At 45.1% G+C, this 116,703-nt stretch overlaps 2 protein-coding genes across 3 annotated transcripts; one reads left to right on the top strand and one right to left on the bottom strand.

Annotated features, from left to right (window-relative positions):
- Positions 1-7,236: 7,236 nt before the first annotated feature.
- On the top strand, positions 7,237-38,247 carry LONRF3 (LON peptidase N-terminal domain and ring finger 3). Its single transcript, XM_035114045.2, has 11 exons — positions 7,237-8,161; positions 13,346-13,464; positions 15,200-15,322; positions 23,665-23,908; positions 25,228-25,318; positions 28,278-28,392; positions 29,731-29,852; positions 33,394-33,552; positions 34,898-35,060; positions 36,352-36,501; positions 37,225-38,247. Exons 1-11 carry the CDS (start codon positions 7,270-7,272, stop codon positions 37,381-37,383), a joined length of 2,337 nt encoding a protein of 778 aa, XP_034969936.2. The 5' UTR covers positions 7,237-7,269; the 3' UTR covers positions 37,384-38,247.
- Positions 38,248-53,150: 14,903 nt separating this feature from the next.
- KIAA1210 (KIAA1210 ortholog) lies at positions 53,151-116,145 on the bottom strand. 2 transcript variants are annotated; one of them, XM_035113949.2, is made up of 11 exons: positions 116,055-116,145; positions 81,732-81,820; positions 78,661-78,832; positions 76,576-76,672; positions 71,791-71,856; positions 70,753-70,962; positions 67,972-68,077; positions 66,037-67,626; positions 62,579-62,763; positions 59,107-59,209; positions 53,151-55,928 (listed from the first exon to the last, which is right to left on the bottom strand). In XM_035113949.2, the coding sequence occupies exons 2-11, from the start codon at positions 81,808-81,810 to the stop codon at positions 55,762-55,764; spliced, it is 2,775 nt and encodes a 924-aa protein (XP_034969840.1). In that variant the 5' UTR covers positions 81,811-81,820; positions 116,055-116,145; the 3' UTR covers positions 53,151-55,761. The 2 variants fall into 2 exon arrangements, with proteins under 2 accessions (XP_034969840.1, XP_034969841.1); XM_035113950.2 differs by lacking the exon at positions 71,791-71,856.
- Between the last annotated feature and the right edge of the window lie 558 nt (positions 116,146-116,703).

The following is a 116,703-nucleotide window of genomic DNA, read 5'->3' as shown; positions in this document are numbered from 1 at the left end:
GCTATTGGATTACCACCCATTCCACTCTCTTATTTCCCTTCCTATGTTCCTGCTGGAAAATCAAACTCGGGACCCAGGGTGTTGTTGTTGTTGTTTGGCCGTTTAGTCATGTCCAACTCTTCGTGACCCCATGGACCATAGCACGCCAGGCACTCCTGTCTTCCACTGCCTCCCGCAGTTTGGTCAAACTCATGTTCGTAGCTTCGAGAACACTGTCCAACCATCTCGTCCTCTGTCGTCCCCTTCTCCTAGTGCCCTCAATCTTTCCCAACATCAGGGTCTTTTCCAAGGATTCTTCTCTTCTCATGAGGTGGCCAAAGTATTGGAGCCTCAGCTTCACAATCTGTCCTTCCTGTGAGCACTCAGGGCTGATTTCCTTCAGAATGGATAGGTTTGATCTTCTTGCAGTCCATGGGACTCTCAAGAGTCTCCACCAGCACCATAATTCAAAAGCATCAATTCTTCGGCGATCAGCCTTCTTTATGGTCCAGCTTTCACTTCCATAAATCGCTACTGGGAATACCATAGCTTTAACTATACGGACCTTTGTAGGCAAGGTGATGTCTCTGCTTTTTAAGATGCTGTCTAGGTTTGTCATTGCTTTTCTCCCAAGAAGCAGGCGTCTTTTAATTTTGTGACTGCTGTCACCATCTGCAGTGATCAAGGAGCCCAAGAAAGTAAAATCTCTCACTGCCTCCATTTCTTCCCCTTCTATTTGCCAGGAGGTGATGGGACCAGTGGCCATGATCTTGGTTTTTTTGATGTTGAGCTTCAGACCATATTTTGCGCTCTCCTCTTTCACCCTCATTAAAAGGTTCTTTAATTCCTCCTCACTTTCTGCCATCAAGGTTGTGTCATCTGCGTATCTGAGGTTGTTGATATTTCTTCCGGCAACCTTAATTCCGGCTTGGGATTCATCTAGTCCAGCCTTTCGCATGATGAATTCTGCATATAAGTTAAATAAGCAGGGAGACAATATACAACCTTGCCGTACTCCTTCCCCAATTTTGAACCAATCAGTTGTTCCATATCCAGTTCTAACTGTAGCTTCTTGTCCCACATAGAGATTTCTCAGGAGACAGATGAGGTGATCAGGCACTCCCATTTCTTTAAGAACTTGCCATAGATTGCTGTGGTCGACACAGTCAAAGGCTTTTGCATAGTCAATGAAGCAGAAGTAGACTTTTTCTGGAACTCTCTAGCTTTCTCCATAATCCAGCGCATGTTTGCTATTTGGTCTCTGGTTCCTCTGTCCCTTCGAAATCCAGCTTGCACTTCTGGGAGTTCTCGGTCCACATACTGCCTAAGCCTGCCTTGTAGAATTTTAAGCATAACCTTGCTAGCGTGTGAAATGAGCGCAATTGTGCGGTAGTTGGAGCATTCTTTGGCACTGCCCTTCTTTGGGATTGGGATGTAGACTGATCTTCTCCAATCCTCTGGCCATTGTTGAGTTTTCCAAACTTGCTGGCATATTGGGTGTAGCACCTTAACAGCATCATCTTTTAAAATTTTAAATAGTTCAGCTGGAATGCAGCTAGAAAGGCACTCTGCACATGCTCGTAGTGAAACCCTCCAGCAGCGGATTGAAAGGGGAATGAGAGGAAGAGGACCATCCCCACCTCTCCCCAATTCCGAGGAAGGAAGCTCTGCTCTGATTTTAGCTCAATTCCCTTCCGAGTTAACGGAGACGAGGGAGAGAGAGAGATAGGAGGTGAAGGGGGGGAGAGGGAGAGCGGGGAAACCCTTGCCAACCTTGGAATCGAGCAGGCGCTTGAAGAGGCGGCCCAGATCCAAGTAGCACGAACATGTTCACCAGAGAGGTGCCCTCAAACATGGCCGAGGCCACCCCCCTCCAGCGGCTGGGGGAGGCAAACAGCGTCGGCGGGCGAACAAAATTGCTGCCTTTCCCGCCTCGCCTCACAAGGAGCTGCCTCCTTTGGGCACGCAGGAAAATGAGAGGAAGCTGCGACTGGGGACTTCTTTCCGGGCAAGGGCGGGAAGATTGAGGAACGAGCCCCACATAGCAGCAGCAGCGCTTCCCTTCGGCTTGATGGGCTGCTGTAGAGTTGGAAGGGGCCACAAGGATCATCCACTCCAACAACCTGCAATGCAAGGATATTTTGCCCAATGTGGGACTCAAATACATGATCCTTAGATTAAGAGTTTCATGCTCTACCAGTGGAGCTATGGACCCAGTTATCCAAACTTCTTCTGTTCAACTGAGCAATATATACCCAGGATTGTTGGGAAATAGTGGGGGCAGTAGGACAGTGTTTCTCAACCAGTGTGCCTCCAGATGTTTTGGGACTACAAGTCCCATCATTCCTGACCACTGGTCTTGCTAGCTAGGGATGATGGGAGTTGTAGTCCCAAAACATCTGGAGGCACACTGGTTGAGAAACACTGCAGTAGGAAATAGATTATTATTTAGATGACTGGAGGTTATTTGCCAAAATGTTTTATGGTCATTCGAATTTATAGCGATAATTAAGCGTGACCATTTTTTTAGATAATATGCGGGTTTTTTCCTGGCTATAAGTTCGTTGTATATCTTCCTACTGGCGAAATAAGTTGTTTTGCTTATCTCATCACTCTTTTTGCGAAAATCACTGAAGGCTATTCTAAGGCATCTTTTCACTGTATAACATTCCCGATCAAACCAAGAAAGACGTCAATGTATACATTCAGGGGGGACTAATGGCCCATCCAGTCCTGCACTCCCTTTTCACAGAAGCAAGCTAAATGCCTCTGGGAAGCCTGCAAGCGGAATCTGAGAACAACAACGCTCTGGATACATTGTCAGAGGCAATATATTCAGAGATGTATTGCCTCCGACAATGGAGGTAGAACACGGCCCTTGTGGTTCGTAACCACTGGAAGCTTTATCATCCACGAATTTTTCTAATCTTTGCAACAACCAGTCTAAGTTGCTTCCCACCACTCCTTCTTGGGGGACCAAATTCTGTAGTACTTCCTTTTGCCATCAATGCCTACATGACACTTTAAAACAGGAGTGGGCAACTTGCACCCCTAAGGCTGCTAGCCTAATTGCAAAAGCCCCCTGCAAGTCGTCAGTTGAGACAGCTGGCAAGATCAATCTGTCCCCTGGGTAAGGAGAAACGGTGTCAGAAATAGGGTGGGGTGAAGGGGGTGAAGTGAGTGGTATCAGAAAGAGAGATGAAAGGGGTGTAAGCTTTTGGGCTCTGCCCCACTCATAATACTTCAGTCCTGTGTACCACCACTAGCATAATGCAGCCAACAGCTTATTCCCAAGATAATGCACCTCTCATCATCATCATCATCATCATCATCAACAGGTTCCCCACTCCTGCTTTAAAGTGTGACATAAGCAAAGCACAGGTCCCTACCCCAGGGAACCTACCATCTATAATTTGGTAGCAGTGGTTAGAAAGAGAGGTCAGAGGAAACGGGAGAGGCCAGGTGTCACGGTCATCCTGACCTGCGCAGCACCCCCGGGCGTTTAACGGTCTATTGATGACTGCGCCAACGAGATGTGGAATACCTGCTGCCACAAACCAGTATTTTAACTGGCACTTGTTAATCACTTCAGACCAGGATGTTGTTTGAAATAAAAATACGTTGCTTTATTGTAGGTACATATGCGTAATGGTTTCAGTAATATTCCTATTAACGTTCCATATAACAGATGTTTCCTATTACCGCTAATTATAAATATTACCGGCCTAATACCGCTAAAGTCAACTGAATGTTTCTGTAAGTAAAAGCACTCAAACTCTCTATCCTGACTTCTCAAATAACTCACCACCTATGACTCCCCTCAGTATCTAAACCAGCTCTATCTCTAACTCTTAACTAACAACCAATGACCTACCGACTCCCCAACTGCCTCCAGGGGTGGGTTTTTATACCCAGCCAGAGCCCCCTCCCTGGGTTCTAACTGTTCTATTTTGTTAACCCTTACTATCCCGGCCTAACTCGATGCTGATCGCTACACCAGGGAAACAATGAATGTGAGCAAAACTGCTTGTCAGTGCACAGGGCACTGTTTCAACTGGGAATGGAAGTCAATGGGCTTTGATGTGAAGGAAAAGCAAGGAAGTATCTCCACATGAGGTTTGCAAGAGGGGGAAGCAAGAAAGGATGGGCAGTGTCTGAAGAAGAGCCTGTTCATCTAGAGCAGGCATAGGCAACCTTGGATCTCCAGATGTTTTGGAACTACAACTCCCATGATCCCTAGCTAACAGGGCCAGTGGTCAGGGATAATAATGGGAGTTGTAGTTCCAAAACATCTGCAGAGCCAAGGTTGCCTATGCCTGATCTAGAGCAATGATGGCCCTCCAGCTGTTTTGGGACTACAACTCTCATCATCCCTGACCACTGGTCCTGTTAGCTAGGGATGACAGGAGTTGTAGTCCCAAAACAGCTGGAGGGCCAAGTTTGGTCATCATTGCTCTAGATCAGGCATAGGCAACCTTGGCTTTCCAGATGTTTTGGAACTACAACTCCCATTATCCCTGACCACTGGTCCTCTTAGCTAGGGATGACGGGAGTTGTAGTCCCAAAACAGCTGGAGGGCCAAGTTTGGCCATCACTGATGTAGAGGGTAGAGTTGAAATTGAAGTATCACAGCGATGCGATGGGTAATTCGATTCTGTCTGCATTTAAAAGAGCCTACCTAATAGACACTTTCTGAAACAATGCATAAACTGAAACATAGCCATCCTTTGAAACTTGTTCTTCTCTGAATTTTGCAACACAGTTCTCCAGCCGAGTAATGTATACAAAGCAGGGTAATGTGTATAAAAGGCAAATAGGGGAAATAACATGCAATAATGCATATTATGCATTATATACACTATTGCAAAATCATGCCATATTGCATACAACTGCATATATAAAGAGAGAGCCATGCTGAAATGCTAGTGAATTTTCATGAGAACTTGTTTTTTTAATAAAAAAAAACACCAAAAAATTGCAAACTAAAATTGCAAACTAATGTGGAAAACTGAACTCAAGATTGGAAAAATGAACTGAGAGAAACCAAAACCATTAAGTTCGCCCATTGCTAATCCCAGTCAACTCTGCTGAGAGCCAGACTTGTTCTGATATCTTAAATATTCAGCACTCATTTAATTTATGTAGCCCCTCCCCTTTCATCTCCAGCTACTTTTTTTTTTTCATTGTGAGCAGTTAAGCAATTGCCTATTATATAACAGCTGCTGAGCAAAGCAGCTGTTCAATAGTGGAACAGACTCCCACAGGAGGTAGTGGACTCCCCTTTCCTGGAGGTTCTTAAGCAGATGCTGAATGGCCATCTGTCATGTCATGTGTGATCTAGTTGAGATTGCTGCATTGCAGGGGTCCCCTCCAACTCTGCAATTCTCCCATCATTGCTTAAGTCTCCTCCCCCCCCCCGGGTCTTTCCCAGGCAATCTGAGACTAGGTTGTGGTGCCTGTCTTTGCTCCTTCCTCTTCATATCTTTAATGGTTTTTGAAGCTCAGTTGGTAGAGTAGTTGCAGCAGGAGGGGGAGACACCCATGACTCTTCACCAGCCGGACTCCTCTCTGCCTCTTGGCCTCCTTCCTACCCTGCTTCAGCTTTTGCCTTTTGAGCTTCTCTCTGCCACAGACTTCTCCAGGCTACTCAGCCCTGTTACCTCTTCAGCTTCCAACACCTCCTCTTCCCAGGCTGGTCCCTCTTCTCCCTCCGACCACTCATTGTTGTCCCACCACCAATCCCCAGGTTCTGAACGTTCTTCTCTTAGGGATTCCCCAGCTAGTTCCTCCCACCACTCATCTGTATCCAGCTAGTCCATGACCACCTGGGACCACCTGGGAATGCTGAGGATTGAATTTGCAACCTCTGGCATGCAAGGCAGATGCTCTGTCACTGAGCATCTTCCCCAAGTACCACCACATCCTGACTCCATTTTATCATCATCTGAGCCCTCCCTTTCGGCAAGCCTAGTTGAGCTGTGAGCCGTGCTGAGCCATGAACACTTAACAAGTCTATTATAGGGAGATGTGTAAAATTTGTTCATGCCCCCCCTTTTTTATTCTGAGAGCTTATTTACAAACTGACTCCCTTTTTCACTCATCTTTTCATAACTGCATTATCAGTTCTTCTTCCTGGCTCTTGCTTTGATTGATCCATGGCCACCTGTTGTTATTTTCAATACCCTTCATCATAAGAGTGATTCCTACTGTGAGAGGCAATTGGCCACTTGATCTCTGAATGAAGATATGCTTGCAGCAGTGACACATTTTTGCTGTTTGTTTTGAAAGCTAAACCTTAGTCACTTTAAATGTGCCTCTCCCAGCTGTTCGAGGCATGATTCACCAAACTGTAGCTCTGCAGTCAAAATTGCATTAAATGGGTCAACTGCGATGCAAAGTCAATGTGTACACTGTAAACATACAAAGCACGCTTAAGGGTAAGTTGAGCAGTTCACTGTACTGTGATGCACTTGCAGTGGGGAAGCCTAGCTGCCTGTCAACTGGCTAAGCTGGTGTGCTCAGGTGATGAAGCTACTGGAATGTTTGCAGACCTGCTTCTGTAAGGGAAGGGAATGATGTCAGTTTCGGGAATGAAAGCGTGCAGGTCCCCAACGACAGAAGGACCATCTGAGAAAGTTTGATGCAGCTTACTCCTAGGTAAACTAAACTAGATGCCTATGATTGCAGTTCTGCTAATCCAAATAAGACGAGCCTGCTGGATCAGGCCAACGGCCCATCTAGTCCAGCATCCTGTTCTCATGGTAGCCAACCAGGTGCCTTTGCAAAGCCCCAAAGCAAGACCTGGGTGTCCAATCCGAGTTTCTGTGCGCTTGAGTAGCTGACCTGTACAAATCAGCATTTGCACAAACATTTGAACACCCGCAGAGACACCTAACTGTCCACAGTGCTTTCCGTTCGTATGTTCCGTGGGTGGGATCTCGGGAAGCTCTTGTTAAAAACGAACTGCAGGCTGAATCCTGCCCATGTTTACCCACCCGTGTTGTGGGGTTGCTCCGGAGAGCTAACTGAAACGAGGAGGTAGGAGCGACACCAATGAACCCAAACTCCAAGCGCTTCCCTCCTCCTGCAACCCGCTCGCAGCAACAACACATTATAAAACTGCCTGGGTTTTATAACCATCCCGCACGGCGCTGCCCAATGAGCAGCTGCAGCGGGAGGAGGGCGGGGTGGAGAGAAGGAAATCACATTGCCCTTTTGATTTTTACATAAGTCTTTTGCCTAGACAAGGTACTTTCATGAGGGGCGTGTCTGGAGAGGGAAGCCGGCAGAATGGAGAGGCTGGCGCTGCCGCCGCTTCCACCAAAACAAGCGGGCAGCAGCAACAGCGCGCCGGAGACCCAACGAGATTCCTGCCTCTGCCTCCTCTCCACCTCCTCCTCCAGCCTGGCGCGCTCCGCGGCGCCACTTGAGCAGCGTGCCCGCCCTCTCGAGCAAAGGCCACCCACCGCCTCCACTCAAGCAGCCCGCCCAGTCATGGGCTCCCCGCAGCGGCAGGAGGAGCAAAAGCCACCAGCGCTAAGCTCGGCTGCCGAGGCTCTCCAGGCGCGCGATTTGGAGCGCTCTTCTTCCTCGGCTTCCTTCGCCCTCTCTGCGTCCTCGCTGCCGCCAGATACCACGATGCGCCCGCCCGAGTGGCAGGGGATGCTCCGGAGGGCAGAATGGTGGCTGGCGCAGGGCGGACAGCTCCCCGAAGCCCTCCAGCTCTGTCAGCTGGCCTCGGGCCACCCTCGGCAGCTGCGCGCGGAGCAAATGGGCGAGCTGGTGGATTGCATGGCGCGCAGCATCCGCATGAAAAGTGGTTCGGCTATAGCAGGGGCAGTGCCCGGCACGGCTCCGGAACGTGAATGGGAGATCTTCGGTTGCCGCAAATGCCAAGGTTTCCTCTACGAGCCTGTCTCGTTGCTCTGCGGCCACACTTTTTGCAAAAAGTGCCTGGAGAAGGAAAGGAGCCAGGCGGCAACGGCGGCAGGATGCAGTCTCTGTCCAGAGGGCAAGAGCGTTCCGCCCCGGCTCCGGATAAATGTTATCCTCAGCAACCTGTTGGCCAAATGTTTTCCTGGAAGAGTGAAGGCGTCGCGGCTTCGGCATGAAGGGAATCTCTTATATAAGGAGAAGAAATTGCAGGCTGCCCTTCAAAAGTACAACGAAGCAGTCCGATTAGGTAACGTACCTTCCGATGAGATGGGCAGTGGATTACTCAGCGCCACCTTTTCTCTTCTCTCTCTTCGTCTCGCTTAACCAGGGACCGTCCGGCGGGATTCTATTTCCCCTAGCCTGTTCACGCGTGAGCGTAGAACGCGTTTTTCCCCTCCTTTCTTGCTGACTCGCAAATGAACGTGTGAGTTTCCTCGTTTTGATGGGTTGAAAGTCGTATTCTTGGCGGGGTAGGGGGGCGGGGTTGAAACTTTCCTCTGTGTTTTTATCTAGCTGGTGACTCGTGCACATGTGCAAGCTACCACAGGAAGTTTCAGTTTCCTAGAAATAAATATGCACGTGTGAACCAGCTCCTTGTCACTCCTTTGACGTTTTCCGTTCTCCTTGCAACTTCTTAAACTTTTCTGAGGGACACAGAGGTGAGGTGGCCAGCTGCTGTTATTTGTTAAGCTGACCCTGCTCTCCTGACCTGTCTTGTATCCTGGCATGCAGAAATTCAACTGGTTCAGCTCTTGGCAATAGGTAGAGCTGCTGCTTCTCTCTCTCTCTCTCTCTCTCTCTCTCTCTCTCTCTCTCTCTCTCTCTCTCTCTCTCTCTTTCTCTCTCTCGTGTGTGTGTGTGTGTGTAAAGGTATAGCAGCAGATCAGTAAAAAAGAAGAAGCCAGCAACATTATACAGAAGATGTGCACCGATTGTTATGAATCTTGGTTTCTTGTACTCCAATCCCAGCTTGTTTTGACAGATTTAGTTTTGCTGTTGGGTCACTATTGTGAGTGCCCAAACAAGGGCTCTGTTTGCCCTTATCTGTGTAAGTTATCCAGGGCAGATCAGTGTAACTGCCATAGCTGCCAAGTTTTCCCTTTTCTCGCGAGGAAGCCTATTCAGCATAATGGAAAATCCCTTTAAAAAAGGGATAACTTGGCAGCTATGGTAACTGCTTGTGTATAGTGTCCTGCCTGGTGAGAGTGAGAGAGCGCAGTCATACAACCAATGTACCCCACATCTACACCTGCCATGTAATAAAGCTCTTCTTGCCTGTTGGCAGGATGGAATAAAAGGTGAATACAAACATGATAAATTACGGCTTAATAACACTGATTCAGACTGTCAAGGTAGTCTTATCACCACCATGCTTCTGGCCGCCTCTAATCTTTGTATAAAACCAAAGTGTATTAAAAGAACGACAGGTGTGTTTCCTCTGGGATGCTGACGGGATCAATTAATGTGATGAGTTTCAAGCTGAATATCTTGGTCAGCTTATACAGTACTGCCGGCCACGAAATACAAGGCGATCTAAGTATCCGCCCCCTTCCAAGGGGTGCTGCCTGCAAGGTCTTTAAAAGGTTCGGTGTGACTAAAATGTACATATGCTGACTTATATGTACAGCTACAAATATCGATCTCTAAGCTGCACGGTGCTTTGCAGCATGCTGAGCTGCCCTATAAACGTTGTTGTTGTTTTATTGTTTTCGCCGTCGTTTTTTTTAAAGCTTTTTTAAAAGTAGGGGAAATGACAGGAGATCACGTAAGTCCCTGGACCACCCACACGATTAGCAACACCCCTAACTAGCATCCAGCCCAGGAATGGAAAGGGCAATGAACCCAGGATGTGTCTTGTCCATCAAGCAAACCCTCACCTTTGCATTCTCACCAAAGTCTTGTTGATTCCGTCCGAAGTGAAAGTAGGTCAGGAGAACAGTATGTTGCATAAGCTTGGTAGCCCGGTCTTAGTTCCCTGCCCCCTTCCTATGGAATGGTTGTGTAACGAAGCACAGGTCGCGTTTTCCAAAGCATCCCACTGACGGTCTCATCATATTTAGCTAAATTGCCAATGACTCACTGCTGTGGTCTCCTGCTCACTGGAATTAGATTTTATTTCTAGATGTGAACAGTGGCTTTTTGTCTGCAAAGGATTCTCGCCGCCGCCGCTCCCCCCCCCCCCCGCATTTCTCTCTAAAGCAGCATGCAAGCTAGGATTACTAGACACTGTTGAATTGGGTGAAGAAATGCCTTTTTAAAAAAGAATTGGTTGTGCCAAGTTGAAGGGGTCAATGTCAGTGATTTCAGAAATTGTGGAAGCTTTCCCATAAAGAATCTTGATTTACCTTTTCTGTAGCAAGAGAGTTGACAAATGAATCCTGCTGGCTTTTTATTTTTTTAATTTTTTTTTTCTTTTGAGGAACTATTGCATAACTTCCAGAGTGGTAGCTTTGTTAAGCCTTTGCAACCAAAAAAAGAGATCAGAGAGTCTTTGTGGCACCTTTTAAAGATAAAAGGAAAATCTTGGGATGCCATGAAGTTTTTGTTGTGTTTAGGAAAAAAATGTTGAGCCATAGACTGAGCATCACCTGTAGTGAAAAATCATAATATCATATAATCAAATCATGCAAACATATCATGTAATCATAATATCATGCAGTCATTCATACAGTCATAAATTATCACAATATCATACAGCCATAATATCATTCCGTCATAATTTGACCGTGCTTTTGACATGAGTGTTTTAGCTCAATAATTTGACCTGGTATACAACAACTTCCTGTGTCCGCTAATTAGTCTCCCTCATCCTTTCAAAACTGGTTTCTTATTTAAGGAAGATATTAGAGCATCTGCTTTGTGTGCAGAAGGTCCCAGGTTCAATCCTTGGCATCTCTGGGTCTGGCAGGGAGAGAACTGGTACTCCGATGAGACATTGTCGATCAGCTCAGTGCTGGATTTACGTATAAGCTAAACAAGTTATGTAGGGAAGCAGATGGTGCTGTGGGTTTGCCAATCAGAAGGTCTGTGGTTCAAATCCCCATGACGGGGTGAGCTCCCATTGCTCGGTCCCAGCTCCTGCCAAGCTAGCAGTTCGAAAGTACGTCAAAGTGCAAGTAGATAAAAGTAGATAAAAAGGTACCGCTCCGGCAGGAAGGTAAACAGTGTTTCCGTGCACTGCTCTGGTTCGCCAGCTTAGTCATGCTGGCCACATGACCCGGAAAAACTGTCTGCAGACAAACACCGGCTCCCTCGGCCAGTAAAGCGAGATGAGCGCCGCAACCCCAGAGTTGTCCGTGACTGGACCTAACAGTCAGGGGTCCCTTTACCTTTACCTTTAAAAAAGCTATAGCTTAGAAGCCCACTCTCTTGGGGGGCCCCCAAAAAATTAAAGGGAAAAAACCTGGATGTACATTTCCAAAATATAAGATAAAAAACAAATAAAATAAAACCTACATACAGCAACAGTGTTTTGTATTGTGTAGGTACCTATGATGTACATATTTTGCTATGTTGAAATGGCTTTAGATACCTATTAGGTCCATCAATTACCATATAGCATATATTCAACACAAAAAACAGAGACAATTTGTTGTTGACAAAGGACACCTGGACATATAAAGGGCCCCATGACCTTCAGTAGATTAGGGCCTCATCAAACCTAAATCTGGCCCTGATCAGCGTAGTCAAGGCTGAGCTAAAAGAACCAGTAGCCTAGATGTACCTATTAGGCAACTGCCTTCATTGCAGGGGGTTGGACCAGATGACCCTTGGGGTCCCTTCCAACTCTACAATTCTATGCAGTTTAGGTAGTTCTGTCCCTATAATTCCCAAAAGAAAAGCTTCTGGGTTTTCTTATTCATGTATGCTACTACAGCGGCAAGAATGTTACTCGCCCTCAAAATGGAAAGATGCAGAAGTCCCAGCAAAGGAAGACTGGATACAAAAATGTATGGAATATGCAGAAACTAGTGGTTTTCAGCCCGTTCAATAACGGGCGCTAGAATCCTGGGGTTCGGAGAAGCGCTTGCGCAGCGCTTCTCCGAACCCTGGGACCTGTCCTTGCTGTCGGCGGCAGGGGGACAGGAACGGAGGAGGAGAAAGCGCTGCTTTCTCCTTCTCCGTTCCTCTCCCGCAGCCGCCGACAGGAAGCAGACATCCCAGGGTTCGGAGAAGCGCTTCTCCGAACCCTGGGACCCGTCCTTGCTGTCGGCGGCAGGGGGACAGGAACGGAGGAGGAGAAAGCGGCGCTTTCTCCTCCTTCCTTCCTCTCCCCCAGCCGCCGACAGGAAGGACGCGCGCACTCTCCCCCCCCCCGCCTCCTCCAACCGCCGCTCCTCACGGCCAGGGAGGGTTGTGAGGAGGCCTTCGCCGGCCTCCACCCCGGCGGGAGCGGCGGTTGGAGGAGGCAGAGTGGGGGGAGAGTGCGCGCGCGCAGTCTCTGCTGTCCAATCCCTGTATCCCTGGGGCACATGCGCAGTGACCCAGGGACACACGGGACATCTGGACGCAGGGACAACATGGACATTATTATATAGGATGGCAAAACTTACCGGAAGAATAAGAAATCAAGATAACAAACTTTTTAGAAAAGAATGCAAATAGTTTATTAAATATTTACAGATAAATTGCAAACAGATAAAGAACGTTGGCGGGATTATTGTAATAACCTGCAGTTTCATAAGAGTACATATTTAAAGTAGATGAATAAATGAGCAAATTAACTTAATTTGGATATGTGGAATATATTAAAAATAAATTTAAGGAACTGCAGAAAGGGGGAAGGAAGTCAAGTTTTGAAATGTTAAAATGATTGTAAAATTAGTGAAATGTATAAACCTGAAAAGTATAAATAATAATAATAATAATAATAATAATAATAATAATAATAATAAAACAACTCTACAACTCTGTGATTCTACATTTTATGTGGATGGTGCTGTTTCAACTGCATTAGCAGCAGCGTCTGCATCTGAACATTGAAAACAGAGGGAGTCAGACAACTGGTTCCTGTCACCCTTATGTAAAGTTTATATTGCATAGAACACACTATGAAACACACTATTTTAAAAAACAGGAATTTCATGTTTTTATACGTCACTGTCTGCTAAGGTAGCCTTTTTTGACCCACCCTTTTTTTAGACATAACAGAACCTTCATTTCTTCCCCACTGATTTATAGCAACTGTGTGATCTTATAGCTTTGTCATCACCCGTGTTTATGAAACTCCTGAAGAGCTTGTGTAAGACAAGCGTGATGGCTCTTATAACACCAGTTCCTGAGAGCTCCAGTTAATTAAAAACTTAAATAATGGATGTTTCCAAGACATACCAGAGACGATGTGATTATGAAGGATACTGCATACACCAGAAGTGCTTATAGTTCTTGTTAATTCCTAGTTGTACTGAGTCGATGTTTCCATTACTTACAGCGCCCAATGATCATTTGTTATATAGCAACCGGTCGCAGATTAACTCAACTTTGAAATGTTGTGAAGAAGCTTTGAACGATGCAGAAATGGCCTGTAGTCTCCAGCCATTGTGGGTAAAGGTGAGTGCAAGTTTCAGCTTCACATTTCTATTATTATTTAACTGAGCAAATAGTCACTGTCCATGTCACAGTGGAAATAAATGTCTCTGATTTGTGGCCAGTTGGCAATTCCTCAAACAGACCAGCAAATTGTGTGCAGTTAAATTTTGTGATGGGAAATATGCAGTGGTAACTTCTGAAATATAAAGGAGGCCTGAGCTTGCAAATAACTCCACGCAAGTTACTAGTCCACAAACGTTTCTGGCAAATTGGTAGCCTGAAAGAAAAAAATCAAGTTATCAACTAAGTTTACAAAATATTCCTCCTTGCCTAGCCACTTGGAGGTAATTTTGCTCACTACTGATGACCTAGTATGGCAGGGGTGAGGAATCTCAGGCTCATGGGCAAATGCAGCTCATTAAATATCTGTCTGTCTGTCTGTCTGTCTGGACCAGTGATGGGCAACCTTTTGAGCTTGGTGTGTCAAAATTTGCCCAAAAAACTGAGCATAACTCGGGTGGTGTGTCACTTCGAGAAAAAACCCATAATTTTGCGATATTTATAGTTTAAATTAAAAAAATGTATAATTGTAATATATAACTGTATTTAATAAACCAAAAACTAATTTTTTAACCTAACCAAACCAAAAAACCCTTATTTATCACAAAGTGCGCAGAGTTGTTGAGCTTTTTGGGGGGAGCTGCTGACCAAGGTTTTGGAGGTTTTGGGGGGGGGTGAAAAAGTTGCTTTGCTTTTTTTGGGGGGTGCCCCAAAGCTGCTGCGCTTTTTTGGGGGGGGGAAGAAAACAGAAATAAATGACGAATAATACCGTACTTTTGCTGGAACTAACACGCAGCACCGACATAGTCTGCCAAAGCACCAAAAAATCCAGCACAGAACGGGTTAAAAAACGAACGCTGTTATATCCAATCATAGTCTGCCAAAGCGCCAGAAAAAAACAGCACAGAAAGGGTTAAAAAAACCAATCTCTGGCTACCAGCAACAACAACAAAAAAGGATCCGGGTTTTAACAGCGGAGACAAGCTGTAGCGGAGACAAGCTGTAGGAGGAGCGGGAGAACAAATAGGGGAAAAACAACAACAGCAGCAGCAGTGCGAATGGGCTGATGGGGCGCGTGCCAGCAGTGAGGGCTCTGCGTGTCACATCTGACACGCGTGTCATAGGTTCGCCATCACTGGTCTGGACTCTCCTCTTCCTTGACTCCAGCCCTCACCAGCCCTATTTTGCACCCTCCTTGAGTGGTTTTGCCTGGCTGAACTTTGTCCTTGATCTCCGATAATGCCTTGTGTATGCATGGTTTTGCCTCTGGCCTTGCCCACCACTGTCATGTGGCCTCCAGAAGACTCCTCAGAAGGAATGTGGCCCTCAGTATGAAAAAGTTTCTCTACTTTTGTGGTATAACAGGGCTAGTGATTGAACCTGCCGCCTTCAAGATGCTGGTGCACAAACTATAGGTCTTCTCTGCTGTGTCCCAGAAGCACAGGAAGGTTTGTAGCTGGGTGGCAGAGCATTTGCTTCACAAGTTCAATCCCCAGCGTCTCCAGGTATGGCCAAGAGAGACTCCCTCTCTGGAACCCTGGAGAGCCCTTGCTAGTCAGTGTAAACAATACTAAACCTGATGAACTAAACAATGGTCTGACTGTGTACAAGGCAATTTCCTGTGTTTTTACTGCATATGTTTAAGTTGTTAGGTGAGCCTAGGAAAAGGCAGTGATGACTCCCTTCCTTCTTGCAGGGTCACTTACGGAAGGGACAAGCCCTTGTTAAACTTGGGAAAACAGAAGAAGCTTTAGAAGAGTTTTTATTCTGCCTTGCCTTGGATGCTGGGAACAAAACTGCCAGATCAGAAGCTCAAAAAGTGAGTCCTATGTATCTTTTTATCTGATGTCCACATCTGTAACCTGTAGCTTACCAGTTTATCAGTTTATGGGATATGGTTGTGCATCATTATGCTCTCCACTACTGTGTTGTCTGGGTGGACCTTATGTAAGTTATTTTGGAGCAGGGAACTGTCGTCGTCTTGCTGCCATATGAAGTTGCCAAGCACATCGGTGGTGCTGTGATAGAGAGGTCACACTGGGTCCTTCGCAGTGCACATGACAGGCAGGCAAAATAGCAAATCAGATGTTTGTTCAGCCATCAGTCTCCCCCCTTTTGCACCATGCTCACTTTTTAAAATGTAGGGTGTTCACTTCAACTTTGATCCCCACCACTTCATCAATAATATTTTTAAAAACTGCTTCAGGGATTGGTGGTGAAGTTGGTATGGATCTTTGTGACATTCTCCCTTTGCAAGTTCCCCTTACTTGTAACTGTATCCTGGTTGCCCTGCATGACTCCACCTTTTCCCCATCAGTGCCTTCTTCATAACCCACCTTTCCCTTGAAGTACTTAGCATAACCCCATAGTTCTCATGCCTCATGTATATTGCCCATGGGTTTCTAAAGTAATTACGTATTGTTCCTGTGTCTACCCTCTACATCCATCTCCCTAATGGCATTGTACAGTACAGTATAAATAAAAAACAGCCATAATCATGATTTTTAGCCCACTTTTTGTCGGCAGGCACCTTAGACCTCTAAGCCAAGTCATGTCATCATGTTGTAAGATTTAAAAAGGGGTAGAGCTAGCTTAATTATGGTGATGTTGGTGCCATCAAGTGCACACGATTTCCCTCCCTGGGATGAGATGAACTTTGAAAAACCAGTTGCACAAGGTTTTTGGCATGATTCAGGCTGAACTGGGGAAAGCTGACTGTGGAGAGGAAGGTTGCCAGTTGGCTAGTGACTGTGATGTCACCAACCCGCCACTTCTTGTTTTCCTGACAGCCCCTGGAGCAATTTTGCAACAGGTTTTAAAATTAACTTCCTTTTCTTGGTAAGGTGAAACACACACACACACACACACACACACACATACATACACACACATGCCAACTTTTGTATCTTGGCATGTCCCTTTCCCCCTACCTCCCTGACAAACCATTGCATTATTGTGCCATGTGCTGTTTTTGTACCGGTGTGTCTCATTTCGGTGCTGTTCCTCAGCACAATGCTGCAATGAACTGATAACGTTCCTTTTCTAAAGTTGCATTGGTAACATTGCATTGTTTGAAGGAGGCTATTTATTGCTGCATGTAATGATAAAAGTAGCCTTTGGGTGAATTGGATGACTGTCCACAGAGCACAGCACAGTGAACTTGTCTGATTCTTCACTAAGGCTGTTTGGGCAGTTGTGACACTCTTTTTTTCAGAAGTGCTCTGACTGAACACATGAAGCTGAGCTCATCCTAGCTGGTTGCTTAGTTTAGAATTGCCGATCAGCCTAAGAAGTGGGTTGTGTTCAGTGAGCATGATGAAGTTCGGGGAAGCAACCTGACCTCCCTTCTACCTTGGAATTCCAGTGTGGAGACTTGGAAAAGTCTCTGTTCCAAATTCAATGCCTGGTTTATTATAGTATATATCTTTGCTCGCAAGGGCTCTTCAAGTCACCTCCTTCTCCGGTGTAAATAACTAGAGGCTCTGGCAGGATTTGCAATTGGCATTCAGAAAAATGAGCTGCAGATAGGGGAGGTAGGGGTGGGGAGCCTATGATATGTTCAGACTCCCATCAGCCATGACCATTGGCCATGCTGGCTGGGGAGGGGCATCTGGAGGGGCACATGTTCCCCAGTCCTGAAATAAAGTGTGGGAAGGAGGTTAAAGAGCCCTTTGGCTTGGGTCTTAGGCAACATGGAAGCAAATAAGTTTCTGGCCCTCTAGCCCTTGCTCATTTCAGAATATTGCCTCTGGGTTTCACAAATGCTGTTTGTTCAGGAATATAGCGGAAAGGAGTGGGAGACATCTCAGCCAAGAGAAACCCATGCTGCCCTGTGTCTTGGTCACATCACACAGTGTGCATGAGGCTTCCACTGTGCAATTCAAGTTGGGAGGGTTGCGGCAAGCTGCACTGGGCCCATGCAATGCAATACTGATGCCACTGGTTGGCGTTAGCTTCTTAGTCTCATGAGATGAGAATGCAAAACAAGGGGTAGGGGAGAAATGGCCCTCCAGATGTTGCTGGACTCTAGCTTGGCTAGTGGTCAAGGTTGATGGGAGTTGTAGTCCTTACAACCTCTGGAGGACACTCCCTGATGCAGACGGCAGAAAAAAAGGGATTGCCTCTAAGAAACAAAAATGTAGGAAGCAACCTCATACCAGAGCAGAGTACCTATTTGTCTGCCTAGCCCAGTGTTTCCCAAACTTGGGTCTCCCCAGCTGTTGTTTTTGGACTACAATTCCCACCTTCCCTGATCACTGGCCTTGCTAGCTAGGGATGATGGGGGTTGTAGTCTAAAAACACCTGGAGACCCAAGTTTGGGAAACCCTGATCTAGCCCAATGTTGTCTATGCAGACTGGCAGCTGCTCTTTGGGCAAAGGAATCTTCCTGTTGCTACCTGATCCTTTTGACTGGAGAGGGAAGGGGCTAATGATTATTATCCAAAGGAGCCCAGGGCAGCAAATGTACATGCAATAAAATATATTTAAAAGAATTTCATTACAGGTGCAGACTTTGAAAGCTCCTTACTTAAGTCTTGTTGAAAGAGGAGATGACTTCTAGTAGGTGCCAAAAAGGCAACAGAAGCAAGCATTGGATTTTTTTAGGAGCCCAGGAAATAAAGCAGCAGAATTTTCCAGCCTCTGATTTTATTTTTATGCTGAGATAGCTTGCAGTTAGTAGTTTTCAGATGAATCAGCATTCTCTTGACGCTGGCACTTAACCAGTGGTTTTCACATCTTTGTGAATCTGTTGGCGCTCTCTCTCTCTCTCTCTCTGAATGTATGATGATCCCGTTTTGGAATGTAAAAGCACACAGCAAATCTTGCTTTGGTGCAGAGGATTAAACTTGTTGCTTACCTCTGTGGGATTTCATTCAGATATGGGATGTATAGGCTTGGCCCATCCTGTTGAACCTTGGGTTTAGATTCCCGCCCACTTCATGTAGCTTTGAACTATGCTCTAATGCTTATGCAAGAGACAGGGAATGTGGTCTAGCCTAACTCACCCCACAGTGTGGTTGTGCAGATAAAATTAGGATAACCTCAGGTATGCTCACCTCTTCCCTTTGAAAGACAGGTAGGATGCAGGTGTTTAAATTTTTAATGGTGTGGGTAGAACACAAGTCAATTCTGCCCTGCCCTGTGGTCAAACCCAGATGACTGAAAATTGTTTTATTCTGTTTTGTTAGGAGTCTATTAAACAGGAAATGTATGACTATCAACCTATTAGCATTGACAAGATGAGTTTGCATTGCAGCAGCCTTTGTGTGTGTGCTTTTCATAGCTTAACTGTTCCGCAGGGAAGCTTAAAGAGCACTTCTCTCCTTACAGTAAATAAGATCCTTGGCCCAGATAGCCTAGTATTAACGGCCATGACTCACAATGGCTCTCTGGAGCTCTTGTAGAGCTTTCCCATCACCTGCTGTCACATCCGCTTCATACATTTAAAGCACATTTCATGCTCAAGAATTATAGGAACTGCGGTTTGTGAAGGGTGTTGGGAATTGTAGCCCTGTGAGGGGGAAACTACAGTTCCCTGGATTCTTTAGGGCAAGCCATGTGCTTTAAATGTGAGTTAAATCAAATGTGCATTGAATTTATAGTGTGGATGTGACCTAGTCCTCTGAAGTGGACATGCCAGGAATTGAACGCAAGACTTTATGTGTGCAAAGCTTCTGCTCCGTCACCAAATTAAGTAGTGAAGTGTGTGTGTGTGTTTTATATCACAGCTTCTACTTAATTTAATTTTGCGTGTCCCGGGGGATGCTCAGGAACGCTTGCCCCTGATATCCTGCAGCTGTTGTCCCGTCACTCTAGATTAAAAGGGAACCTTTTAAATTCAGTGGGATCTGAAGGCACCAGCCACAGCCTACAAAGTTTGCTCAAGGTAGCACTTGTCTGTGGTACTGTCCTTGTATGTTTAATATTTGGTGGGGGAGGGGAGGTGGTTGCACAGTTTGCTGCTGGGGTGGGTGGGTAGGGTCATTGGCCTGCTGCATGAGTGCTTGCTGCTGACCACCCTGAGATTTTATTAGCAAGGCACATGGGGGTTCTTGTTTTATTAACAACGGGGTTCTCTGACACTCGTTTGAGAATTGCAGCCAGTCATTAGGAAAACCTTGGCAGAAAGGTTGCGGTTGAAGAGACTCATTAAACTGGGTCTCGTTTTTTAAAAGTTAAGAAGAGTCTGGCTGATAGATCAGACCCAAATGGTCCTAGAGGCCTCCCGCCTCCTTCCCAAAGCCTGGTTTGCGCTTTCCCAGCTTTGTAAGGAGGAGGGAGGGCTCTAGGACCCTGCCATCTGGTACGCAGGCTGAGACCCTACCTGTCTCACCAGAGTAGTGCATGCTCTGGTTATCTCCCGCTTGGACTACTGTAATGCGCTCTACGTGGGGCTACCTTTGAAGGTGGCCTGGAAACTGCAATTAAACCAGAATGCGGCAGCTAGACTGGTGACTGGGAGTGGCCGCCAAGACCACATAACACTGGTCCTGAAAGACCTACATTGGCTCCCAGTACATTTCCGAGCACAATTCAAAGTGTTGGTGTTGACCTTTAAAGCCCTAAATGGCCTCGGTCCAGTATACCTGAAGGAGCGTCTCCTCCCCCATCGTTCTGCCCGGACACTGAGGTCCAGCGCCGAGGGCCTTCTGGCGGTTCCCTTGCTACGAGAAGCCAAGTTACAGGGAACCAGGCAGAGGGCCTTCTCGGTAGTGGCACCCACCCTGTGGAATGCCCTCCCACCAGAGGTCAAAGAGAATAACAATTACCAGACCTTTAGAAGGCATGTTAAGGCAGCCCTGTTTAGGGAAGCTTTTAATGTTTGATGGATTTCTGTATTTTAATATTTTATTGGAAGCCGCCCAGAGTGGCTGGGGGAACCCGGCCAGATGGGCGGGGTATAAATAATATATTATTATTATTATTATTATTATTATTATTATTATTATTATTATTATGTCAAAATCCTTGTGCCTCCTTCCTTATCTGCCTTTGGGAAGGCAGCAAGATGAATGAGGGGTGCCATAGTACCCAAGTCCCCCCACAGCTAGGTGCTTCTGGGAAACGTCCAAGCTGGACATGTGTGCAATGTTTTCTTTGTTTTTTTATAAGTTCTCCTTTGAAGACCTTGACCAGAAAGTGTTATCTATGATTTCAGAATAGGCTTTGCATGAATTTATTGGGCTGCAAAGAACTGATCTTGGGTCTTTGGGCTGGTTAGATTGAACAGCCATTGTATTTGTCTTCTCTGTCTGGCCCTTGGTATTCTGCCCAGGCCACACCGATCACCACCACTGCTTCAGACCTTCCTTGAGTGCTTTTGCCCGGCTGGAACGTGTCTGTCCTCCTCTGGAGGAGGACAGAGTGAGGGGTGAGTGGGTGGGTATAGATATAGAAGCTGTTGTTGTTGTTTAGTCGTTTAGTCGTGTCCGACTCTTCATGACCCCATGGACCATAGGACGCCAGGCACTCCTGTCTTCCACTGCCTCCCGCAGTTTGGTCAAACTCATGTTGGTAGCTTCAAGCCATCCTGTCCAGCCATCTCGTCCTCTGTCATCCCCTTCTCCTTGTGCCCTCCATCTTTCCCAACAGATATAGAAGCTAGCCTATTGTATAAAGGTAAACTTTACATGCATTGCTCCACCCACTTCTGGCTGTGGCCCTGGCATGGAATGCAACCCTTAAAGTGTTTTACTGCTTAGTGTTGCACCCAGTGTATTATTTGTACTTTCAGCACCGGTTTTAATGCTGTGCGGTCAATTCCCCCCACCCCCCGCATAGGGCACCGAGGGGGGTACAAAATTATGAAGACCCATAATTGAGAAGATCCATTTGGGGATGCAAAATTCTGGCCATGCACAGGGCGTCATATTGCAAAAGATTACCCAAGTCTGCCCCTGGTACTTTTGCACCAGGATTGTTTTTCTATTGAAGTCATTTGTTGCTCATCCTGCTTCAGTTGTCACGAGAAATTGTGAGCAATATGCTGTACAGTACAGGCAAGATGTTGCAGAATTCTATTTAAAAGTAGGGATGACTCTGCAACCTTAAGCCTGATTTTAGGGAACGTGTAGCTTTTTCTTCAGGGTGATTTGATTGCTTTGAAGCACCGAATTGCATTTTAGGGCTTGAGTTGAGAGGCAGTTTAATTTAAGGACTCTCCCTTCCAGCATTGAGTACTGTTCCTTGGGGGGGGGGGAAGACCCCTACCTCTTCCCCATTCTCTGGTAGTCACCTCTGATCAGGCCTGGCCCACTCACGAGGCAAGGTGAGGTGACTGCCTCAGGCAGCAGCGTTTACCAGGGCAGCAGATCCCAATGTCAATCTTTCTCCCCCACCTTGTTCCTGATGTAGGTATTTGCTGACGCCATCTTCCCTGGAGGGCAGGGGCTGTCATTTGGGGGTCAGCCTCAGTTGGCAAAATGCATTGGACCAGCTTTGTCTCTGGTGGCCATCTCTGAAACAGGCCAAGGTAGCTTTGGGGCAGAGTTGCAGGGAACTTCATGGTGCAGGGAAGGGGTTCCTAAAACACAGCATCATTGCCAAAGCATCCTGCATAGCAAACTCATTCTCCAAATGCAGGTCCTTGCATAGTCCAAATGGCTGTGTCTAGTATCCATGCCAAAGAGGGTGATGTGGACAAGCTTGGGGGGGGGGTTGCAATGTTTGCTGAAGTACAAAAAAAACCAAAGGTGGAGGAGAGACTCCCAAAAAGCATCTTAGTGAAGGCATGCTAAATGGACCTGGAGAAGTGATCAGGTGGGTGGGTTAGATGGAAAACTGCAGAGAGGGAAAACTGCAGAGAGGGAAATAGATTGGAACAGATTGTTCTGGGAAAGGGTGTGACTGGTTGGCAGGAACCCTGAGCAGGAACATGCTGCATGGCACCATTTTGTTGTGAGTCCCACCTAGAACCACAGAATTGTAGAGTTGGAAGGGACCAGGAGGGTCATCTTGTCCAACCCTGTGCAATGGAGGAATCTTTTGCCCCAAGGTGGGGCTTGAACCCACAACCCTGAGATTAAGAGTCTCATGCTCTGCCAACTGAGCTATCCCACCAATACTAGTCCTACTTCCAGCAGACACATTAAAGTTAATGGGCCTGACTAACATAGGGACCATTAAAAGACAGGACTAACTAAAGGTCTACTGTAACTTAGTCACGTACAAACACCAGATTTTTATGTAGAAGCATGAGATGGAAGGAGATGCATCATTATGTTGTACCCTGCCCGGAAGGCTCCATGGAGCTCAGATAATAGTTTGCCCCAATGGCAAACCTTGGCTTAAGACTGCCAAGGTTAAATCTTGACCGGCTCTGGTAACCTGGCCTTTTAAAGCTTAACCTCAAAAATTGTAACAAACAAACAAAAATGTATATGTGTATGTATATGTATGTATATGTATATGTATACAAGCATGAATAACAATGTTCAGGTTTGGTGATGGGAAAAAATAAATAAATATCATTAAAATAAAATAAAATAAAGCTTAACCTCAACAATAGCTTATTTTCTGTTTTGAATGTTCTTAACTCCCATAGGTAAAGGTAAATGGACCCTTGACGGTTAGGTCCAGTCACAGACGACCCTGGGGTTGTGGCACTCATCTCACTTTATTGGCTGAGGGAGCCGGCGTTTGTCCACTCCACAGACAGTTTTTCCGGGTCATGACTAAGCCGCTTCTGGCGAACCAGAGCAGCGCACGGAAATGCTGTTTACCTTCCCGCTGGAGCGGTACCTATTTATCTACTTGCACTTTGACGTGCTTTCGAACTGCTAGGTTGGCAGGAGCTGGGACCGAGCTACGGGAGCTCACCCCATTGTGGGGATTCGAACAGCTGATCTTCTGATCGGCAAGCCCCAGGCTCTGTGGTTTAGACCACAGCGCCACCCGCGTCCCTTTTATTAACTCCCATAAGTAGCCTCAATTTTCACAAATCAGGTGAATGAAGTACAGTAGTCAATCTTTTTCAAAGCCATACCACTCCCAAAAAATCTTGAGAACTGTAGTTTGTCAAGGATGCAAAGTGAAAAGATTGTTAATAGAGGTGTTCCATGCTCTGTGCAGATGCGCTTTGAGGACATCTGTGAAGGTCTTGTGAAGAACATTATTGCTAGAGATCAGTAGTTCTAAAGAAGAACCTTTTTCTTTGCACAGGCAAACATGGACAAGGAAATGCACTTTGCTCTCCATGAGGATCAGAAGGCAGCTGACCACAGTGGCTTGGAAAAGTCCATCCCAGTGGCAGGGAGCATGAAAGGAAGCTTGGTCAAGAGAAGGCATGCCTCTTCAGCGACTGAGACAGCCATCCTTTTATCTGAGAAGTGCTGTCTTCTAAAGAGAAAACACTACTCTGATGAGGCCCCAAACACTGACCCACCTAGGAAAATTATGAAAAGGGGTAAGCTTTCTTTAAAAAATAAAAAAGAATCTATTTTAGCACTGAAGTAAAGTGGCAATACCAAAAAAAATGATGGCTTATAATTTTTGGAGAAGTTTACACTTTCTAATTTATATGGCTAGATACATGTATAAAACAAAACATTTTTTTCTGTTTTGTTGTTGTTGTTCTGATGTATCAATAAAATCTATTTTTAAAAAATGAAATTAATGGACCTACATTAGTCATGCTCATTACTTTAAGTAGGTCTACTCTAAGTAGGAGTAGCATTTGATGCAAATCAGTACCATATGTCTTCAAAGAGAGGAAAGAGCCTAAAGAGAGGAGCCAGTGTGGTGAAGTGGTTAAGAGCAGTAGACTCGTAATCTGGTGATCTGGGTTCGGGTCTCCGCTCCTCCACATGCAGCTTCTGGGTGACCTTGGGCTAGTCACACTTCTCTGAAGTCTCTCAGCCCCACTCACCTCACAGAGTGTTTGTTGTGGGGGAGGAAGGGAAAGGAGATTGTTAGCCGCTTTGAGACTCCTTTGGGTAGTGATAAAGCGGGATATCAAATCCAAACTACTACTCCTCCGCCTCCTCCGCCTCCTCCTCTTCTTCTTCTTCTTCTTCTTCTTCTTCTTCTTCTTCTTCTTCTTCTTCTTCTTCTTCTTCTTCTTCTTCTTCAATTTAAATTCAGTTATAAAATCTGAATATGTACCTTTTTGGAAATGTTACTTGTAGCCAGGCTACATGATGTGCAGAAAGAGGTGGTACACCATTGTATATGCCAGGGACCAGGTTCACTACATCCTCACATGAAAAAAACCATCCTCCTTGTGTAAAAAAATTAGCTCATCAGAAAGCGAGAAAAACTACATGTAGGGGAGTCTTGTTCAGTGTTCATTTTTTATTTTTTCACCATGGGGCTGGAGGATTCTAAAATATAAACAAATCCCTACTCTCTGAAGTGGCACCATCCAGAATTCTACCACTGTATGTTCTGCATAAAGTAAGTGTGGATTAAATGCCCCCCTAAACACAATGGTGTGGGGTGAGTGACAACACTTTTCTCTAAACTATAAAACATTTGAATTAAGCACTTACAAATGTTAGACCTTTGAACCTGCAGACACAATTTTGATGCCCAAAAATGTGAGGTGCAAATGGTAGGTTCTTGTGGGGGAGACAATTGTTAAGTCACCAATTGTGATTGTTTGGCGTTTACCCATCTGTGGCCAAGTACACACTTTTAACTCCAATATATTCTCCTTCCAGTTCTGTAATCTCTGTGTTTGGTTTTTTCCCCTTCTTTGTCCCCCCCCCTTCCCATTTTTAACAGATGCAAATGAGGGGAAAGGATCCGGTGCTGGGAAGAGTGCTCGGTTTGAATTTGTGGAACCATCAGATATGGAGTGCTCGTTGTGCATGAGGTAACCATTACTATCTTCTTGTCTAAAATAGGTGCAGGGAACTTTTCAGTCTGCAGATGTTGATGGACTACAACTCCCACCATCCCTAGTCCTTCTCCATGTTTGTGGGGCCTGGTGGGAGCTGGCATTCAGCAACTTCACGAGGAGACTCTCCCCAGAGTCTGCAGAGGAGAGTGGAGGGAACCCCAAAGAGACCTGAGGAATAGCAGGGCTCTGTTTAGGCTGCTCAGCCTCCCTGCCCAACAGCTGATGTGCAGGGTCGCACAGCAGCAGCAGCTGCCACTTTGCCACGTGTCCTTCAGCTGTCCCCAGATATTTTGGTGTGGATTGGAAAGAGATTGGGGGAGAGATAGCTGGAGAGCAGGGGGGGGGGAAAGGCTTTTAGAGGCTTTTTAGAGGGTGCTCCCCACTTTACACAATTTCACTTAGGCACAGTGGGGCCCAGAATGTAACCCCCATGTAAGTGGGGGAATGCCTGTCCTTCTTAAAAAGGGTTCCAGCCAGTGAACCTTCCACTCGTCAGCCTAACCGACTCACAACTTGCTTGGGGAAAGCAGGACTGGTTTCCAGCCTTTTCCAACCCCTGAGATCAAAGCAGCTTGTTTATTTCCCTGGTAGACCCCCTCAATTTCCCAAAGCCCAGGAACTCCAAGACAAACTCACCTTGCATTTCCCAGACAGCTCCATTATAGTTTATTCAGAGCGTAAAGGCAGTCCATGCTCCCCAAGTCTCTTCCAGGGGTGGCAAAATATGCTGATCTCTTATGACTCTGAGCCTAACCTTTCAGTAACTGGATTCCAAGCTTCTAGGGATTCTAGAGTGCTGGGACTGGCAACCACACATATATCAGCAGTCGGAATATGAAACTTTATCAGAAATAAATGAGTCTTGAAAAAAAGAGACAATGCACATAATCATTTTAACGAAGAAAATATTTATAAGAACTATTTTTTAAAAAAAGAAATAAATGGTGGGGGAAAGCAGGCAACAGGTCAAACAGAATGCAAAATAAATCAAAGCGCTTTGGGTATATAGCTGGACGAAGCCTGGCCTATTTGCCACAGGACAGTATTTTTGGTCTACTTACAAGTAGGCAGCAAGAATGGTCAGATCCAGCCTGGATCCCTGATGGTGAGAGGGACCATACCTGCAAGGGCAGCTCAGCTTTTAAAGGTTTTCTCTCCTATCCTTGGAGAGAGCAGCCCCTGGCTCTTTCTGACCAGTGACAGCAACAGCCATTTTGTCAGGTATGTCACACCTCCCAAATGAGAAACCCAAGTACCCTTTTGCATTTGAATAGAACTGGCAGGAAATAGGTGGAAATGGTGGAAGCAGGAGACCTGTCCTTTGTGACAGATGCAAACCAAGGTGCAGTGTTACCCAGGAATAGAAACTCACTTGAAACCAATTCCAGAACCTGCTTTGTGCTAACCATGGTTGATGGTGTTGCCAACATAACCCTGAAAGCTGGAGGGTGGAATTCAAGTTCTTCAGGAGAGGGAATGAAAAGGAATGTAAGCATGAACACCTAGAAGCAATTGTTCAGGTTGCTAGGCAGGTGATAGGTTGCCTGAATTGCTGGAAATCCATGCTACTGATTTGGCATGGGCCTGAGTCTTTTTACTTTAACTTGTAGAACATTGAATTTGTCATAATTGCCCATAAGGAAATTCAACGAAATCTGCATACTGTCTTTCCATGAACCAGTAACCCAGTGATCTCATCTCCAACCGACCCAAGCTGTTATTAACCCAGTTTGCCCGCCCAACTACGTAATGTAGCTGACCTACATCCAGGGAGTGAGTCAGGGACAGACCAAGAAATCTGCATAAACTCCTGCAACGTACCTGGGTAATTGGACAGAGTTTCTTCTAGGCTGCTTTTTAATCCTCTCCCCTGATCCTTCTCCATAAGACACATTCAGACTCGTACCCTGAACTGCTTTGAACAGGTGCTTGAATCCTCAGCCTTGTTCCAGGCGAGCTAATAGAATAATTTGGCTGCTTTGCTGGAAGAGACAGATTGCCGGAGGAGAGGATTTTCAGGCCCACCCCAAATATTAAAACTTTCAGCCACCGCCACCATATTAACATTTCAGGCCCCCAATCTATAATAACTTTCAGCAAAGTCATGGCTTTCCCCAAAGCATCCTGAGACCTGTGGTTTGTAAAAGGTGCTGAGAGTTGTTAGGAGACCCCTATTTCCCTCGCAGAGCTAAAGTTTTCACAGTTCCCTGGGAAGAAGGATTGGTTGTTAAACAACTCTGGGAATTGTAGCTCTATGAAGGGAATAGAGCCTCCTAGCAACTCTCAACATCCTTTACAAACTACCCAGGGATCTCCATGATATTGCTTTTAACTGTATAGTGCATGTAGGGCCCTAGACACATAAAATAGATTTCTACTTATATGATTCCATAGTTACACATATGCACACACATGCCAAGGAAACCCTATACAGATAATCTTCTCCACTATTAAAGGAACTCATTCTCTCTATGGATCCTTATATAGTCAATATGTGACTATTGACTATATAACACAAACAAATGGACATCAGTAGGTTCAGGGAAATCCCAGGATTTGGAAAGAAATGAAAAATTGAGAAAGGGACACCTCAGTCAGCCCAATGAGGACTGACTATGCTCAATGATCAAGGCATTCTGACTGACTTAGACAAGAAAAATGAGGAAACTGAGTGGGGTATGGAATGGAGTATCCTCCAAAAGGGTAAGGCTGGCTGGCTGAAACTCCAGATAGGAAGACCTCACACAGCAAGATTCTGTTGCTGTTCTACTTGTAACACTCCTGATGGTTTTTGTCCTTGGGATGTTTGGAACTTCACCCTTGCCACATTGATTGCTTGTGGGTGTCAACTTCTGTGAATTCCCATGCCTTCTAGTATTCCTGCTACAAGATTGTATTGCTTTTCTTTCCTCTCCTGATTTTTCCCTACCAGGCTCTTCTACGAACCTGTCACCACCCCTTGTGGACATACCTTCTGCCTGAAATGCCTTGAAAGGTGTTTGGATCACAACCCCAAATGCCCCCTATGCAAAGAGGGTCTCTCAGAGGTGAGCCTGTGTTGCTTGTGTCTTGTCATAGGTGTTTCCCTAAATATTGGCATGCACCTGGGGTGGGTTAGGGACTGAAATGTGTCATGAAACTGGAAAGACTCTATCACAATTGGTTTCCATGCAGGAGATCCCAGGTTCAAATCCCTCCATCTCCATGTAGGGCTAGGAATTTCCCTCTGGAATAGGCAGCTTCCTGAGTTCCTGTATTGAAATTCTCCTTTTGCCATAGCCCTCGTTAGGCCTTCTGTTCATGCCCCCTCAACCCCTGCCCCTCTTGGCTTATTAAATACAGCAGAGGGAGGCTAACTGGTTGGGTCCAGTGGTTAATGCTTCACTGCAAGAGGTGGTGGTCCCTGCTGCTTCTAAAGAAACTGCTCTGGACCCTAGGGATTGGAACAGCTATCACCCAGTTGTAAATACCCCATTTTGGGGGAAGGTGGTGGTGAAGTCTGCAGTGAGGCAGCTGCAGGCATTATTTGAGGAGATGGATTATTTGGATCCATTCCAATCTGGGTTCAGGCCTGGCCCACAGAACTGAGTCGGCCTTGGTCACCCTGATGGATGACCTTGGCAGAGAGCAGGACAGAGAGGGAGTGTGACCTTGCTCCTGCTGCTTGATCCTTTGTTGGCATTTGATACCATTTACCATGGTATCCTCCTGGACATTCATGTTTATACAAGTCTTCCCTGATGCTTAGAAATACTGGTGTGAATTTTAATCCATTTTAACATTTCAGTCCATTTAGCATTTAACATTCTGTATGTTTTAGGTTCCCTGCTAGGTATAAAAACCCTTACCATGTTCAGGGCATGCAAAGCACTGTGTGGAACCCCACCACCACCAACAACAACACACCTGCCTTTGGCCCAGCCCCATCTTTGCCTGCCCCACACTTGATGTCAGGTGCAGAACAGGTGGAAATGCTTGGGCATGGTTTCTTTGCAAACTTTCGTATTCATAACTCCGCCCACCCGGAATCACACAACTCCCCTCCCACTAGGAGAATTTAGCATATTAGGCTTCTGCCCCAGAACCTATTGATTCCAGACATGTCAATGGCACTATTATTTGCTTGTCACATTTTATTCTGTACACCCTTGAAAGGGCTCCAGGTAGCAAACACAGGGGTAGCCTCCCAATGACCCTGCAAGGCAGGGTAGCTTCAGAGGCACTCAGGGCTTGTCTCACTAATGGCTTGTCAGCAGTCTGTTAGCTAGAGGACAAAATAAAATAAAATCAGATGAAGCTGAAGTTTTTAGCAGGGGTAGCTGCTATAACAGAATCCTGAACATTTCTAAACCAAGCCTGAGAGGAATCCCTGTTTTCTGTTACAGTGTTTGGCAACGAGGAAACACTGTAAGACAGTGCTGATGGAAGACATAATAGCAAAGTACCTTCCTGAGGAACTCATAGAACGAAAGAAGCTTCATGAAGAGGAAATTGCTGAACTTTCCAAGTATGTCATATGTCTTTTGCCCAGTCCCCTCCAAGTGGATTTCCCCTCTCCCACCTCCCTTCCCAATAGTTAACCCTCCAGGAGTGAAGAGTTATTATGAAAGGTGCCAGAAAGTTATTCTGTTGATGCAGAACTGACCCACCTCATTGGGGGAGGGAATCAGATCCTTACCTCAAATACACTCAGCTATCAACCGACCAAAAAAATGGTTTTATGTAACAAATGTCTGCAATGGTTCTATATAATCTATACTATAGATTCACGGGTAAGGGTTATACCTAGCTAATTCTTGCTTAGAGTAAACCCACTGAAATTAATAGACCCCATGTCATTTAATTTCAATAGGTCTGCTCTTGAGTGGCTACAACCGTAAGTGTTTATGACTTAAGGTTTGACCTGAAAGTTTTGTTTCTTAATTATCCTGTCAGCTGGGGTAGAATTCCTTTGTGCCCAAAGTGTTGTTGGAGTTATGCGAGCAAAGTCCAGTGAAGCAATAAAACTTATTCACCTGAAGGCGAAGGCTTAGGAGAATTTTCTGACTGTTGCCTCCTCCAGAACCAGCTCACCCATTAGGCAAGGTGAGCCTGCTAAGCTTCAGACAGCAGGAGCCCCCCCTCCGCCCAAGGGAAGCACACCCACAGGCAAAGTGCCAACTCAATCTGTGCCAATTTGGGGCAAGACTGTGTGCATTTGGAGCAGGATTTCTCCCAAAATCACACGAGACCTTGTGGTGCTGGTGGCAGTGCCTAATCTCTGCCATGCTGGATGGGGCAGAGCAGGCAGTGGCAGGAGCAGGTAGATGGTGGCAGGAGAACCAAGGCAAATTTGAGACTTCCCTCCCTTCAGATGTCAAGGAAATAAACAACTATCTGACTTTTAGAAGACATCTGAAGGCAGCCCTTTCTAGGGAAGTTTTTAATGTTTGATGTTTTAGTATGTTCTGATATGTGCTGTGAGCTGCCCAGAGTGGCTGGAGAAACCCAGCCAGATGGGCTGGTAATAATAATAATAATAATAATAATAATAATAATAATAATAATAATAATAAATAATACAACAACAACAACAACAACTATAAAACCTATCAGTCTTCTCTTGAATCTCTCTCTAGTTCCAGAGGGGATTCATATAAGTTTGTAGCATACTCAGAACTAGTGGGTTTTTTAATTAAAAATGTCTAATAGTACCCTCATTTTGACTCAAGAAAATCACCATTTTATAGTTCAAATCGGGAAAAATAAATACAATAAATGGACAAAAGTACAAAAATTCACAAAATCTTGAGGGGTATGCATAACCCTGCGTCCCCACAGAAAAAAGCACTGCTCAGAACTCTCACAGCAAGCAGGCTTTAGTATCTTATCTCCTGCAACATCTCTGTGCAGAAGTCTGCATTTGCAAACTCCCCTTCTCTCTTTAGTTGGGCGGAAAGGGTAGGAACATGATGAGTCAACCTGCTAAAAGATAAGGGATCACAAGCTGCGACCTTGATTCTCCCGGCAAGCTGTACATTGAAAAGATAAGAACATGGAACATGGATATGCCCAAGAGTTCATAAATAGGTGTTTGTGGAAGGACAAGAGATTGGGGGGCTAGTTTTGAATAACCCTCCATGCGCTGCTGGAGAGGTTCAACAATGCATATGGCTGTGCGTGGGTTTCACACGGCTGATGTATTCACTGATTACACTGTATGTGCCCAACCCCCCAGGCAGCCTTGCCCACTCTTTTTAGCTGGGCAGCAGGGAAGAGCCTGCTTGGAAATTGTTGGGTTGTGCAGAGTCTGGACCTCCCCATCCCTGATTTTGACTGCATAAAGATGGCTGGGGTTGCACTGGTTGGGTTTTACTGTATGGCTGCATTCAGACAACATTTATTCCATTGTCTTTACATTTCCTTACCTGATAGGCCACATGCAAACCATACATTTAAAACACTGTGGTGCCACTTTAATCAATCATGGCTCCCCATCCCAAGAAAAATCTGGGAGGTGTTAAAACATTTCCCACCACCACCCTTGGCTATCAGTCGTAGCTGAGTAAGATTGTCTTCCATGAGCACAGTCTTAACAATGAGTCCTTAAGTGACTGTGGAGGCCAATTCTGGATCCACACGTCATTCCACAGTGGGGACATAGGTTTCCAGGCAGGAATTGATCATGGTGACGGTTTGCCAAGCGTGCCTTCCTCTTAGTACGTTTCTCCTGAGTTTGAATGTGTTCAAAGCTCATTACACCTTTGGTAAAGGCTATTCTTCAGTAGGAGCACTCGCAGGCCAGGAGCAAGGATTAATTAAGAATTAATTAAAAAGTCTGTTTTTCTCTGAGAGGACCCTGTTCTTGGGTTTAAGCAAACATGGCTTCCCCCCAAAGAATCATTGGAGGTGTAGTTTGTCAAGGGTGCTGAGAGTTGTTAGGAAACCCCCTATTCTCCTCACAGAACTAAAATTACCAGAGTTTCTCGAAAAACTAGCTCTGTGAAGGGAATAAAGGTAAAGGGACCCCTGACCATTAGGTCCAGTCGTGACCGACTCTGGGGTTGCGGCGCTCATCTCGCGTTATTGGCCGAGGGAGCCGGCGTACAGCTTCCAGGTCATGTGGCCAGCATGACAAAGCCGCTTCTGGCAAACCAGAGCAGCGCACAGAAACGCCGTTTACCTTCCCGCTGTAGCAGTACCTATTTATCTACTTGCACTTTGACATGCTTTCAAACTGCTAGGTTGGCAGGAGCTGGGACAGACCTACGGGAGCTCACCCCATTGCAGGGATTCGAACCGCCGATCTTCTGATCGGCAAGCCCTAGGTTCTGTGGTTTAACCCACAGCGCCTAACAACTCTCAGAACCCTTAAACTACAAGTCCCAGATTCCTTTGGGGGAGCCATGACCATTAAAAGTAGTTTAATACTGCTTTAAATGCATAGTTTTCCTGCTTGGCAGGGGGTTGGACTGGATGGCCCTTGTGGTCTCTTCCAACTCTATGATTCTATGAATATGGATCTTTCCCACAACATAAAGAGGCCACCTGGAAATCTAGTGGAAGTTTAGTACCCATTCCGTGTTCATTGTTTCCAGAGAGAAGGAAAATCAGCTTGCAACCCTGTTAACTTGGAAAATAGCAGGAGTTGTGTGTGACTAAATATGAAGCGGCATCCCAGCATACGCTTCTTTCTCACCATTTAAAAACTACTGTTCCATTGCAGTATATTGATCAAAAAGCCACAGTCCCATAATGCAACAGATGCTGCAGCATAAAAGTAATGTTAGAAACTGAGACAGAAGCGCCAGGAAAAACTAACACAATAAACCCCACATATGAATGCAGATGGCGGCTAAAAATCTAGATTAGCAAAATGAAACAAAAAACCAGGAATTGCGGGTTTGCCCTCCTACTACGATATAAAGAAACAAACAATATTCTGAGTTGATCGCCGCCCTCTCTGTTGGTTTAATATTTCCCCTCTTCCACATCTTGCCTCTCTTGTGTTTTGCATTGTGAGCAAGTGTGGCATGTTCAGAGTCTTAACCCAAAGGTTTGTCCTGCAGCTTGAATAACAACGTTCCCATCTTCGTCTGCACGATGGCCTACCCCACCGTCCCTTGCCCACTGCACATCTTTGAACCATGCTACCGACTGATGATCCGCAGATGCATGGAAACAGGCACCAAGCAGTTTGGGATGTGCATTGGGGACCCTGTCAAAGGGTGAGTGACAGAGAGCATGATGCTGTTGTGTGCTACTAAACTAGCTTTGCCCAACATGAGTCCCTCCAAATGTTTTGGACATGGGGGGGAGGGTCACAACTCAGTGGTAGTGCACAATTTCCCTGCATCTCCAGGTAGGGCTGGGAGGGGCTCTTCTCTGAAAGCCTGGGGACCTCCCCCCAGTTGGCATAGACCAGAGGGAAATAAGCTTCTTGAGCCTGGGGGTCAAATTCCCTTCCCAGCAGGGGCTGAATTCCAGTTGTGGGTGGTGCCAGAGGAAAACATGGGTGGAGCAACAGGTGAACATTTTGTCTTTGTACAACAGGGTAGTTTGTACTCCCACCCACTTGCTTCCTCCACCCAGGGAAGCAGAGGCGTTATCAAAATTCAAGGGCACGTTCCAGCCAGGCATTGTCATGGACTGGTTGGGCACAGAGGAATGGTGGGGGAAACCAGCTGGGGAACCCCCAGGGGAAGAAGGCTCAGAGCCTCCGGAGTGGTGGTGGGGCAAAGATGAGTGACCAGAGGGAGAAGAGGGGGCAGAGTGGGGGGAGGTGGTGTTGGAAGCTGAAGACGCAACAGAGTTTAGTGAGCAGGAAGAGGCTGGGGGCAGAGAGCAATTCAGAATCAGATGCAGAAGAGGAGGCTGGAGGGGGGCAAGAGGCAGAAAAGAAGCCAAGGGGTCTCCCTTTCCTGCTGCAACCAGCTCCCCTCCATCTTGGTTGCCCAGTACCCACAGAGGTATGAAGAGGGCGGAGCAGAGACACACAAAGTGAGGAAGTCTCAGGATCCTTGGAAGGATCCGGGGGGGGGGGGACTTAGAGAGCTGTGGGAAGGCAGGGACCTTCAGTCCTTGCCACTCCCTTATAGAGGCAAGATCCACCAGCTGTGCTCACTAGGCCTGGCCTCCTGAGCTGTTTTTTCCTTGAATAGCTCACATCGATGCTGTGTGAGTTATTACTGACCTGCTCCTGATACCCAGCCCTGACAGGTATCAAGGAGGTTGCAATGCTGGGCCAATGAGGTGTGTGGTGTGGAGAGAGTCATGAGGGCCAAATAGAGAGGCTTGGAGAGCCACATTTGGCCTCTGGGCCTAAGGTTCCCAACCCCTGCTGTAGGCAATACTGAGTGAGATGGATCAATGGTCTGGTTAGGCAGCTTCCTATGGTTCTGTGGACCACAAGACCCATCTGGCTGGGGGTCATAGAATCCTAAAACTACTGGAAGGACACCAAGTTGAGCAAGTCTGAAGTAGACTGCTGAATGTCTTCGCCATTGACCTGTGGAAACTGCGGCTAGAAAAGAGTAAATCTTGTTTCTTTACCTTGTCCTTTCTGGCTAACAGATTTGCAGATTATGGCTGTATTCTGGAGATAAGAAATGTGGAGTTCTTTGCTGATGGCCGATCTGTGGTTGACAGTATTGGCAAGAGGAGGTTCAAGGTCTTGCAGCATGGCCAACGTGATGGATACAACACGGCAGACATTGAGTACATAGAAGATCAGATGGTGAGCATTGACTCGATGTGCCAGAGCTACGGCTTCCAGAGTTCCCTGGGAATAGGAATTGTTGTTAAACCACTCTGGAAACTAGAGCTCTGTGGTGTCTCCAAACAACTCTCAGCCCCTTTAACAGACTACAGTCCCTAGACTTCTTTGCAGAATGTTTCCCTCGGGAGGTGGTAGACTCTCCTTCCTTGGAGGTTTTTAAGCACAGCTTGGATGGCTATCTGTCATGGATGCTTTAGTTGAGATTCCTGTGTTGTAGGGGGTCGAACTTGGGGTCCCTTCCAACTCTACAATTCTAGGGCTGCATAGTAGGGATGTATAGATGCATAGTAGAGATGTGGCCTTGTGTCCTCCCTTGACCATTGGACCGACAAGATAGTAACAGGACCACTTTGTTCCTTAGGCTCAGGGAAGGTGTCTGTCATGGCCTTGGCTCTGGCTCTGCAGACCCTAATTTGTGGAGTCCTGATATTCAGTGGTCTCCTTCCTACCACTCTCAGGTTCAGTGGGCCCCAGTATCCGGCTCAGAGTCAGAAAGCTAGTCAAGCCCCTCAGCCAGTGGACCTGCAGCCTTTGATTCCGTGTCCTGGCCACCACTGCATTCTGGGTTCCTGACATATCCATGCTTTCTTACTGCTTGAATTGAACTTAACAGGATTTATATACTGCTTCATCAAAACCTATCTGGTCTACATAAATATATATATTAAAATTACAGGTTAAGATAAGTTGGGTGGGATATTTTTAAAAAATAAAACCAGTGGGTTCAAAGATAAATATATATATAATAAAACTACATGTCAAATTCACATGTCTGGGTAGGTTTGCATAATAATAATAATAATAATAATAATAATAATAATAATAATAATAATGTATAGCAGGTGCCAAAAACAGTACAGTAAAGGCAGCTGCTTATTTATTACTAGTATCATTGCGTAGCCCCTTTCCTCCAAGGAGCTGATTGTGGTATACTATTTTATTATTGCAACAAAGCTATGAGGTAGGCCAGCTTCAGTGGGGAATGACTTGACTTGAGCATCCCAAATCCAGTCTACAATCTTGACAACTAAACTAGGTGTCTCTTTGTTAGAATCCGGCTAAAACTATTTTTCCCCTGACACTCCCTAGTGATACCCTCCTGGGATAGCTCAGTTTGGTAGAGCATGAGATTTAATCTTAGGATTGTGGGTTCAAGCCCCATACTGGGCAAAAGATTTCTGCATTGTAGAGGGTTGGACTAGATGACCCTTGTTTTCCCCTTCCAACTCTACAACTCTTATGATTCCAGGTTCAAGGAACAGAAAATGCTGAGCTGATTCTCCTTCACGATTCTGTATATGACCAGGCCTACAAGTGGTTTGATTCCCTCAAGACAGTGCTCAAGAGTCGTATCCTCAGTCACTTTGGTCCAATGCCTGCCAAGGATTCAGATCCACAGGTAGGTACAGGATGTAACACTCCGGCAGGGACAAGAATTTGAGTTTACTCAATTTGCCCAGTTCAATCCCAGGCGTCTCCAGGCAGGGCTTGGCATGTGAAAACCTGGAGAGCTGCTGCCAGTCAGTGTAAACAGCACCAAACTAGATGAACTGATGGTCTGACTTGGTATAAGGCAGCTTCCTCTCTTCCTAACCCTTGGAGTGCACTGTTTGGAACAGGGTGATCCTTTGTATGCCATCCTTCCAATTTTTATTTTTATTTTTGTATTTTACCTTGGGTATACAGTGGTGCCTCGCTTAACGAATGCCCTGCTTAATGAAATTTCCGCTTAACGAAAGGTTTTTTTCGAGCGGAGGTTGCCTCGCTAGACGAATTCGTTTTACGAAAAATTCGTCTAGCGAATCGCGGTTTCCCATAGGAATGCATTGAAATTCAATTAATGTGTTCCTATGGGCAAAAACAAATTCAAAAAAATTCAATGCATTCCTATGGGATTCGCTAGATGAATTTTTCGTTATAAGAAAAGACCCGTGGAACGAATTAAATTCGTCTAGTGAGGCACCACTGTAGTTTCAATTATTTAATTATATTAAGCTTATTCATATTGTTATATACGCTGCATTTTAATTTAAGATGTTAAAATTAGGTTGGCGGTTCCTGAATATGGGGTTCCATCCTGCCACTTTCTCCACTTATTAACCATGCTTGCTATTCCTTGCAGTGCAACCCCAATGGCCCTGCCTGGTGCTGGTGGATGCTGGCTGTCCTTCCTCTTGAGAGCAGAGCCCAGCTCCCGTTTCTTGCCATGACATCCCTGAAGGACCGTCTCTGCGGCATCAGACGCGTTCTTGCCTTTATGTCCTGCCCGAGACCACGATGATAAGCAGCGCAAGAGATCCTGTGAATCCTGTTGGAATACTTGAGCGTCTCTCAGCTAATGGTGGCTGTTTCCTTACACTGATGACTACTTCTTCTTTTTCTCACCATAAAAGTTTTATTTAATGTTTTTAGGAACACAGTTCCTCATTTACTTCTAGCTTGATTCTTGAGCTTTCTCTTCTGCTATTACATCTCATTGTCTCAGCCCATTGTGCAGAAGAGAGTGATGGCAGGCAAGCATTTGTAACACAAATGAACATACTGGCCACTTCAGGCTTTTCCATTCTCATTTCACCAGGTGAAGCAAGAACTGCAATGTTAAGCTTCATGGGTGGAAGAGCCCTTTAACTACTTGCAGTGATGTGTTAACAGAGAATTATTTTTTGGAGCAAGAAATGGCTCTAACTTGAGTTCATCAACACAGCAAGAACTATAGCTACTGTGCGGGGAGCATGCAGCACGATCCCAAGCACGTTCTACTCGGAAGTAAGTCCTGAAAAGCGTGGCAGGTCTTCACTTCCCTGTAACCACGCTAAAGGACTGCAGCCTTAATGTTGTTGAGTTGGTTCTTCAGTTCAAAAAGAATTACCAATGTTTCCATAAATATATAGATATATTTCTTCATATATGCATAATGAAAGTGAACAAAACAGATGTGAACTTTTTTTCTTTTCTTTTTTGCTATAAACAATTTTTTTAAAGGTTTGTCCTAATTTTTATTTTATTTTATTTGGGAATAGATGCATTGAAATATTTCTGGTTTAATGTGAAGCTGAAATAACTAGCCATCTCGCTGTTTTATTTCAAGGCATATTCCAAAGGGTTCTGGTTTGGTTTTTTTAAATATATATATATATATATATATATATATATATATATATATATATATCTGTGTATTAACAGTATTCACAAGTTTTTGATGGATATTATTAGTATTATTTTGCACTAAAAATGTTTGTTTGGTTTTCAGTTGCAAATTCACAGCATGATCCTCTAAAGTAACTCCTGCTGCATTCAGTGGTGATTAGCTTACTCCCATAGAATGTGTGTTTAGGATCATAGCCTAAGACTGTGTGTATTCTTCATAGAACTCTGGCTCCTTTACTATCTTATGGTGTTTTTAATAATGAACATGAAGATGGTGTGTGTGTGTGTGTGTGTGTGTGTTAATAATACACAGTCTCATGCTTGATAACTAGTTTGCCAGTCTAAATGGCACTGATACAATGGGTTGGATCCAGACTTGGTCATACTTAGGGTAGACCCATTGACATGAATGTGACATTATCAAGATGACTAACCTAAGATTAATTTAGGTGGGTCTGTTCAAAGCATGACCAACAACACCATCCTAACCAAGTCCACTTAGAAGTAAATTGCATTGAATTCAATAGGACTTACATCTAGAAAGTGGGGTTTGGGTTGCCACTGAAGTCTGGATCCAACCCTCTAACTTTCGAAGATGTGTCAAGGCATGCTTCAATGGATATTTCTCTCTCTCTCCCCCTCTCCCCCCCCTCTCTTTTTAAAAAGCACCAAAAATAGTAGCTTACAAATCTTTCTGTGAGTACAGAATTATCTGTACCTGATACCAGGAACCAGATAATATCTGGGCAAGTCCTGTTTTGACATTTAATTTGTTAAAAGCATGTTCAAGGACAGCAGTGTGGGTCAAATGAAGCATAATCAGAGGCAGGGGAACAAGGTGTACCTAACACATTTTCCTTTATATTATTATTTAGAGAAGCTTGCTGTGACAGTTTGCTTTGGGATTGCTGTTCTTTCTTGATCTAATTGAATGTTGTGGCTTTGCCAAATTGAGCTCTTAGGTGGCTGTTCACAAAACAACTGCAGACCACTTTGAAGAGACCCTTTTACAGCATATCTTTGGTAGCATTTATACTGGGGACAGGTTGGATGGCAGCAACAGGAGGACACAAAGAACCTTCTACCTGTGTCCACATAGGAAAATCTATGTGCATTGCCAACCGGGGAGTAACAGATTGAGCTGCTGCTCCTACTGGCTTTATCAGTGTTACGCTCCCATTGGTAATTCTCTGTTTACTCTCCTTTGGAATGTATTCATAAATTGGAGAGCGGTCATTGTTCAGTGGTAGAACATCTGCCTGTATGCAGAAGGCCACAAGTTCAATCCTCAGCGTCTCCAGTTAGGACTGGGAGAGACCCCTGCCTGAAACCACAGAGAGCCACTTCTAGTCAACGTAGATGATGTTCAGCTGGATGGACCATTGATCTGACTCAGAATAAGGCAGCTTCCTAAATTCCTTTTCCTTTATTGCTTTTCTGACACCTGCTTCCTCTGGCTCCCAATTGCTGCAAAACTGCATTGTTTTAATTTAAATAATGTGATAACAACATCACTTTTTAAAAGCGTGTATCTTTTATCTTAACTGTACTGTGAGGCTGGTGGTGGTCTGGATGCCTCCTAACATATTTCCGGGCAGGTTTTGCTGCAGTTCTCTGAAATGCACTTACATGAGGTCTGCATTGCAAATGGAAATGCATTGCAGTTGTAGAAATTTGGGGGGGAGTGGTGGAGGGGAGATTGAGTTGTTCTGGGGCTGAAAGCTACTGTGATGGTCATTAATGTGCAGAAACATTGACCCTTTTTAAACTTCAAAGAAGGAGGTTGAAATGCTGCTGCCACTGTGCACTGCTCCCCTCCTCCAAACTCATGATGAAAATCAATCCTTAAAACCAGGTTAAATCTCTTATTTAATTTTAGCACTCCTACTGATTGCATTGCCAGGTTTATTTATTTTATTTTTAAAAAAATCTGTTTATTTTGTACTGGAGTGCTCAAAGCAGTTTCAAAAAATATGAAATAAAAATGGCAAACGTAGGCAATGATTGAAAACAACATGGTGCAAAGGTATCATTGCACACACACACACACACACACACACACACACGTGTCTGTGTGTGTGTGTGAGAGAGAGAGCATGATCAAAGAAGACTTAAATGCTGGGTTTAGCAATCAAAAACAGTTCATAATAGCTGAAAGCCTGGCAGAATGAACACGGACTCCTACAGACATTCCTTTTATTCTGCATTCATGACGATTTGTGCTCTTGATGGTATCAGGGTGATTCTACATGATTCTGCTTTCAGTACTGTTTGTGCCATCTAGAATTGTGGTGGGCAGACATACTGCTTTGGTTTCCAGCCAGCCTATGTCCTTCCTGCAGAAATCCTGTAACTTCTTATGCCCCAAATATTCCAAAGGGGAATTTGTCCCACTTTTGTTGCACTATAGTGAAGTGGTACCCTTCCAAATAGCAACAGAACAATAATACAGTATTGCAGAAGCATCCCAGAACAACTGTTGCAGAACAGCATGCGACAGTGCTATTTTTCTATATAAAAAAAGAGGTGCTGGGACTCACCATGAATGCCTCCCTTATTCTCTTATTATGGCAATGATGCCCACCTGAGAGGTGGCGGAATTGAGTTCGTGAGTTCCAGCTGAAAAAAGGGCCTGACATGTGGACAGCCTAGTATAAATCTACCACTAATGCACTATTACTACATAAATGACTCCTCAAAGAAGGGGCAACCCTATGACTTTTAAAGAGATACGTGGCGGAGCTAAATGGGGATGCAATTCCAGAGCAGTAGCTACTGCCACCATTAGAAAAGTCCTGTCCCCAAGTACTTGCAGATCTGTAGCTTCCAACAGACTTGGGAACTGGGGCAGAGGATGTGATCTCCGCCTCCTCATTGGCTGTGCTCTAGCAATTGTGGAAAGCAATGGATGAAAATGCCCACGGAAAAAGTCAAAGTTGGTTATGCTACTAATCCATCTCACCGCTTTCTACATAAATCTCCATTGTCTTCTATTTTGGAGGACAGTTCTCTGCATTTGAAGACCTCTATTTGAAGATTGCAAATTCAGATTATATTATTATTATTATTATTATTATTATTATTATTATTATTATTTCCAAATGTGCATCCGTATGTGAATCGGCACGTTGTACTTTATGCAAACCTGTCTTTCTTTTCTTTTGGGTAATGCAGTTCCTCACTTGTTGCACTATGAACTGGCCACTCCAGGCGTTATATAGCACTAGGTCCTCAGAGACTTTTCTCCCACCTCTGGATTTTTGTGCAGGTTTCCCTTCCCACCGACCCCAAGTGATAGTGTAAAAAAGGAAAAGGAAAAAAAGTAACGGAAATGATCTCATTCAAAAGTGGCCAGCATTTTCTGTGTGCATTCACCTGAAAGAAACCAAAGATGTGTTGAGACCAAAACTGTACTGTGAATCTATTCATTAAATATATGCAGTCACAAATAGGGAGCAAAGCAACACTGCAGTTGTGTGGTTTGTTTGTGTGCGCCCATAGAAGACCTTTCTGGGAGGTGGACAATGGCAGTTTGCATATAGCAGAGCTGAATAAATTTATGTAACCAGTAATGAAAAATCTAGCCTGCAATGAGTTATATTTATCTTCTCTGGGTGGAAATTGCCCAAATCTTTTCTATTTTTTTGTTAAACCACTGGTGGTTACTAGGAAGGTTGCCCTATTGGTAACATAAGAATTTGGTGCAGGTCCATCAAGGGTGTGTAAAAGAAATGTGGACAACAGCTTTTCTTGTGGGTAAAGGTAAAGGTAAAGGGACCCCTGACCACTAGGTCCAGTCGTGACCGACTCTGGGGTTGCGCGCTCATCTCGCATTATTGGCCGAGGGAGCCAGCGTATAGCTTCCAGGTCATGTGGCCAGCATGACAAAGCCGCTTCTGGCAAACCAGAGCAGCACATGGAAACGCCGTTTACCTTCCCGCTGTAGCGGTTCCTATTTATCTACTTGCATTTTGACATGCAGGAGCTGGGACCAAGCAATGGGAGCTCACCCCGTCCAGGGATTCGAACCGCCGACCTTCTGATCGGCAAGCCCTAGGCTCAGTGGTTTAACCACAGCACCACCTGGTGGTAGAATATCAACAATTCAATGTTTAAATTAATCAGTTAAATGAAACTGTTTTGAAAAAAAGTTTTACTGGATTTTGAGGATGACCCTGGTGGAGTGGGCTGCAGATATTTAAATAACTTTTTTAAAAGCAATCAAATTTTTAAAATATATATGGACTTCAAAATCCTCATGTCTGCCGCCACACATGTATTTTGAGGGGGTCTGGGGGGGGGGAGAGAGACGATGTGTTTATTTTTAGAATGGTTGTTTTTATTCCTATGCAAAGTTTTGCAGCTCTAGCAGTGCAGTCCTGTTCATGTTTATTCAGAAGTAGGGCCAGCTGTGTGTTCAGTGGGGCTCCCAGCAAAGCATATACAAGAGTGTAGCTTTGGGCTGCAGCCATATACCCACTAACAAGACTAACAAGAGCCAGTTTGATGGGGGTTTTTTAGGGGGGCACTTGTCAAAGCTCTCCCTCCTTCAATGAGTGAGTCTGCCTCCTCCTCACCATAGCAACCAGTTGCTTCTGCTTCTCCCTTTCCTCATCATTTGCTCACACCTGTGTGTTTGTTGTTCAGGCAGGGGCTAATCAGTGAGCAAGCAGGCCATGGGATGTACTCCTCTTCACCACCGTGAACTGGTGTGTTGCAATAATGAGGGTGGGGGGAGTACAAGGGGGTTCTTGTTAGAACTCCCTCTGTTGGGAAGCGGTTCCTTGGCCAATGCCAGTCATGCCACTCTGTGGCACTGGCATTGCTAGTGGAATTTCTGAGTGGGCCTTAAAAAGTCATACAATTAATCAGTAGAGACTTTTAAAACCTGAAATTAATTATACACAGTTGTGATAGTTAGTAGACTGATCTGTCTCAGTCTCTCCCTTGGTTTTTCAGGATGTTTTTGACATACAGTCTCCTACAGGCCACAAAAAGTGGATAGGCATTGGCAAATTAGATGTCTGTTGTTCCCTTAAACCTTGAAGTTTTCATACGACAAGAATGACTTAACTCCTGGATTTGAAGTGCCTGAATACTCTTGCCAGTTGCTATTTATAAGCTTCTCAGACTTCATGAGCCATATACTAGTTTTTGAAGAAGATTTTGAAAATACATTTGAGAGTAAATTTTGAGCAACGAAAAGGTTTACAAAGCCGCAGTGTAGCAAAACCAGTGTTTTATGCTTTGAAATGTTTTCTGTCAAGGCTTGGGCCTCGACTACACAAACAGCAGAACAAGGTGGCAGATTGTTCCTGGATTGTACTGCACCATGTTTGAATTGTCCTTTAAGGGTTGGTTGGTTTATGAACTCCCTGCAAGTAGAAAACTAGCCTATTGGCTGGGGGAGTAGGTTTTATCCCAACCTGGTTCCTGCTGTATAAGATTTCTAAATGCAATGAGTTATGTTGGTTTGTTTTACGAAATGTACATTTTTAAAAATCGCATCTCACCTGTAGTTTGTAGTAGTACAGGTGGGGCATGCAACAAAATGTTGCAGCATTAACATTTCCTGTTCATTGTTCCAGGAAGCCATGTTCACTCCATTTCCCTTTCCACCTACTTTCCTTTTTTTCCCAGCAGTTGGTCACTGAACATGGTTAATCCTACATCTCTTTTACAAATCCCCCCCCCCCTGCACTGCCCCTTTTAGGGCTTTTTCTAAAGATTTGTTGTTGTTCTGCAGATTTTAAGGTGTTGGTTTTTTTTAAGCCTGCTGAAGCTTCATTCTTTTGTGTGGTTAGTACTGCTCTAGCTATATATGCCGCAGCAGTCACATTTAAACATCAGACATGGAAGGACTGCCCATTTTACTATTGCAGTACTCTCAACAACTGAACTAGAATGTGTAGAACAGGCCAAAGTTCAAATAGGTTAAGTTGCTGCTCCTCAGCAATCCCATTAAACCAGGTGTGAGGAACTGCTGGCCTTCCAGATGTTGCTGGAATGCAACTCCCATTAGCCCCAATCAGTATGGTCAATGGGAGCTGCAATCCAACAACATCTGGAGGGTCTCAGTTGTCTTAGCCCTGCATTAACAATAACATGTTTCTGATGCCAGAAATTAAGCCACCTGAAGGTAGACAACCTCCTGTAGAATTGCAAAATTACATCACTTTGTACAGCATTCTTTAAAAATGAATGAATTAGTAAACAAAAGCTTGCACTACAATGAACTTGAAGTGAAATTAAGTATAAACTCTTATTATGGTTCAGCTACCTCTTTCTGTTAGGTTTGATTAGGATTTTTTTTCAGTGCATTCTGATTTGTCATGTTAGAAATGTATTTCATAGTCTAGTTTTTTTATTAAAAAATCCTGTACGTGTTCTGATGTCATTTTGCATCAAAGCTTTGGTGATCTATGATTTGCTAATAAAAAAATAGTTTGTTGACTAATGTGTGTTGGTAGCTTAACTGATATGGGGTGTCCTTGTGTTGTTTTGTAACTGAAGGTTGCACATTATTACTTAGCTAATGGACAGAGGCTTAGGCACACATTATGTGACTTCACAACAGGAATCTGACAATACCTGGAGCGTGGAAAAAACATTCCCCCCTTTGAAAGGTATAAAGTGTGGCACAGTTTAGCTCAGGGCTAGCTAACCCCACACTTGTCATAGCATAGTCTAGCTTTTAATGTATGCACCTATTTTATAGCTCACCTTTTCTCCATGAAGTCATCACATAGGGTTCTTCCCATTCCTCTAACCCACCTCAAATCTGTCCTCTCAAGAACCCTGTGATGTAGTAGGTTAATCTGAGAGAAAATGGCCTAAGATCATAAACAGGGGTATATTTAGGGCTCTGGGTAGCTGGGCCAAGACAAAAGTGGGTGGTGTGAACTTACATTCAGATATACATTCAGATATAAAATCAGATATACGCAAGGACATGTTTCTTTAGCCAGGCATTGCACAGACCTGCTCCAGCCAGATAAAAGCATTGGGGGGGGGGACCAATGAAAGGTGCAGCCTGATGAGACATGGCCTAGGGAGAGTCCTGAGGGCTTGTCAGAGAATTTTGGAGGGCCACATTTGGCCCACAGGTCTGAGGTTCCCCAGCTATGCTCTCACCACTACAATTCACAAGTCTTTTTTAAAATCAAAGTTACAAGCTTGGTGAATCAGGGGAATACTGTGGACATAGTGTAACTTGATTTCATTAAGGCTTTTGAAAAAAGTCCCCCCATTATATTCTTACAGAGAGGGTGGTAAAATGTGGGCTGGACAAGGTAACTGTGGATTTGTAGTTGGTTGACTAACCAAACCAATGGTTCCTTGTCATCCTGCAAAAAAAGTGATAAGTGGTGTGCTGCAGAGTTCTGGATGAGGGAGCTGGGGGATGCTCATGAAAGTTGCAAACGACACCAAACTGGGAGGGGTATCTAATGCCACAGAAGATAGAATTGGAATTCAAGATGGCCTTCACAGATTGGAGAACTGGGCCCAAACTAACAAAATTCATTTCAACAGGGACAAATGCAAAGTTCTACACTTAAGCAGGAAGAACCATCTGCAGAAATATAAGATGGGGGACACCTGGCTTGCCAGTAGTACATGTAAAAAGGATTGAGGGGTCTTTGAGACCATAAGCTTAGCCTGAGTCAACAGTGTGATGCAGCAGCAAAAAAAAATCTAATGCTATTCTAGGCTGCATCAACAGAAGTCTAGTGTCCAGATGAAGGGAAGTAATAGTACCACTCTATTCTGCCTTGGTCAGACAACACCTGGGTGCCACATTATAAGGTGTATCTGAAGAAGTGTGCATGCACACGAAAGCTCATACCAAAATATAAACTTAGTTGGTCTTTAAGGTGCTACTGAAGGATTTTTTTTATTTTGCTTCGACTCAGACCAACACGGCTACCTACCTGTAACATTATAAGGTGGTTATTGACAAGCTGGAATGTGTGCAAATGAGGGCCACCAAGATGATCAGAGGTGTGGAAACCAAGCCTTATGAGGAACAGTTGAAGGAGCTGGGTATGTATGGCTTGGAAAAGAGGAGACTGAGAAGAGCTATGATAATCATCTTCAAATATCTAAACGGTTATCACATGGAAGATGGAGCAAGCTTGTTTTTTCCTGCGCTGGAGGGTAGGACTCAAACCAATGGCTTCAAGTTAGAAAAAATGAGATTCTGACTAAACAAGAAGAACTTTGTGAACGTAAGAGCTGTTTGATAGTGGAACAGACTCCCTTGGGAGGTTGTGGAGTCCCCTCCCTTGGAGGTTGGATGGCCATCTGTCATGTATGCTGTTGAGATTGCGGGGAGGGGGTTTGACTAGATGACCCTCAAGGTCCTTTCCATCTCTACAGTTCTAAGATTCTATGAGTCTATAACTCCCATCAGTGCTGGCTGGGACTGATGGGCACTGCAGTTCAAAACATCCAGGGGCACCGAGGTTGGTTGAGGTTGCTGTACTCAAAGACCTGCTAACCTGTCTAAATTTCTGCCCTCTCCAGTCTAAAGCTCTCTTTGCTTTATGCATACCTGCATATGAAAACCAGGAAAGCTATTGCTGCTGTACCAACTTGACAGATAACACCTTTCTGAACTCACAGAACCTCAGCATGGGGGGGGGGCGGGGGGAGTGGATCATTGTGGCCCAGTTATATAACAGGGGTAACTAAAGGTCCCAGAGTCCCAGATGAAAACATTGATTTTTTAAAAAAGTTTGTGTGTTTCCCCCCAGAAATATGGTAACAAATAAATATCCAATCTTAGTCATAGCTGCCTCCCCAAATAACTTTTCGTAGCTAGTTGGAAACCAAATTGGCAAGAAAAACAACACCAGAGCTATGAGGAAAAGAAAGGTAATGCTTCAAGAAAGCTGTGTACACACAGAGATTTCAAAAGGCAATATTGTCTTGCACAAAAGGCAATATTGTCAGCCATAGACCAGTAACAGCAGAATTTGAAACTGAACCATTTTTTCCTGCTCCCCAGAACCATGGAACTGTTTTAGAATTGGACAAAGAGTTGGATTATTTTAGTCTTTAGGACAGGATGGGAGACCCCATGGTCAATGGTACAATACAATGGGGTTTAAAGTCCAGAAGCAGTGGGAGAGCAGTAGGTCACCCTTGCTAACTAAGGTAAGCTTTGCAAGAGGTCACCTGCAACAAGCAAGTCAACTTACATTCTGAATGATGACGACAGCAACACTGGGTGTTCTGCCTTACAGAGTGGTTCTTTACAACCGAATATTGAAGGCTTGGCTTTTAATGGACAGGGAAAGGAAATTGAATGAAAATATACCCCTTGTAACATCAGGGGTTTCAGGTTCCAGCAGAATAATCTAACTCTACATAAAGAGACAAAAAACATTAGCAAGATGTTTTCTGTTTCTCAGCTTTCCAGTATTTTCCCCTGGAGAATTCAAAGGCCTAATGCTCTTTTCTAAGGGTTAAGTTGCAGTGGTATTCCTTTTTATCCATAATCCCTGCATTATGAATGTTCTGCTTTCTTCTGCTCATTCTGTGTAATAGACTCTATTACTATGTAGTATAATATTTAGCCTACTTTCGCTGCAGAGTTCCTCACACCTTTTCAGAGCAGCTTATTTCCCTTCATCACCTGTATTGTTTGTTGCAATAGTTTGCAGCTGCTGTCAGTTTGCAGCTGCTGTTTCTTGTTTTCTAGGTCAGATCCTTCCATACCCACCCCAATCCCTAGGAATCAGTTGTTGATTTGCAAAAATCTAAAAGTTCAAAGATTTAATGAAAGCTGGGGACAAGAGATAAGTGGATTCCCAACATTTGCACTGAAAGTTGGGAGGAAAACTTTTAAATTTTTAAAATATATTTTAAAACATGTCAATAAATGAGAAGTGTTAACTGGATAAGACAATAAGGTGAAAGAGCAACAGTACAATCCCATCTAGGTCTACTTAGTAGCAGCGATGGGGGATAAATTTGATTCAGTTTGCAATTAAAGATGAATCTATCAAATTCACACTTATCCAGATTTTTAAGGCAGCTCTTCAACCAAACAATGTTTACAAAAAATAATATATTAGAGGAAAGTGTGCATAACTATATTAGTGAAAATCACATACAAAAACATGCATAGTATTAAGAGAAATCGCTTGCAAAAATAGCATACGTTAGTCAAAACGGCATACAAAATACTTTTATTAAGAGAAATTTGCACTAAAATTTCCCCTAATACATTGCAAATTGCTGTAGAATGTGGAAAACTGAATCTGAAACAGTGGTGGGGTGTGGGTGGGATGATAATCTGTAAAAAACAAAATTGTCAGGTTTTTCCATCCCTACTCAGAAGTAAGCACCATTCACTGCAATGAGACTTCCTTCCAAAAAATTGAGGGTAGGATTGCAGTCTATATGGAAAAAGTGAGTAGATGTGAACATAGAAAGCTGCCTTATACAGAATCAGACCATTGGCCTGTCTAGGTCAGTGTTGTCAAGAATGACTGGCAGCAGCTCTCTGGAATTTCAGACAAGGAACCTCCCCAGACCTTTCTTGGAGATGTTGGGTTCTGTGTTTGTGCAGTGAACTGAGTTCCATGCAGGAGTTCCATACAATAAACTGAGTTCCATGCAGGAGTTCCATACAATAAACTGAGTTCCATGCGGAAACGTCAAGGCCCCATAGATCTGAGCTGTGCATTGTTTTATTTCTGTGAGGGAGAGTTTTAGTCAGTGGCCCTGAAGCTCCTCAGGCAGGCAATCTCTTTGAGCTACAAGGCCCAAGTTTAGAACATCATTTTCCTAACCTGGCATCACTGGTGGTGGAGGAAGAGGAGTGGGGGGGGGCATGCGCCCCCCGGATGCGCGATCACGGTGGGGTGCCATCCCGGTTGTTCCCCCCCACTCGTGCTGGGTGCCACGCGCCAACCCCCCGCCTCCTCTCCGCCCCACCTCCCCGTGCCAGAGCTTGAAGCTCCGCCACTGCCTGGCATCCCTGCCCCAGCCCAGGTTATAAGGCTGCTACTCCAATCAGCCCTGACCATTGACCATGCTGACTGAAACTGATCAGAGTTGCTATCCAATGTCAAGAGGCTTGGACCATGTGAAACTTGTGGTCTGCTCTACAATTCTATGAACAAAAAGAAATCCAGAGGGCAACAGGTTCCCCATCCCTACACCTGAGACTTGTTAACGCCTCCCACATCAGGCTGTGATGACATTTAAGAAAGTAAATTTCTTAATAGCCAAAGGCCTATCTAGCCCAGGATCCTGTTATCACACTGGCCAGCCAGGTGCCTGTGGGAAGCCCAAAAGCAGGGCATTGAGTGCCACAGCATTCTCTTCACTTCTGACTCCTTGCAACCAGCTCTCAGAGGCATAAAATCTCCAACTGTGGAGAAATAATATCAGGGCCGTCTTACCCATTAGGGTTAGTGGCGCCCTGTGCCACGGCGCCTTCCCACCAGGGGCGCCCAGCAGCGGGAGTCCAGGACTGAACGGGAACAGCTGCGAGGGCATGCTGGGAGGCGATGGCTCTTCCTATGGCCAGCCATGCTTTCTCGCTTCCTGCCTGGGAGAGGAGGCAGTGGCAGCAGCGCGAAAAGCTACACGGCACCCTTCTCCCCCCTGCCCACCCCGCGGCAATAGCTGGAATGCTGAGGAAGCCCACGCGGCAAGCGAGCCGTGAAACTGCCGAGGGCAGGGAGGGGTGCCAAGAATGTCACCCCCTGCCCCTTGTGTTGAGGAAAAAGGTGGAGGAGGGATTCATTCAGATTTGGGGCGGTAGGAGGGAAAAGCTAGGGGGGGGCACACTACCATTAGGACTCAGTTCGGAGGTAAGGATGGACTCGAGAGCATGCTCTCCATGCAATTAGTGGTTAAAAACAAACAAACAAACACCAACAAAAAGTCCTTTAAAGACGGGCCAGGTTTTAAGGTCCTATTAGATTCAGCAAGGCTTACTCTCAAGTAAGTGCAGTTAGGGCTGCAGCCTTTGTGACCCAACTTTTGGGTCCTTTTTAGGTTCAGGGTGGTGTCACTGCTTTGCACCCCCCCCACCCCCCCTCCCACAATATTTGAAAATGTCAGCTTTGTACTTAAACACAAATTGGCCAGGAACTTCATTGTCTGTGTCTTTATTATTTTATTTAAAGAACAACAAACTGGTGATTGCTTTAACTTTTTGATAGGTGGTGATTTGAATCATGAGGATGAATTAGAAGAACTGCTGAGTCTTGAATGAGTCTTGCTTTGGAATTGAGGACTTTTTTTCTGCCTTTTCACTTTATTTTGTTCTAGGGGCTTATTAGAGATAATGTGTAAGCATGGTGTCAGTTCCCTTAAAAAAAGTTTACAACTTTGGGGTTTCCCCCCCCCCCTTAAAAAAGGTCAACGACTCTGGGAAGGTGCTGGAGGGATCTTTGCACCACGGCACCAGTTATGCCTATGGCGGCCCTGAATAACATAGCCACTGGGGGTCATAGTTAGCCTTCATGATTCTGTCTACACTTCTCTTGAAGCCATTGCAGCACCTAATTGAGACCATCTTCTTCTATCATGCTTTGGGATATCTGAATACTTAAAACAATCCCTCTCTTAATTATCTTCTTTGTTAATCATTCTTGTTTAAAGTTATGTTATTATTGCATTCTAAATTACTGATGGTAGCTGGCTGAAGGATGAAGGCTACTTCATGAAATAAAAATCCAGGAGATGATAGATGATAGATAGATAGATAGATAGATAGATAGATAGATAGATAGATAGATAGATGATATAAAGGCTGTGAACCACGCTGTGATCTTTGAAGGGAGGTATGCAAATATATCTGCAGGGATTGAGAGCCTGTGACTGTCCAGCTCTTGCTGGACCAACTCCCTCCAGCCCTAGCCAGCTTGGCCAATGGTCAGGGATGACGTGAGTGGTTGTCTGAGAAGATCTGGAGGACCACTGGGTCCACATACCTGTTTTACTATGGCCCTTGCCAAGTGAATGCCTCTGAGCATTCAGAATGGAAGATGGTACAACATGAAGCCTGCTTGTCCTCTTGCCAGCTGACCCACACTGAACCCAACTGAAATGACAAGGCACTCCAACAAAGTAGAAGCCCCTGCCATTCTGAAATGACTTTGGGTAGTAGTTACTGTTCCAGTGTCCTCACATCAGGCTTGGCCAGCGTTAGTTACAGACTTGAGGACCAGGATTTCACAGATTTCTTGGCTGTGAAAAACATCAACCAACACACAAAAGTACATACAATATTTGTGCACAAATATTTGTATTAGATACAAATGCAGGGCCTGCTGGAGCCTCTACACCTTGGGTAGTATGCTGGTAAAAAATACTGTGCGTTTGCCGGGCTCATGCCAGCTAGTCAACTTAATTTCTTCCATTGCTTTCAGTTCGACATGCAATCCACAGTCCTATGCAGATGTTCATAAGGCTTACTCTCTGAAGCTATTGCATATCTGGCCAGAAATACTAGAGAGTTCTGTGACAGGAGTGCAGATAGCAGCCCTCCAGCACAAATCAATGCATGTTTACTTGGAAACAAGTCTCACTGGTTCCATTGGGACTAACAATCACAATCCTAAGCATGTCTACTCAAAAGTAATTTCTTTCCCTTTTTTTGACAATATCCTTTTTTGCTTTAATAATTTTTTTATGAGTTTTTAAACAATTTAACAAATTCAGTTCAATTTCAGTATAATATTCTCTTTTAATTTTGGCTTCCCACCTTTTGTTCCATGATGTTTCAATTCAAACCATTCATCTATTGCAGGCATCCCCAGATTTCGGCCCTCCAGATGTTTTGTACTACAATTCCCATCTTCCCTGACCACTGGTCCTGTTAGCTAGGGATCATGGGAATTGTAGGCAAAAACATCTAGAGTGCCGCAGTTTGGGGGTGCCTGATATACTGGCATAAAAGTAGTATTTCTCCAAAACATATAGCCTACATTACATTCCTTTATCATTCCTCAAGTCCTGCCTGTGATTTCATTTGACTATATTTTCTCAGATAATCCGAAAAGGGTCCTTTCCCAGGTTGATGAGGCCCATCTGCCCCTCACTCTCCCCCCACAGCACCTTTTTCTTGACCATTGGACCCACTATTGGTCTTTTCTGCTCAATTCACCAGAGCCTTTCTTCATATGCAGGGGAAATGCCTAACTCACCAGGGGTTTGAGATCCATCAGCTACCCTCACCTGGTTTAGTGAGCCAGTCAAAGCCTTTTCCCGTGGTGTGGCCGCTGGTCAGTGTTGCAATGTTGTTGTGCTGATGGTTTCTAGGAGCCACAGGTGAGCTCTGAGTGCAGGGTGGGGGGGGGAAATTTGGACAAACTACCTCAGAAGGAGCACAATATTTCCCCCATCAGAGGTACTCCTCCTCCCCTAATGCTCCACACACTTCTTAGCAGAACTTCCTCCCAGGAAAACGTGCAAAGGATTGCAGCCTAAAGTAATTTCTAGTGAATCTAATGGGACTTAACAGATGCATGGGATTGCAGCCTTAACTGCAACTAACATAAACCCAACCAGGGCCACACATTAAACAGAACAAGCTGATTTAGGGATTTTTTTTATCTTCCTGGAATCCACAATGAAAAATTAATTGTATTTTAAAAAGTGTCTATTGCCATTAAAGGCACATTATACCGACTGGGGTTACACGCTCATCTCGCATTATTGGCCGAGGGAGCCGGCGTATAGCTTCCAGGTCATGTGGCCAGCATGACAAAGCCACTTCTGGCGAACCAGAGCAGCACACGGAAACGCCGTTTACCTTCCCGCTGTAGCGGTACCTATTTATCTACTTACATTTTGACGTGCTTTCGAACTGCGAGGTTGGCAGGAGCTGGGACCAAGCAATGGGAGCTCACCCCGTTACAGGCATTCGAACCGCCGACCTTCTGATCAGCAAGCCCTAGGCTCAGTGGTTTAACCACAGCGCCACCTGGGTCCCATATTGCCATTATAAAACAAAATAATACAAAACTTTTCCGAAATGGTGTCCATTGCCCTCTACTGGCAGGAAAAGGGGAGGAACCCAACTGAAAACTTTTGAAGCGTAAGTATAGATCTATTTAATGCTATGAACAGCATGTGTGCCTTTGGTTTAGCAAATGGGTGAGAGAGGCAGTTGAAAGTAGCCCTTTTGGATATTTAAAGGTGCTTTTTTAAAAGATGTGTTTCTCCCTGCCACCACAACAAACCAAAGTGTCAATTGTGACAAAAGAATTTAATAGTAAACAAAGTATGGGAACATACAAAAAAAAGAAAAAGAAAATGTAGTCCTGAAAGGCAAGGATTACAAAAACATATATACATTCCATACATTTCAAAAGAGACATTTCTTTTCTTTTTTTAAGAATAAACAATAAAGAACCGAAAAGAAACCAGGAATGTATTGATTTGTGTGTCCTTTACATAGTAGAAGGGGATCAGGAATGGCAGGACTGCACCCCAAGCCAATAACCTACCAGCACTATACTATATTAAAGCAGTATCATAGCACTTTAAACTGTCATGACTTCCCCCAAAGAATCCTGAAAGATGTGTTTTGTTAAGGGCACTGAGCTACAATTCCTAGCATTCCTTGGGAAGAATGATTGATTTTTAAACCAATTTGGGAACTGTAGCCCTGTGAAGGGTACAGGGGTCAACTCTCGGTACCCATGGCAAAGTTACCAGGATTCTTTGGGGGAAGCCACCACTGTTTAAAGTGGTATGATACTGCTTTAAATATCTAGTGCAAAAGGAAGACATCATTATGTGTAGAGCAGCCTCTGCCAACATGGTGCCTTCCAGGTTTTTGGACTACAAACCCCATCAGCCTTAGCCAGCATGTGCTAACTGGAGCTGATGGGAGTTGTAGTTCAAAACATCTGAAGGGCACCAGGTTAGCAAAGGCTGGTATCAGAGGTTGGTCCCAAGTTAGAATTTCACAGCCAGTTTCTTGGACTGGGGCTCAAAAGGGTCATAAGGAACAGGGGAAGACCTGAGCAACTATAAGGCTTCCTGTTTCCCTTGTAAGGGAACAGAAACAACCCATCCACTTCATCCATCGCCAGCGACAAGATGCTTTGGAAGATCTGAGGGGCTGCAGCAGATTCAGATTCAGAGTATGCTCAGCCAGAAAACTCAACTCTGCTTTGTGTTATGTATGCTCTTTACAATGCATAACTGGTTCAGACATCTATGCCAAAGCCTGCAAAAAATATTAAATTAGATTTGTTGTATTTGCAGACAGTTCTGGACAGGCATCCGGACATCCCTGAATGGTTGAACCAAGTGCTATTTTACTGGCAATCATCCATTCCCAAGAGAAGCACTATCCAGTTGTCCCCTTTCCCACAAATACACACACCTTGAAGTCATGGCTGCTATTCTGCTGCCTGTATAGGTAGTAGATGGGGTCCAGAAAGAGAGGGGGTTTAGTTCTATGACAGGCAGCCCAGGCACTATGTATTTCTGTTTGGGAAAAATGGAGTTGAAAGGGTTACCATGAGTTGCCTTTGGGTCTCCACACAAGGGCAGTCAATGTGATGACCTCCAGATGATGCTAGGACTACAACTACTATCATCCTTTACCAATGGTCCCACTTGCCAGGGCGGATTGAGTTGCAGTCCAGCATCTTGAGAGCACCACATTGGGTACCTCTTCCATTGAGCGACAGGTACTTTGGACTGACTCTAAACATCTGGAAAATTGGAAAAATTTCCACCCAGTGCAGGAATACTGTCTCAGGTATAGGATGAATGGCTTTTTTTAATGGGAAATGTGTAATAACCTTCAAGGTCCTTCTCATCAGAGTCTTTGACATTAACACTGACACTGTAACATATGGCTGAAGATTCCTGGAGCAATTATTGTCTTACAGTGAAAAGCACCCAGTGTATTAATAATTCCAATGGTTACCCTCATGTGTGGTAGAAATTACCCACCCCAAATTCACCAGTGCTTCCCATCATCCCTCCAAATCCTCAATAAATGCTCACAGTGAAGACATTAGTATATTCTATTAATGCAGCTATCGGCAGAGTAGACAAGGTCTTCCGAATGGCTACTGAATGGCTACCAATGGTCCCACTTGCCAGGGCGGATTGAGTTGCAGTCCAGCATCTTGAGAGCACCACATTGGGTACCTCTTCCATTGAGCGACAGGTACTTTGGACTGACTCTAAACATCTAGAAAATTGGAAAAATTTCCACCCAGTGCAGGAATACTGTCTCGGGTATAGGATGAATGGCTTTTTTTAATGGGAAATGTGTAATAACCTTCAAGGTCCTTCTCATCAGAGTTTTTGACATTAAATTACTGTCTTACAGTGAAAAGCACCCAGTGTATTAATAATTCCAATGGTTACCATCATGTGTGGTAGAAATTACCCACCCCCAATTCACCAGTGCTTCCCATCATCCCTCCAAACCCTCAATAAATGCTCACAGTGAAGACATTAGTATATTCTATTAATGCAGCTATTGGCAGAGTAGACAAGGTCTTCCGAAAGGCTACTGAACACTCTGAGGCATTTCACTCCATGCTTTGGCCTTTTTCCTGGCCAGAGAAAGCCAAGGTGGCTCAGCAGGGCTGCATGAAGACATTGGTAGGCTTGGCAATGGACTCCTTTCCTTTTCCTTTTGAGGGGCTTCCTGAGGCGTTGTTCTAACAGGTGTTGCTGGGGGGGGGGAGGAGGACAATAAGTAGGCTGTATGGGCTGAAGAACACTCCCCAAGCATCACCCTTTGGAAACAACCAGCCAAGTACGGTAGGACCGGAACCACTGCAAAACATGCCACCACCACCACCCAGCTTGGACAGTTGCTACAGAAGGATATCATGGTTGATGCTACCGTGTTTCCCCTTTTTTAAGACACCGTCTTATAACTTTTTTTCCTCAAAAAAACACAAGGTGTCTTATTTTCAGGGGATGTTTTAATTTTTTATTAGGTTTTTATTACAGTCCGGTACCTTACTGGCTCGGGGTGCTGCCATCCATCCCATCGCTAACATGGGAGCCGAGGGGCACGAAATCGAGGCGTGAGAGCGGGGGGGGGAGAGATGAGAGAGACGCGAAGCAGGTCGTCTGAAAGATGCCTGTGTACGCCCTGTCCCGTGAGGGGGAAACGAGACCCGTGTCCACACCTTGTCCACACCACCGAAACACGCATTCATAAGGGGCGGCAGCTCGAGGAGCTAAACTTCCTTTCCCGCTTGAGCGCGCACGGATTCCTCTGCGCCCTTAAACTCAGGTCGAGTAGCCAGCCAGCCAGCCCCCCCGCGCGCTTTTTTTACACTGATACACTGAAGTCCCGCGGAGTTGCCCCAGGAGGAGGCGCCGGCGGTGGCACCCTGACTCCAGAGGGAACGGGGCGAGTTCGTCGTGGCCCACCCGACGAGCACCCCCGTGGGTTTTTTGGGCAAAGCGGCGGCGGCGGTGCCTGAGGCACAGCTAGCAGCGCCGTAGCCGCGCTCCCTGAGGCACTCCCGCCTCCCCACCCCGGGCCGTTTCCATTAGCGGGCGGAGCAAGGTGGGGGTTCCCTCGCTTGCTCCTCGCCGCCCTTCTCCCTCCAGGCATTGGCGAGGCCGCCTGTCAATCAGCCACCAACTCGCCCGCGGAAGGGGCCAGCAGTGCTCCCTCCGCCGTCCATCGCGCGGGCCTTGGCCCATGCAGCCCACAACGTTCTGGTGGCACAGAAGGGGCCAGCAGCGCTCCCGCCACCATCTGTCGCCCCGGTGGCGCGGAAGGGCCTGCAGGCCTCCCGCCGCCGCTCTACCTCGGGCCATGCTTCCCACGAAGCTCCAGCGGTGCGGAATGGGCCAGCAGCGCTCCCGTCGCCATCCGTCGCCCCGGCAGCGCGGAAGGGCCCGCGGGACTCCCACCGCCGCTCAGCTTTGGGCCATGCAGCCCACTACGCTCCAGCGGCACGGAAGGGGCTAGCAGGCCTCCCGACACCAAGGGGTTTCCCCATCCAGGCACTCCGCCGGAGTGGAAAAAAGTCCTGGGAAGAGCGGGGGGGGAGTCCTCCTAGCGCGGCTTGCCTGGCGACGCGCTCAATTCATGCACCCCACTCCCACCTGGTCTCAAGCCTCTCTGAGGCTCTAAAGGAAAGCAACAAGGTATGCCTTATTTTCGGGGTATGTCTTAAATTTCGCAAATACTTAAAACTCCTGCCATGGCTTACTTTATGACTACGTCTTAAAAAGGGGGAAACACGGTATCAAAAGCTGCTGAGAGGTCAAGGAGAATTAACAGGGACACATTTCTCCTGTCTCTCTCCCGGCAAAAAATCAATATACAGAGCAACCTAAGCACTTTCTGTGTCAAAATTGAGCCTAAACTCCAGTTGAAATAGATCTAGAAAATCAGTTTCCTCTGGGAAAGCAAGGATCTGGTCATTCACCACCCGCTTAAGAACCTTGCCCAAGAAGGAAAGATTGACAACAGGCAGGAAATTGCTTAGATTTTTCCAAATCCAGGGAGGGTTTCTTAAGCAGTGGTCTTATCACTGCCTCCTTCAAGCAAGCAGGAACCACCTCCTCTCACAAGAAAATATTAATCACCTCCTTGGCCCAGCCAGCTGTCTCCTCCCTGCTAGTTTTTATCAGCCAAGAGGGCCAAGGGTTCAGAGCACAAGCGGTCGCTCTGACCGATCCGAGCGCTATGTCTGTGTCCTTGGGCCTTACTGGAACTCATCCAACAGGACAAAGCAGTGCCACGGAACCCCCTTGAGATTAATCTGTGTAACATTGGAGACGAGTTCTCAGGAGATGCAAGTAATTTAGTGTTCAAAATGCTTTGTCAACAAGTCACAGTGAGCTATGATCAGTTTTTACTACCTCCTTTGGGCCAGACTGTAAAAGGTCTCATACTACCCGGGAAAGTTTTGCATAATGAGGATACAATCCCTAGCTAGCAGGATGAGCGGTCAGGGATGATGCAAATTGTAGGCCAACAACTTCTGGGAACCCAAGTTTGAGAAACACTGGCTTAAAACAATAATGGAGGAGCTGTGGCCCTCCAGAGGTTGTTGGACTCTAAAACCCATCAGCCCCAGCCAGCATGCCCAATGGTTAAGGATGGTGGGAACTGGATTCCAACAGCACCTGGAGGGCTGCAGGTTCCCCATCCCTTGGTTAGGGGATGGCTTCCTGATCCTGGAAAGTGAGGGTCATCAGAATGCAGGAATTCTTGTCCTCCTCAATTAAGGGATGAGGACTGGTGCTTGTGTCACTGTGCATCAAGAAACTGTGGTTAAGGCAGAGTAAGAAGGGGAAGAAGAGCTGTAGCTCATCTATTTTGTATGCAGAAGGTCCCAGCTTCAATCCCTGGCAATCCTTGGGAAAGACTCTGCCTAAAGTCCTGGATGGCTGCTGCCTATCAGGGTAGACAACACCAAATTAGATAGATCCATGGCCTAATTAAGGAAAAGACAGTTTTAATTCACAAAGAGATGTGAAATTCTGCTGGAAGGATGGAAAACATGTTGAAGGGGAGGTAGTGGGTCTGCTTTCCTGCAGGAACTGTCAATGCTGTACCTCCACCTCTGCTCTGCTTGCTTATTTGTAAATAAGTCATATGTCCTGGGTGATCAAGGGTTGTCTAGGCTAACCTCCCACCATGCAGGAATCTTCTTCAAAATGAACCCAGGTCTCAGTGAAGACTGCCCCTGGAGTTTTTCACTGCCCATGGAAGAATTGCATGCATGCATTGTCCTGCAATATATCCAAAAATAGCTGCTAATTCCATCCAAGCACAGTGCTATATCAAAGTTTAAACATCCCTTCCACATTAGCTGAGCTCAATGGGGGAAGGTTAAATCACCACTCCCATTCTTTTTTCAGTTTTTAATACCTTTTGTAGCTGATGGAGCCATCTTCAACTGGATTTTACTCCCAAGTGCACGTACTTGAGGAGCACTGGTCTTCAATAAATTCTCACTGGTAATATCTGTTTGCTGTAAAGCAAAAAAAGAATACAATTCATGCACTGCAGAGCAGATACAGCTTGAGTGACTTAAGTCCATTGACTTCAACCCGTTACATATGACTAGTGTTGGATTTCACCCAATAGCTTTTCCAGTTTAACAAACAATGGTTTAGAAAGTTGGGTGTGAGCTTCAGGCCCAGGCACTTCTTTTCCCTTCCTCCCATTGCAATTGCATCCTAATTACTACTGAAATAGGGAACTCTGGTTTAATGTCAGTGTATTAATCAGGGCTCTAAGCAGCAGTCAAATCCTTGTTTAGAGAATAGAATAGAATAATTTATTGGCCAAGTATCAACCATACTTGGAACTTTGCTTAGACTACATTGCAATGTAAATAAAAGAAAAAAAGTACCTCATACAACCACTATTCCCCTCACAATACAACAGCACAGCGAAAAGACTCCATACTCCCAACTGGCCTCCCTTCCGCCCACAACTACAGATTCAACAATTTGATGGCACAAGGAATAAAGCTATTCCTGTTCCTAGACGTTTTTGTATATAGAATCCTGTACCGACGTCCAGATGGGAGTAATCAAACAAGTGATGACCAGGATGCAAAGGGTCTACAGCAATTCTCTCTGCTCTTTTCCTGACTCGAGCGGCATAAAGTATCTCTATTGGAGGCAAACTAACATCAATTGCCCTCTCTGCAGTTCTTACTGCTCGTTGGAGGCTCTTCTTGTCCAGTTTAGAGGCTGTACAATACAAGACAGTAATGGAATTACAGAGGACAGTTTCAATAGTACCTCTATAAAATTGGACCAGCGATTCTTGGGGCAAATTAAATTTCCTTAGTTGTTGCAAGAAATACAATTTCTGGTGTACCTTTTTAATAATAATGTTGATGTTATCTGACCAATTCAATTTTTGAGAGATCCTAGAGCCCAAGAATTTAAAGGACTCTACCACTACAACGAGGGCCGGCTCTAGGTAGACCCCTGGTGGCGCGGTGCACTAGGGCACCGGGCCGGTAGGCAGGGCGCCACACAGCGAAGCCGCATGGAAACCATGCTGCACCCTGTGAGGGCGGGGGCGCCGGAGCGATCTCTGCCCCTCAGCACCAGGGCGCACAACCTGCTCAAGACTGCCCTGACTACAACCGTGTAACCAAGAATGGAGATTGGCAACGAGATGGGAGGGTGCCTTCTAAAATCAATTATCATTAAGTGCCTAGTAAGCAAACCAACACAAATCCAGAGGGATTCTTCCTACACTGCAGCTTGTATGCCACTTTGCAAGTCATCATCAAAATCCTATCACTAAACTTACATGCAAATTAGAAATTATAAAAATCTAAAACTGAGCAGCATCTGAAAAACACATACATAAATGTTTTAAGAGCCAGCTTAACTTCATCAAGCTTTAATACAGGCTCATTTCCCACTTTTGTCCAATATATCAACCCTGAGTGCTCACTGGAAGGACAGATCGTGAAGCTGAGGCTCCAATACTTTGGCCACCTCATGAGAAGAGAAGACTCCCTGGAAAAGACCCTGATGTTGGGAAAGATGGAGGGCACTAGGAGAAGGGGACGACAGAGGACGAGATGGTTGGACAGTGTTCTCGAAGCTACGAACACGAGTTTGACCAAACTGTGGGAGGCAGTGGAAGACAGGAGTGCCTGGCGTGCTATGGTCCATGGGGTCACGAAGAGTCGGACACGACTAAACGGCTAAACAACAACAACATCAGACCCCGGAGACGAAAGACATAAAAAGTAATTCTGATTTATATAGACCAGGGTTGAAGCATCAAAGTGGAATGTAGACTTGGCACTGGCTTCTGGCTTCCTAAACAAAGATTTACCAAGCCAGGACTGTTCCATCTGAAAGAGATGAATGGGTTGGCTGAGCCACAAACAGTTTCTGTGTATAAAGTACCGTACTCTCACAAAAGTCATAGAAACATAAGAAAGTGAATTATACTGAGAAAGACTTTTGTTCCATCCACTGACTAACAGTAGTTTTCCAAGGTTGCAGACCCACAGCCTCTTCTGCTGACTCTCACAGATTCAGAGTCAGCCCCCGACAGGAAACAGGGTAGCATCAGGACATGCGACAGGACACAGACACCAGGACATGCATAATGAATGCAATGCCCTGGAACAGGGTTTCCCAAACGTGGGTCTCCTGCTGTTTTGGGACTATAATTCCCATCATCCCCTGACCTCTGGTCCTGCTAGCTAGGGATAATGGGAGCTGCAGCCCAAAAACAAGTGGAGACCCAAGTTTAGGAAACCCTGCCTTAGAGACTATTATAGTGATGTCTACACGAAGGTATAACAAAAAAATAATAATTCTTTCCAGTAGCACCTTAGAGACCAACTAAGTTTGTTATCGGTATGAACTTTGGTGTGCATGCACACTTCTTCAGATACACATGAAGGTATATTTACTGAACCAAGAAGAGGGTGCAGGAAGTCATACACTTGACCTCTGCTGGTGTTGCTATGGTACCCAGTTCACCTGGCAGCCTTATCTCAGAACATCAAGACGTGTGGGATGTGCTCCTCAATTCATGAGCCCAAGCACTGTGTAATTTAACCCATTGTCCACATGACACCAACACTAAGCACCCTACACACAAACCCAGAGACCATGTCCAAACTAAGCAGGGTGTATTTCCTTCCCTGCAATTGTCACAATATTGAAGCCAAGTTTTGAAGAGTTGGGCTCTTTAAAAAATAAATAAATCCTGATATCCAAAAGTATTAATAAGAGTGGCAATGGCTCAGTGGCAGAGCATAGGCAGAAGGGCTCAGTTTAATCCCTGGTAGCCAAAGTTGAAAGGGAACTTAAGTAGTAGATGATGGGAACAATGCTGGTTCTAGGTTCTGCAGACGTGCTTCTTTGGACACCTCTTTGGCTCCTCTCTTGCTCTCCAAGGCACTGCTGCCCATTCCTTGCTCCATACAACCACCTACCAAGGCTGTGGGTGGTGCGGCTGTGTCCCTTCGCTCGTCAGAGACAGAAGGTGAACACAGGAAATGACAGCAAAGAGGAGCAGGAAGGTAAGTCTGTATGCAGAGTGTGGCAGTGGTCAGGGGCCTGCCCTTGGTGCTGGCCCTGGATTGGAAGAATCCTGCTTGAAACCCAAAGAGCCGCTGCCAGTCAGAGTAGGTAATACGGGCTAGATGGACAAACAGTCTGACCTGATGAAGCAGCTTTCTACATAACTTTTTTTTAAAAAAAAATTAACTCACGTGACAAGGTGCACAATTACTGAAAATTAAAATCAGAAATAAAACAACCAGTCATATCCGAGTACATCAACGGAGAGCTTCCTACAAAAATATTCCGCTAAATGATATGAACAAGGGTCAATATGCACCTACCTTTTCCTGCGGAGAAACCCTGCTTTGCTTCTCCCCTCCTTGTTCCGTTTTGGCAGAGGTTTTATCATCCAATTTCTGTTCTTTCGCAAGAGGGTGACCCTGGAAGCCTTTCTGCTTTAGTTTTGCCATCAGAATCCATGGTGGTTCAGAGGATGTGCTTTCGAGATGTGCAGCCGGGGTTTGCCCTAGGAATTGGAAATAAGCTGATCAAACTTTCACACTGGCCTTCCTCCCAGTGCACTTGATACATGCAGAGCGCCATGCAGCATTGGTTAAAAAGCTGTTTGGGGACTGCAATTGCACGATCACACACAGACAGGCACAATCGCAAATATGTAAGATTATTATTATTTATCAGTTGTATATACTTCCCTTCATCCAAAGGTCACAATATAAAAACACAAAATACATAACATAAAGACACAAGATACATGACATAATAAGAAGCAAAATAATACTCCCCCACCAACACTTTAAAAGGCCATAGATTGTTAAATCAGCGAAAGGCCTGGGTGAAGAGGAAAGTTTTTGCTTGGCACCTAAATATATCTAAAGAAGGCCCCAGATAAGCCTCTCTGGGGACAGTATTCCATAAATGGGGAGCCACACGTTCTCATGTTGCCACATTCCAGACCTCTTGTGAAGGAAGCACACAGAGCAGGGCCTCAGATGATAATGACAGGGTCCGGGTCGGTTCATAGGGAGAGAGGCAGTCCTTGAGGTGTTGTGGTCCTGGAACAACCTGGCCACCAGCTTAAGTTTCTGAGCTGTCTTCAACGGCAGCTTCACCTCTAACACATTGCAGTAATCTAACCGAGAGAGCATAGACAACAGTATAGGCTATCCATATCCAGATAGGGGTGCAGCTGGGCCACCAGCCAAAGCTGATAGAAAGCACCCCGGGCCACTGAGGCCACCTGAGTCTCAAATGATAGCAATGGATCCAGAAGAACCCTAAAGCTACATACCTGAACCTTAATGGGTAGGAGTGAACCCCATTAAGAGCAGGTCTGGGGAACCACCCACTAGCAATGCCTCAGTCTTATCTGGATTGAGCTTCAGTTTGTTGACTATCATCCAGTCCATTATAGAGGAAAGACAACAGTCCAGCACATCTAGTGCCACACCAGCAGATGTGAAAGAAAAGAAGATTACTTCAAATCTCTGGATGACCCTAACTCAACTGTTTCATGCCCTGATGCTGCCCTGAGGTGGGTACAAGCTGGTTGAGACCAACTGCACACTCCTCACCCAGGTCTCAGTGATACAGACTAGATCAGCCTCCTCATCCACAATCAGATTCTGGGTGAGGGAGGTCTTATTCAGCACTGACTTAACATTCAACAGCAGCAGTGGCAGACCAGAGGGATGGCTGATATGACAAAGCTACTGCCCAAGGAAACAGAGGTATATTATTAATCCTTAGTAAGTCTGTTCAAGTTCCGCTCCCCCCCCCCCCAAAAAAGCAAAAGTTTGTAAAGAAGAAAAGTTCTTCAACACCCTTTATTGATCCAGACTCTGCAAAGTGCAAAATTACAAACAGAGGAATTCAAATCATGTCAATGCACAGCTGAACAGCAAACCCTGCATTGCAGTTATTCAAAGTCTCAAACGTCAAAATGCATCCTAAAAACTGCAGTTGCAAAATGCATGGGTGACTTTTTGCAAATAACACAAGTAAATCTAGCCCACAGATGTGCTCTAAACCTCTGTGGTTGAGAGAGAGAGAGAGAGAGAGAGAGAGAGAGAGAGAGAGAGAGAGAGAGAGAGAGAGAGAGAGAGAGAGAGAAAGTGCCACACTTTTAGGGAAGGGTTTAATGTTATATTGTGTTTTTATATATGTTGGAAACCACCCAGAGTGGCTGGGGCAACCCAGTCAGTTGGGCAAGCCACTGTCTGTCTATCTATCTATCTGTCTGTCTGTCTGTCTGTCTGTCTGTCTGTCTGTCTGTCTGTCTATCTATCTATCTATCTATCTATCTATCTATCTATCTATCTATCTATCTATCAATCTTCTATCTAATTATTTAATTATTTATCTACCTACCTCTCTCTCACTCCCTCTTCTGTCTGTCTGTCTGTCTGTCTGTCTATCTATCTATCTATCTATCTATCTATCTATCTATCTATCTATCTATCTATCTATCTATCATCAAAAAGTTTTACCTTTTTTACCCTTTAGCCCTTGAGTAAACCCAGAAAAAAGCACCCTGGGTTGGCTCTCACATTTGGCAGAGTGAGGCAGCAGACGCAGGGATACAGTGGTGCCTCGCTTAATGAATGCCCTGCTTAACAAAATTTCCACTTAATGAAAGGATTTTTCGAGCGGAGGTTGCCTCGCTAGACGAATTCGTTTTATGAAAAATTCGTCTAGCGAATCGCGGTTTCCCATAGGAATGCATTGAAATTCAATTAATGCGTTCCTATTGGGGGGGAATTTTTTTTTAAAAAAATTCAATGCATTCCTATGGGATTCGCTAGACGAATTTTTCATTATAAGAAAAGACCCGTGGAACGAATTAAATTCGTCTAGCGAGGTACCACTGTACTATTAAAGAGAAGCAAATTGCCAATAATTTAGTTTAAGCTTTTTCAGACCACCATGGAGGATGCCATATTGATTTTTGCCCTCAAAGACCAAGACATCTCAGCAGAGTAGAGCCACAACAGTGGTGAAGGGTCTGGAGACCAAGTCCCATGAGAGAAGGAGGTTATTGATTTTGTTTGTTACTATGCTTTGCATTTTTGTGTTTTTATATTGACAAACTTTGTCAGGACTTGAAAAGGTTGACAACTACATATTAAATTTAAAGGGGAAAAGTATTTAAAAAATAATAATATCCTGGGACATGGAAGAACGGGGATTTCATACCAGCTTTTAAAAAGTTCAGAGTGATTTAAAAAACTGTTCAAGCTATGGTTCAGATGATCTATTTCTAACTGACGTAGTGCTTATGTATCTGACTGATGGATTTTTGGAATGAATGAAAGCAAACTCAAATGTTTTTATCGGTTTATTATGTCACAACGTTCTGTGAACTTGAAATTGTATATATGCATAAAACAATTTAAAAGTCCACTGTGTTCATAGTGCAGCCATGCCCACAGAACCTGTATAAAAAAGTGGTTTTCTGAATGTATATACTGTACAGGGGTGGGATTTTGGCATAAATGCAATCTACACATTAAGAAATAAAGGTAACTATGTACACCAAATACAGACAGCTTGTTGAACTATAACTCCCATCGTACATGAGCACTAGCTATGCTGACTCAGGCCAATGAGAGCTGGATTCCAGCAACATCTGTTGGGGAACATGCAGATGTTTGCAGCATGAAACACAGCTGTTTCCCACATCTGCCATAACATGTAGCACTCTCCTGAGCATTCATGCATTACCAAGCAGCCAACAAGCAGATGCCTCTAAAGCAGCCTGCTTGTATAATAACACAAATACCTGAGAGCTTGCCTATCTTCTGCTTGGCTTCATCTTCGTCAGGTTTGCTGGCTTTGATGGGGTGGTTCTCCTTTTGGAAGATGGATTTTGGAACCAAAGCTTTAGTGCCACCTGTCAGATTTTGGGGAGGCTTCCCAGAACTTGATGCATTCAGATCTTCTTTGACCAAAGTGGAAGAGGTTCCTGGAACCACAGATGTCAGCTGCTTTGCAGGCTCGTGATGCTTCTGCTGGGTTCGGTATTTCAATAGAGAGGGTGTTCTCCTCAGCTTAACCCCAAATGGGCTCTCACGGTCAAGAGTATTTTCTTTTGGCCTTTCATTTGCAGAATTTAAGTTGGCGCCAACAGTCCCATTTCCCTTGTCAGGACACTCTGGGCTCCTTACTATATATCCCTCTGTGGCTGCATCCAACTGGGGCATTCCTTCAAACAACTCTGGTCTTATGGGTGAAGAAGGGGTGCTTCCAGGGCAGGAACTATCAATGGAACTCGAACTCCCTGAAAGAGACCTCTGCCAGGCTGATGCAATGGTGAACCTGGCAGGCTTAGTAGAAGTGGACTTTGGGTGGGCCTTGGTGATCTCATCTGGATCTTTGCTTTCTTCCATTTTCACACTTCCTGGTAAGTCTCCAGCCTTGTCATCAGAACAGCTGCTTGTAGGAGCAACCTTGGGGGATCCTGCAGAGGCCAGACCTACCAGAGAAGGGTTGCTCAGGTTTCTAAAGGTGGCATCCTCTTGCCCGCCGCAGCTGCTGTTCAAATCAGAACATTGTTCATTTCGGTGGAAAGGTTTCTCACTCACGGCACTCTGAAGCGGAAGCTCATCTACTTGGGCATCTGAGATGGCTGGTCCTCCCTGCGGAAAGGCTGTTGGCTTTGTGTGACCTTTGCACAGTTGACTTTCCATATCTCCAGACTGTCCTCCTGTAACTTCTTTGGGTGTCTGGTGTTTTTCAAGGGCTGAGGCTACGGCCTTCTCTGCTTCTGAGGGAGCCTCCATAGTGGATGCAGAAAACTGTGGACCGTGTAGTGCAGGGTCTGCCTGAAGCGTGACCAAGCTGTCCCTGTCACCAAGTGCATCTTCTGCTTTATAAATATGTATTGCGTCACTGCCATCACTAGAGTCTTTTGCTTTTTGATCTACAGGTTGTAGGCAAGGTACGTTGTGACACTCTTCTGCTGCATCAAGGTCCTTATCCATGCTATTCCCAGGCAAGGCAGCATCTAAGCATCTAATATCTTCTGTTTCAGGCTGCAAAGGTTCAAAATTCTCAATGATCTCTTTCATGGAGCTCTGTGAGTTCGATGTGAGGTTATCAGTTGGTTGCCCAGTTGTTTTCACCCCTTCCTCCTCCATCTCTTCTTCTTCGTGCGTTGTTAGAGAGGACTGTGCATTTGGACAGGGCACAGTTACAGAAACCTGGAGATCTATTTCCATATGGTTCTGGTTCTCAGATTCTAATCTGCAATTTTCCTCAGCACCAGGGCCAGCGTTCCAAGAATAATGCAAAGCATCTGAGGCCCTTGTAATGGATAATGCATCATTAGTTTGACTCCCATTTAAGTTACTGGTATCCTGGATTGACAGGCCTATGTAAGAGAGGAGGAGAGAAGAAGATGGTTAAAGAACACAAGCAGCTGAGTCAGATCATTGGTCCATGTCATGGGCTGGACGCAGAAGAATGGTGGGAGGTACCAGCTGCTTTTGGCTCTGCAGGGTTTCACACAGAAGTCTTTCCCATCCCTATCTGGAGATGCTGGTAACTGAACCTGGGACCTTTTGCGCTGCAAACAATGTCACAGGTCTCTGGTCACAGGTCTCTGGTCTGCAGAACCACTACAAACCTCAGCTCTCTTCCCCACACTCTTCCACATGTCCTGGCACATGCCTGATCACACTCTTGCACACACACACGCACACACACAGGCCATTACCTGCCCAGCCCTCCTCTTCTCTATCATCTTCTTCAAGTAATTTTTCATGGCCTGATTTTCCTTCTGCGGGTTTGAGAAGGCCTTGCTGTTTTGCCACCTCTTCTACCTATTGTGAAAGAGAAAGACAGTTTAGACAATTTGCAGAGGGCATAGATTCCATTTTTTAAACTGAACATAAACAAAAAGGGTTTTCAACCAACAAAAAGGGGTTTGGGGATTGATCAGCTGCCTGCCTTTTTAACCAGCCAACCAATTTCACAATGCAATATTGAAAGGTGCTGTCAAGAACTTTAGAATGGAAAGTGAAAGGGGGAAATAATTCCTTTGTTTTGCATCAAACTTTTATTCTTCAAGAGCTTCTGTACAAGATCCAAAGAGAACAGTGTTGATAGAACTATAGGTAAAGGAAACTCATTTGTTTCAACACACCCCTTGACCTCAAGTCAGCTTACGACAATAGACCAATAAAATGTGACAAAGTAGAATGGATAAAGTGGCATGAATCTAACAAAACAAAACAAAAAATTCCTTCCAGTAGCACCTTAGAGACCAACTAAGTTTGTCATAGGTATGAGCTTTCGTGTGCATGCACACTTCAGATACACAGAAACAGAAGTCACCAGACCCTTATGTATAGTCAGAGGGTGGGGAGGGATATTACTCAGAAGGGTGGTGGGAATGGGCGAAGATGAGCAATTAAATAGTCCTGAGATGGTATGTTAAATAGTCCTGAGATGGTATACCAACATCCCACACAACGATGGTTTACAAGCCATAAGGAACACCATTTCAGATAAAATCACAGTGGACTTTGGTACCAAACTCTGCCATTTTGTCCCTACCCACAACCATTTCAAATTTGGTGATAACCTGTTCCTCCAGATCAGTGGCACAGCAATGGCCCTACAGTATGCCAACATCTTCATGGCAGATTTAGAACGTTTCCTAAACTCCTACCCACTCAAACCTCTCTTGTACCTACGATACATTGACGATATTTTTTATTATCTGGACACATGGACAACAGACCCTGGAAACCTTCCACCAGACATTCAATAACTTTCACCCCACCATCAACCAATCTATGCAAGAAATACATTTTTTGGACACTACTATAAAAATACAAGATGGGCATATAGACACCACCTTATACCATAAACCAACTGACCGACAAACATATCTACATGCTTCTAGCTACCATCCCAAACATACCAAACAATCCATTGTATATAGCCAGGCCCTATGTTACAACCGCATCTGTTCCAACTCTACAGACAGAGACTCTCACCTAATAGATCTACAGCAAACCTTTTTAGAACTAAAATATCTGCCCAATGAAGTTAAACAACAGATCAACAGAGCCAGACTGATACCCAGAGAGAACTTGCTGCAAGACAGACCCAAAAAAGAAAATAACAGAACACCACTAGTCATCACATACAGCTCCCAAATTAAAACAGTACAGCGCATCATCAGAGATCTACAACCTCTCCTAGACAATGACAGTTCTCTTTCTCAAGCTCTGGGAGGAAGACCTTTCATTGCCTACAGACAGCCACCCAATCTTAAACAACTCCTCACCCACAATAATACCACCACCAGACTTAACATGGACACTGGTACCAGAGCCTGCAATAAACCCAGATGCCAACTTTGCTGCCACATACACCCAGACAACACCATTACTGGCCCCAACAACATCAAACATACCATCTCAGGACTATTTAATTGCTCATCTTCTAACATTGTGTATGCCTTCAAATGCCAGCAATGCCCTTCAGCTCTCCATATTGGACAAACAGGCCAAACCCTACACCAAATGATAAATGGACATAAATCTGACATCAGGAATCACAAGACAGAGAAACCAGTAGGAGAACACTTCAATCTCCCAGGACATTCTATACAAGATCTCAAAGCAGCTGTTTTATTATAGAAAATTTTCAGAAAGAGAAGTTGCTGAATTGCAACTCATTACCAAGCTTAAAACCATGGAGAGACCTGGTCTGAACAAGGACATTGAATTCTTATATCATTCAACGGTACATGATAAAGCTATCTTTAGCCATCTCACCCCTTGCTTTTTCCTGCAAGACCAATTGCAGTCGTTAACAGTCATCAACAGGTTTACCACTCCTATCAACCAATCACCCATTCCCACCACCCTTCCGAGTAATACGCCTCCCCACCCTCTGACTATACATAAGGGTCTGGTGACTTCTGTTTCAGTGTATCTGAAGAAGTGTGCATGCACACGAAAGCTCATACCTATGACAAACTTAGTTGGTCTCTAAGGTGCTACTGGAAGGAATTTTTTTTATTTTTTGTTTCGACTACGTCAGACCAACATGGCTACCTACCTGTAATGAATCTAACACTTACCTTTCCCAAAGCCTGGCAGACTACAAAAATTACAGACTACAAAAAACCATAAGGAAGAATCTCTTCCAAAAGAACCAGGAAGGAATTGGATCATCCCATATATATACCAACCTACAAGAAGAAAACTAGCCCATCCCATTCCTTGTGAGGCTAGTTTTCATCTTGCAATTAATAAAAAAGGCAACATTTCAAAATGCAATGCTCCCCATCAGTAACCCAAAGTAGTACAGTCCTTGCTGTCAGCTCAGCATTCTGATGCCTCGCTCTGCTGCAAGCATTGATGAGACCTGGGCAAGAACATTCTTGAAGCGGAGTCCTGTGTGAATATCTTAACAAACAGGAAGGCTCATAAGAGAGAATCTCTTCCAAAAGAACCACCAACCACCAGAAGGCACTTACTGAAATAACTTGTTTTTTGTGAGTGAAGGCTTTCTGTTTTCGCGGGTTTATAGCAATCTTGTGCTTGGCTGCTGCGTTGTCGAGGCAGCCCTGCGGAGTGGGTAGAGTGCTGAAATCGACAGGAAGCACGTGGCAGTATGGCAAGGTAGGACTCCCAACAACTGCAGAGGATTGTGGGCTAAGGGGTCTGGAGGCGGATTCTGAGGTGACCTGAAAAATGCAGACAGACAAGTTTAATATGTTTCAGGCCTCCCCTATATATGTGATTATTGTGCTAACAACAACAACAACAACAACAATTTGGCCTAGATGGGTTCAGAAGCTAAAATACTCAGATGGTAAGCACATAACAAACATTATAATTAGGTAAGATTCCACCTTTAGACCTGGGGAAATTACCGCACTGAAATAGGCTGTTGTCCAATCAAGCGAGCATAATATTGTTGATAGAGATTGCTGGACTACACACTTTGAAAGTTAAGGATTCCAATCCCCACAAAACTCACAGGCTGAACTTAGGTCAGGCATTGTCCTGGTGCGCACAAGGTAGGTCCCATCTGTGCTACACTGTACATTTAAATCAACACCACACAATTTTAAACAGCCGTGGCTCCCCACCCCCACCCCCGAAGAATCCTAGAACTGTAAGTTTGTTCAGGGTGCTGAGAATTATGGCAGATCCCCATTCCTCTCACAGAGCTACAGTTCCCAGAGTTCCATTTAAAAGGCCTATTTCATAATGCTGCTAAAAGAAGAAGAAAAAGCAAAGCCAGCACAGACATGGCAATCACCCAGCACAAGCCTTATACATAAAACAACCAATTAAACCAAAGCACCGTTTATTTCTACAGCTCAGTTTACAATTAGCCCCCGAAGGCAGAAGTAAAAGAAAAAAGACAAAACGACAGGTCTTTCAGACCCATGCGAAACTATGGAGGAATGGGGTTTGTCTGGTTTCATGTGGGATTGAATTCCGCCACTGCAAGAAAAGTACAAAAAGCTGAGGCTCTAGCAGCAGCTGCAAAAATGGCTATTTACCTGGTCATCTTCACTGTCTGTACCACCTAAACTCAAAGAGTTATAGCGCTGGGCAGGGATTGAGGACTGCAGGATAAAATAAGGGGAAGGGATAAGTCAGGCAAGCATGGTGCTGGCATAGCGTTCTCCAGGATGGTACATAAAAAGGACAGTTATGAGAAAACACAAAGGGGGTGGGGAAAATTGGGGGTGGGGGGGAGGAATGTCAACACAGCATCCATCTCTTATGCATATATGACAATATTGCTGGCAACTATCCTTGCACTGCCAAAATAGCTGCCACTAGGACAGATGGGGTTGTACTTGTGGCTATTATATCCCACCTTTTCTCCAAGGAGCTCAAGGTGACATACCCACAGTGCTTCCCCCCCCCTAAAAAAATGTTTAGGAATACTCTCATTTTCCTACTCATATTGAAATACTGTCCCTCAACGAGGCCAAACTTAGATTCACAAAATGTTTAGGGGTATGCAACCCCCCAGGAAAAAAGCCTTGCATGCACCCTTCTCCCGTTTTCCATTTTATCCTCAACAGCAACCCTGTAAGGTAGAAACAAAATTTAAAAAAATCCTTCCAGTAGCACCTTAGAGACCAACTAAGTTTGTCATTGGTATGAGCTTTCGTGTGCATGCACACTTCTTCAGATACACTGAAACGGAAGTCACCAGACCCTTATATATATACAGTAGTGAGAGGGTGGGGAGGGGTGTTACTCAGAAGGGTGGTGGGAATGGGTGATTGGCTGATAGGTGTGGTAAACCTAAGGTAGGCTAGGCTGAAAGGCAGCACCCAGGGGACTTCATAGCTGAGTGGGGAGTTGAACTCTTAGTGTTTTTAAGTGTCAGGTGTAACTTCAGCCTGAACACAGCAGAGTTTGCGCAGGTTTTTCCGGAAGCTTCTGGCGGTAACTTAAATGACTAGACGTCTGGACGCAGAATAAACTATATACAGGATTTATTAAAATAAAAGAAATCCAGAGTTTCTATGTACAACTTTAGAACTCAAAAACAAAGTAAAATAAATCCTTTCCTCTCTCTCTCTCTCTCTCTCTCTCTCTCTCTCTCTCTCTCTCTCTCTCTCTCTCACACACACACACACACACACACACAATCGATACAGCACCTCTCCTCCTACACTGACCACACTGACCACACCACGTACTGTGCTAGCTTTCACTGATAACAGGTCTCTGTGCTGATCATCAACCAATGAGAGCGCAGTTACTATGGGAGAAGCTTTCTGCCCAGTGTTAATTGCTTGTCCTAGAGTTGATTGTGTGAAGAAGCAATCTGATGGTTTCTCATGCTACCAATTTTGCAAAACCCGAACATGAACCCCTCCAGTGCTCTTCAGGAAAGGGCCTGCGCAGAGCAAGGACAAAGTTGTTATGTTCTAGTGCAAAGTTACGTTTGGTTTCTAAGTCCTGGCAAATGTTTTCAATACACTGCTGCTTCCAAAGCTTTGGGGTGCACTGCAAAGCTTTAGCCAAGTCTCCTTAAAGTTTTTAATCATGATAGCTAGCTATGTCCTCCAGCAGCAGAGGCAGCGGGAGAGGACCCTTGCCCCCATGCCCTGCTTCTGGCCATCCCAGAGGCATCTGGCTTGCCACTGTGTAAAAGAGGATGCAAAACTAGACAGTCATTTGGTCTGGTTCAGCAGGGCTCTCCTGAGAGTTTTCTCTTGGCTTCATGAGATGTCTCTAAATCAGATTCGTATAAAAATAAAAGTAAAGAGGCACAGGGGCCTTAAAACCACAAGCTGCAAGCTGCAATTTCTATGGGTGGTTTTCCATGGGAAGAGTTCCCTATGAAGAAGGATTGACCATGAAACCACTCTGAGCATTGTGGCTCTGTCAGGGAAGTAAGTTCTAGATTGAAACTACGAATCCCAGGATTCCCTGTAGGAATTGTTTAAAATGGTACAATACTGCTTTAAATGTATAGAGCAGATCGGGTCTAACTTCAGGTCATTAATTTCAGTGAGTCTACTCTGAGTAGGACTTCGTTGAATACAACCCTATGTTTCTTCCATGCTTCAAGAACCCTCAGCATGCATTTCAGTGCCACCACTTTGTAAAATAAGAAGGGCTCCAGCAGACCAATGTCTTTCTCCCCACCAGTGTTAGAAACTGAAATATGCTAAATGGCACCTTAAACCTAAGTTATGGGCGCAACAATGGAATGTCTAAGCACACTTTTTAATAACAGGAATACAAAGCTGAAAATGAATGAACTCCAGCTGAAATATGATGTTCATTTTTCACATGGTCTAGTCCTTCCCCTGCCCACCCACCCCCCAATATTCTTAAGAGCGTCTCTTCTCCAGCCTTCAGAGAGTAATCGGAAGTGGGAAGGGCAGAAAAAGGTCCTCCTTTCCTTCCACTCTGCAGTTTTAATCTGAAATCTTAGGCGCAGTGCTGCTCCCAGAGCTCACGCTAATGAAATTCCCTGTCGCAAAATGCGCCAAGAACAATGGGAGTTTCAAACCCTGCTCCCCACCCTTATTCACACATATATATGTGCACAAGTAGTGGCTCAGTCATGCTGGCCACATGACCCAGAAAGCTGTCTGTGGACAAATGCCAGCTCTCTCAGCCTGAAAAGCGAGATGAGCACTGGACTTAACTGTCCAGGGGTCCTTTACTTTTACTCTCTCTCTCTCTCTCTCTCTCTCTCTCTCTCACACACACACACACACACACACACACACATTTTTTATTTGAGGACTGGGTTAAAAGGGGGGGGAGGGAAACCACCATGACCATATAGATTTAGAGAACTATCAGGATTTGTCCAAATTAATATTAAATAAAGCTGGAATGGAGGAGAAAAGGAAATGAAATGTGTAGTGAAACATTTGCTGTAGCCTGCCAAATGGCAGAGGCGGCACCACATCTCATGATACAATAGTCCTATTCGGGCATTATCCTTCACAAGATTAAACAGTGGTGCCATGGTTAAAACACTGCAGACCAAGGTTTAAAAACCCCCACCCAGCCATCAAGCTCATGGCATGATCTTGGGCCAGTTATTCTCCGTTAGCGTAAGCTACTTCACAGGGCTGTTGTGAGGATAAAGCAGGGATGGAAGGGGAGGGAGAACAATGTGCCATGCCTTGAGCAACTTGGAGGAAAGTGGTAATATAAATGCAATAGTACAATTTGAAATGTGTGAAGGACTGTGACTGTGGCACAACACTGGCAATGACAGCAGCATCCTCCACTGTACCCGAGAACAGCAGGCTAGCTTTGTGGGGGACAGGATAGGGCAGACCTTGGAGCGCACAAGCATAATAATATTCCTACTGGATCAAGTAAGGTAAAGGGTAAAGGGACCCCTGACCGTTAGGTCCAGTCGTGACCGACTCTGGGGTTGCGCGCTCATCTCGCATTATTGGCCGAGGGAGCCGGCATATAGCTTCCAGGTCATGTGGCCAGCATGACAAGGCCACTTCTGGCGAACCAGAGCAGCACATGGAAACGCCGTTTACCTTCCCGCTATAGCGGTTCCTATTTATCTACTTGCATTTTGACGTGCTTTCGAACTGCTAGGTTGGCAGGAGCTGGGACCGAGCAACAGGAGCTCACCCCATCACAGGGATTTGTACCGCTGATCTTCTGATCAGCAAGCCCTAGGCTCAGTGGTTTAACCCACAGCGCCACCTGGGTCCCCACTGGATCAAGTACATCCTGGCAAATTCAGGTTGCACCACTGAGGTCAATTTGAAGCTCGTAGATGTCAAAACCACTTCCACACAAAGCTGGACTTTTTACAATAAGGAAACTACTAGGGAAGTGCAATGGGAAGTGTGGGATAACATTTGCTCAGTACAACATCATCTAACCTCCCAGCAAACAAATCTCAATGAACAGGTCACCTGGAAGTGACCAAACTTCAAAATGTGATGCTGGTTGCAAAAACCAATAACTTCAGTTTTTATCAGATATGGAGGGCAACAAACAAGTTCCTTATGGTTACCAATTGTATTAGGCATAGCTTGTAATAATAATAACATGAACATTTCATGGAACATGGAGACAGGGGAGAAACGTTCCAACAGTTGATCTCCAGCACTTCAAAGAACTCCTGGTGGGTAACTGAGGCCTGCTGTGTGGTCTCTCTAAAGCAATGTCAATTGGCCTGCACTCTGAAATCTGTGGCAGTTGTATCAACCCAATGTAAAAATGTGCTCATTCGGAGAACAAACACACACACACAAAAGGAGGGGGCAGAAATGAGCCAACTGCTGCTGTACAATATCTTCATTCAGAAAAATGCATTTGATGCACATCCTCATGTGGAATTTGCATATATCCACAGCCACTCAAAGAATGCGTTCTGACTTGGGAAAGGATGTCGCTTTTGCTATGCTGAAAGGGTTTAATTTGCCAAGCTCCCTTCCTAAAACATGACAACAGTGTCTCTTACTAATAAAGGCACAGGCTCGGCAGCAAGCATGGGTCCAGAAGTCATTTTCCAAGATACATGATAAAGGAAAGAGATGGAAGACTGAAGGGGGGGGGAGGTGTCTCAACAGCAGTCACTCCCCTCCCACCAAGCTTTAAACGACAAGACTGAGTGAGCTCACTTGCGAGATTCTCTCGCCTTAAGAGGCCACCATGCATTGAAACACATGCTCCTCCTTGGTGGGTGCATATGATCCCACTTACAATGGCAGCATCTGGTTCTCAGTGACAGAACTGTCTTGGAAGGAAAGGGGGATCCTGGAGAGTCCTCGGCTGAACCAAGAAACTACAACCCTTGAGCGAGGTGAAGGTCCTCTTACCTGCAAGGTTTTCACCTTCCCAGGGAGGTTTTCTTGCGAGGGTGCTGTGAAAACACTGTCATGAGATAAGGCTTTGTTCCCCATGTTCCCTTTGGATCTGAAATGGGGAAAAGGGGAAGTTCAAACTTTTAAAAAACTATATTTTAATGCTTTTTTTAAAAAAATATTGTTTCTTTAAGTCACAGGTGGGGAAGCTATGACTCTCCAGATGATGCTAAACTCCAACTCCCAGCATCATTAGCTACTGTCTTTGCTGGCAAGGGTTTATGGGGCTGATGGGAATTGGAGTCCAACAAAGTCTGGATAGCGCCCATCTGTGCCTTACATTCTCCAGTGACAAACTTAGTTGGTCTCTAAGGTGCTACTGGAAGGATTTTTATTTTTATTTTGTTACATTCTCCACATAGACATACTAATTTTTACAACAGTCCTGTAAGGTAGGGCTGTCTTTCCTACATACCATGCATAGGGCATCAAGGCTAGGATTTAGCAGCTAAAAAAGGCACTCAAAGTGTTCAAAGCTAAGCTGAGAAAGAGGCTTCCTGGGTTTTATAGAGTAAATCCAGCTTTCCCAACCTGGTGCCCCCAATATTGCTGAACTACATCTCCCATCATGCCTGACCACTGCTCCTACTTGTTGGGGCTGATGGGATTTGTTGTCCAACATCATCTAGAGGGCACCTGCTTGGGTGAGTCTGCCACCAATACTACTTTGTTTATTTAGTATAACTCTTGTTTTATATATACAGTGGTACCTCGGGTTACAAACGCTTCAGGTTACAAACTCCGCTAACCCAGAAATAGTACCTTGGGTTAAGAACTTTCCTTCAGGATGAGCAGCGCCGTCTTAAGTGCCCCCGGAGCCGTGGTGCGCCGGATCCCTCCGGCGCCCTCCCGCCCCGTTTCCCAGCGCGGTGGGTGGGTGGGCGCCGCGCGTAGCGCGGGTGCAACAGGCGCTACTGCGCGGCAGGCGGGCGGGCAGGCGCAGCTGCGCGGCGGACCGGTCGGCCAGCGGGTGGGCGCAGCTCGCGGCGCCCTCCTGGCGGGCCGGCGCCATGGTGCCCTGCGCCACCCAGCCTGCACGTAGGGCCGGCTCTGAGGATGAGAACAGAAATCATGCTCCAGCAGTGCGGTGGAAGCAGGAGGCCCCATTAGCTAAAGTGGTACTTCAGGTTAAGAACAGTTTCAGGTTAAGAACAGACCTCCGGAATGAATTAAGTTCTTAACCAGAGGGACCACTGTACTTAAGAAAACTTACTTGCTGTGCTTCTACAAGTAGCAGCCAAGGTGGCTTAACCATAAAAACCATGGTAACATAGAAAGCAGGGCAGGACCCTTAGTTTAGTGCCTATAGAAGATCCAGATAAATCAGAGGCTGTGAAAGTCCTCTGTAGGGTACCCTGGAGAACAGCCATTGCTGGGCTTGAAAGACCAGTGGTTTGACTCCATGGCAGTGGTTGGGACTCCATGGCAGCATTGGGACTAAGGAGGAGGAGGAAGACACACAGTGCCATCTACTGTATTGCTTTTCAGTAAGAAGGCAAGAAGGTGGGGTCAGAGTGAAGTTGGTGGAGCAGTGCACCATTCATCCTAATGGCGTAGTTTGGACTGGTGCAAGTTCAAGATTTGGCTATAGAGATCTTTTTTTATTAGTTGCAGAGTGTTGCCATTTTCTGCATATTGGAGGTGGAGGGATAAGGTCGTGTTCCTCCCACAATCATGGTACGAAATAGCTGCTCAGGCCATGATAGCAATAATATTTCAGGTACCATATGATAATAATAAAATATTGACGAACCCACCTGCAGCATCCATGCTAATTGGTGCTGTCTGGGTGGATTTTAGACAACAGACGGTCAAATCCCATCTCTCAGCGCTTCTGTGAGCTAAAACAGTCCAGAGGGTGTTTTTTTTTTACTGCACTAGCTGTTTTGAGGCACGCTGCAAATGGAAAAGAGGAAATTCCTGGCATTCCAGCTGCAGTGCTGGGATTTGTTTGTGCACCAGCATGAATGAAATGTGTAGCTTGCTGTGGGACAATTCTTGCTTTTAACCTGTTGCTACAAGACGGTTGCAGTACCTTACCCAGGCTCTATTGGCAAATGGAGTATGCAAGAATCAAGGTTTCGGAGGCTGACGTCACTACTAGATTGACTTGGCTTTAGCTTTCTTTCTCCCAGGTCGGACGACTGCTCCTTGTTTTTCTTCTTCTTGGAGAAAAAGTTCTTAAAAGTCTGAAACTTTGATTTCTTCTTCTCTGCACAAAGGGTGGCGCAGTGAGGGAAGAAAAAAAAAGTGTCGTGTCAAAGTAGTAGGCATGAAGGCGGGAAAACTCTCTGGTGTTATAATGACTGAGAAAATGGAAGGCAACAGTATGTCCAACCAATGGCTGCCTGCTGTATTGTATTTTATTACTTCATTCTTATTATACTGCATTAGTTTAAAATATTGTTTGTTTATAAATGGCACTTTTGTAAGAAATATAGCAAGGCAGCATACAGCTTAAAGACCCAACACTGTAATACCCACAGCAATTAAAACAGGTGTTGGGAACCTTTGGCACTCCAGATGTAGCTGAGCTACAGTTTCCCTGGCCACTAGCAATGTTTGGTGGTGATGAGAGCTGTAGGTTCATTTACTTTGACTTTATTTGTTTGATTGCTGTTAGCAGCCCTGGGGGAAATAATAATAATGGGATGGAAAAGCCATTTATAGCCTCCACTCCAGCTGAAGATTTCAAGAACAACACACAAGATTATGCTAAAATACCACATATTAACATTGCACAAAACTAGTTTAGCTGCTTCCTTAATTAGCAGTGGTGGCTTTTTGAAGGCTGGTGGCCTGCTAGATAGCTAGATAGCTAGATAGCAAAAGTTTTGATTTTTTTCAATTGGCAGCAAATATGGATATGTCTGATTTCTGCCTGGAAAACATTATCTCACAATTAACTCATACATTTGTTAATTGTGTAGATCAGGGGTCCCCAAACTTATGGTGCTTCGGGCCGGTGCTTGCAGTGCCAATGCCACGGTGGGCCAGAGGGTGGGGAAGTGGGGGGGGCACGCACCCATACGCATTTCCGGGTCGCAGGAGCACTGGAAATAGCTTGTGCGCATGCGCACAGGCCTCTGCCCACCCGGAAGTGCGCCGGAAATGACCGGTGCTCTGCGACCCAGAAGTGGGCAGCCCCGCCGGTAAAAGCGGGCGGCGGAAGCGGGCCGAGGGCCGGATAAATGAGCTCTTCGGGCCGTATCCAGCCCCCGGGCTGTAGTCTGCCTGGTGTAGATTATTACACATAATTCCATGCCGCTGCCCCATCTTTTCCCTCTAAAATGAGAAATCTTCCCAGCTGCATTGTGCATATCTTGGATGCAAAGAAGTCATGAGATGACCAGAACCTGGCTTGACACATATTCTATTATTTGACTAAACAGGGGCACCCGACATTTTTAAAATCCACACAGCTGGTGGGCTCCTTCGAAAACAAAAGCATCACTTCAACGGGAATTCATCTCCTCCCCTCCCCACCAGCTAATCATTTTGTCAGGCATGTTTTCTCTCCGCCTCGTGCCAGCATGCATGGCAGGGGCAAGATGGTGCCACCATCCGCTACAGAGTGGCTCGCACAGTAACTGCTTTGTGGAGTGAACAATGGCTCCAGGCTGCTACCTGCTATCTCCATCTCTGCCTTGCTCTGTGGGAGATAGATGTCAGCCACAGCCAACATACGTAACATGACTTAAGCCATGTCGTTTGATGCAGATAGTGATTAGGCATCTTGATCTAAGAGATAGGGAAACTGGCAAAGCAGTAGACTTTGCGAGGTTCGCTTTTGTTCATCACTGAACATGTTTGTGTTTTGGAGTTGCCAGGAATTTAAACAATGTTTTAATCAACAGGTAAGGTAAAGGTAAAGGGACCCCTGACCAACATGGCTTCCCCCCAAAGAATCCTTGGAGGTGTAGTTTGTCAAGGGTGCTGAGAGTTGTTAGGAAACCCCCTATTCTCCTCACAGAACTAAAATTACCAAAGTTTCTCTAAAAACTGTAGCTCTGTGAAGGTAATAAAGGTAAAGGGACCCCTGACCATTAGGTTGTGACCGACTCTGGGGTTGCGGCGCTCATCTCGCATTATTGGCGGAGGGAGCCGGCGTATAGCTTCCAGGTCATGTGGCCAGCATGACAAAGCCGCTTCTGGCAAACCAGAGCAGCACATGGAAACGCCGTTTACCTTTCCTATTTATCTACTTGCATTTTTTGATGTGCTTTCGAACTGTTAGGTTGGCAGTAGCTGGGACCAAGCAACGGGAGCTCACCCCATCACAGGGATTCGAACCGCCGACCTTCTGATCAGCAAGCCCTAGGCTCAGTGGTTTAGCCCACAGCGCCACCTGGGTCCACTCTGGGTCAACAGAGGATCCTTCTTTATACCAAGTCAGACCACTAGCTCATCTACCTCAGCCTTGCCTGCACTGACTGGCAGCTGCTGCCCAGAGTTTTAGGCAATGAGTCTCTCTCAGCCCTAGCTGGGACCTTCTGCACACAAAGCAGAAGCTCTAACATTTAACCATGGTGGCCCTTCCCTAAAAAAACACCTCCTTTCTGTTTCATAACATACGATTGCCTTATAAAGAGGTCCCTTCTGCACTACAGTCATACCTTGGTTGTCGAACAGAATCCGTTCCAGAAGTCTGTTTGACTTCCAAAAACGTTTGAAAACCAAGGAACAGCTTCCAGTTGGCTGCAGGAGCTTCCTGCACTCAATCAAAAGCCACGGGACAGGAGCCGCGTTGGTGTTTCAGCTTCCAAAGAACATTAGCAAACCGGAACACTCACTTCCAGGTTTGTGGTGTTCGGGAGCCAAAACGAACGAGTATCAAGGCGTTCAACAACCAAGGTACGACTGTATACATTCAAAGCTGTATTGTACCACTTTAAACTACTGTAGCTTCCGCCAGTTTGATAATGGCACTGAGAGCTGTTAGGAGAGTTTCAGCTTACATGAGAGAAAATGGTGGGGAGTTTGGGAGTGGTGGCTCTGCAGCTGGCCAGGTATCATCAGCTTATTGGGGGTTAGTTCCAGACTGACAGTTGCCAACCCGTAGATCAGGACATCTTCAAAGCAGCCATCAAAAGTGCAATATATTTACTTACTTGAACATTCTTCCTCTGTCTCTTCAACCTCAAATGGATCTATCTCATACACCGATCCAGTCGCCGATCCAGTCGCCATGACAGAGTCTCTGAAATTTCCAAGGATAAAACAAATGATCACTTTAGATGTGAACACACTCTGAAGTACTCGTGATAGACTGGGATATAATTTCATGCACAGCAAAGAAGGGAAACATTGTCTCTGACGCAGTCCTACAGAACCACTCTGTGCATACCAAACTTTGGGGGGGGGGGGTTAGGGTTATTTCACAGATATGTTTGCACAGGAGCTAAACGGTCTTTCCCTCACTTTTCAATAACACCCCATTCTCCAGCCAAAAACAACAAACAGCCTTGGTTCTCAAGAGGACACATACCACTTTTCAGGAAGTTGGGATCAATGTTCGCATTAAGAGGGGGAGGAAACGGTAAATGCTTAGAATGTTTAATTTTTTTTTTCTTTCCCGTGGCCAAAAGAATCTCACAGATCTGACTCTACAGCTGTTTTTTAAACTTTTTTTTTTAAAAAAAAAAAACCCCCACCTCTATGCCAAGGGGTTAAAGGATCTACATAATGGAGAATGTGAGCTATCACTCAATATATGGCAACACAACAGCATCAGCAGAAAACAGCAGATGTGAAGACAGAGCATGAGAATCAACAATATGCAGATAAGAAGCCAGGTCATTTAGAAATAAATTAAAAAGAAACAGGACTGTGTCTAACACCCCTCGGGGCAGGGACTAAAATAGGAGCTTATCCTTGCTGTCCACGTCTTGGCTGCATATTTATAAGTATTTGTTTTCCATTGTTGTGACACATATTCTGTTTTTTAACAAAAATTTCTTGGTCTGTGACTGTATAATAAACAATTCTTCAAAGTGGAGAGTTTTCTGGCTAACCTAACTACTGGGTTCATTAAAGGACTAGGCTCAAGTCCTACCAGATGATCGCAGTGGAAACTGGGGGCAGATCTGATCCAATGGCACGGGGGAATGAAAAGATAGATACAGCCACAGAGGTCCCTCATGTAAACTATCTATCTAAACTGATGTGCTTTATTATAGGGCCTTTCAGTTTCGGGGCTGCAAAAATCCCAGTACAGCAGTGCAACCACCGGACTGTCCATCCATCATGCCCACATACCAGAGAAGTCAGAAGGGCTGCAGACTTGCTTAGCTTGCAAAACACTCTCCTCCGCAACCCACCATCTGCTTCCCTTCTTGCATTTCTATGCAGTTGACGGCAGAGCTCCAGACAGGCTTCAGCCCTGATAACAAGGTTCAGTGCTGCATCCTGGACAGCCCCTGCCTTTTCCTCATACTCCTGAATTCTCCCTGATATCACTGGCAAGGTAGCAAGTGTGTTTGTGGATCCTAATTTTATTCCAGGAATGGAGAATCTTTAAATGTTGTGGGCATGCTCATGTAAGGAAGTAAACGGGGAGAGGGTGCCTTCTTTTAAGATGGTACCTAGCAGTTACAGTTTTTGAGTTGTAGCCAACTTTTACTTGAAATTAATGGGCCTAAGCCGTGCCCGTCAATGGGTCTACAGCAGGCATCCCCAAACTGCGGCCCTCCAGATGTTTTGGCCTACAACTCCCATGATCCCAAGGCTAACAGGACCAGTGGTCAGGGAAGATGGGAATTGTAGTCCAAAACATCTGAAGGGCTGAAGTTTGGGGATGCCTGGTCTACAGTAAGGAGGATAAACATTTGATACAACCCTTTATATAAGTATTGTATTAATAATAATGAACTTTTTCAAAATGTGCTGACTGATAATCCAAGGTGCTTTTTTAATCAGTTAAAAGAAGGTTTTAGAATCAATTAATATAACTGATTAATCAGTTACAGGTTGCAAACCATGTATACACTTTCAAGCATATATTTACAATCAAAGGGCCAGAAAGTTGCTTGAAAACTTTTATGTATGTAAGGAGGACAGCTGAAGAAGTTCAATTCTGCACTTATTCTGGTATCCTAGACAGGAGTCAGAGCTTCTGTCCCCCCAGATATTGCTGGACTCGAAACCCCATCAACCGTGGCCAAAACATCTGGTGTCACACAGCTTCCCCAGTGCCCCCCACCCCACATATTCATGTAACTAAAGAATACACACATTCCAGGCTATAGGTCACATTCAGGGCTGAAGTGGGTCTAAGATGCCAAGCTCTCTCTTAAGTATCACAAATATAATAAGATAATAATAGCATTAAGAAAGTTGAGTTTAGCAGCCAAGTGACATTCAATATTAATGAAAACATTCTGTTAGGATCATTAGAAGGTCATATTGGCTTTTTTGCAAATATCAATGGACATCACACTCAAATGAGCTCTCTGGGTGCACAACAAACGCCCATACAATCCCTATAAAAAGGAATTTGATTAAATACAATTACACCTTAATTTAGTAGGAGTAGTAGTAGTACATCTGTATGCAGAAGTGTGTGTGTGTAATTTTCTTGCCATTCACATTGAACAGGCCTTTACTGCAGTGCCTTATATTGCTGGAGAGAGTTTTTTGTGTGTGTTCAGGCGCAAGTAAAACAAAATCTAATAGAAAACAGCTGGTTTCGTGGGTTTCCCCCTTTAAAAAAATGTAACAGGAGGAAATGCTTTTCATACAATTACACAGGCTTAGCTGGGGAAGCCAAAGGGAATGAAAGACATGGCAAGTCTCTTTGGTGAAAGAAACGAAAATAAATGGTTTGGTGCGTCGCAGTCAAGCCAAGGGAACAAATGCCTCTTTGAGCCACAGATCTTGAATTTCATGCTACCTTGATTTCTTCCTACCTATACGGCACTACCTCTGTAATAGAAATCACCCGACACAGGCATTCAAGGCAAGCCAAAAGTCATAAACGAATATACATCCTAAAGAGACGCAGTTGGGCTCCTGTCACTTGGTCACTCTGAACTTCTGGTGAGTTCACACAATCTGGGCATTGTGGGTAACCCAGAATGCTCAATGCGGCTGGGGATGAAGGAGTCACTCGCAGCATCTCCACTAGCTATTCCACACGCAAAGGGGCATCTCCCAGTCAGAAGAAACCTGTTCTGTCTCCAGAAGGAATCCAGTGTCTGGACAGGGAGGAGAAAGGCCCATTGGCCTATACCTTCCCTGTTGCGGCACATCCATCCTCCAAACTAGGGTTGGTGAGCCTGTAGTTGTCCAAATATTGCTGAACTACAACTTCCAACACCCCTGACTGTGGTAGATGGGCCTTGGGACTCCACAGACATCTGGAATGCTACAGGATCACCATTGCTGCCAGGCCCGTTTTTTAGGGCAAGGCTGAGTGGTGCGTTGCGCCACGGTGCTCACCCAGCAGGGGCGCAGAAGGGGCGCCGAACATTGTCAGCCACGTCCCTCCTGCCCACCTGCCTGGGCTGGGCTGCAGCGGGGAGAGAAGCAGCCCGCCGGGCCCAGCGCATCTGTGCCCCCCCTCCGCACAAGCGCACTGCCAGCGAGGCCAGGCCTGAGGGAGGAGGTGGCTGCCTCCATGGCCGCCTCCATGATGGGCGCCTGGGTGGCGGCAAAGCAGCTGTTGGACTGGGGCTGCGCGGAGCGCCACTGCCAAGGTGAGCAGGGCTCGGTCTCCCCCTGCTCGCCACGCCTGTGGAGGGACAGAGAGGAAGACAGGCAGACAGAGACGGGGGCAGGGGCAGGGAGGGAAGGTCACAAGCTGCCCCACCTACAGGCCTCCGGGGCAGAGCCAGCGGGGCAAACGGGAGGGCGCTGGGTGCGGGGCAGGGGACGCTGAGAGCGGGGTCCTTCCGCAGCCCCGGGGGGGAGGCAGCGGTGTCGCCGCAACACGGGGGAAGCCGGTCAATGTGGTGGTGTCGTATATATAAGTGCATTGTTAATAAACAAGCTTGTAAAAACGAGCATTGTTAATAAAAAGGTTTGTTTCCTGTTTTCCCCCCAAGCAGAGATAATGTGTAAGCGTGGTGTCAGCTCCCTAAGAAAAGGTTGACAACTCTGGGGAAAGGGGGAGGGGGCGCTGGAGGGATCTTTGCACCACGGCGCCAGATATACTTAAGACAGCCCTGATTGCTGCTCTAGGTCAAGCACAGGTGAGAAGCTAGATGAAAACCACACTACGTGTCAGCACACTGATGTATGCTATCAGCCACACACACCTATGCCCAGCTCTGATGTGCTGGGCTGAGGACACCTTTAGTTCCCTTGTCTTAGGAGTTAAGGAAACTCAGGCAGAGGGGGCCAAATGCGACCCTCAAGATCACTGTATCCGGCTCTCTCCAAGCCATACCCGCCACCCGTCCCATAGCCTCCTCAAATCCATCTTTCCCTGAGTGGAATGGGTCCCAGAAGTCTGATCATGCCAAGCAGGAGATGCACCACTCTGGCAAGACAGTGCTCAGGCAAGTAAGGTCTCAGCCATTGTACCAGGTGGAAGAGGTAGTAGACAGAATTGACCTGTGTCTCCATGGACAGCTATCAGTCCAAAATTACCCTCAGGCTGCGTACCTGGTCCTTCAGGGGCACAGCCACCCCATTCAGGACCAGGGAGTCCCCCGCCCCCTGTCCCCCAGAAACAGTACTTCTGTCTTGTCAGGATTCAACCTCAATCTGTTAACTGCCATCCATCCTCCAACCGCCTCCAGACACTCACACAGGACGTTCACTGCCTTCACCGGTTCTGATTTAAAGGAGAGGTAGAGCTGGGTATCATCTGCATACTGATGAACACCCAGCCCAAACCCCCTGATGATCCCTTCCAGCGGTTTCATATAGATGTTTAAATTCCCTCCCTTTTTTTCACACAGCAAGATGGTCAACAACAACAATGGCTTTTTAAATAAAAAAATGCACAGGCCTTTAAATTTGTAGAAATGTTGTAAGTGATTTTCCTCTGGCTGCAGCTGTGTTTGGATTTAGTTGAGGTTTGTTGTATTGAGATGTGTTTGTTTTTTAAAGGATGGGTCCTTCAATTATAACCAGTGGGTATGTCTATAACAGCCTATTTATTTTTGATTTATGGTAGCTGTTTTTCTCTGTGTGCCCCTGAAGAAGTGCTACACTATTTTAAGAGGAGATTTTGGTACTTCATAAAATACTCATTTTTTTAAACTGTATTTGAGGTTCTTCTTCCTTTTCCGTTGAGAAGTGGGTCCCATGCACCAACATCCAGTTCCACCACCCAAGTCTTTTTTTAATGCACCACAGCTGGGGAAGGATCCTAAGTATGGTACAGCTTCTGCTTTGACATGCAGGAGATTCCTGGTTCAATCCCCAGCATCTCCAGGTTGGGCTAGGAAAGACCCCCCCTACCCAAAATCCTAGAGAGCCACTACTAGTCAGTACAGACAATACTCATCTAGAGGGACCAGTGCTCTGTATAAGGTAATTATCTATGTTCCTGCTGCTTTATTGCCCTATCGGTTCAGGAACTTACCTGAGACACTCCACCCACCCATTGCTCCCCTGTACAAAGCCACATTGGAGTTTCTTTCTTTAAAAGAAAAGAAACTGAAAATCAGCATAGTTCTGCCGCCTCTCCCAACAGCTTTTCTCTCCCACCTCTACCCATTACAAGGAAGTTATGGCATTGTATTTCTGGTGTTAGGTCAGAGCATGAGTCTAAAAATGCTTGGCGGTTTTTCTTTTCTTTTTAAAATACCAGAAAAGACTCTGAGGTTCTAAGAAAAAGAGTCAATTATGTTTCAATTGGTAGGTTAAAAAAATAGCTCCAATGGGGAACAGGAGGCAGTTTAGACAAAATTGAATTCCCCTTCCATCCCTCCATCCCTTGCTGGCAGACTTTATTCCAACTGTATTCAATGCATATGTTTCATGGTCAAGGAATTCCAATAGGGAAGGGCACACTATTGGCATGCATTCCTGGAGGGACACTTGCCATAAACATTTAATCTCCAAGCCAAAACAAAAACTCACTTCCCCCACCCCTGGAAAAAAAAAACCCAGCTCCCCATCCTCAAGCCTCTAGATTGTAAATGAAAGGCAGGCATTGTGGTTTCAGTTCTTGCATTGCCAACAAGCTCTCTTCAGTCAACTTACCGGGGTTGGGGGGGTATCCAGCTGCAAAGTAAGCTGCACACATATTCACGAGAGAGGGAGGCATTTAGTGCATGCTTATGCGCTGCTTTTACTAGCCACTCCTTACCCCTGGGAGGATGCATAGGCACACAGGAAGATGCCTCATGCCAACTTTCCTCAACCTGGTAATCACCACATGTTTTTTGACCTCAATACCCATCTGCCCCAGCTAGCACAGCCAATGGTCAGGAACAATAAGAGTTGTCATTCAGCAACAACTGGAAAGCCCCAGGTCGAGGAAGGCCATACTGAACTAGACCACTGGTCCACAACAGGAGCCCAGTGTGGTCTACTCTGACTGGTAGTGGCTCACTAAGTGAAGGCTTTCCTGAGATCTCCTAACTGAGATCTCCTAACTTTCCTGAGATCTCCAATCCAGGTAACTGGGGGTGTCAGGAATTGAACAGGGGAGCTTCTACATCAAGCCAATGGGCCACACCTCCTTTCCCCTGTGTTTGCTTAGACCATCCAAAGACAGTACAGTGGTACCTTGGTTCTCAAACTTAATCCGTTCTGGAAGTCCATTCCAAAAACAAAGCATTCCAAAACCAAGGCATGCTTTCCCATGGAAAGTAATGCAAAACAGATTAATCCATTCCAGACTTTTAAAAACAACCCCTCAAACAGCAATTTAACATAAATTTTACTATCTAACGAGACCATTGTTCCATAAAATGAAAGCAATAATCAATACAGTCGTACCTCGGTTTACGAACCGCTCAGGTTGCGAACAGTTCGGGTTCTGAACTCCGCACCCCCAGAAGTGTTTTCGGCGTGTGCGCGCCCCGCACATGCGCAGAAGCAGCGCTCGGTTTGCGACCTTTTCGGGTTACGAACTGCGACCCGGAACGGATTGAGTTCATAACCCGAGGTACTACTGTATACTGTACAGTACCATAAAATAAATAAGACAGTATTGTAGATGATAAAAATTAACCGGAAAATCCTCAAAAACAAAAACACAAAATAAATAGCAAAAACAAAAGCCCCAAACTCAATCCATTCTGGAAGTCCGTTTGACTTCTGAAATGTTCGAAAACCAAGGCACAGCTTCTGATTGGTGCAGGTGCCCCCTCTCCCCCCCTCAAGAGCAGACAACCGCATCAGACATTTGGCTTCTGCAAAACATTCGAATACTGAACACTTCCGGGTTTTCAGCGTTTGAGAAACAAGGTACCACTGTGTTGCCTTCCTTTCTAGTGTGGAAAAAAATTACCATGTTCTGCAGGATAACACAGGACAGTAATATTTACTCACTAATTTACTTTAAATGTTTTGATATCACTACTGGTTTATGGTGCTGGAGGAGACTCTTGAGAGTCCCATGGACTGCAAGAAGACCAAACCTATCCATTCTGAAGGAAATCAGCCCTGAGTGCTCACTGGAAGGACAGATCGTGAAGCTGAGGCTCCAATACTTTGGCCACCTCATGAGAAGAGAAGAATCATTGTTAAAGACCCTGATGTTGGGAAAGATGGAGGGCACAAGGAGAAGGGGACGACAGAGGACGAGATGGTTGGACAGTGTTCTCAAAACTACGAACATGAGTTTGACCAAACTGCGGGAGGCAGTGGAAGACAGGAGTGCCTGGTGTGCTATGGTCCATGGGGGTCACGAAGAGTCGGACACGACTAAACAACGAAACAACAATAACAACAACTGGTTTTAAAAATAAAAAAATAAAAAATACAGTGCCATAAAATTAAAACCTTATTAAAAAGTTAGAACCAGATATCAGCTGTTACAGAGAGACCTATTCTTAATTCCCAGCATAAGTCTGACTGAATAGAAAAGTTTTTAGCAAGAGTTTGAAAGCTGGCACAGAAGGCGCCCAATGAATCTCTATTGGCAGAGAGATTTGACAATAATGGGTCCATGACACCAAAGGCTCAGTTTCTTGTTCTTGTCAAATGAGCCTCACCAGCTTGGGGAATGACCAACAACACTCTTGCCATTGATCTCAGTGATTGAACTGGGATTATACTTACTTACTTACTTACTTACTTACTTACTTACTTACTTACTTACTTACTTACTTACTTACTATCCACCCTTCACACTGCAAGGTCCCAGGGCAGGTTACTCAAATAAAACACATCATTCAAAAAACCATGCAATCATAAAAATAAGGTGGGTCCTAAGAACAGGGCCGGCTCTAAGGCAAGGCTGGGTGGTGCAGGGCGCCAGGGCGCAGGACTGCCAGGGGGTGCCGCGCGGCTGCACCCACCAGACAGCCGCGGTGGGAAATGGGGCAGGGGGCGCGCCGGAACGATCTTCGCACCACGGCGCCCAATATGCTTAAGACGGCCTTGCCTAAGAATATACACCTCAAATATGAAAAGCTAGGATACAAAGATTTGTCTTCAGCATCCTGCAGAAGCTATATAATGAAGGTGTCAGATGTGGAGGAAGTTCCACAACTTAGGGGCCACCACAGAGAATGCCCACCTACCTGTCACCACAAGGTTGCCAGTCCAGCTCCCATCCACCCCTCTTGACCCTGATTCAGACACACAACGTCCATGACCTACCTTAAGAACACAGAAAAGCAGCAGAGGACTGTGTCAGGGGAACATCCACAAGGAGAGATTTACAAAAATAAGAAATGGACGTGACTCACACCCCAGCTCTCACCTGGGACAAAAAAACCCTCCACATTCCTTTCTGCCTCACACCTGGGAAGGGCCACAGTTCTGTGCACTCTAGGAATATGAGACCACTTCCACCAGTCCAGACCACATCCGGCCTCTCACCCAAGAAATGACCTATAACAGTGTTTCCCAAACTTGGGTCTCCAGCTGTTTTGGGACTACAACTCCCATCAGTCCTAGTCCTAGTCCTAGTCCTAGTTAGCCATGGATGATGAGAACTGTAGTACAAAAACACCAGGAGACCCAAGTTTGAGAAACCCTGGTCTAGAGGAAAACATAAACCTTCCAGAGAAAGGGCTTCTTCTTCTTGGGTTGGGTTTTTAGAAGATGCCTGTGCATGATTTTGTTTTATGTGTGTAGATCAGTGCATGCTGACCAACACACAGTCTTCACAGTAGGGCTCTGTTCCAATGGCATGAAGTAGTCATGACAAACGAGTAGATTCCTATCTGCTGCAGCCTTCATCCGCCTTCATAGCCGTTGTAACATACCGCTTGTTATCCCCCCTGTTCTGCTGTTAAGGACTTCTTGGATCATTCTTTGTCTAACTCCTTCCCTTTGACCTTACTGCCTTAGGTAACCCTGCTGGGAGTACAAGATTCCCAACGGCTTCGCTCACAAGGGTCATAGGAACATGCAAGCCCACTCACCACGACAAGGTGATGATCCAGCAAGTGATGGATCCAGAGAAAGGGCACCACACACAAAACCATGCCTAATGAAACAATAAAGTGAGTGGCCCAAAGAGGCAACCCCTTTTCAGGTGGGCTGGCTTGGGGAGAGTCCTGAACAGCTGAAGCTAATCAGACTAATGGTCTGTGGGCTCAGTAGGGTCTAGCCCTATTGAAAAATAAACTCCCACTGACAAAAGCCTCTCATGGGCAGCTGCTTTTTATAAAGTAGGTAGATGGCCTGATGTTAACCAGTTCTCCTTTTTATTAATTATTATTATCATTATTAACTTTACTGAAATGTTTTGAAACAATTACCAAGCATAAAGTGTTGTCTTCTGGAATGAGTACATGTACAGATGTTAAGCCTTGCAGTCGTCCACACGGCATAAAAACAGACAGAAAACAGATTAAGCTCACACCCAAAGGTTATACTATCTAGAGCAGGCATCCCCAAACTGCAGCCCTCCAGATGTTTTGGCCTACAACTCCCATGATCCCTAGCTAACAGGACCAGTGGTCAGGGATGATGGGAATTGTAGTCCAAAACATCTGGAGGGCCGAAGTTTGGGGATGCCTGATCTAGAGCATTAAGATAATTTCTCCATACTGGCTGGTGTCTGAGATTTAAGGGGGAGTTACTGCACTATTGTTAATAAGGTGCATATATTTGAGTTCCATTGCCTCTCCCCACACTGCCTCTTCCAGCCAGCTGCCTTCTCTCCCTCTTTCCATCCTTCAGCTGCTAGATATCCGTTTATGCTTTGTGCCATATTAATGTGACATTCTTATAAGTTAGCTCTGTATTTGTGTAATATTTGTCGCTTAAGTGGCCTGTTCTTGCCTTATGTTTTCAGCACATTGCACACACAGAGAGAGAGAGAGAGAGTTCTAGAAATGGTGTAAAGAAATAAAATAAGTATCAATAGTCACCACATTTTGCACCGGCTGGACCTCCCGAATGAGGCCCAAGGGCACCCCTACAAATACAGTGCCTTGCAGTAATCTAGCCCTGATGTTACCAATGTATGAACTCCAATATAATAATGACCACCTCCATACTTGATAACTGATGCAACAAAAATGATTTGACTGGATTTCTCTGACCATACTGCAGTCTATGAAGGTCTTCTGGTGTTCTCACTTTGCACTGCACTAGCAATAGGACGGCGCTGCTGGTTTGAGATAAGGGGAGGCATAGGAGAGGAGAACTAAATATAATTTACGTCACATTGTTAGGGGTGTCCAATCTCAAGTCTGCCGAAATATTTTGTGTAACTTCTGACATGTTAGACTATAAGAAGAAGCTGTGGTTCTAGACCCATCTTGCCCAATATCCTGTTTTAACAATGGCCAATAAGTCTATGGCAGGCACGTCCAACAGGTAGATCGTGATCTACCGGTAGATCACTGGACATCTGTGGTAGATCACTGGCTCCCCCCAAAGAAGCTCAACAACTTTTGCTCCCCTAGAAAAAGCTCAGCATGTGTGCCCTGCACCCCCCAAAACAGGGCCTTCCTCAGTCCTAAAAAAAGCCCAAGAACTTTGACCAGAACCCAAAAAAACCAGGGCTTTCTTCCCTAAGGGAAAAAAAGCTCAACAACTTTGACCTGAACCCCCCAAAAGGGGTAGATCACTGCCAGTTTTTAACTCTGTGAGTAGATCGCAGTGTCTTGGGAGTTGGCCACCCCTGGTCTATGGGAAGCACACAACTTCACAAGCAGGACCTGAGTGCAATAGAACTCTCCCCTCACCATGGTTTTCAGAACGTGGTACTCTAGTCTCTGCCACTGGAGGCAGAACATAGTCTTCAGGGTTAGTAGTCATTGATAACTTACTTCTCTAAGAAACAGCAAAGCTTGAGAAGCAAAATTACACCAGTTTTGCAAACAACATGGATTTAATTTGCACTCTGAGCTCCAGAAAGGCAGACGATATGGGGAAAGAAAAGAGAAAGAGAAAGAAATAAGTACAGCAGTTTTTTGTTGGCATAGGCAAGGTTCAGAGTTATACAGTGCCCCTCACCATTCAGAAGGAAGATGTTCTATGAAATGAGTACAACACAGCTCTAAAGAGAGTGAAAGAGTGTGTGTCCATGCACACACACACACTACAACACCAGAGTGATCAAATTAAAAGTTTCATCTTACCTATTTCGGTATCCTGATTGAGATCTCCCAGACCTCCGACCACACCTAGGGATGCGGGAGGGGCGCAGATATTCAGTTTGGATTGCAATTTAATGTGAATCAGATTCACACTTACCAAAACAAACCAAAATAATAATAATAATAATAAGTATTATTATTATTAAAATAATTTTCTTATTTGTATCCCACCCATCGGACTAGCTTGCCCCGGCCACTCTGGGCAGCTTCCAACAAATATAAAAGCCCAATAAAACATCAAACATAAAAAACCTCCCTATACAGGGCTGTCTTCAGATGTCTTCCAAAAGTTGTATAGCTATTTGCAACACAGCTATCCTTTAAAATCTGCATTTCTTTGAATTTTGTGGCATAGTTCTCCAACAAACAGCAAACAACAAACAAACAAAAACCCAATTTGTGCAATAATGTGTATATTAGGGAAAGTGTGCATACAAAAGTATATATTAATGAAAACACACACACAAATGCATTTATGTTAGGGGAAATTGCTTTGCAAAGATGTGTTACATTAGGGAAAACTACATACACATATGTGTATATTAGAAGCAATGCCCATGAAAACGCTGAAAATTTTTCATGAGCACTACTGAAGTGGAAACGCGACAAACTGAACTTAATATGGGAAAAATGATAAAGTATGAGAAACTGAAATTGACAGATTCATCCATTCCTAATTTCAACTAGGCTTCCCAGGTCACAACCAAGAGATGAGCTGCATTCAGATGCCATAATAAACCATATTTAACGCCATGGTTTAGAGACCAAGTGCCCAAACTGCAACCCCAAAACCCACTTTTTGCAAAGTGCCAACACTACAATTTAACCTGTATATTTTTTTTTCTGTGTGTTTCACATTTCTTCTTTATGACTGCTGTTATTGCATTACATTCTTCATTAAATTATCTTTCCATTGATATATAATTTTATGCTATAACTCAGTGCTTTTTTTCTAAAAAAATAATAATTTAGGGGTACTCTCATTTTGACTCAAGAAAATCACCACCAGGGGGGAAATAAATACAGTTCAATTTGTGGAAAATTAATACAGTGAATTTCTTCGGCTGTTAAATTCACAAAATGTTTAGGGGTATGCATCCCACTGCACCCCCACAGGAAAAAAAAGGCACTCCAGTATTACTCCAAAACAAAGTGGTGTTATGAGCCATCAAACCTCAGAAATACATTTTTTTCCCAAAGGTTCCACAATTTTGGCCACTAGTGTACACTGGAGGGCTGTACTAAGAGCCACCCTCTCCCAATTTTTAATATGAGATAGTAATGATTGTCTGCGTGCACACATACAGTACAAATAAATATAAATTAATAAATAAACCCAGAACACGTAAACCCAGCAAATCAAACTCAAATCTTAGGTTGCTGTCTCTATATGCTTTCTGACTTGGGAGTTAAGCCCTGCTGGACTCAGGGTGGCTCACTCCTGAGCAGAGATGTGAAATTTCCAGAAATATTGAAGCCATGAGAAAAAAACCTTCCCCCCCTCTGTTTTTCCCTGGAAAAAAAATGGAAAAAGTTCAGTGTAGAGTAGTTTTACAAATTGCGTGAAACACAGTGTAGATAAAAGTATTATGCTTGCAATAAAACAGGTAGCCACCCCCTTTCCCTCAAAAGTAACAAAAAAGCAAGAAAGTATTATGCTTGCAATAAAACAGGTAGCCACCCCTTTTCCCTCAAAAGTAACAAAAAAGCAAGAAACCATCAACATAAAAAATAATGAGATTTGACCCTTAGCACCAACAGCAAATAAAGATAAGGTCCACCTCAATATTTAAGCTCCATAGAAGGTCTACACTTTGAGTAGTTTTTTTTTTAATAAAAAAAAACCCAGAAGACACAACATGTACATGCAGTTTATTCTATCTCATTTTTTGAATTTTCCATTTCTTCTTGCTCTTCCTTTTTATTATTTTTCTCATGGACTTCTAAAAAACAGCTTAGGAAAAAAACGGGGGGTGGGGACCTGTTTCCCCCCCAATTTTTCCAATTTCCCCCCAGGCCTTTTCATCTTTACTTGAGGACAGCCGGGGTAAAGCATAAGGCAAAATTTATGCATGCCAGGCCAGGAAGGAATAGTATGTTGCACTAAGGCTCAAACTGTTTGAAAGGAAAAGGAGTGTGTGTGTTTTTCAATTAAATTTGTTATTATATATTATAAATCACATGATGGTAAGAGAGCTTTCTAAACAGTTTACAAAAATATTCAACAGAATATTAAAATGATGGGTAAAACACAGTTAAAAGCAGGTACCGTATTTAAGAGTATTCAAAAGATGATTAAAGTCAGCAGTGGTTAAAGGGAAGTAAATTGCATGCAGCTTCTACATGTTCAGATAGGCTGGCCCTAACAAAAATGTTTTGAGCAGTTGCCAGCAGGGCTGGCCCTATGTGCAGGCTGGGTGGCGCAGGGCACCATGGCGCCGGCCTGCCAGGAGGGTGCGTGAGCTGCGCCCACCCGCTGGCCGGCCGGTCCGCCGCGCAGCTGCGCCTGCCCGCCCGCCGCGCAGCAGCGCCTGTGGCAGCCGCGCTGTGCGCAGCACCCACCCGCCCGCCGCGCTGGGAAACGGGGCGGGAGGACGCCGGAAGGATCCGACGCACCACGGCGCCAGGGGCACTTAAGACGGCACTGGTTGCCAGAAAGAGTACAGTGAGAGCACCTGCCTGGTGTCAGTCGGCAGGGAGTTCCAAAGTGGGGGTGCTGGAAGGCCTGGGGGGGTGGAAAAATTGGGGGGAAGGAATAGATTTTTACTGGTTTTTTCCAAAGCCATTTTTTTCCAGGAAAAAAACGGCTTTGGAAAGAAATGGGGAAAACCCTGATCTCCCCCCCCCCAAATTTTTCCAGATTTTCCCCAGGCTTTCCCATCTCTACTCCTGAGTAGGAAAAACAGAATGGTGGGAGGCCCTGGCTCATCAAAAGTCAATGCCTGCTCAGCTCCAAGCTCACTCGCTAGGCCCTGGTGCCTCAGGCTTTGGATGGCACACAAGAGCCCTCCACCACTGGTTTCGAGTGACCAGAAGGCGTCTAGGTGAGCCTTGCATGTCCCCTTCTTTCATTATCCTCCTTTAGCACAGCTGAAAAGGAAGACATCAGAAGCTTTCATTACCATTTCTGATCAGCTGCAATGTAGTGTTGCATACAGACCTGACAAACTGTAGTTCACCTTAAGGATGCACGCTGCCTTGCCCCTATGATTGAGGGGGCTGGGGCCATGTGGCATCAGCATGCTATGTGTGCACACTGAGGGGGGCATGCGCACATGACGTCAGCGTGCGCCACAGCATGCTCTCACCACATGCACACGCCATGGGGCAAGTCACTTGCACGCGGCACAGGGTTTGCTGACGTGTTGTGTACGCGCCCCACAGCTTGCACATGTGACACCCTGTGACATGTGCACATGACCACCAGGGAATTTTGAGGGGGCCCGGGCCCCTCCTTGAAATTTTTTGGGGGTCTTTGCCACCCCAATGGCACATCTAATCTTAACTATGGTTTGCTGAAAAAAGCCAGCTTCATAACCCATGGTTTGATAGGGAGTGAAGGTTTGCTCTCACAGCCATGCAGGCCAACCACCTGTCCATCAAACTCCCTTCCACAGTGCTTCCCATGTACCCAACAGCCACTTGGAGTTGGACACTTGGGCAACACAGCAGAAGGCGCTTTGCAGGCCCTCTGCTCAGCAACACACCATGTATAGGACTGGCAAAGCTCCTTTCTGTAGAATGTAAAGCAACTCCTGCTGGGTCACACCAAAACTCCATGTATCCTATTCTCATAGATGTCCATGGGAAATCCTCAAGGAAGACATGAATGCAACAGCACTCTCCAAACTTGCAATTCCCAGAAGCTGGTACACTTCTTGTGATACTACACTGGAAATAGTACATATTTTTAAATGACTAATTTCAGTGAATGGACAAGTACATATTAAAATTAATGGACCATAACTTTAAAAAAAGAAATAACAGACATAACCCTGCTTTGTTCCATTATTCTTCCCTTTTGCAATTTGCTGCATGGATTCCAGCCACAGAGCAATTAATCAAAACAAATAAGAACCTATTTATTTTAAAACTGCAAAAATGTTGTTTTATAATATCACACTCATTTTCAAATAAAAAAAAAACCTTCATTTTTTCTGCAAGTGGAACAGTCTTATCTTCAATTCCATTTAGTGTTTTAAATCCAACTAGTTTCCAAGAACTTGACACACTGACATATTTTCCTGCTTTCTATATACAACTTCACAAACAACTTAGCACACCTGAAAGCATCTTCTCTCTCTAACTAATAAAGTACATTAAAAAGAAATACTATAGAAACAATAAGAGCACATACTCTTTCATACTGAATATCCCATTTTGCAATGTTAAAAACGTCTACTCAGAAGTAAGTTCAATCTATTCAATGAGGCTTACTTCCAGGTAACAAAGAATAGCATTGCAGTGATTCAGTTCATATTTATGCAGAAGTATCTCCCACTATCTCGCACCACCCCAACGTTTGCAACCTTAATTACCATTACCCATTTCTATATAAAAAGTTGCACTTTCAGGAAAGCCAGATAATTCATTTGCTGCTTCATCCTTTGCATGCGGAAAAAAGAATGGTCTTCCTTAAACACCCAAGATCTGGACATTTACACAGAGCAATTTTTTTTAAAAAAAAAAAACAACAACAGCAGATTCTGCCTGCAGGCTTACAACCTAAAACAATTGATAAGCTGTCCCTGTTCTTGCATACAATTATCATACAATGATAGAAAGGAAGAAAAAGAAGTGTTTGCAAAAGTCTCCACGCTGTGAAGGAACTATGGGGGAAGGAGGTGGGAAGCAAAGAATAATTAAAGTCACTTACTTGTTAATGTTCAGACAATTGTAGAACCCTGCCATGATATCTCATACACAGTCAATGTGTGCATATATTCAATAACGCCTCGTGTGCATATAAAGATGCTTCCTTCTATCAGAACTAAGCACTTAGCATCCGGCTTTCCAGTTGCCTCACACCAACTCAAAAGCCAGCATGCCTATAGATTACTAGCCAGATAAAGTTCCTGATCTGAGGCCCACAGGCTCTGCTGAAAAGGATCCAAAGAAGGTTGTGCTTGTTCCATACATGGGTATGAATTGTTAACTCTACCCTTTCCTGTCTCTCAAGCTCTACAAAACCACAGCATCTCCAGCTGTTTGTCTCTCCGCCTCTCTCTCCCCCCACCCCATGGCTAATAAGGGACTCTGCCGACTATTAAAGAAGAACACACACTTGAAACAACTAGCAAGCTGCAATCCTGTTAAGAAAAAGTAGCGTTTGTTCGCAGAGAGTCCCAAATTCTATCCCAAGCAGCTCCAGGAAGGGGCAGGAAAGGCTCCTGGCTGCAACCCTGGAGAACCACTGCCTGTCAGTGCAAATCCTTAGCTAGATGGACCAACAGCCCTGACTCAGTGCAAGGCAGCTTTCTATATGGCAAAAATGGGGAGCTTGTGACACCCCCCCCCGCTTCTGGACTGCAAGTCCCATCAGCATTAGCCAGCAGAGCCAATGATCAGGGATAATGGGAGCTGCAACATCTGGAGGGGCACTGGTTGCCTATCCCTGCTATTGGAGTGATTTCAGAAAATACGCTGTTGTGAAATGTTGGGGCACCCAAATGAAGCAGAGAAGAAAACAGTGTCAACAGGTTAATGACAGCAATGGAGAAGTTACCGTATTTCCTGAAGCCATTAGGAGTCTAAATTATACAGCAAGGAACATCCTTTCTAGCATGCTGCGCAGCCAGTTGTTGAGGAAAGTAATTTCTCTCAGCAATGCAACAGTGTAGCTTATTCCCTCCAGCTATTTTTTTTTTTAAAAAGAGATTCCCGTTATATTTTACTTGACAAGATTTATATAGAGTCGTACCTTGGAAGTCAAACAGAATATGTTCCAGAAGTCCGTTCAACTTCCAGAACGTTCGGAAATCAAAGTGCGGCTTCTGATTGGCTGCAGGAAGCTCCTGCAGCCAATCGGACGCAGCGGAAGCACCATCAGACATTCGGCTTCCAAAAATAGTTTGCAAACCGGAACAGTCACTTCTGGGCTTGCGGCATTCGGGAGCCAAAACATTCAAGAACTACGCTGTTCAAAAACCAAGGTACAACTGTACTACCAAATTGACAAAAACCTCTTTTGTTGTTTAGTCGTTTAGTCGTGTCCGACTCTTCGTGACCCCATGGACCATAGCACGCCAGGCACTCCTGTCTTGCACTGCCTCCCGCAGTTTGGTCCAACTCATGTTGGTAGCTTCGAGAACACTGTCCAACCATCTCGTCCTCTGTCGTCCCCTTCTCCTTGTGCCCTCTATCAGGGCCGGTGCTAGGGGTTTTTTGCGCCCTAGGCGAGATCACCTTCTGGTGCCCCCCCAAATAAATAAATAAATAAAATAGAAAATAGAAAAATAGAAAATAGAAAAAAATAAAAATCAGAAAAAATAAAAATAAAAATTAGGGGGGAAATAAAAATTAGAAAAAATAAAAATTGGGGGGGGGGAATAAAAATTAGAAAAAAATAAAAATTAGAAGAAAATTAGAAAAATAAAAATAAAATAAAAACAGTTGAGAGGCGTGGGGAGGTGGTCTCAGGCTCCCGCTCCCGCGTGCATCCGGAGCTTTGCACGGGAGCGCAAGCCTGGTGCCACCTCGCTGCGCCTGTCAGCTGTAGCTTGTACAGCGGCTTCAGGCAGCTCTCTGGAGGCACACGGGCGCCTCGGGATAGCGGCCTGAAGCCACTCTACAGCTGACAGGAGCAGCGAGGTGGCCTTAGGCTCACGCTCCCGCGCGCCTATGGAACTTTGCGTGGGAGCACAAGCCCGGGGCACCTCGCTGCGCCTGTCAGATGTAGCTTGTAGAGTGGCTTCAGGACGCTCTCCGGAGGTGCCTCAGGATAGCAGCCTGAAGCCGCTCTACAGCTGACAGGCGCATCTAGGTGGCCTCAGGCTCGCACTCCCGTGTGTCTACGGAGCTTTGTGCGGGAGCGCGGCTGGCGGTGGCGGGCGGGGGGGAGCTTTGCTCGTCGTCCTCCTTCCCCAGCCCGGGCCCAGAGACGACCCTGCAGGCGGCACCGGGCAGCGGCGGGCGGGCTGTTCAGCGCCCCCTCCACTTCAGCGCTCTAGGCAATGGCCTAGTTTGCCTAAGTGGAAGCCCCGGCCCTGCCCTCAATCTTTCCCAACATCAGGGTCTTTTCCAAGGATTCTTCTCTTCTCATGAGGTGGCCAAAGGATTGGAGCCTCAGCTTCACAATCTGTCCTTCCAGTGAGCACTCAGGGCTGATTTCCTTAAGAATGGATAGGTTTGATCTTCTTGCAGTCCATAGGACTCTCAAGAGTCTCCTCCAGCACCATAATTCAAAAAAAGCATCAGTTCTTCGGCGATCAGCCTTCTTTATGGTCCAGCTCTCACTTCCATACATCACTACTGGGAAAACCATAGCTTTAACTATACGGACCTTTGTAGGCAAGGTGATGTCTCTGCTTTTTAAGATGCTGTCTAGGTTTGTCATTGCTTTTCTCCCAAGAAGCAGGCGTCTTTTAATTTCGTGACTGCTGTCACCATCTGCAGTGATCAAGGAGCCCAAGAAAGTAAAATCTCTCACTGCCTCCATTTCTTCCCCTTCCATTTGCCAGGAGGAGATGGGACCAGTGGCCATGATCTTGGTTTTTTTGATGTTGAGCTTCAGACCATATTTTGCGCTCTCCTCTTCCACCCTCATTAAAAGGTTCTTTAATTCCTCCTCACTTTCTGCTATCAAGGTTGTGTCATCTGCATATCTGAGGTTGTTGATATTTCTTCCGGCAATCTTAATTCCGGCTTGGGATTCATCTAGTCCAGCCTTTTGCATGATGAATTCTGCATATAAGTTAAATAAGCAGGGAGACAATATACAACCTTGTCGTACTCCTTTCCCAATTTTGAACCAATCAGTTGTTCCATATCCAGTTCTAACTGTAGCTTCTTGTCCCACATAGAGATTTCTCAGGAGACAGATGAGGTGATCAGGCACTCCCATTTCTTTAAGAACTTGCCATAGTTTGCTGTGGTCAACACAGTCAAAGGCTTTTGCATAGTCAATGAAGCAGAAGTAGACATTTTTCTGGAACTCTCTAGCTTTCTCCATAATCCAGCGCATGTTTGCTATTTGGTCTCTGGTTCCTCTACCCCTTCGAAATCCAGCTTGCACTTCTGGGAGTTCTTGGTCCACATACTGCCTAAGCCTGCCTTTTAGAATTTTAAGCATAACCTTGCTAGCGTGTGAAATGAGCGCAATTGTGTGGTAGTTGGAGCATTCTTTGGCACTGCCCTTCTTTGGAATTGGGATGTAGACTGATATTCTCCAATCCTCTGGCCATTGCTGAGTTTTCCAAACTTGCTGGCATATTGGGTGTAGCACCATAACAGCATCATCTTTTAAAAATTTAAATAGTTTAGCTGGAATATCATCACTTCCACTGGCCTTGTTATTAGCAGGGCTTTCTAAGGCCCATTTGACTTCACTCTCCAAGATGTCTGGCTCAAGGTCAGCAACCACACTACCTGGGGTGTACGAGACCTCCATATCTTTCTGGTATAATTCCTCTGTGTATACTTGCCACCTCTTCTTGATGTCTTCTGCTTCTGTTAGGTCCTTACCACTTTTGTCCTTTATTATGGTAATCTTTGTACAAAATGTTCCTTTCATATCTCCAATTTTCTTGAACAGATCTCTGGTTTTCCCCATTCTATTGTTTTCCTCTATTTCTTTGCATTGCTCATTTAAGAAGACCCTCTTGTCTCTCCTTGCTATTTTTTGGAAATCTGCATTCAGTTTCCTGTATCTTTCCCTATCTCCCATGCATTTTGCTTGCCTCCTCTCCTCTGCTATTTGTAAGGCCTCATTGGACAGCCATTTTGCTTTCTTGCATTTCCTTTTCCTTGGGATGGTTTTTGTTGCTGCCTCCTGTATAATGTTATGAGCCTCCATCCATAGTTCTTCAGGCACTCTGTCCACCAAATCTAAATCCTTAAACCTGTTCCTCACTTCCACTGTGTATTCATAAGGGATTTGATTTAGATTGTATCTTACTGGCCCAGTGGTTTTTCCTACTTTCTTCAGTTTAAGCTAGAATTTTGCTATAAGAAACTGATGATCTGAGTTACAGTCAGCTCCAGGTCTTGTTTTTGCTGACTGTAGAGAGCTTCTCCATCTTTGGCTGCAGAGAATATAATCAATCTGATTTCGTTACTGCCCATTTGGTGATATCCATGTGTAGAGTCGTCTCTTGTGTTGTTGGAAAAGAGTGTTTGTGATGACCAGCTTGTTCTCTTGACAGAACTCTAGTAGCCTTTGCCCTGCTTCATTTTGAACTCCAAGGCCAAACTTACCAGTTGTTCCTTTTATCTCTTGATTCCCTACTTTAGCATTCCAATCCCCTGTAATGAGAAGAACATCCTTCTTTGGTATCATTTCTAGAAGGTGTTGTTCATAGAATTGGTCAATTTCACTTTCTTCAGCACCGGTAGTTGGTACATAAACTTGGATTACTGTGATGTTAAAAGGTCTGCCTTGGATTCGGATCGAGATCATTCTGTCATTTTTGAGATTGCATCCCATTACAGCTTTTGCCACTCTTTTGTTGACTATGAGGGCCACTCCATTTCTTCTACGGGATTCTTTCCCACAGTAGTGGATATGATAGTCATCCGAACTGAATTTGCCCATTCCCTTCCATTTTAGTTCACTGATGCCCAGGATGTCAATATTTATTCTTGCCATCTCATTTTTGACCACATCCAGCTTACCTCCATCTATGGTTCTTACATTCCAGGTTCCTATGCAATATTTTTCTTTACAGCATCGGACTTTCCTTTCGCTTCCAGGCATATCCGCAACTGAGCGACCTTTCGGCTTTGGCCCAGCCGCTTCATCAGCTCTGAATCTACTTGTACTTGTCCTCCGCTCTTCCTCAGTAGCATGTTGGACGCCTTCCGACCTGAGGGGCTCATCTTCCAGCGTCATAACTTTTATATGCCTGTTGTCTTTGTCCATGGAGTTTTCTTGGCAGGGATACTGGAGTGGCTTGCCAGTTCCTTCTCCAGGTGGATCACGTTTAGTCAAAACTCTCCACTATGACCTGTCCATCTTGGGTGGCCCTGCATGGCATAGCTCATAGCTTCTCTGAGTTATTCAAGCCCCTTTGCCACGACAAGGCATTGATCCATGAAGGGGCAAAAACCTCTATAATGTACCAATAAATAAATTAAAATAAAAAAACACTGAAAATGAAGTCATTAAAACCAATCTTCGGCAAACTATTTTCCCTTCAGATGTTTTCGGTAACAACCACCCTGCATCAGCCCCAACAAGCACAGCTGCACTAGCTGGAGAGTATAGAATCCATAACAGCTAGGGAGAACTGGGTAGGCAAATGCTGATTAAAAACAACCAGTGAGTAACGCACTGATATGGCTACTCTTCCATGCTTGACAGCACAATGCAATGCATGTTTACTCAGACGTTAGAGCCATCTAAGGATCAGGCCCTTCTAGTCCAGGGTTTTGTTCTCACAGTGGAACTGGCAAATGCAAGCAGGATTCGAGCCCAAGAGCCTACTCCCCTCTTGTGGCTTCCTGAAGTGGTATTCAGAAGCACTACTACTCCAACCATGAAGGCAAGGCACAGCTCTTGTGGCTAATAGTCATTGCTAGCCTTACCCTCCATGAATTAGTCCAATCCTCTTTTAAGGCCATCTCAATTGGTGACCGACTATCGCTGCCTCCTGCAGGAGCAAGTTCCACAGTTTATGTGCTGTGTGAAGAAATACCTGCTAGTTATCTGTCCTGAGCATTTAGCTTCATTGGATGTCAACATGTTATAGTGTTATTATAAGGGGGAGACTTATATTTACCTTCTTCATGCTATTTAGAATTTTATGCCAGCACCTCCTCACCTGTTCCATAAACATTAAAAAAAAAAAACAACTCGAATGCTGCAACCTTTCCTCATAGGAGAATTGCTCCACTCCTTCGATCATTTTGTCTGCCCTTTACTGGATTTCCCCCCAACTCTGCAATATCGTCTTGGAGGAGAGGTGGACAGAACAGTACTCCAAATCCATTTACACCATAGAATTGTATAACAGCATCATGATACAGTCACTTTTATTTTCAGTTCCTTTCCTGCCTATTTCACAGCTGCTGCACACTAGGGTCAACGTCTTTATCAAGCTATCCACTATGACCTCAACTCCCACCACGTTCAACAGCACTTAGTCCCTTGCAAGTTTGCAAAGGACTGAAGGGTTCTATTTCACCCAGAAGCAAGTACCGATGAACTCAGCTATGCTTTTTTTTTGCATCACTGGGACAAATAGTTCTGTAAATTAGGGATGAGAAACCTGTGGCCCTCCAGAAGTTGTTGAACTGCAACTCTCATCAGCTCTGGCCAGCATGGTCAGTGGTCTGGGATGGTGGAAGTTGCAGCCCATCAGCAACTGGAAAGCTGCAGGTCCCTCATTCCTGGTGCAATGAAAATGCTGCGATGTTGTCTGGCTCCGGTGAAGAGATTATAATCTTGTTTGTTTGTTCCACTTGGTTGATTGCTAAGGAACAGCGGCCATCAACTGATCTGCAGTTTGCTGAAGCTGCTTGCTCAGTTGCTTTTGATGGCTAGGGGCTAAGATTTTTTTTTCAATGAACATAGACCACTGTTGAGCATACTCAACATGTGAACAGCATCTCAACACCTAACAACTCCTCATTATGTCATCTGGAAGAGCTTTTCCAGGTCGTACGGTAGCTCACTGTGACTTGTTTGCAAAGCATTTTGAGGATAAAATCACTTGCATCTGCTGTTATAGCAGATGAATCTCATGGGGCGTCCAGAGCACAGTCTAGTCCTGTTGTGTTGGGTGAATTTCAGCTGGTAAGGCTCGAGGATGTGGATGGACAAGGTGCCTGGATCAGTCAGGGCAACCACTTGCACTCTAGACCCTGCCCCTCTTGGCTGATAAAAACCAGCAGGGAGGGAACAGTTGGCTGGGCCAGGGAGGTGATCAATGCCTCTTTATGAGAGTGGGTGGTCCCTGCCTGTCTGAAGGAGGCAGTGATAAAAACTGCTCCTTAATAATAAACCTTCCCTGGATTCAGAAAACCTAACTAACTACCAGCCAGTTGCTTATCTCCCTTTCCTGGGCAACGTTCTGGAGTGGTCGCAGACCAGATCCAGGCGCTTTTGGAAGAAACTGATTTCCTGGATCGGGCACAGAAACTGCTTTGGTCGCCCTGTATGATTACCTCTGTTGAGAGAGAAACAAGGGAAACATGTCCCTGCTAATTGTTCTCAACCACTTAGCAGCTTTCAATACCATCAGCCATGGTATCCTTCTTGAGTGACTCTGAACTGGGGGTGGGTGGCACCGACCACTTTCTGGTGGTTCCAGTCCTACTTGGATGGTTGTCCCCAGAGAGTGTTACTTGGGGAATGCTTTTCAACCCCATGAAACCTTCAATGTGGGGTTCCGCAGGGCTCAATCCTATTCCCCATGTTGTTTAACATCTACATGAAACCACTGAGTCGGGTTATCCGGAGGTTTGGAGTACATTGTCAGCAGTATGCTGATGATACTCAGCTCTATTTCTCCTTTACATCTGCAGGTGAGACAGTGGAAGTGTTGGACCAGTGTTTTGCCTCAGTAATGGACTGGATGAGAACCAACAAACTGAAGCTCAATCCAGATAAGACTGAGGCATTGTTAGCTGGGTGTTCCCTAGACCAGATGGGTAGGAGATCACCTGCTCTTGATGGGGTTATACTTCCCCTGAAGGAGCAGGTTCACAGCTTGGGGGTACTCCTGGACCCTTTGCCGTCGCTTGAGGCTCAGGTGGCCTCAGTGGCCCAGAGCGCCTTCCATCAGCTTTGGCTGGTGGCCCAGCTATGCCCCTATCTGGACAGGGATAGCCTAACTACAGTGGTACCTCTACTTACGAATAACTCTACTTATGAATGTTTCTACTTACGAACGGAGCTCCGTCCGCCATCTTGGATACGGTTTAGATAGGATTTTTTCTACTTACAAATTTTTAGATAGGGTTGCTTCGACTTACGAATTTTTTCTCCCAATGCATTCCTATGGGATTCGACTTACATTTTTTTTCAACTTGCGAATGTGCGTTCTATGCTCTGGTAACCTCGGGGTTAGATTACTGCAATGCGTTATACGTGTGGCTGCCTCTGAAGATGGCTTGGAAATTTCAGCTGGTGCAGAATTCAGCTGTCAGGTTGCTCATCGGAGCAAGACAGTTTGAACATATTACACCAAACCTGGTCCGACTGCACTGGCTACCAATGAGTTTCCGGGCCCAATTCAAAGTGCTGTTTTTGACCTATAAAGCCTTAAATGCCTCAGGACTTCAATACCTCAAGGACCACCTCTTTCCATCTGAACCTACTCGGACCCTGATATCATCTTCTGAGTGTGCCTCCTCCTTGAGAGGTCCGGAGGGTGGCAACATGAGAACAGGGCAGTGGCTTCCCGTCCATGGAATGCTCTCCCCAGGGAAGTTTGCCTGGCACCTTCATTATACACCTTTCAGTGCCAGGGGAAAATGTTCCTTTTTAAGGCCTTTGGTTGATCTGTGCCCTTTTAAAATGTGGCTCTTGGGGGATGGGGTTATTTGGGTTATTGATTTTATATATTATGATCTTTTCTGTGAACTGCCCTAAGATCTCTGGGTATAGGGCGGTATATAGATACAATAAATAAATTCAGGAAGTGAGATAGAAATTCCTTCCCCAGTATGATCCAACAGAGTAAGCCCAGAAAAAGAGGGGCTGAGATCAAAACTGAAATTGTACAATTTAATATCGCTCAGAACTGAATTCCCAAGGATTACATTCTGTATGCCAGCTTGGAACTTGAGCTCCAAACTAAAACGTTTCAGGCATTTGAATGGGAAAAGCTGTCAACTGCAATAAATGCAGAAAGTGGTTAAGATGGGAAACCTCATCAAAAAGAGAGAGGGAAACCCAGAGAGAAATGCAAAACAAAACTGAGTTTAAAATTTAGCAGCAGGGCCAATTCATTCTCCCTGCTAAACCAATGACTAAAAAAAATATTGATGGGATTGCTTAGTGTTGGGGAAATTGAAGCCAGAGGGAAATGCTCATACTTTTTCCTAAGCTTTAAATGGCTTCGCAAAATGACGATGGGGCAGCGAGGTGGGGTGGGAGATGAAAGGTCTTTCTAATGAGATCCATATTGTTCCTTGTCAAATATAACAGCATGCCCCAAATAGTACATCTCCTCTCATTTTTCCATATTCTGCTTTTACAGATTCCATAGTCAGGTCTTCTCCCACAACTATGGCTATTTCACAGGCACAGCAAACGTTTTCATGCCACGTATAATTCAGCTGGCATAGGCTGAATATTCACCCAGTTAAGACCATAAGAAGTGTCAACTGGATCAAACCAATGGCCCATCTAGTCCAGCACCATGTTCTTACAGTGGCTTTCACGTGCCCATGGGAACCTGACGAGCAGGACCTGAATGCAAGAGCACTCTCCCCTCCTGCAATTTCAAGCAAAGGGTTTTTGAATTGCCATTGCGCCTGTCTGTTTGGCACGATCCAGTTTCATTCACAACCTCACCACCTCCTCTTCTTAGCAGGAAAAATTGCAATGGTAATGGGGTTGCTTCATTTCCTTAGAAGGAAAAAGCACTGGATCCTTAAGATTAGTCCCCCACCCACCCATATCTATATATTTACAAATATATATGAGTTGATCATGGAGGGAGTAAACAGGCAATCAGACAGCACTACTGTGTGACTCAGTATCACTTTTCCCCAAAGCAAACAGCATCTACATAGAGCCCTCCCCTTTAACAATATTATTATTATTATTATTATTATTATTATTATTATTATTATACCACGCCCTTCTGACTAGGCTGCCCCAGCCGCTCTAGCTTCCAACATATATACAAACAGAAGAAAACATTAAACCTTAAAAAGCTTCTGTGGCGATTCGCCACCTAGACAAGACCCAGCATGTGAGGGGTTAAACTTGGAGCAGATAGAACCCTCGGGGGCGGGCTCAGCCCAGGGATAAAAACCCCTCCCGAGTGGCAGTGAGTCAGTTGAGTTGGGGTTGGAGTTGAGGTTGAGGGAGTGGGAGTTGGTGTTGAGCTAGGAGTGGTTAGTTATATGCAGAGAGAGCTGGTTTAGTATATTGAGGAAGGAGAATAGGTGGTGATTTAGTCAGACGGGATACAAAGTTGTGAGATTATTAATAAATATTTACTTAGTTGACTTTAGCGGTAATAGGCCGGTAATTTATAATTAGAGGTAATAGGCCAGTATAGGAACCATCTGAAATTTAGAACAACCTAAGATTTGTACGGGGTCACGAAGAGTCGGACACGACTAAACGACTAAACAACAACAAGATTTGTACTGCAACCATTAAGCATATGAACACACAATAAAGCAACTTTGTTTTATTTTATCTGTATCCTGGTCTGTGGTGTTTTGGTGGAGGTGTTTATTTTGTAGTTGGCACATCACCAGTCGACCGTAAAACGTCCAGTGGTGATGTGCAGGTCAGAGTGACCGCTACAGCTTCCCTATACAGGGCTACCTTCAGATGTCTTCTAAAGGTTATACAGTCAAACCTCAGTTCCCGAATGGCTTCGTTTTCGAACATTTCGGCTCCCGAACACCAAAAACATGGAAGTAAATGCTCCAGTTTTCAAACATTTTTGGAAGCTAAATGTCCAACGCAGCTTCCACTTGAGTGCAGGAAGCTCTTGCAACCAATCAGAAGCTGCGTCTCGGTTGTCAAATGTTTCGGAAGCTGAACGGGCTTCCAGAACAGATTACATTCGACAACCAAGGTTTGACTGTATAGTAATGTTACTAATCTCCTTGACATGTGATTGGTGCCACGGCAGGCCCTCTGCCTGGTTCCCTGTAGCTTCACAGTGAGAGAACCACCAGAAAGCCTTCGGAACTGGATCTCAGTGTCCAGGCTGGATGATGGGGGTAGAGACTCTCCTTCAGGTATACTTGGCCAAGGACCATTTAGGGCTTTAAAGGTCAGCACCAATACTTTGAATTGTGCTCGGAAACATACTGGGAGCCAATGTAGGTACCAGGATTGGTCAACCAATCCCAGTCACCAGGCTAGCTGCTACATTCTGGATTCCTCCTTCCAGCCACCAGCACAACTGAACTCTCTGCCTCCTGTGCTAGCAATATTGCAATTCTCAACTGCTTTCCCAGACCTCATTTTGTGGAGCACATCCTTCCTTAGTAGCCACTGGAGCCATCAATGTGAGTGAAACAGCATCTCCTAGCCTAGCCACCAGCAGCCATTCGAGCAAGCAGTTTCAGGTAGCTACAGAAACATCAGCTGACACCACATATGCCCAATGGAACACAAGAGCTGCAGAACTGGCATTTTAAAGAATGTTCATTCCACACTTGTAAGTAACTGATATTTTAGTCTGACGGCTCCCACACTTCGGAACTCCCTGCCCATTGACATTTTCCTGGTGCTTCTGCTGTATTCTTTTCAGCACCGGCGCTAATACCGTTTCAGTTTAGATGAACCTACTCAGACCAGTAAAGACAAGAAGCCTATAATTTTGGCTTAGAAATGCATACTTCTAAGTGTTGATTTTATTCATTTTGCTTTTTGTTATAAGCTGTTTTTAATGTCAATTTGAATGCATACTTCATATTCTTTACAAATCACTTCCCGGAGGCTTATGTATGGTTGAGCGGCATGCAAATTTTGTTAAGTAAATAGCCACCCGAAAGTAAAAAATCAAGAAGGGGGGGGGGACTTGATGTGACGCTACAGAATTTTTCATTACAGGACTATTTGTCTCAGCCAAACAAAAGGTTTAGCTGTTCCTCCCTGGGGGTTGCTCCATCTTTCACATCAGTCCTAAGAAGTATCACTTGGTGCAGATACCCAAACCAAGGCAGCCACTGGAGGCACAGAATGGTCAGGATCAGTGTCTCATTCCGTCTGGAAGTAGAGTGACAATTCTATGTTTGGCAACCTGCCTGGCTACAACTCATTGGAGGAGGAGGGGTGTGAACCAGCACAGAGGAGCACCATCAAAGAAGAAGCTCTGCAGGCAAGCATGCCAAAAAAAGAGATGAAAATAAAAAAATTAAAACCCCTTACAAGGAGTTGCTTTCCTGCTCTACAATTCCTCAGGGAAGAAGACAGGCAAGCTCAGACAAAACCCAGGTTTATCAAGTGAAGTTAAGGACGAATGCTGTTAATAAGAGGAACATCTGGTGTGAAAGCTGAGCTCAAATCTGTAAGTGTTAGCAACATGCAAAGGATCTCTGCCTGGCTTGCTGCAGTCTTTTATTAAGTAGCCTGGGCTGTGTACAAATTACCCCTTTACTCCTCAGCCAGTGCATTCCCACTGCTAGTTCTTGAAGCTGCATTTACGGTAGCTACAAACCAAAACAATCCTGTAGTTTCCTGAGAAATAATGCTGTTTGGAGGATTTTTTCTCTCTCTCAAACCAGCTTCAATCAGACTATAAATCTTAAAGCCACATTCACTTTGTAATGAAATCAGGTGTGTACATTTGAGGTACCCATTGTGCATGCAGAAATGTGCACACATGTGCAGGTGACAGCTTCATGAATAGGAGTTCCTGAGATGGGGCTGCAGTGGCAAAGAAACCAAGCAGGTCTTGAGCATTGGCTGAAGACAACCCTGTTCTGATGTGTACGGTATAACACCGTGAGAACATGTCTTGAACCACAGCAGGGGGAAACAATATTGATGCATTCATTTCAAGCCCTTAATGTGTGCATAGTTCAGCAGCGCAGGTTCGTAGGAACAATCCTGACAGTTTTGTACTTTGCATTTTGAAGTGGAGTAAACAGATGTTAAGGGGAAGTGGCATCCTTGAAGGCAGATGCAAAATACTAGGGAAAGTAGGAAGAATTTGTCCACTTTTTTTTTCTTCAGCAGATCAACCTGATTTGACTTTTCCAAAGCTGCCTGTGGATCACAGCAGTATTAGTAGTTAGATCACACATTTCTCCAGATTTTCAGTCCCAAAATATGCACACAAAAATAGGTATCTTGCATTTATAAAGAGCATATAAATGCATATGTTAGTGTGGAGGTGCACTAGAAAGAGGTGGAAGGCAATGAAGAAAGAAGAGTACCTACAGAATACCTACACAATTTACTTGTAGCTTTTTCATAAGATAAGGGAAAGATTTGATTTAGTTTGCATTTAAAGGTGACTCCGTTTTTTGAAATGATCCAAGAACCAAAGCACACTCATCTATTGAAATTTATATTTATTTAAATTTTGTGCTGCACTCCTCCAAACAATGTTTACCCTCCCCCCAAAAGGCATATATTAGGTAAAAGTGTGCATAAAAATGATTATGCTAGTGAAAATACCACAGAAATCCATTATATTAGGGGAAAAACTTGCTTGCAAAAATGTGTGAATCAATCAAAACTGCATACAAAAAGACATTTATTAAAAGACATTCACACAAAAATGCTGAAGAATTTCCATAAGGATTAAAAAAAACAACCCACCACATATTTGTAAATTGGTGCAGCAATGGGAGAACTGAATTTAAGATTCAAAAAACGAGAAACTGAGAGAACAGGAATTGACAGGTCCTTCCATCCCTAATTGCAGGTACTTTGAAGATGAAGATGAAGTCAAGTGGTATGGATGCTGAGTAGGTTATGCAGGTCTCTTTGCTGTGCAGAATTTTGGAGAGAGAGAAATATTTAAAAAATACCTCACCAGAGCCACAAATGAGCAGAGAGAAAAATGCAAGTTGTTACAAAAGTAGGTTTGTTTGCTTCCTGAAAGCACATCTTTTCCTTGAAATTTTTTTGCAGGGTAACATTTTCATGCAACCCCATGAGAAATCAAGAGATGCAGCTTCTACCCTGTGCTTGCTCTTCTTTTGCATCATTTGATGCCCACATTATGTAACTAATGATCTGGAGGCTAACCACAGAGGCTAACCAAGCGGCTGTGCTAGAAAGACAAAGATTAGCAGCAATCCTCCAGTAGGAGGGCGGGGAAAGAGGCAGAAGATCAGGCCTATTGAGACACCACACCCACCCACACACACACACACACACACACACACACACAAACACGTGTATTTTCTCCCATTAAAACCATGTATTAGACTATGTTCACCAGATTTAAAAGTGGAATTAAGCATTAGGCAGAGACTGATTGGAGATGTGAAAATGTTTATTTGCTAGGATCATGAAATATCCAGAGGTTGCTATGCGTAAAAAAAGTGGGAAATACGCTGTTTGCTCCAATGTACAAAGTATTTCAAGAAGCGGTAGATGGGGCTTGACAACCTGGGAAGATAGCCCATCTAGGAGAAGGAAAGCTCTGGTCCTAAACCTCTGCTGGCTTGTGGGATATCTTTGAGAGAAGAAAAGGCTAAGGAGTAAACCCTTCAGAAATCCAGAGTGGAGTCCCGGGCCTAAGGCAGTTGGATGGCGCCTTGTACGCCTCCTTCCAGCAACTCCTGCAACCAAGCTAGTGCCAAACGCATTGCTTTGCTTTGCTTTGGACCACATCAGTGAGGCAGAATGCAGGATATTGTCATCTGGGCATCCCAGGACCTCCATAGACACTGCCCAGGTTTGCACCCCGGGGTTATCACTTCAGTGCTGCCCACACAGAGTTTTGACTTCACCCCTGCAGGCGCACTCCATCGTCTCTCAAGACAGATGGATGTCAATCACAAAGTAGTGGTGGGGTGGGGAACTTGTGGCCCTCCAAAAGCTGAGGGTCTCCAGCTCCCATCAGCCGCAGCCAGCAGGGCTGGACATTGGCAGCATCTGGAGGTTGTGTCTTCATCCCTGTTCTGTGGAGTGGAGTTTGTGCTCATTGCACAGTACTAAGGTGCTGGTGGCAAAAGCAATCAGAGTCTAAAATTATTGCTTTCCATTGACACCATGGTTTCCAGTGCTAGGAAAACCTAAACAAATAAATGGATGGGAAGGAAATTCAAGAAATGAAGCAGAAACACTTCCCTTCCCTGCACTCCACATTTACAAAATGTGGTTTAAATTTATATTTCCAGGGCAGCTAACAGAGGAATAAAGGAGAAGTTCAATGCAAGTACTATTATTATTAATGACAATGATTCATACAAACATAACAAATTAAAACAAATGAAAGCTGTTACTGTCCATCCAGAGAGACAGTAAAAATAAAGCTGCTCCAAGTTAAAATTGCTCATGTTAGCAATAATAGTGTGCATCTTGTTTGTTTGTTATGTTACTTGGTTTATTTAATATATTGCTTTAATAAAATATTATTTTAAAAAAAAGAGAGGAAAAAGGCAGAGTGGCTATAAATAAAATATCACTTGATGCAGCTTCATATTGCTGCTGGCGTTCACCACCATCTGGAAATGCTGTAGGTTCCCCATCCCTAAGTGAAAAGTGGTACCCAAGCAGGTCAGGTTATTTCCCTCCACCAAAAAACAGTTATCTCAAAAGAAAGCACTTTTCAATGTGTTTGTTCCTGCAATAACATGCATTATTCCAGAATCTGAGTTCTTCTGGGAAAACTAATTACAACATGTCCTGTGATTGTACAGTCCATCATGCAATGATTAAAATGCATCTTTTTTATTTTTTTAAAAAATTGCCTTAGTAAGTTGGCAACCCTAATAAGCAGAAGCACTAGCACCAACTTGTGCATTTCCACCCCAAACTGGGTTTGTAACACTGTGCCTTCAGTTGCTTTTGGACTCCAACTCCCAGCAGCTCCAGTCAGCATGGCCAGCAATCAAGGATGATGGGAGTTGCAGTCCACCAATTCCTTGGGGGTTCCACACCCATGCCCTAATGCAAGCAAGCGTTTTGATCTTACCTGTAGGAAAGGGCATAAATACCAGCATAAATAAGCTTGTGTGGAATTATTGAAATACCAGTATATGATAGCCCTGCTGAAATAGCTGCTATAATGATACTCCTATAAGAACTTTAAATGGGGAGTGCGGGAACCTGCTATCACAAATGCTAATAATAAAACAGATCTTTGCTCCCACCCCTCCTGCTAAAATATGTCCAGCAATAGAAACAACAACAGAATACTTCTGAACCTCTCAGGTGAAGGTTTAGGAAGGGAAATACAGTATGGGAAGTGACACTGAATTGAATGCAACTGGAATAATTAAGGATCTTCAATTAGAAATCTGCAGTGGTTCAAATTGTGCTTATAAATTAAGAGCAACCATCCCCAAAGGGCAACCAAAGGGCACATGAGAGAAAGAAATGGGGTGGAGGGAGAAAGAAGGAAAATTAGAAAGCATATGGTGAAACTCTTGGCTGTCTAACTAGCTAGCCTAGCTAATCCTTCCGCCTCCCCGTATTCTTAAAATAGACAGATGGAGCCTTTTGACATCTTGAGTACTGACATCCCTGGGCTGCATTAGCGCTGCGTCCCTCAAAGATTAAATTCTAAAGACTGGGAGGTGTGCATGCCCCCACTGCCTTCACGCAAGAGATTTCAGGCTCTTAAGAGAAGCACTTCCTGTTCGTACAATCACAACATTGTCAGATAAGCCGGGAGCTCAAGAGAAAGCGCTCATTCCTTCATTCTAAAGGGCGGGTCAGCAGCACCCAAATCTCCCAATGGACCACTTTGAGAATGAGAACCAGGGAGCCAAGCCCACATAATTTCAAGAACATTTAGAACGTCAGGAGTTCGATCAGACTACTCCCAGTCTCTCCCTGAATCTGGTATACACTTCTCTTTCATTCACAATTATTAACGTGCATGCATTCAGTTAACGCAAAGACAGCGAAAGCTCTGACCTCCTGAGATGTTGTTGGACTCCAACTCCCATCAGCCCCCGCCAGCAAGGCCAGTGGCCAGGGACGATGGGCGTTGTAGTCCAGTAACATCTGGCAGGCCATTCATTCCCTCTCTCTGATTTAAGAGTTGCACACTTTCCTGAGGGCCTGAGATGAGTTGTATTTTAAACTCTCGAAGAATACGAACTAAAATACAGTGTCACGCACGTACGCAAGCACACTAATCACAGCTGCGATCGAGTCACACGCGAAATTCAAAATGTGTGCCAGGATCCACCAGGGTCCAGCGAGCCCTGGGATACTGAAGGAGAAAAAAAGGGGGGGGCCTCTCGTGTCCGGGATCGTGTACAGAGTGCTTTACCACCTCCCTCAGAAGAAGCAGAGCACGCGACCTCAAACTTTTCAGGGGTTGGAGTCTTGGAGAGGCGGGGCATCGCGATCAGAGGGGATACTTCCAAGTAGGATTCCGCCCCCAATAAAACCCTTGTTTGGAACATTGCCTTATTCACACACACCCATTCTTCCCGCGGTTGCAACATCCTCCTGCCCTGAGCTATCCGCGGCTTAAGAGAGAGAGAAGAAAGGTGCGGAGGCAGCGCTGTGCCCGGCGCGCCATCAATAACCCCACGCCCATTCCTTTCCTGGGGGCAAGGAATAAACAGATCGTCTCCCGCACCCCCAGCCTCGTAAGGGAGGACTCGATCCCTTTTGCTGCATGAGGCTTTTGCCTCCCCTGAATCCAGGCTTATTCCAGCCAAGCCAGCTCCCCGGCCGAAGCCATTACTCCAAATTCCTCTCCAGCGCGCTCCTCCCCTCCCTGCCCCGGTGCCGGCGCTACTTACATCCAGCGGGTCTCCCCAGGTGCGTCCTGCCCTCCCGCGGCACCTTCTGTGGTTCTCCGAGCTCCGCCCTCTCTGCTGCCCAGCCCTGCCTCTCCAGGCAAGCCAGTCCCCGCCCATCGGCCTCCCCAGCCGCACAGCGGGCAGAGCGGCAAGCAGGCGCCGAGACCCACCCACGCACCCACCCTGCCTCCCTGCCGCCCCTTCCTCCCCCTTTTCAGTGGCGGACCTACATTTGGGGGGGGGGGCTGAAGCTTGAACTGTCATGGGGGGCCCCTTCATAACCAGCAACGAGGTCTGGGTAACCACTGTTATCTTCTTCAATGGGGTTGTAACTTGTAACCATTACAACATCTGTGCTTAAAAGTTACAGGTAGGTAGCCGTGTTGGTCTGAGTCGAAACAAAATAGAAAAATTCCTTCAGTAGCACCTTAAAGACCAACTAAGTTTTTTATTTTGGTATAAGCTTTCGTGTGCATGCACACTTCGTCAGATACACTGAAAACTTAGTTGGATTTTTTTATTTTGTGCTTAAAAAGTAAAGGTAAAGGGACCCCTGACCATTAGGTCCAGTTGTGACCGACTCTGGGGTTGCGGCGCTCATCTCGTGTTATTGGCCGAGGGAGCCGGTGTACAGCTTCCAGCTGGTCAT

This window comes from Zootoca vivipara, chromosome Z (genome assembly GCF_963506605.1).
Source record: "Zootoca vivipara chromosome Z, rZooViv1.1, whole genome shotgun sequence".
NCBI classification, from domain to species: Eukaryota; Metazoa; Chordata; class Lepidosauria; order Squamata; family Lacertidae; genus Zootoca; species Zootoca vivipara.
This window is presented reverse-complemented; position numbering and strand designations above follow the sequence as displayed.

Bases quoted from the DNA above. Each gene is read 5' to 3' on its own strand.
- KIAA1210 (XM_035113949.2), bottom strand. From the start codon at position 81,810: ATGGCGACTGGATCGGCGACTGGATCGGTGTATGAGATAGATCCATTT. The intron at 62,764-66,036 runs GTATTTGTGTTA...TCCAATTCCTAG, and splicing joins GAAGATAGGCAAGCTCTCAG to GGCAAACCCCGGCTGCACAT. The intron at 59,210-62,578 runs GTAGGTGCATAT...TTTGCTTTACAG, and splicing joins GGGTTTCTCCGCAGGAAAAG to CAAACAGATATTACCAGTGA.
- LONRF3 (XM_035114045.2), top strand. From the start codon at position 7,270: ATGGAGAGGCTGGCGCTGCCGCCGCTTCCACCAAAACAAGCGGGCAGC. The intron at 29,853-33,393 runs GTATGTCATATG...TTTGTCCTGCAG, and splicing joins GAAATTGCTGAACTTTCCAA to CTTGAATAACAACGTTCCCA. The intron at 36,502-37,224 runs GTAGGTACAGGA...TATTCCTTGCAG, and splicing joins CCAAGGATTCAGATCCACAG to TGCAACCCCAATGGCCCTGC.